This window comes from Salmo salar, chromosome ssa19 (assembly GCF_905237065.1).
Source record: "Salmo salar chromosome ssa19, Ssal_v3.1, whole genome shotgun sequence".
NCBI lineage: Eukaryota > Metazoa > Chordata > Actinopteri > Salmoniformes > Salmonidae > Salmo > Salmo salar.
Window position 1 is genome coordinate 42106903 of NC_059460.1, and position 144179 is coordinate 42251081.

Genomic DNA, 144179 nt, shown 5'->3' on the forward strand with positions numbered 1-144179 from the left:
GTGAACAAATAACACAACAATTACATACTTATTTCATAAACAAAGTTATGCAACACCCAATTCCCCTGTGCGAAAAGTAATTGCCCGCTTTACACTCGATAACTGGTTGTGCCACCTTTAGCTGCAATGACTGCAACCAAACGCCTTCTGTAGTTGTTGATCCGTCTCTCAGCTCGCTGTGGAGGAATTTTGGCCCACTCTTCAATGCAGAACTGCTGTAACTCAGCGACATTTGTGGGTTTTCAAGCATGAACTACTCGTTTCAAGTCCTGCCACAACATCTCAATTGGGATTAGGTCTGGACTTTGACTAGGTCATTCCAAAACTTCAAATGTGTTGCTTTTTAAAAATGTTAATTTAGACTTGATTGTGTGTTTTGGATCATCGTCTTGCTGCATGACCCAGCTGCACTTCAGCTTCAGCTCACAGACAGATGGCCTGACATTCTCCTGTAGAATTATTTGATACAGAGCAGAATTCATGGTTCCTTCTATTAAGGCAAGTTGTCCAGGTCCTGAGGTAGCAAAGCATCTCCAAACCATCACACTGCCACCACCATGATTGACCGTTGTTATGAGGTTCTTACTCTGGAATGCAGTGTTTGGTTTTCACCAGGCATAACGGGACCCATGTCGTCCAAAAAGTTATACTTTTGAATCATCTGTCCATAGAACCTTATTCTAAGAGTCTTGCTCTAGCACTAGATCAATAGGGTCTGTAGAATATTGTTGTTTTTTTTTACATTCATTTTAAGCACCATTTCTCAATGTGCTACACCTTATAATATTATCTATTTTGTATAAAGTAGCAATTTTCTTTAACTTAGATTCTTCCCCTGATGTAGTTATAATTTTGTGACATTATTTTGACATTATGCACTATGCAAAGCTGCAAAAATGATTGATGTCGTCTCATACACATAGCGTTTTACCACAGACTTTAATTTTGAAGGCAAAATCGGAAAGCCGGTATTCTTAATGTTGCTGCCATAACGCTAATATAGTTAACTGCGTGTTCACATTTTCGAACTAATCTAAAATATGTGCCATTTACTACGCATGATTTGAGCCATACCGATAGTTTGCTACACCTTCTCCACAAAACTGCCTTTGATCAATCGTATAGTTACAAGCCATGAGTTCCAACAACGTTTCCCTGTCAAAAGGTAAATATGCCATGCTAACTAGCAAACAAGTTGAAGCTAGCTAGTGCTAGCTAGCTAACGTTACGTGCTTAGCTACGAAAACTGTTGTTATTTAGCAATATTTCTGAAAAATCTGAGCTAGTTTATGACATTGGTTAATGTAATCTGTAAAAGTTTTGACGATGGCATAATAGCTAGCATGCCTGTCATTTCGTAAGACTGCGACCTTGACTTGTTGCCTCCTGTTTTGGCTAGCCAGGCAGTCACTAAAGAGTTCATAACCCTTTCCCCATAAAAACAAATATTAACGCGCTAGACCTGATGCGCGTCAAGAAATAACTGCGACAAAACGCTCTGGAAAACTGTTTACTTTACATCAACTCGCTCGGAAGAGGTGGTTTTAACTAAATTATTATTTTATTTCGACTTTGTTTCTGGAAAACCGTATCAAGCGAGTTAAGGGTTTCTGGTAATTATCGGGCGCTGCGCCATTGGATATTTGAAGTGGAAGTTATGGAACTCCCTCTTGTTATTATGGGGAAAAGTTCACAATGAAACGGCCATTAAATAAGAGCAATGATACATTTGCATCTGGCCGATACATTTGCATCTGGCCATCACATTAATTTCGATGCCATTCTAGGCTATAATAGCCTGCATTTGATACAATAAATATTTTGGAATGGAATTTTGGAATCACCAGTCAGTCATTCATTGCAAATAAATTTTTGGCTCAATACAAGCACTTCTTACCTCAAAATCGCCTCGCTATTCAGGTTGAATAAATGAGTGTGTCAATTTGATATATTGTTCAGTTTAGTAAACATCTTGCCTATACTATTGTAGGCTATCTCAGGGTTTCCCAAAATCTGACCTGAGATTTTGAGATCCTCTGTCCTGAGACACTCAAACTCATCCTGTCGGATGTATTTATAGTTATGCGCAAAAAGGGGTTACAATTAAATCAACATCCATTGATGGAAAATGATGTGGCGAATTATCTTTTCTCCTGCAACATTTAGAATTTTATGTTGCTACAGGTTAAGTCGACATTCCTTCTTAATTTCGCTCGATAACGTTATAGAAAAGGGTTCATATGAGGCCAAGAAAAGTATTTCTCTGTAAGGCAGGGTTTCCCAAACTAGGGGTCGTGACTTGATTTGAAATGGGGTCGCGAGAGAAAATGTGTGCACAGTTCATAGAACCGGGCTTATGCCGGTATCCTGTAGCTTCTATGTGAGGTTGTAATAAACAGAGCGGTTTCTGTTTTCTTCCAACAAATGTGTCTTTTGAATGGTTTATGCTACAAAATATTATGACCCCACATCTGAAATGTAAGACTCTCAGGAACACATACGCGCTCTACTATGCCCACAACCCATTAGAACTGAGTGGACAAGACCAGGTAATAAATCAGACTGGGGGGAAAATAACTTCTACACAGAAGATCTTACCACATCATCTTCTGAACTTCCCAATACGTTTCAGATGCATTTCAGTCACTTCAAACCATACCTCCTTCAGAATGAAATATTACTGTCAATAGTACCAGGAGCCTGCCTCCCGAGTGGCGCAGCGGTCTAAGACACTGCATCGCAGTGCTTGAGGCGTCACTACCTACAGACCCGGGTTTGATCCCAGCCTGTGTCGCAGCTGGCCGTGACCAGGAGAACCATGAGGCGGTGCACAATTGGCCCAGCGTCGTCCGAGTTAGGGGAGGGTTTGACCGGCCGGGATGTCCTTGTCCCATTGAGCTCTAGCACCTGGCTTCCGAGTTAAGCGAGCAGTGTGTCAAGAAGCAGTGCGGCTAGGCAGGGTCGTGTTTCGGAGGACGCACGGCTCTCGACATTTGCCTCTCCCGAGTCCGTACGGGAGTTGCAGCAATGGGACAAGACTGTAACTACCAATTGAATGTCACGGAATTGGGGAGAAAAATGGGTAATAAAATAAAAATACCAGTAGCCACAGCAGCCATTATGGAATGGCACATTGCATTGAACAAAGGAGCTGATTGGCTGACCCTGCCATTCTAAAATGGCTGCGGTGGCTACTGGTAACTAGCATGAGGATGAAAAGGGCAGTTTTCCAGGAAAACTAGCAGTATTTCAATCTTCTCGATGCATCAGTGTGGATAAAGATAAAATGTGGAGTACAATGGCATGTCCCATCCCTGCATTGAGGTGTTGTTCGACCCCTATCTCGCACCGGCTCCACGGTGCCCTAATGATTGCGTTCCGACCTCCGTGCATCTCAGTGTAAGCAAGCGTAACGGAAGGGTGGGTATCTTCTGGCAAGCAGCCACCATTCCATCCCATTCCATTAAATGTATCAACGTTAAAGCAAGAAAATGTGACAACTGCAAGGTATGGATTCTTTACAGAATCAATGCAATACATTAGAATTTATTCTTCTTATTAAAGTGTGGTTGGAGCCCTACCTGAACTAGATACTGGATCAGAGTCTTAAGTATTTAAAACATGTTTACATTTATTTAACCAGGCAAGTCAGTTAAGAACAAATTATTATTTACAATGATAGCCAACCAAAAGGCCTCCTGCGGGGGACGGGGGCTGGGATCAAAAATAAAAATGTAGGACAAAAAAACACATCACGACAAGAGAGACACTACAACACTACATAAAGAGAGACACTACAACACTACATAAAGAGAGACACTACAACACTACATAAAGAGAGACACTACAACACTACATAAAGAGAGACACTACAACACTACATAAAGAGAGACACTACAACACTACATAAAGAGAGACACTACAACACTACGTAAAGAGAGACACTACAACACTACGTAAAGAGAGACACTACAACACTACGTAAAGAGAGACACTACAACACTACGTAAAGAGAGACACTACAACACTACGTAAAGAGAGACACCACAACACTACGTAAAGAGAGACACCACAACACTACGTAAAGAGAGACACCACAACACTACGTAAAGAGAGACACCACAACACTACGTAAAGAGAGACTCCACAACACTACGTAAAGAGAGACTCTACAACACTACGTAAAGAGAGACTCTACAACACTACGTAAAGAGAGACACTACAACACTACGTAAAGAGAGACACTACAACACTACGTAAAGAGAGACACTACAACACTACGTAAAGAGAGACACTACAACACTACGTAAAGAGAGACACTACAACACTACGTAAAGAGAGACACTACAACACTACGTAAAGAGAGACACTACAACACTACGTAAAGAGAGACACTACAACACTACGTAAAGAGAGACACTACAACACTACGTAAAGAGAGACACTACAACACTACGTAAAGAGACACTACAACACTACGTAAAGAGACACTACAACACTACGTAAAGAGACACTACAACACTACGTAAAGAGAGACACTACAACACTACGTAAAGAGAGACACTACAACACTACGTAAAGAGAGACACTACAACACTACGTAAAGAGAGACACTACAACACTACGTAAAGAGAGACACTACAACACTACGTAAAGAGAGACACCACAACACTACATAGAGACACCACAACACTACATAGAGACACCACAACACTACATAGAGACACCACAACACTACATAAAGAGACACTACAACACTACATAAAGAGAGACACCACAACACTACATAAAGAGAGACAACACAACACTACATAAAGAGAGACACTACAACACTACACAAAGAGAGACACTACAACACTACATAAAGAGAGACACTACAACACTACATAAAGAGAGACACTACAACACTACATAAAGAGAGACACTACAACACTACATAAAGAGAAACACCACAACACTACATAAAGAGAGACACTACAACACTACATAAAGAGAGACACTACAACACTACATAAAGAGAGACACTACAACACTACGTAAAGAGAGACACTACAACACTACGTAAAGAGAGACACTACAACACTACGTAAAGAGAGACACTACACTACGAAAGAGAGACACTACAACACTACATAAAGAGAGACACTACAACACTACATAAAGAGAGACAACACTACATAAAGAGAGACACTACAACACTACATAAAGAGAGACACTACAACACTACGTAAAGAGAGACACTACAACACTACGTAAAGAGAGACACTACAACACTACGTAAAGAGAGACACTACAACACTACGTAAAGAGAGACACTACAACACTACATAAAGAGAGACACTACAACACTACATAAAGAGAGACAACACTACATAAAGAGAGACACTACAACACTACATAAAGAGAGACACTACAACACTACGTAAAGAGAGACACTACAACACTACATAAAGAGAGACACTACAACACTACATAAAGAGAGACAACACTACATAAAGAGAGACACTACAACACTACACAAAGAGAGACACTACAACACTACATAAAGAGAGACACTACAACACTACATAAAGAGAGACACTACAACACTACATAAAGAGAGACACTACAACACTACATAAAGAGAGACACCACAACACTACATAAAGAGAGACACCACAACACTACATAAAGAGAGACACCACAACACTACATAAAGAGAGACACTACAACACTACATAAAGAGAGACACTACAACACTACATAAAGAGAGACACTACAACACTACATAAAGAGAGACACTACAACACTACATAAAGAGAGACACTACAACACTACATAAAGAGAGACACTACAACACTACATAAAGAGAGACACTACAACACTACATAAAGAGACACCACAACACTACATAAAGAGACACCACAACACTACATAAAGAGAGACACCACAACACTACATAAAGAGAGACACCACAACACTACATAAAGAGAGACAACACAACACTACATAGAGAGACACTACAACACTACATAAAGAGAGACACTACAACACTACATAAAGAGAGACACTACAACACTACATAAAGAGAGACACTACAACACTACATAAAGAGAGACACCACAACACTACATAAAGAGAGACACCACAACACTACATAAAGAGACACCACAACACTACATAAAGAGAGACACCACAACACTACATAAAGAGAGACACTACAACACTACATAAAGAGAGACACTACAACACTACATAAAGAGAGACACTACAACACTACATAAAGAGAGACACCACAACACTACATAAAGAGAGACACCACAACACTACATAAAGAGAGACACCACAACACTACATAAAGAGAGACACTACAACACTACATAAAGAGAGACACTACAACACTACATAAAGAGAGACACTACAACACTACATAAAGAGAGACACTACAACACTACATAAAGAGAGACACTACAACACTACGTAAAGAGAGACACTACAACACTACGTAAAGAGAGACACTACAACACTACGTAAAGAGAGACACTACAACACTACGTAAAGAGAGACACTACAACACTACGTAAAGAGAGACACTACAACACTACGTAAAGAGAGACACTACAACACTACGTAAAGAGAGACACCACAACACTACGTAAAGAGAGACACCACAACACTACGTAAAGAGAGACACCACAACACTACGTAAAGAGAGACTCTACAACACTACGTAAAGAGAGACTCTACAACACTACGTAAAGAGAGACACTACAACACTACGTAAAGAGAGACACTACAACACTACGTAAAGAGAGACACTACAACACTACGTAAAGAGAGACACTACAACACTACGTAAAGAGAGACACTACAACACTACGTAAAGAGAGACACTACAACACTACGTAAAGAGAGACACTACAACACTACGTAAAGAGAGACACTACAACACTACGTAAAGAGAGACACTACAACACTACGTAAAGAGAGACACTACAACACTACGTAAAGAGAGACACTACAACACTACGTAAAGAGACACTACAACACTACGTAAAGAGAGACACTACAACACTACGTAAAGAGAGACACTACAACACTACGTAAAGAGAGACACTACAACACTACGTAAAGAGAGACACTACAACACTACGTAAAGAGAGACACTACAACACTACGTAAAGAGAGACACTACAACACTACGTAAAGAGAGACACTACAACACTACGTAAAGAGAGACACCACAACACTACATAGAGACACCACAACACTACATAGAGACACCACAACACTACATAGAGACACCACAACACTACATAAAGAGACACCACAACACTACATAGAGACACCACAACACTACATAGAGACACCACAACACTACATAAAGAGACACTACAACACTACACAAAGAGAGACACTACAACACTACATAAAGAGAGACACTACAACACTACATAAAGAGAGACACTACAACACTACATAAAGAGAGACACTACAACACTACATAAAGAGAAACACCACAACACTACATAAAGAGAGACACTACAACACTACATAAAGAGAGACACTACAACACTACATAAAGAGAGACACTACAACACTACGTAAAGAGAGACACTACAACACTACATAAAGAGAGACAACACAACACTACATAAAGAGAGACACTACAACACTACATAAAGAGAGACAACACTACATAAAGAGAGACAACACAACACTACATAAAGAGAGACAACACAACACTACATAAAGAGAGACAACACAACACTACATAAAGAGAGACACCACAACACTACATAAAGAGAGACACTACAACACTACATAAAGAGAGACAACACAACACTACATAAAGAGAGACACTACAACACCACATAAAGAGAGACACTACAACACTACATAGAGACAACACTACATAAAGAGAGACACTACAACACTACATAAAGAGAGACACTACAACACTACATAAAGAGAGACACTACAACACTACATAAAGAGAGACAACACAACACTACATAAAGAGAGACACTACAACACTACATAAAGAGAGACACCACAACACTACATAAAGAGAGACACCACAACACTACATAAAGAGAGACACTACAACACTACATAAAGAGAGACACTACAACACTACATAAAGAGAGACACTACAACACTACATAAAGAGAGACACTACAACACTACATAAAGAGAGACACCACAACACTACATAAAGAGAGACACTACAACACTACATAAAGAGAGACAACACAACACTACATAAAGAGAGACACTACAACACTACATAAAGAGAGACACCACAACACTACATAAAGAGAGACCTAAGACAACAACACATGACAACAACACGGTAGTAACACAACATGGTAGCAGCACAAAACATGGTACAAACATTGTTGGTCACAGACAACAGCACAAAGGGCAAGAAGGTAGAGACAACAATACATCACGCAAAGCAGCTTGTCTTAAGTTTCTGTTCTTTTGTTTTACAGCTGAATTGGTGGCAGCCATCGGCGTGACTGCAGGAGCTACAGCTGCGGGCATCCTCCTTTTCCAGTACTTCACCAAGGGGTCAGGGATCAAGCCCAAGGTCAACCTGGACCTGCAGAAAGATGACCCCAAAGTGGTGCATGCTTTTGACATGGAAGATCTCGGGGACAAGGCGGTGTACTGCAGGTGTTGGAGGTCCAAGAAGGTAGGCTCGCTGTCGATCTGATACGCTTTGTTTGATTTCCGTTTGGTGGAAATGAAGCAGAGAGAAGTATTAAGAATTGGTTCCTATACATGAGTCATGTCTTAACCACTAGAAATACACAGACACGGCATGGGAAGATGTGGTTGTGAGGAATCAGCCAACTAAAACAGGCTGTAGGCTAGTAAGGAAATGTTATTACTTGCATTTTTTGAGCAGGAACAAGGCAAATAATTTTAAGATGTATGTAGTGTATTCTAACAACTTTTCTGGCCCTAGTTTCCCTACTGCGATGGCGCTCATGCTAAACATAACGAGGAGACGGGGGATAACGTCGGTCCCCTCATCATGAAGAGAAAGGAGGCCTGAACAATCAATCAATCAATCAATCATCCATCCATTTGATTCCATGACTGCCGCTGCTAACATACGGATGCCAACAAGTGCTCTTCACTACAGGAAGGATGGCAGAGGTTGACTTGACACGTGTACACTTGGTATTTACTCCCAAATTGAATGGTAACAGTCATTACATTACTCTATGTTAATAACCAAATAATCACTTTTTTGGTTGTAATTTATTGATTGATCGAAGCAACAGGACCAAACAGTTATACAATTTTGTTGAAATTACTTGTAATAATGCCTAGAATGATGGTAGATAATTCCAGTGTGATTATCGAGGAAACAGGGCTGTGGAAGTACTGTAAAATAAAGTGCAAGGCTGGTTGTATTTATTTTATTGAGCTTTGGTCTCTGTGCGTTATGTGACTTTCATAATGCAAAGACTTGCTTGTATGTTTGATCAATGTCTGCCTTCCCCTTTTTTTTCTTTTTTTTCTACCATAGAGATGTATAGACATCACAACGTTGTATCCATCCCAGTGAACACAAGGGCAGCGCCATTGAGGCCATCTCCATTTTGAAGTAGTTCATTTTCTTCTTCTACTACTTCTATGAGTTAGTAAACAAACTGAAAAGGTGTATACTCCCATCTGGAGTGTGTTGTTTGAACAGGTATAAAGCCAGGGTTGGTGATATTACTGCCACCAGCAGTGTGTTGTTTGAACAGGTATAAAGCCAGGGTTGGTGATTTTACTGCCACCAGCAGTGTGTTGTTTGAACAGGTATAAAGCCAGGGTTGGTGATTTTACTGCCACCAGCAGTGTGTTGTTTGAACAGGTATAAAGCCAGGGTTGGTGATATTACTGCCACCAGCAGTGTGTTGTTTGAACAGGTATAAAGCCAGGGTTGGTGATTTTACTGCCACCAGCAGTGTGTTGTTTGAACAGGTATAAAGCCAGGGTTGGTGATTTTACTGCCACCAGCAGTGTGTTGTTTGAACAGGTATAAAGCCAGGGTTGGTGATTTTACTGCCACCAGTAGTGTGTTGTTTGAACAAGTATAAAGCCAGGGTTGGTGATATTACTGCCACCAGCAGTGTGTTGTTTGAACAGGTATAAAGCCAGGGTTGGTGATTTTACTGCCACCAGCAGTGTGTTGTTTGAACAGGTATAAAGCCAGGGTTGGTGATTTTACTGCCACCAGCAGTTATGGAATGTTTACTCCCGAGTATAATTCATTGGCTGATCCTTCCTCATGACTTGGATGGAATTATGTGATCCTTCCTTAACCCATAGGAAGTCGACTACTTCAAAATGGTGAAAGTCCTCAATGGCACTGCCCATGCTAAAACAGGCTTTTGGGATAGAAGAGTCCTCTATCATTCTGTATGGTTGATACTCAGGAGTTTTTCCTGACCACAGGACCTGATCAGGGATATCTCTGGACCTTTTATTGGAAGCCATAACTAGGTACTTTACATAGTTGTAGTCCATATAACCATAACTAGGGCCCAGAGGTTTTCCATGGTCAGGTCATGTGGTTAGAAAAAACGTCTGGTCCTACTGAAGCATTGTCAAGGAAACGGTGAGATTTGATTGTTTTGATTCAACTTGTGAAATCAAATTGTGTAAATGGTGTCGATTTTCAATGTATTTGGGAGATAAAGGTTCTGCAGGTTTCTTAGTTGGAGATGAATCATTGGGAAGGATTGCTTTGTTGCCCTAAGTTTGTTAATGCTGATGTAACAAGTCTAAACTTGTTCTATACCACATACCAATTGGATTCCTGGGTTGTGTTCAGTAGGCAAGAAACATTTGTGGAATGTAGTGAAACTAGGAGGTAGCTGACTTGAACATGATAAATACTCAGTTTTGTTTTTAAAAAGGTTTTGCTACGGTTTACCCTACTGATCACAGCCCTGTACTGAACACGTTTAGTAGCTGAATCTGAACTTTTCATGCAGCACTTCTGCCAACCAGCTTATTCATTCACACCCAAGGGGTGCACATTTAGGTTTTTGCCCTAGCATTGCACAGCGGAATCAAATAATGAACTTATCATCAAACTTAGATTATTTGAATAAGCTGTGTAGTGCCAGGGCAAAAACCAAAATGTGCACCGAGGGGGGGGTCCTAAGAATGTGTAGGTAGTGTCTACTGTCTGTGTGACCTCTGATTTTCACAATATGTGATTTCATCCAAATCCATCACTTATTTATCAATAAAAAACTATATCGATGTTCCTCTAGTGCTAGACGGTGTGTTATTTCCAAATGCTGTGAGCCATTTCACACCAAAGTAATGTATTAGACTGAACCTTTCAATTAAAATCAAAGGGATTTAATGGAAGGAATATGAAGTGTGAATATGAAGCCTATTCCTCTCCCCAAGCGGTGTGCTCATTCAGAACTTTGTCTCTGGCTGATGTGTAGGCATTGGTGATGCAGAACTAGATCAAATTCTTTCAAATGTGCTACACCTTATTAGGTACGCCTTGGTAGCCTACAATCATTACAATGGAAATAGATGTGAAAGTGGAGTCTTGCCTTGACGACCAGTTTCAAAACCAAGGACATGTCATGACGTTGGCCTCTTTGAGTACAGGGAGGACAGTTGACCCCCTTGCACCATCCCCCAACCTACCTTCCCCCACCCAGTCCCTGTGGGAAGGAGTGGTAACATTCCAGGAGAATCTCTTGCCACATGGCCCATAGAGAGACACAGGAAATTCTTCCAACTCACAGAATTGGGGAGCCAAGCGACATTTGTGTTCTGGAGAAGGTATGGAAGATTGGTGAAGAATCCAGCTACGAACTGGTCCGCTTGGTACAATTTTGTGATACTCAGAAGAGACAATATAGCCATATTACCATAAAACGGTTTATATAATAGCCTCAGCCTTGAGACTTGCATCCACATGGTTGTATAGAATGTATTAATAAGGATAAAGCTATTTGTAATACATTGAGATGCTATGTACTGATGTTAATGTGATAGAATTGTATTTCTGTACCAAGCTTAACTCAGTCATCGGCACGCCCCCAGGGACACAGACAGGACCAGGCGTCATGTGACATGTTCCCTATAAAACTATACCCTGATCTACTTTCTTGAGACCCGGCCTCCACTCCATTGCGAGTTGGCCAATAGGTTTGACCATCCAAGTACTCTACTGAAAGTGAACTATACCACGTGGTTAACTTTTAGACTATTGATACCGACAGAATAAGAACAAGTCTTTGATATTAATTAATAGTCTGCAGCTAGAAATGATATCATTGAACGCGAAGACCAACGAAACACCCATTCTATGACGACATTAATGAATGTCGCTTTGAAGGATCCATTCTAACCGAGAGAGAGAGAGAACTCTCCAACAGAACGACGCTCCAACAAGGATCCCGACGACACACTGAGCGTAAATATATATTGATTGCAATTATTCTCGAATGAGTGAGCGTTCATGTGCAAAGGATTAGCATATCAATTGTTAATATTAATGAACTCTGTAGGGTCTTCTCAGCTGCCCTTTATGACCCATTGTTCACAAGACACCAGCCATGCCTGTTAGCCACTAGGGCACATTACTCTACCAATTATTTGTGATGATAATTACTGTTTGTATGCTTTCTGTGAATTACTTAGTTTAGTAAATAAATTATTTTAAGACAATTGATGTATGGATGACTCTTAGTAAAGGCTGGGTTCGTGCAGATACAACAATTTATGACGTTTGGAATGAGACTGGACGCGAGGTAAAATACACCATTTAAACCAGAAGATAATCGGCCTATACTATAATAGAATATAATATATAATGTTATAATATAGGAAAGTTATATTAGGAAAATTATAACTTTGTAATCTGAATATTTTCCTTGGTGCCCCGATCTCCTAGTTAATTACAATTAAACGATGAATCAGTTTGATCGCGTGATAATAATTACAGGGAGTTAATTGATAAACATGTCTTCAGTTTAATGGTACCCCAAAGACATGACAGACAGCAACAAGTTCTTTTGACCTATGATTTGAAACTTATTGATTCACTTTTAAATCTCTCTATTTCTGTGTGTGTGTGATTGTGGGCATGGCATGCATGGGTAAATCTGAACACTGTCTTTTTATTACATTTTTTTAGTTTTTTTTACAGTTGGTGCAAGTTGAAATATAATGAATGGTATAAGGGTTAATGATAACTACAGATGGAGTTAATTCAACGGTCTCTATATCCAACCCTTAATGGTGCCCCTCTTAGGTTCAATTAGATAGGATAACCAAATATTTTTTTTTTTATTTAACTATTTATTTTACTAGGCAAGTCAGTTAAGAACACATTCTTATTTACAATGACGGGCCTATCGGGGAACGACAGATTTTTACCTTGTCAGCTCGGGGATTCAATCTAGCAACCTTTCGGTTACTGGCCCAAAGCTCTAACCACTAGGCTACCTAAATCAGATCAATTCATTTTTCTAGTAATTCATCAGTAAATTATCTTTAATATTAATTAGCCAAAAGTCACAACGTCGTTGCGTTGGTTATTGTAGTTCTGGTTGTTATAGTTCTAGTTCTGGTTATTATAGTTCTGGTTATTATAGTTCTAGTTCTGGTTATTATAATTCTAGTTCTGGTTATTATAGTTCTAGTTCTGGTTATTATAGTTCTGGTTATTATAGTTCTAGTTCTGGTTATTATAGTTCTGGTTATTATAGTTCTAGTTCTGGTTATTATAATTCTAGTTCTGGTTATTATAGTTCTGGTTATTATAGTTCTGGTTATTATAGTTCTAGTTCTGGTTATTATAGTTCTAGTTCTGGTTATTATAATTCTAGTTCTGGTTATTATAGTTCTAGTTCTGGTTATTATAGTTCTGGTTATTATAGTTCTAGTTCTGGTTATTATAGTTCTAGTTCTGGTTATTATAGTTCTGGTTATTATAGTTCTAGTTCTGGTTATTATAATTCTAGTTCTGGTTATTATAGTTCTAGTTCTGGTTATTATAGTTCTGGTTATTATAGTTCTAGTTCTGGTTATTATAGTTCTGGTTATTATAGTTCTAGTTCTGGTTATTATAGTTCTGGTTATTATAGTTCTAGTTCTTGTTATTATAGTTCTGGTTATTATAGTTCTAGTTCTGGTTATTATAGTTCTGCTTATTATAATTATAGTTCTGGTTATTATAGTTCTGGTTATTATAGTCCTAGTTCTGGTTATTATAGTTCTAGTTATTATTGTTCTGGTTATTATAATTTTAGTTCTGGTTATTATAGTTCTGGTTATTATAGTTTTAGTTCTGGTTATTATAGTTTTAGTTATTGTAGTTCTGGTTATTATAGTCCTAGTTCTTGTTATTATAGTTCTGGTTATTATAGTTCTAGTTCTGGTTATTATAGTTTTGCTTATTATAATTATAGTTCTGGTTATTATAGTTCTGGTTATTATAGTCCTAGTTCTTGTTATTATAGTTCTGGTTATTATAGTTCTAGTTCTGGTTATTATAGTTTTGCTTATTATAATTTTAGTTCTGGTTATTATAGTTCTGGTTATTCTAATTTTAGTTCTGGTTATTATAGTTCTGGTTATTATAGTTTTAGTTCTGGTTATTATAGTTTTAGTTATTGTAGTTCTGGTTATTATAGTCCTAGTTCTTGTTATTATAGTTCTGGTTATTATAGTTCTAGTTCTGGTTATTATAGTTCTGCTTATTATAATTATAGTTCTGGTTATTATAGTTCTGGTTATTATAGTCCTAGTTCTGGTTATTATAGTTCTGGTTATTATAGTTCTGGTTATTATAATTTTAGTTCTGGTTATTATAGTTCTGGTTATTATAGTTTTAGTTCTGGTTATGATAGTTTTAGTTATTGTAGTTCTGGTTATTATAGTTTTAGTTCTGGTTATTATAGTTCAGGTTATTATAGTTCAAATTCTGGTTATTGTAGTTCTAGTTCTGGTTATTATAGTTTTAGTTATTGTAGTTCTAATTCTGGTTATTGTAGTTCTGGTTCTGGTTGTTATAGTTCTGGTTATTGTTATTATAGTTCTGGTTATTCTGGTTCTGGTTATTATAGTTCTGGTTATTATAGTTCTGGTTCTGGTTAAATATAATGAAATGCTCAAGAGTAATGGACAACTGGAATCTTACGATCAAATTTGATGTCATTGTCAAATGTCATATATTCCAAAGTGCTTTCATTTGACACTGTTGTTGTTCGATGGTCCAGCTCACTCTAACAGCACAAATAAACCACAAATTAGAAGGAAGAATTTGATGGACATATAGTTGGAGGCGGCGTTTCAGGTAAAGCTTGATTATTGGTCCAATATTGAGACAGTTTTGTTGTTAGACAAAATATGTTAACTCGTAAAAAAAATCTACTACAACCAAATATTTTACAGAATTCTATGTTTTTTATTTACCTTTATTTAACTAGGCAGGTCAGTTAAGAACAAATTCTTATTTTCAATGACAGCCTAGGAACAGTGGGTTAACTGCCTTGTTCAGGGGCAGAACGACAGATTTGTACCTTGTCAGCTCGGGGATTCAAACTTGCAACCTTTCAATTACTTGTCCAACGCTCTAACCACTAGGCTACCCTGCCACCCCACATGTTCAACTCAGAACTATATCTGCCACTTGTTCCATTCAAAACATTTTAAAGCTTTTACTATTAATTCATTTTCTCCTATTAATTAGAAACACAATTCCAATAAAATTACTGAATTAAGAGATTCATTATTAAATATATTGTTTTATTTAACTAGGCAAGTCAGTTAAGAACAAATTCTTATTTTACAATGACGGCCTACCCCGGGCCAAGCCCTCCCCTATCCCGGACGACACTGGGCCAATTGTGCGCCACCCTATTGGACTCCCAATTATGGCCGGTTGTGATACAGCCCGTAATCGAACCAGGATCTGTAGTGACACCTCTAGCACTGAGATGCAGTGCCTTAGATCGCTGTGCCACTCGGGAGCCACAAATATGAGGAAATAAAATTACTACTGAATCACACTGAGAATATTACTACTGTTTTGACATTGCTATTGAGAGTACGCAGTATGTTACAGAACATCCTGCCAAAGCAGATAGAATTAGATAGTCACACAACATATGATTTCTCTGAAGATACGAGAAAATATTCCAATCTACCTTAAACATACATATATCAGTTAAACATACATATACTATCAATACATTTTCTTCAATTAAAAACACAATTCCTAGAAAATGACTGATTTAAGAGAAAATGATTATAGAGTAAATGAAATGACTACTTAATCAGAATGAGAGTATAACATTGTTATTTTAATGTTATTATTATATATATGTTTTTCATTTAATAAAACATTTTCAAATCAGTGATGTAATTTTAATTTGTCAGTTCAAGGCATCGAACTGAAACAGTTGACATAAAAAAAGCATACACATGAGACATGCTTACTTCTGCCCTAAGCCTCACACACCAAGTCCCACTTTTACAAACCAAACATTTTCACAAAGGTACGAGATTGTTATGACACTATACACAGCCTGTTATAACACAGTTTGTGTTTTTGACCAACTGAAATGTGTTAATTAGCCAATATCTACAGGCTACACCTCCTAATGTTACATTTAAATATTTGTTAAAACAGACATAAAAATCACTTCAGACTCAAGGTTGTGACACATTTACAAAGTGTACAGAGAACTTTAAGGTTAAGGAATCTGTTCGGTTTTACAACAACTCTGACCTGCAACAACACTTCCCCGCTTTAATAAGCCTCCAGTCATAATCAAACAATCAGTAAAGAAAATGAAATCTAAATGATAATGACACTGCCCATCTTATTTTTAGGCGCAGTCTCCTTAAAGACCCAGTGCAGTAAACATTACGTTTTTCATGTGTTTATATCATATCGTACAACAGCTGATGAAACTACACTGTAAAAGTGTGACAACATTTGATCAGTGTTATTTCCTTATAGTTGCTGATTGAAAATCAAATCTACACAGGAACTTCTAAACAACAGGTTTGGATGGGCGGGAGTTTCGGCTTTCCATGGTGACATCACCAAACATGCTGTAAATTGGTTAATAGACCAATAAGAAAGAGAGTTCTAAACCTCTCTGCCAATAACAGTTGGTTTTCAGTTTTCCCCTCCCCACTCAGACCACTCCCAGACAGTCTTTGCAACATTTTAGCTTGACAAATAGTTTTTTTTGCCCAAAAGTGATTTTTTTTGCACATTTTAATGGAATCTATTACAGTAACCACGTTTCCATCCGCAGTTGTTATGCGAATAAAGTCATACCGTATAAAAGAAATCACAACAGCTGTTTTGGTACAATTTTATAAATGGCGACAGATCATTTTTTTTGTTCGACATGGAGGGATCGTTTTGTATCGGTAAGATTAATTATGCCAGAAATGGTGGTGGAAACGCCTTTCTGTGCAAATATTGATACAATAACCATCATATGAAAGTAAACTTGGAGTCATGCGATGTTATGGTGTTTGGTCCTCTCACTACCATACAGTTTATTAGGCTACAGAGGAAATAAGTTATGACGAACTTCACAAGTTATGATGAACTGCACTGAGATATTGATGCTCCTTTCCAGCAAATATCGAGGGCTTTATTCTGGTGACATAATGATTGATGCTTGACTGCCATTTGACAAATACAAATATTTTCCATAATAATCTCATCATGTAGGTAGCCTACTCACACTGTATCTGCCAGCTGTTGGCTAGAGAGCACGTGCCAAGACCAGAGTGGACACATTGAACTTTAGATTTTTATTTGGGTTTATGAAAACTTATGTGAAAAAGTACATTTTGTGTACACTATGTCAGTGCTTCCCAACCCTTGTCCTCCAGTTCCTCCAACAGTAAACAGGACTGGTCCTCCAGTTCCTCCAACAGTAAACAGGACTGGTCCTCCAGTTCCTCCAACAGTAAACAGGACTGGTCCTCCAGTTCCTCCAACAGTAAACAGGACTGGTCCTCCAGTTCCTCCAACAGTAAACAGGACTGGTCCTCCAGTTCCTCCAACAGTAAACAGGACCAGTCTTCCAGTACCCCCAACAGTAAACAGGACTGGTCCTCCAGTTCCCCCAACAGTAAACAGGACCAGTCTTCCAGTACCCCCAACAGTATACATGTTTATTGTAACCCTGGACCCGCACACCGGTTTCTGCTTGTCAGCTAATCATCAAGCCTTAATGAGTTGAATGAGGTGTGTTTGTCCAGGGCTACAATGAAAATGGGTACTCTGGGGGTACTGAAGGACTGGTCCTGTGTACTGTTGGGGGTACTCTGGGGGTACTGAAGGACCAGGGTTGGGAAACACTGCACTATGTCATCACGCACTGATTTTGTCCGCAACAAGTCATTCTGGTGGAAACACACCACTGGTGGGAAAATGCACATATTTTCTTTATGCTGCAGAATATTCACATGAAAATCTGTCACCAATTGGATGGAAATCGAGCTAGTAAGGTACTTATTTGTTACCCAGAAATGATTTGATATTCATATAAAAACGGTTGCATTCGGTCTCTACTATCTATATAGAGCTGCTTCTCTAGAAATTATCTTCAACCTTCTCAACAGAAACCTCCTCCGTCAAATGACAGTATTCCACCCATCCCTAACTAACCCATTAACCAACCTTAACTGTGTCCCTAACCCATTACCTAACCTGACTCACTAACTTGGCTTTAGCTCGGTCTCCATGGAGAAGACTAGACAACGGTCTGTTTCCAACAGCGACCTGCTATGTGTGTAAACATGACACCTAACTGAGATGCTTCCAGTTGAAGAGATTGAACGGGATCTTAAACACTTACAAATTCGTAACATACCATATGAATTGCAGAAAGAAAATTAAAATTCAAGACGTAACATATCACACGAAATGAGTGACGTTGTACACAATTGTGCACAATTTTCAGGAACCCGTTTTGGCTCGTAAGCACGACTTTCAAAACTACAGTCTGATATGATACAAAGCCTTTATAGCATCTCTTTAACTGTGAATCAGGAAGTATTAAGTAAGTGCCATCAGGCTAACTGAGTCTACAAAGGGCAGTTGACTTGAGCCGAGTCAGTAAGGGAGGCAGTAGAACGTCAGTATAAACAGATCTGGTGTGGGTGTGGCCCAAGCCACCTAGTGAAGGACAAGAAGAACACGCACAGAAGTCTGGTTGCAGAAAGTCAAGTGAAGGAGGGATGAAAGCATGAATGGATGGATGGATTGGATGAAAGCATGGATGGATGATTATGAAAAAGGGACGGGGGGCCCTGGTTCGGTTAGTTGGGATGGTGAGGGTCAGGGTGGATCGGGTAAGAGGTCAGAGGTTAAGGTTAAAGGTCATCAGTGGAAGTCTGGTTTGTGAGGGAAGGTGCATCCTGTTTGTCTGATGGTGACGTTGGCAGCGTAGTGTCCTGCTTTCACACATTGTTCCAATGTCTTATCCTGGACCAACTCTGACAAGAATCCTCCTACAAAGGCATCACCGGCTCCATTTGTGTCCACAATGTCCTTCTGCTCAATCTGCAGAACTTGGAACGTCTCCAACTTGTCACCTCCTTTGGTCATGATGGTTTCGTCCTTCCCCTGAGTAAAGACAACGATTCTCAGTCTCTTCTTGTTGACTTTGGGCAGAGTCTGGGCCTTCCTAGCAATCTCCTTAATGTCCTCTGTCTCAAAGCCTTGCTCTTTTGAAAACGTGGCTGCCTCCGTCTCATTGCCGAACAGCACGTCTACGTAGGGCATGACCTCCATGAGGGCATCTTTGAAGTACTGGCAGATGAAGGGAGCAGAGAGGTTCAGAGTGAACAGCTTGTTGTTCTCAGATGCGTGTTTGGCTACTTTCAGTATGGACTCCAGAGACACCGTCAGGAAGAAGCCAGCGATATAAAAGACTTTGGCTTTCTCCACCAGTTTCCAGTTCTCCTTCAAGTCCAGATGTTTGTCCTTCTTATAATAGTTAGCTGCTGCTAGATTAGCTACCATAGACCTGTTGTCCCCGGTGATGCACACGGCGCAGGTCCCTGTAGGCTCTTCTGTTTGCTCATAGTAGTGGGCGTCCACGTGGACCTCCTCTGCCTTCTGCTTCAGAATCTCCCCAAACTTGTCCTCCCCGATACAGCCGAAGAACGTACACACCTTCTGGGGCTCCTGGATCATCCACTGGGCTACCTTTATAGAGTTCTGAGTAGATCCTCCGGCATGATACTCTACTTTAAACTTGAAAATCTCTTCAAACAATGCTTTGTGCTTGTCCTCCGCCAGAATCTGGTCGTTGGCCTTCAAACCGTACTTCTCCAGGAAGTCCTTGTCCACAACGGCTGAGATGTCTAGAAGGGGGTTCCCCATCCCGAACAGAGAATTAGGGCTGAGTTTGGTCAGGGTTTTCCTCTTAGGAGTTTTCCTCTCTGAAGTTTTCCTCTCTGGAGTTTTCCTCTCTGGAGTTTTCCTCTTAGGAGTTTTCCTCTCTGAAGTTTTCCTCTCTGAAGTTTTCCTCTTAGGAGTTTTCCTCTCTGGAGTTTTCCTCTCTGGAGTTTTCCTCTCTGGAGTTATCCCCTCTGGAGTTTTCCTCTCTGGAGTTTTCCTCTCTGGAGTTTTCCTCTTAGGAGTTTTCCTCTCTGGAGTTTTCCTCTCTGGAGTTTTCCTCTCTGGAGTTTTCCTCTCTGGAGTTATCCCCTCTGGGGTTTTCTTAATTTTCTTGGCTCTTGAAGCCATGGTTCTGAAGGAGCACACTGCAACCTCCTTGAGTAAAGATAGGGATATCAAAAGATTGTAACATTATTATTGAGTATATGTTGTAGAACATTATCTCAGAGCATATAGAAAGTCACACATGATCTGTGAATAGATTCCACATCTCTTGTACTCAAATGCAAAATATTACAGGCATTATTTAACAGCCAAAGTCAGCAAAAAAAGGAATTTCATACTTTTTTCAAAGTGGAAAAGTTCTCAGTCACATTCTCCCATTTTTGTATTCAACCCAATTTGAATGATTCATAATTTTCCAGCAAAATCATTTATCAACCTTTTTTAGTTGTTTTGGAGGGGATCAATCTCTGTAATGACCTTGTGTTGTAAATGATCTTCGACCGGACTGCCTTTTTGTAATCCTGAAAACACTCTACTTTACCGGCGTCATCCAATATGGACCAAACACACACAACACAACCAATATCTACTTGTGTGAGCCCTCTGTTCTTATTCTTTTGATTCCTTTATTTCCATTCTCTCTTGTTTTTCTGTGTATATCTTTCTCTCTCCTGGTAAGAGGATTTCTCTGTTGGCCACCTTTTGAAATGATTCTTGCTTGCTCCTTTATATATTCCAGTGACCGAGTACGAGCCAGAAGCCTTGTTTGGCCTCTGTCCGCTCACCTTCGATGAGCAGATCTATGTACTCTGCATTGGAGAGTGGGTTGGGCTTCGAAGCGATCTCTTTCAGTCTGGCTAAATACTTTGCTGATTCCTCAATAAGAGACAATACTACATCCTACAGATCTTCCTACTCCTTTTCTAGATTTGCAATTAACTGCTTCTACCCCCAAGCCATAAGACTCCTGAACAGCTAATCAAAGGGCTACCCAGATCCCTCTTTTATGCTGCAGCTACTCTCTGTTTATTATCTATGCATAGTCACTTTAACTCTACCTACTTGTACATATTGCTATTGTTATTTTACTGCTGCTGTTTAATTATTTGTTACTTTTATTTTTTGTAATTTTTTTTACTATAAACATTTTTCTTAACTTCTTAAAGTATTGTTGGTTAAGGGCTTGTAAGAAAGCATTTCACTGTAAGCATTTCACCTGTTTCACCAGTTTCACCTGTTGTATTCATGTGACATCTTAGCCTTTGCAGCATTCTGGTACTTTTCTTTCATGTCATCCACTGTCTGCTTTTCTCTAAAAGTTTTATAGTCCCATTTGTACTTCTGAATCCACTCATATTTCCCTGAACGTTGCCCAACAGTCTTTCTTGTCATCATCATTTGGTATGTAACAGGGGTAGTGACAGCAGTCTAAGCAGTTACTGTACAGCATTAATTCCTTTAGAAGTAGACAAGGCTTTAATTATCTATCTATCTATTTATATATATACAGTTGAAGTCGGAAGTTTACATACACTTAGGTTGGAGTCATTAAAACTTGTTTTTCAACCACTCCGCAAATGTCTTGTTAACAAACTATAGTTTTGGCAAGTCGGTTAGGACATCTACTTTGTTCAGGACACAAGTATGTTTTCCAACAATTGTTTACAGACAGATTATTTCACTTATAATTGTCACAGGCGTCAAAAGGATTAGACCAAGGTGCAGCGTGTATAGTGCTCATCTTAGGATTTTAATGAACGCACTCAAACAACAAAATAATAGACGCTCAACAGTTCTGTTAGGTACAATCACTAAATGGAAAATAAACACCCACAAAACCCAAAGAAAAACAGGCTGCCAAAGTATGGCTTCCAATCAGAGACAATGAAAGACACCTGCCTCTGATTGGAAACCATACTCGGCCACACATGGAAAATGAAACATAGAAACAGAAAACTAGAACAAATGCCCCTAGAAACAAACCAACCCCAAAACACACAAAACAATCCCCCTGCCACGCCCTGACCATTCTACCATGGCAAATGACCCTTTTCACTGGTCAGGACGTGACAATAATTCACTGTATCACAATTCCAATGGGTCAGAAGTTTACATACACTAAGTTGACTGTGCCTTTAAAAAGCTTGGAAAATTCCAGAAAATTATGTAATGGATTTAGAAGCTTCTGATTGACGTAATTGACATAATTTGAGTCAATTGGAGGTGTACCTGTGGATGTATTTCAAGGCCTACCTTCAAACTCAGTGTCTCTTTACTTGACATCACGGGAAAATCAAAAGAAATCAGCTAAGACATCAGAAAAACTATTGTAGACCTCCACAAGTCTGGTCCAATGCCTGAAGGTACCATGTTCATCTGTACAAACAATAGTACGCAAGTATAAACACCATGGGACCACGCAGTCGTCATACCGCTCAGGAAGGAGACGTGTTTTGTCTCATAGAGATTAACGTACTTTGGTGCAAAAAGTGCAAATCAATCCCAGAACAACAGCAAAGGACCTTGTGAAGATGCTGGAGAAAACAGGTACAAAAGTATCTACATCCACAGTAAAACGAGTCCTATATCGACATAACCTGAAAGTCCGCTCAGCGAGGAAGAAACCACTGCTCTAAAACCGCCATAAAAAAGCCAGACTACGGTTTGCAACTGCACATGGGGACAAAGATTGTACTTTTTGGAGAAATGTCCTCTGGTCTGATGAAACAAAAATAGAACTGTTTGGCCATAATGACCACCGTTATGTTTGGAGGAAAAATGGGGATGCTTGCAAGCCGAAGAACACCATCCCAACCGTGACGCACGGGGATGGTAGCATCATGTTGTGGGGGTGCATTGCTGCAGGAGGGACTGGTGCACTTCACAAAATAGATGGCATCATGAGGATGGAAAATTATGTGGATATATTGAAGCAACATTTCAAGACATCAGTCAGGAAGATAAAGCTTGTTCGCAAATGGGTCTTCCAAATGGATAATGACCCAAAGCATACTTTCAAAGTTGTGGCAAAATGGCCTAAGGACAGCAAAGTCAAGGTATTGGAGTGGCCATCACAAAGCCCTGACCTCAATCCTATAGAAAATTTGTGGGCAGAATTGAAAAAGCTTGTGCGAGCAAGTAGGCCTACAAACCTGATTCAGTTACACCAGTTCTGTCAGGAGGAATGGGCCAAACTTCACCCAACTTATTGTGGGAAGCTTGTGGAAGGCTACCTGAAACGTTTGACCCTGTCACGTCCTGACCAGTAGAGGGTGTAGTTGGGTCAGGACGTGGCATGTTTGTGTTGGTTAAATGTTGGGTGGATGATTGGGACTTCCAATTGAAGGCAGGTGTGTATAGTTGCCTTTGATTGGAAGTCCTATATAGGTGTGTGTGTTTTTCTTTGGGGTTGTGGGTGGTTGTTTTTGCACTGCGTGTTGTGTGCCTGCAAAACTGTTCCTGTCGTGTATATGGTTTTCCAGTGGATGCGTTACTCCCTTTTTGAATTAAAACATGAGCATCCATATTCCCGCTGCAGTTTGGTCTATTCAACACGGCTCTTTTTGTGACAGAACTACCCACCACCAAAGGACCAAGCAGCGGAGAAGAGGACAGAGGCAAGTGAGGGAGGAATGTTGGAAGCAGCCCCAATAATTTTTTAGGGGGGGGCACAAGGGCTATTTGGCGGGGCGAGATTACAGCCCCAGGCCAGCTCCCCGTACCCTTGTAGGGCAGACTGGACAGGTCCCGTGCTTTGGGGTTGGGGCTGTGGTGAGGCCTGGGATTTTCAGGCCGGTAGGCAAGGTACCAGCGCCCCGCATGTGCCAGGGCGAAGTAGGCATCGAGCCGGAAGGGGTGATGCCAACCCTGCGCTCAAGACCGCCAGTGCGCCCTTTCGGTCCGGTGTTTCCCGCCAGACGCACTAGCATGGAGGTGCGTGTCTCCAGGCTGGCACGTCCTATACCAGCCCCACGCATCAGGAGTCTAGTGTGTCAACCCAGCCTCGCCAGTCAACAGTCACCAGAGCTGCCCGCCAGTCAACAGTCGTCGGAGCTGCCCGCCAGTCAACAGTTGTCGGAGCTGCCCGCCAGTCAACAGTCGTCGGAGCTGCCCGCCAGTCAACAGTCGTCGGAGCTGCCCGCCAGTCAACAGTCGTCGGAGCTGCCCGCCAGTCAACAGTCGTCGGAGCTGCCCGCCAGTCAACAGTCGTCGGAGCTGCCCGCCAGTCAACAGTCGTCGGAGCTGCCCGCCAGTCAACAGTCGTCGGAGCTGCCCGGCCAGTCAACTGATCGCCGGAGTGGCCGGACTGCGCTGAACTGCCGGAGTGGCCGGACTGCGCTGAACTGCCGGAGTGGCCGGACTGCGCTGAACTGCCGGAGTGGCCGGACTGCGCTGAACTGCCGGAGTGGCCGGACTGCGCTGAACTGCCAGAGTGGCCGGACTGCGCTGAACTGCCGGAGTGGCCGGACTGCCCTGAACTGCCGGAGTGGCAGGACTGCCCTGAACTGCCGGAGTGGCAGGACTGCCCTGAACTGCCGGAGTGGCCGGACTGCCCTGAACTGCCGGAGTGGCCGGACTGCCCTGAACTGCCGGAGTGGCCGGACTGCCCTGAACTGCCGGAGTGGCCGGACTGCCCTGAACTGCCGGAGTGGCCGGACTGCCCTGAACTGCCGGAGTGGCCGGACTGCCCTGAACTGCCGGAGTGGCCGGACTGCCCTGAACTGCCGGAGTGGCCGGACTGCCCTGAACTGCCAGAGTGGCCGGACTGCCCTGAACTGCCAGAGTGGCCGGACTGCCCTGAACTGCCAGAGTGGCCGGACTGCCCTGAACTGCCAGAGTGGCCGGACTGCCCTGAACTGCCAGAGTGGCCGGACTGCCCTGAACTGCCAGAGTGGCCGGACTGCCCTGTTCTGCCAGAGGTGCCCGCCTGCCCTGATCTGCCAGGGTGCCCGGCCTGTCAGGATCAGCCCGAGTGGTCCTCCTGCCCTCCGGTCCAGCCCGAGTGGTCCTCCTGCCCTCCGGCCCAGCCCGAGTGGCCCGCATGCCCTCCGGCCCAGCCCGAGTGGCCCGCATGCCTTCCGGCCCAGCCCGAGTGGCCCGCATGCCTTCCGGCCCAGCCCGAGTGGCCCGCATGCCTTCCGGCCCAGCCCGAGTGGTCCGTCTGCCAGGGTCAGCCCGAGTGGCCCGTCTGCCCGGCGCAGCGATCGGCGCCAACAGAGTGGGCGACGCCGAAGGTGGAGCGAGGTCCACGTCCTGCACCTGAGCCACCTCCAGGATAGGTGGGTTGGGGAGGGAGGGTGTAGCACAGTGACGGCAGCCACCCTCCCTTCCCTCCCTTATTGTTTAGGTGTTCCTTTTTGTTGGGGATATTTATTTATTTGTATTTTTTTATTTTTTTGTGTGTTTTCCTTTTTTTAGGTGCATCCCGGGGTCTGCACCTTGAGGGGGGGTACTGTCACGTCCTGACCAGTAGAGGGTGTAGTTGGGTCAGGACGTGGCATGTTTGTGTTGGTTAAATGTTGGGTGGATGATTGGGACTTCCAATTGAAGGCAGGTGTGTATAGTTGCCTTTGATTGGAAGTCCTATATAGGTGTGTGTGTTTTTCTTTGGTGTTGTGGGTGGTTGTTTTTGCACTGCGTGTTGTGTGCCTGCAAAACTGTTCCTGTCGTGTATATGGTTTTCCAGTGGATGCGTTACTCCTTTTTTGAATTAAAACATGAGCATCCATATTCCCGCTGCAGTTTGGTCTATTCAACACGGCTCTTTTTGTGACAGACCCAAGTTAAACAATTTAAAGGCAATGCTATCAAATACTAATTGAATGTATGTAAACTTCTGACCCACTGGGAATGTGATGAAAGAAATAACTGAAATAAATTATTCTCTCTACTATTATTCTGACATTTCACATTCTTAAAATAAATTGGTGATCCTAACTGACCTAAGACAGGGATTTTTTTACTAGGATTAAAAGTCAGGAATTGTGAAAAACTGAGTTTAAATGTATTTGGCTAAGGTGTATGTAAACTTCTGACTTCAACTGTATATATATATTTATATATATATAAATCTTTCCAGCTCTCTCCCTTTCAATAACCACTCAGTGTGAAAGGGAACAACGCCATACTCTTATCCAGTGGAAACGTCATAAAATAGGCCTGTCTGATTACTTCTTATCCCTTGTGCAAATAGCCTACAGCTGTGTCTGTCCAGAGCTCACTGGCTTAGGAAACTCTGAAGGCCCAGAATATTTTACACAATGTTGCAAGGAGCTTCAGGCAGCCCCAAGTTAATAGTTGACACATTCTTTAAAGTTTGTTGCTGATAGGCCATGCGCTACCTATTGTGTAGCTCAGTTGGTAGAGCATGGCACCAGGATCGTGGGTTCAATTCCCAAGGGGGACGAGTATGAAAAAAGTATACAAATGTATGCCCTCACTACTGTAAGTTGCTCTAGGCAATAGTGTCTGGTAAATGTAGCCGATGTATAGATTATTTATTTTTATCAGGATATTTTCTACCTGCAGGCTGCAATGTTTTTATTTGTTGGCTTTATAGGTTATTTTCACATCGTTGGCAATGGCAATAGAAGTTACTTCTTAGGTTTGTATCATATTATTCAATGATTTTGAGATACCTTATTATAAATTAAATTAAACTTTTCCATGAAAATGTGCATATGAAAACCATAACTGGCACGAAGATCGGTAGAAATGGTGAGATAAATTGGCAGGCCGACTCGCCCTTTAACCTATTACCTGCAACTTCAGGAGAGTAATGGCAGAATCTGAGAAAGCCAGTAGAAGAGGGCGGAGATCGCCGAGACAGATTACGTTTTTTCTTCTTCTAGTTAACTAGATCTCTGGCTCCATCTTAACTAATGTGTGTCTTATTTCATCAAACAGTGAGCTTAAAGCATCAGACAAGCTCAATGCATATATAGTTGATTTTCTTAAAACAAAAGTTGTCTCTATATATGGAAAAATACACGTTTCGATTGGTCGAAAGAACAGACTACTTTCGGTCGCCAATCATTTTTTTAGTCTTGGACAGCCCTACTGTTATTTCTGCTATGATTTAATTAACTTGTTTCAGTAATTTGAGTGTTTTTTGTATAGTTGTCTAGTGTTGGTGGGGCATATTATTCAGTTTTAATGTTATTCCTGAATGATAAATATAATAGTGCATTTTTAACAGAGCTGAGATTTACTTTGAAGTGCAAAGTGTAGGAATTAATACAGGTATGATGTAGACTGACATAGTGGCATTGCAGGAGGATTGGAATTCCTTCAACCAAGAGGTTGTTAGTTCAAATCCCAGGTGAGGAGATGAAGTGTGAACAATGCATAAAAAGTTAGCATTTGCAAACAGTGGCAAGGTAAACCAGAACATGGGCTGCTGTCATACCTTGTCCATAGACTACTTACAGGGTAAGGAAATCAATTTGGATGAATTAACACTTTAATCAAACATACGGTATATCTATATCTGTACTTAAGAACAAACACCTTCACAAGGCATAAATAATATTTATATCATGAATAATCTTAAAGTTGATTGGTACTCACCAGCGTTCTGTTCCTGAGCTATAGCGTTAGTAGAATGAATGATGAGTCTACTGAAGGATGAGAATGTGTGCTCTGTCTTTTATACCATCTTTCTGAAACAGGGAGACAACCCTCTTCTACCTATGCAACAGCTCCGTTGACGTTGGCTCACATGCTTCAAAAGCATGGATGATAACCAGGATGATAGTGGCGAGTGATTACTAAGACATGTAGTTTCGTTTTTGCAGGGTCAATACTAGTAAATGGGCCGACTTGCTAGTCGTTATGCTTTTCTTGCTATATAAGCCAGGTTGAAGGTCGCTGAATCATACAAATTACACAAGTTAATTGGGGCCACTTGGCACACGTCTACAGGTAGAGGAAACAAAGGACTGATGAGTGTGGTGGTGAGGGCGGGGGGTCTTATATGGCTTGGTAAATCAGTTTGAAGGCCACATTGTGAGCAGCACAACATAATTAACATAATTTACGAAATGAACATATGAAGATTTGAAGAAGACTATTTATTTTGCATTCCCCAATTTTTCAGCAGCCACCCAGTACCACAGACACCACCCAGGTACCACAGACACCACCCAGTACCACAGACACCACCCAGTACCACAGACACCATCCAGTATCACAGACACCATCCAGTACCACAGACACCACCCAGTACCACAGACACCACCCAGGTACCACATACACCACCCAGTACCACAGACACCATCCAGTACCACAGACACCACCCAGTACCACAGACACCATCCAGTACCACAGACATCACCAAGAACCACAGACACCACCCAGTACCACAGACACCAGCTCTAACACCCTTCACCTGTCTAATCCCGGGGGCTTTTGCCTGATGCAGTGTTCAATGTTCCGTGCCAGCAAATGAACGCTACATTAGCAGGATACAAACCGATCATTAACGTGAAAGATAACCTTAATTAAAGAGAAAATATACTGAGTAACTTGCAAAATAAGAATGGAATATAGAATAAATTATTGTTGACTTGGTTAGAACAAAAATGTGTTTTTTCTGCCTTCGAAAATGTGTCTTCTATGTTGTGAGCAACAGGGTCAGCCGCTGAATGGAGAGCTATTTTTGGGGTTAAGTGCCTTGCTCAAGGGCACAACGGTAGTGGATGGTGGTAATAACCTGACACCAGCAGCCCTCCAGTAGCCAGTTCAGTCAGGGGTTGGGAAATAGGAATACAGTAGTAGGCTACAACAAAATGTAGTTTAAGAGGGAGTATCACTCTCAACCAGCATGACCACCACATGACAATCTAGTTGCTGCAAGCCTTCCCCTCCTTCAAAAACACACCATGAAATTGAAAAAAAACAAGTCTTTCAAGTTGATGACAGTTGGCCTGACAGTTGGTCTGTTGTTCGAAGAAGGTAGGGCAGGACTTTGGCACATGGTGCAATTAAGTTTTGTTTATTGGAGCTCTCTTTTTTTTCCATAAATCAGATGACTATAGCAGGTGGAGACTCCTTTACCCTGATTAGTTTGTGACTGAACAATACAATTCTAATCTGCCAAGGCCACTATTGGCCCAATCCCAGACCTCAGATGTTTTTATCCAAAGCGACTTACAGTAAGCAGTATGTATGCATACATTTTAATATGGGTGGCCCCAGCAAGTAAACCCACAACCCTGGTGTTGCAAGGTGTCATGATCTACCAACAAATTATAATACTACTAAATAGAGGTCAAGATTTCCAGGATGTTGTCTGTCTGCCATCCAGCACACCACTGCACCTTCACTGGCCAGTCATCCCAACCCTAACCTGAGAACACCACTCCCTGCATCCCTGCACCATGAAAGCCAGGGCCTCAGGTGGAGGCAGGAGTACTCTCACATACAGTACACCAGGGGAGCAATATTGAACCCATATATTTTGAACTGCATAAAAAAAGTAGTACCAATGGTGTTTCAATGGGTGAGCATGCCTTTTGGCAACATTTGGGCTGCAATACCACCTTGATACAGTACATTGGGGCTTCTGTTCTTTAGAAATTTCCCCAAACCAGATATACGGAATTGCCAAAATATTTAATTTAAAAAAAAATGTATGTGTGTGTATATATATATATATATATATATATATATATATATATATATATATATATATATATATATATATTTTTGTTTAAATACACAAAAAATATATATAAATTAGAAAAAATACGATAATAAAAAAAATACAATAATTTAAAAAAATACTAGAAAAAATAAAATAATAGTAATCAAAATAACAACCAAAAACTAAATACTAACAAAAAAATATATATATATATATTGGGAATTGCATTCAAAGACACTAGTTGTGAATATGCACTAGATGGCATAATTGGTCCTAAAATAAATCTCCTCTTAAACAATATTCATTCCCAGTGCAATAAGAAAATAACATTGGTATTATGTTTAAGGGTCAAGCCAATATAGTTTCCATGCAGTATTGCTGTCTACTATGACCAGTCTGGCCACACAGAATGGAGAAGCTTTGGTGTATCATGTGTGATGTAGTACACACACGATAGTGTTCATGAACCCAGATCAACTAATCACTTAGTTAAAAGATCTTCTGAAATCCCAGTGCAGAATACTATCATGAGCTACACATGTAACTCAAACTATTATGGAAATTGAGGATTTTCATGTCAATGAAAGATCTTTTGCAGAACTCATTTTAGGATGACAACATCACGGCCCCTTAATCCCAATGGGCCCGTTTTCACAAAGACTCTCAGAGTACTAGGAGTGCTGATCTAGGATCCGTTTTCTCTTCTAATTCATAATGAATTGTGTATTTTTATTTAACTAGGCCAGTCAGTTAAGAACTAATTCTTATTTACAATGACAGCCTACCAAAAGGTCTCCTGCTGGGAAGGGGGCTGGGATTAAAAATAAAAATAATAGAAATATAGGACAAAACACACATCACAACAAGAGAGACAACACAACACTACATAAGGAGAGACCTAAAACAACAGCATAGCATGGCAGTAACACATGACAACACAGCATGGTAACAACACAACATGACAACATGGTAGCAACACAACATGGCAGCAACACAACATGGTAACAACACAACATGGTAACAACACAACATGGTAGCAACACAACATGGCAGCAACACAACATGGTAACAACACAACATGGTAACAACACAACATGGTAGCAACACAACATGGTAACAACACAGCATGGTAACAACACAACATGACAACATGGTAGCAACACAACATGGTAGGAACACAACATGGTAGAAACACAACATGGCAACAACACAACATGACGACATGGTAGCAACACAACATGGCAGGAACACAACATGGTAACAACGCAACATGGTAGTATCACAACATGACAACAACACAACATGGTAACAACACAACATGGCAGCAACACAACATGACAACAACCCAACATGGTAGCAACACAACATGGTAAGAACACAACAAGGTAGAAACACAACATGGCAGCAACACAACATGGCAGCAACACAACATGGTAACAACACAACATGACAACATGGTAGCAACACAACATGGTAACAACACAACATGGTAGAAAAACAACATAACAACGTGGTAGAATCACAACATGGTAGAAACACAACATAACAACATGGTAGCAACACAACATGGTAGAAACACAACATAACAACATAGTAGCAGCACAACATGGTAGCAACACAACAACATGATAGCAGAACAAAACAGGGTACAAACATTGTTGGTCACAGACAACAGCACAAAGGGCAAGAAGGTAGAGACAACAATACATCACGCAGAGCAGCCACAACTGTCAGTAAGAGTGTCCATGATTGAGTCTTTGAATGAAGAGGTTGAGATAAAACTGTTCAGTTTGAGTGTTTGTTGCAGCTCGTACCAGTTGTTAGCTGACGCGAACTGAAAAAAGGAGCGACCCAGGGATGTGTGTGCTTTGGGGTACTTTAACAGAATGTGACTAGCAGAACGGGTGTTGTATGTGGAGGATGAGGGCTGCAGTAGGTATCTCAGATAGGGGGGAGTGAGGCCTAAGAGGTTTTTAGAGATATATGGGTATACAGAGATGATCAGTTTACAGATGAGTATAGAGTGCAGTGATGTGTCGTATAAGAAGCATTGGTGGCAAATCTGATGGCCGAATGGTAAAGAACATCTAGCCGCTCGAGAGCACCCTTACCTGCCAATCTATAAATTACGTCTCCATAATCTAGCATGGGTAGGATGGTCATCTGAATCAGGGTTAGTTTGGCAGCTAGGGTGAAAGAGGAGCGATTACGATAGATGAAACCAAATCTAGATTTAGCATTAGCCTGCAGCTTTGATATGTGCTGAGAGAAGGACAGTGTACCGTCTAGCCATACTCCCAAGTACTTGTATGAGGTGACTACCTCAAGCTCTAAACCCTCAGAGGTAGTAATCACACCGGTGGGGAGAGGGGTATTCTTCTTACCAAACCACATTACCTTTGTTTTGGAGGTGTTCAAGGTTAAGGGCAGAGAAAGCTTGTTGGACACTAAGAGAGCTTTGTTGTAGAGCGTTTTACACAAAATCCGGGGAGAGGCCAGTTGAGTATAAGACTGTATTATCTGCATATAAATGGATGAGAGAGCTTCCTATTGCCTGAGCTATGTTGTTAATGTAAATTGAGAAGAGCATGGGGACTAGGCCTAGGATCGAGCCTTGGGGTACACCTTTGGTGACAGGCAGTGGCTGAGACAGCAGATGTTCTGACTTTATACACTGCACTCTTTCAGGAAGGTAGTTAGCAAACCAGGCCAAAGACCCCTCAGAGACACCAATACTCCTTAGCCGGCCCACAAGAATGCAATGGTTTACTGTATTTGGCCAAGTCATAAAAATAGCAGCACAACATAGAATCAAGGGCAATGGTGACATCATTGAGGACCTTTAAGGTTGCAGTGACACTTTCCAAGCAATGGGAACCTCCCCAGAGAGGAGAGACAGGTTAAAAAGGTCAGAGACAGGCTTGGTGATGATAGGGTCAGCAACGTTAAAGAAAGTATCTAAACCACCTGACCCAAATGGGGTCAAGTTTAAGGAGCTCCTTTAGCACCTCGGACTCAATGACCGCCTGCAGGGAGAAACTTTGTAGCGGGGCAGGGGAAAAAGAGGCTGTTGGACAGGCAAGGAGGCATGGCTGAGTCAAATAGGAATCCTGACTGATTGCTGATTGCCTGCAATGACAACAAGCTCAGTCCGATGATGCTGTGACACACCGCCCCAGACAATGACGGACCCTCCACCTCCAAATCGATCCCGCTCCAGAGTACAGGCCTCGGTGTAACGCTCATTCCTTCGACGATAAACGCAAATCTGACCATCACCCCTGGTGAGACAAAACCGCGACTCGTCAGTGAAGAGCAGTGCTCATGCTTCCTTGCAGCATGCCTAAGGCACGTTCACGCAGATGAGCAGGGACCCTGGGCATCTTTCTTTTGGTGTTTTTCAGAGTTAGTAGAAAGGTCTCTTTAGTGTCCTAAGTTTTTATAACTGTGACCTTAATTGCCTACCGTCTGTAAGCTGTTAGTATCTTAACGACCGTTCCACAGGTGCATGTTCATTGATTGTTTATGGTTCATTGAACAAGCATGGGAAACAGTGTTTAAACCCTTTACAATGAAGATCTGTGAAGTTATTTGGATTTTTACAAATGATCTTTGAAAGACAGGGTCCTGAAAAAGGGACGTTCCTTTTTTTGCTGAGTTTAGGTTGCCTAGCCACCCTGAGTTTTCTAAATAAAGCAAATTTAATCAAATTCACATTTTCCTCTTAACACAAATAAATAAGCCTATTTTAGGCTATAAATACATAGCTTAGGCTATAAATACATGATGTTACTGCTTCGTTTCCCCTGGCTAGAGGGGACCAGAGTGCATAGGCTTCTCTAGGTTCTCTGCAGCTGTGGTTGTATTCATTAGGCTACAGTTGATCAGACTGAAGCACAGATGAATTGTGCACGAGTTGACAAACCATGAAGTGAATAAAAAGTGTTAGGGCAAATGCCAGCTCACCCTGCTGTACAATAGATGGAAATAAATCTCCACATAATGCTACAAATTAAGAAACATATGCTACAAATGATAAACGCAACGTTTGCTAAAAATGAAGAAACGTAAAGCATGCTACAAATGAAGAAACATAATGTATGCTACAAATGAAGAAACGACGTTTGCTACAAATGAAGAAACGTAATGTATGCTACAAATGAAGAAACGTAATGTATGCTACAAATGATAAATGTAATGTATGCTACAAATGATAAACGTAACGTATTCTACAAATGATAAACGTAATGTGTGCTACAAATGAAGAAACATAGCGTATGCTACAAATGATTAATGCAAAGTATTCTACAAAAGATAAACTCAAAGTATGCTACAAATGAAGAAACGTAACGTGTGCTACAAATGAAGAAACGTATGCTACAAATGATAAACGTATGCTACAAATGAAGAAACGTATGCTACAAATGAAGAAACGTATGCTACAAATGATAAACGTATGCTACAAATGAAGAAACGTATTCTACAAATGAAGAAACATATGCTACAAATGATAAACGTATGCTACAAATGAAGAAACGTATGCTACAAATGTAGAAACGTAACGTATGCTACAATTGAATAAATGTATGCTACAAATGTTAAACGTAACGTGTGCTACAAATGAAGAAACGTATGCTACAAATGAAGAAATGTATGCTACAAATGAAGAAACATATGCTACAAATGAAGAAACATATGCTACAAATGATAAACGTATGCTACAAATGAAGAAACGTATGCTACAAATGAAGAAATGTATGCTACAAATGAAGAAACGTATGCTACAAATGAAGAAACATATGCTACAAATGATATACATGTGCTACAAATGATAAACAGATGCTACAAATGAAGAAACGTATGCCACAAATGAAGAAACGTATGCCACAAATGAAGAAACGTATGCTACAAATGAAGAAACATATGCTACAAATGAAGAAATGTATGCTACAAATGAAGAAACGTATGCTACAAATGAAGAAATGTATGCTACAAATGAAGAAATGTATGTATGCTACAAATGAAGAAACTAAATCTATGGCCAAACCCTACTGTACCTCAGAGCATGGAGAAGCAGGGGGGGGGGGCACCTATATGTATAGATAAACTGGCCAAGAAAACTCAGCAGAAAAGAGAATACTGATCTAAATCAGATGTTCCTTGCCTATATAAACTCAAATGTATTTGTATTTGTGTCTAAGAGAGTCCAATGCTGGCTGTGACCAGAAAAGGTCTCGCCTGCGCAGGTCACTATTGATTAAAGCCTGGGTGGATGATTAGCAGTTTTCTCGACTACAAGAGCAGATTTTTCTACAACACTAGTCTTTTCTTTTGTCCACTCTGGTCTCCCAGGGCCTGGCTGTCCTCTAGTCCACTGTCCTCTAGTCCACTCTGGTCTCCCAGGGCCTGGCTGTCCTCTAGTCCACTCTGGATTCCCAGGGCCTGGCTGTCCTCTAGTCCACTCTGGATTCCCAGAGCCTGGCTGTCCTCTAGTCCAATCTGGACTCCCAGGGCCTGGCTGTCCTCTAGTCCAATCTGGACTCCCAGGGCCTGGCTGTCCTCTAGTCCAATCTGGACTCCCTGGGCCTGGCTGTCCTCTAGTCCACTCTGGATTCCCAGGGCCTGGCTGTCCTCTAGTCCAATCTGGACTCCCTGGGCCTGGCTGTCCTCTAGTCCACTCTGGACTCCCTGGGCCTGGCTGTCCTCTAGTCCACTCTGGATTCCCAGGGCCTGGCTGTCTTCTAGTGCACTCTGACAAAATGCAGGTTTATTTTTTCTCTACAAGGCGTTGTTGTTTAGAACGAATCTTCTATCTTTGTCTCATTAGATTGCATGTATAGGAGGATTATGTGTGTGTACATGGGATTACGTGCTAGGGCAGTGAAAATGACTTTAGGCTCTGCCTTCTGCCGTGAGTTTTTACATTGTAAACCCGTGCTTTCACGTCACAACAATATTCTACATCAATCGTTCTGTTGGAATTCAGCGTGCGGCCGCGGTTTCACATCTGCGCTTCTCTATTGTTCACTCAGGTAGGATTGGATTTGAGCACAAACGCATACCTCAACAAGAATGGCTATCTCAGTCGTCAAGATCGGAATTTCATTGAAAATGCTACCAAATAACAGTGCCGTATTCTTCAAATCGGACGGTGGGAGATTTGGCCAAACCAGGACGATTAAATTGCAAACGGGGTCAAAGTACAAGATTGAAGTGGTTGTCAAACCTGGGGCTGCAGAGGCAACGTAAGTGTTATGTAATAGTAACACAATAACATAACAATAACAAGGCGATATACAATCAGTACCGAGTCAATGTGCAGGGGTACGAAGTAATTTAGTTAATTTAAGTAATATGTACATGTATGTAGGGGTGAAAGTGACTAGGCAATCAAGATAGATAACAAACAGATTAGCAGCCGTGTGTGTGTGTGTGTGTGTGTGTGTGTTGTAGTGTCAGTGTAGTATGTGTGAGTGCATGGGTATTGAGCCAGTGCAAGAGAGTCAGTACAACAACACAAAAGTGGGTTATACGCAAATAGTCCAGGTGGCCATTTGATTAACTGTTCAGCAGTCTTATGGCTTGGAGGTAGAAGCTGTTTAGGAGCCTTTTGGTCAAATACATGCCGTGCGGTACCGCTTGCCTTGCGGTAGCAGAGAGAACAGTCTATGACTTGGGTGGCTTGAGTTTGACAATTGTTAGGGCCTTCCTTGCTACCCTCTTTAGCGCCTTACGGTCAGATGCCAAGCAGTTGCCGTACCAAGCGGTGATGCGACCAGTCAAGAGGTTCAGCTGTAGTTTTTGAGGATCTGAGGTCCCATGCCATATCTTTTCAGTCTCTTGAGGGGGAATAGGTGTTCTCCTGCCCTCTACACAACTGTGTTGGTGTGTTTGGAGTGGACCATGATACAGTAGGTCCTTAGTGATGTGGACACCTAGGAACTCTCTCGACCCGCTCCACTACAGCCCCGTCGATGTGAATGGGGGTGTGCTCGGTCATCCGTTTCTGGTAGTCCCCGATCAGCTACTATATCTTGCTGACGTTGAGGAAGAGGTTGTTGTCCTTGCCTCCAGTTTTGTTTATTCCATGTGTAACTCTGTGTTGTTGTATGTGTCGAATTGCTATGCTTTATCTTGGCCAGGTCGCAGTTGCAAATGAGAACTTGTTCTCAACTAGCCTACCTGGTTAAATAAAGGTGAAATTAAATTGAAAAAAAAAATTCTATTAGGCTTCCAGCATGTTTGACAGAGACCAGCATGGTTGAAGGCTACCTAGTTTTTTTTGCGCAGTTTCTACAGTAGTTGGCTAAACATGCACTCAAATGTGTTTCTGTATTTGGTTATTCATTCCTGTCTTTGTAATTTATCATTCCATTTATTATGGTCAGTCATTCGGCAGTATCCTGCACTGTCTGCTACAATGTCAAACAACACCAGTGTCGCCAATCCCCCCCCCCCCCACCAACCCCTGCCCCAGTCAAGCGATCACAAAAGTATTGTCTGTGATGTAACTGTTATGGTCCTGTCCTGTCCTCAGCACTATGAGTGTAGGCGGAGTCATCTTCCCCTTGGAGCAGAAGTCTAGAGACCCCCAGTCTGTAGTCTACACTGGCATCTACAACACAGAGGGCATGACTCACACCAAGAGTGGAGACAGACAAGCTGTACAGATCAGCTTGCAGGTAATAAAGGCAAATTATGACATGACGACAGATATAGTCTTCCTAGGATTACAGACATAAAGTACTTTTACATGTTTTATTTTTATGAACAAGTAGACAAACCAATTGACCCTTCGCTAGGCCCCGCCCGCCTTGGTTACTGTTGCAACCTCAAACAACATTTTCCCTGAAAACCCAATTCCTCATTCAACTACTGGCGAAATCCCCTCACAGAGATCTCAAATTGTGTTTCTAATACACAATGAAATGAAACACAGACTACCTCTTGCTAATAAGGAAACTCTTGGATGTGTTGTGGTGGACTGTCATTACAATTACTTCACGGGAACCTAGTAAAAATATGTTTATAGTGTAGTTAGCCACTGAATGGCTCTCAATTCACCATGTCTGCAGGTAGTCAAAGCTATAACCACTTTGGAGCTAATTAGTGCTCTCAAATCGTATCCTGCTGTCAACAGCAGATGGGAGTTGTATTCATAATATGCAAACTTAGCTAGCTAAAATACATTTTGAGAAAACAAGTTATATTAAGTGGCTAGCTAGCTAGCTAGCGTTAGCAACGTTTGATGGTCAATGAGACTGAGAGCTAACCAGTTTATCTTGCAAACAATGTAAGACAAGTATAATTTGGGATTAGAGAAATACTCTAACAGGCTCAGGAATCACAGTAGCAAGTACTCCTGTTAGCAAGTACAGTAGAAAATAATTGAACAAACTGTTCAATTATTTAGCCATTTAAACATTTACTTTTTGAAGAAAACTCTGTTTTTGCTTTCGCCCTCATTGGCTTTAATGCGATTTAATTGTGAGCTTGTTATCCATTGGAGCACTATGATTGGATGCCCAACATTTTGGGGCGGGGCTTAGCAAAGGGTCAATTAACAAGTAGACAAAACAATTAACAAGTAGACAAGTTAATTCAGAGCAGTTCACCAGTCCCATTACAAATACCTTAAAACTTCAATGACTAGTTTGGGCATTTATTTGCTTAAATCACTGAACACGTTTATTAGAGCTAAGCCAGATTTTGCTCATTTGCATAGTTAATTGTTTAATTTCACCATTCTCTTCTGGCATTTTAAAATACATTTTTTCATTTCCTGCACTAATGTGTTATCATTACCCCACTGTTTCAAATTTTGTTTGTTTTAGTATGCCTCTATACTGGGAGGCTCATGCACATTCCGATACTGTATGTCAATATCTGATCTATGGGTGGGTGTGGGTGTAAGTGTGTCTGTGCATATGAATGGGAGTGTGCGGGAGGGTGAATATGACTATGTGTAGGAGGCCGGGAGAGAATGGATGTGTGGATGCATAGGGTATATGTTGCACTGCATGTGAATGAAGGAGAATGGATGAGTAAGTCGATGTATGAATTGGGTGTAAATGTGTCTGAGAAAAAGGGAGTAGGAGCTTCAAAGCCCTATAAAGGCATAGCGCCTCAAAGTACAAAAAAGTATTTGCTTTATGTTTTTTGTGTGTTCTCTGTTAAATGTTTGCTCAGCCTACATGTTCACATATTTTATATGTGTAATGTATACAATAACTTTGTATTTATACTATGACTCTTCCATATCCATGGGATGTCCACCGCCCTCATAAGACATAAGTCTGCTAAAATGTTTTATCTGGTTCTTCAATGACAGATGGAACAGACAAGGTTAACTTTGATTCTTTACAAATAAAGGCCAACAAAATCCAACTTATTACATGGAATGTGTACGGGCTTCATGATGGCAACAAAAAAAAGCATAAGGCTTTTGAACATTTAATTAGATTGTCAGCAGATGTGGTTTTCCTGCAAGAGCTACACCTCAAAAAAGGAGACATTGAATATTTAAAGAGGAGCTGGGTTGGAGAGGCCTATACTGCCACCTACTGTAGTAACAGCAGAGGTGTAGGCATCTTGATAAATAAGAACAGACCCTTTTCCCTTATATCCCAGCACACGGACCAAGAAGGACATGTTCAAATTTTTGATTGTACCTTAAATGGGGATAAATACACATTGTATATCCCCCGCTGGGGTAAACCTGGTGTTTTATTTTTAGCTAGAATTCAAGCTATATTAGATCAAACCAAGACAATAACCATTTTTTTAGCTGGTGACCTAAATCAAGCATTTAGCAAGTTAAGTCAGACATAGCAATAAAAAAGGGAAATTCAAGGAGCCTCCAAAGAGACAGAAAAATATAATCTCTACAAATATTTTACAGGATACCTGGAGATTATTATTCCCAATGACAAAAGACTACCTCTTTTTTCTCAAATTAAAAAAAGATTTTTGAGAATTGACTACATTTTTATTTCCAAAAATGCACTCAACATTTTACTGGGTTCTTGTTATGTGAATTTCAGAATATGGAGCGCATCTTCAAGACTCAAAATGTATTAAATATGTGAATGAAAAAATAAACACCTTTACCATTACAAATTTAGACAGAGCGAAAAGCCAACCTCCGACATAATTTAGGATGCTTTTAAGGCATACATTAGGGGAATGATAAGCTCATACTTGGAAAAAGTTAAATCTGAGCCAACAACTACAGGTTAAACTCAAATATAGCATACTATTTAATGGCAAAAAATAAATACATGCCAAACCATTTCTAATTTACAAGATAAGGATACAAGTGCTTTAATTAGGAACAACAAATCTATTAATAACAATTTTAAAAGCTTCTATGAAATCTATGAGTCAGAATTAAGTAACAATTGGAATGATCCTGTAGCCTTCCTAGAATCATTAACCCTGTAGCAACTATCAGCTAAGTTCCCGTAAAAAATAATTACAAAAAAATGGAAATCGTCCAAAATGAAATATTAGCAACTGTTAAAACAAAGCACCAAGGATGGACGGCTTTCCCATTGAATTTTATTTGGGACAAAGTAGCGCCCCTATTTAATCAAATGACAACACACGTCAATCAATTCAGTGCTTCCTAGTTCCATGTATCAAACAGTTATTTCAGTTATATTAAAACCAGGAAAATATGCAGAGTTTCTGCAGATTACAGACCCATACGTTTAATAAATTGCGACAATAAAATAATAACAAAACCCATAAGCAACAGAACGGTAAAAGTCTTACCAGTCTTGATACATAATAATCAAACAAGGTTTATTAAAAATAGACACTTACAAACAAATACAAAAACATGTTTCAGTATAATACAATACGCTAAAGTACAAGATGTAGATTTATCAATAATTGCTGCTGATGCTGAAAAGGCTATCGTCCGGCTTGAGTGGCCTTTTTTATTTAACTTTGGAAGCATTTAACTTTCCAGCTGAAATAATACTTTTCATTAAAAAAAATAATATATAAATATCCTAAAGCAAAAATATACACAAACAATACACTATCTGGTGAAATAGCTTTAGAAAAGGGCACGAGACAAGGATGTCCTCTCTCCCCCCTCCTGTTTGCCTTGGCAATTGAACCACTAGCAGAAAGAAATAGACAGGACCCAAACGTAACAGGTATCAGTATTGGTAAACATGAATATAAAATAAACTTATTTGCAGACGATATCCTGATATAATAAACTAATATTTAAAACTCAATGTCCCCCTTATTAAAAATAGTTTCGGAATACTCTAAAATCTCAGGATATAAAATGAACGTGGGAAAAAAACAAAAAAAATGGCAATGGGAAAAAGAATAACTCATGATCCACAGCAATCCTTTAAGTGGACCACAACAAATATTAAATACTTAGGATGCTTAATAAGTGACAACAAACGAATATATAAAGATAACTTTATCCCATTACTCAACAATATGAAAGCAGATCTAATTAAATGGAACAATCTCCCCATAAATCTTACAGGTAGAATAAACCTCTTTAGAATGGCATGGCTCCCATTTATTTTCGCTAATGCCAATTACCTCACCAAAGACATTCTTTAAAAAAGTATATCCGGCCATAACAGACTTCATATGGGCAAATAAAATTAATAGAATAAATTGGAAATATGTCCCTAAATCTGAGTGTGGTTTTAACCTTCCAGATTTGGAATTGTATCAACTCGCCACCCAAGGCTTTTACTTGCAACATGTTGTTAAATGCACTAAAGAGGGACAATGGGTAATTATTGAAGATGCCGCTTGCTCTTCCCCAGAATATTTTCACGTGTCTGTTTTCAAAGGATGGAGCCACGAACTTGAACAACTTCATAGTTAAGAACACTATAAAAATATGGAAGAAAGTAAAACAGATTCTACAAGAACCAGTATCATTCACTAAAAACACATCCCTATGGATTAATCCTTGGATAGCTTTTCAGAATCCACCGATAAATTGGCCCACATGGAAAACTACATGCATAGAAACTGTAATTGACGTGATAATAGAAAATGTAATTATTTCCATGACAAGTTGTCTATTGTTTATGTCTATGCATGGTTTTGTTTATTGTAAAAAAAAACTACCTACATAAAACATTGCAAAAAATTATAAAAAATATGCCTCTGTATCATATATCTGTATCATATAGCCTGGTCCCAGATCGGTTTGATATCTGCATCATCTAGCCTGGTCCCAGATCTGTCTGTGTGGTATAGCCAACACCTATGGTCATGCCATGACCATAGGTGTTGGGGCAAGACAGCACAAACAGATCTGGAAACCAGGCTATGCATGATCTATATGAACACATTCACAACAATCCCTATAGCCCATTACACATGTAGGATATTCATTTTCAGCTGTCAACTGTTCATGATCCAAATCATGAGGAAAGCTCTGAAGCAGTGTGTCTGTTTATTATTATTATCATTATTATTATTATTATTATTTGTCTTTTCTTACTAGACATGACTTTGCTTATAGCTAGCTACTTTATTGAGTAAAAATGTACTAACTGTGACTGTGATAAGTGGTTCTCTCACCTAGTTACCTTAAGATGAATGTATTAAATGACTAACATGTCAATGTAAATTTATTATTTTTAGGTCTGTCACACCTTCTTTAACCTCAATGTCAACTTGTTTTGACATCTCATTTGTTTTTTTAGCTGTATAGATGATGTATTTTAGCTGTATAGATTATGTTTTTTTTGTTGCTGTATAGATGATGTATTTTAGCTGTATAGATGATGTATTTCAGCTGTATAGATTATGTTTTTTTAGCTGTATTGATGATGTATTTTAACTGTATAGATGAGGTATTTTAGCTGTATAGTTGATGTATTTCAGCTGTATAGATTATGTTTTTTTTTTGCTGTATTGATGATGTATTTTAACTGTATAGATGAGGTATTTTAGCTGTATAGATGAGGTATTTTAGCTGTATAGATGAGGTATTTTAGTTGTATAGATTATGTTTCTTTTAGCTGTATAGATTATGTATTTTGGGATGTTTTCAGTGTATTTTGAACTCTTTCAGACAATCGCGAAGAGAAAAATGTGTGCACTAAAATGACAAAATGTTAACTTGAGTTAACTGATTAACTCTGACAGACCTAAATATTTCCTCTCCCAGTTCCCAGAGGTGGGCTCTTTTGAAGTGGTGTGGCAGGTGAAGTACTACAACTACAACAAGAGGGACCACTGCCAGGGGGGCAACATTTTCAACAGCATCGAGTACGAGTGCAAACCCAACGAGACACGCAGCCTGATGTGGGTCAACAAGGAGCTGTTCGTCTGATGGACCAACCAACACAGACAGCATCAGGGTTGTGTTCATTAGGCACCAAAACGGAAGTTAACGTAGTGAAACTGGGCAGTACTACCTAAAATTACAAAAGCTGAAGAACATACGAACTTCCAGGTGTAGGCAAACTCAAGGAAAACAGAAAGGAAAACGCCTCACCTGAAATTAGCCAATAAAAATGGCTGTTTTAGTTTTCCGTTGCAAAATGTTTTGCTACGGTGTGCCCTAATGAACACGACCCTGATGTCACTGAAATGAGAGATGGATGACAATCAGCTGCTGTGTGTTTCAGCTGTAGCCAGCGTACAACCCCTCAAAGTGGATCATTTGCTGACTACTAGTGAAACTGTTAACCCAAACATCTTTTCCTCAGAGTCTGTTGTGGCATAATGTTCACCCTCAGGTGTATTCTGTTCCATGGAGTGCTTGTGTGTGTGTTATCTATTTATATCTATGAAGGCAGTGTGTTAATATGGATGTGTAGATGTTATGTGTGTGTGTGTGTGTGTGTGTGTGTGTGTGTGTGTGTGTGTGTGTGTGTGTGTGTGTGTGTGTGTGTGTGTGTGTGTGTGTGTGTGTGTGTGTGTGTGTGTGTGGATCTATGCATATCCATGAAGGCAGTATGTTAATATGTACACTGTATGTGCAGACGATGCGTGTGTTATAGTACTGTAATGAGCAGTCAGTGGTTTTTAATTTTTTTAAATTGTCTTAGCTTTTTTTGTTCAATTAAAATGTTGTCCCATGTGTCGTTTTCCCATGTGTCGACAGAGTACAAGTAGTATAGGACATCTGTAGAAGTGAGTGTTTACATTTAGAAGATTTTACAAAATATTTGGACAAATCCATGAAATTATCTTATTTTTGAATTGGGCTGATTTTGACTAATCAAAAATCGATCCTCAGAATATCATATTTCTGTAACAAGCTGTTAGCCAGCACTTATCTTATTTCTATCTTTATTTTTGTCAAATTAAAAGTGTTATTATATTAGTTGGGAAAACACTATCAATACTGAACAACAATATAAACGCAACATGTAAAGTGTGAGATCCATAGATTAGGGCCAGATTAGGGCCAGATTAGGGCCAGATTTGGGCCAGATTAGGGCCAGATTTGGGCCAAACTGCAACTCAGTTAAATCTTTGAAATTGTTGCATGTTGAATTTATTTTGTTGTTCAATATATATATTTTTAAACAATATAATTTACTATGAGATATGTAGCAAAAATGCAACAAAATGTTGTTTAGTTATCAGAGCACCGTGCAATGTTACAACATCTTTAATAGATTGTGGATATGTTTTTAATCTAAGTCATTGTAGCTTTAACATTTTGTGGAGGTATTTGAATAGTAAATATATTTGGGAAGACATTTGTGTGCTTTTTTTTGTCATTTGAATGCTAGGAAACAAACAAGTAAGTCTTAGGTTATTACTGTGTAATTACTATTTTCCCATGTCATTTCTTAATACCTGGACATTGCTATACCCTAAAATATAGTAAAGTTAAACCTAGTTAATTGTGGTTTTGGGTCAGTTGCTAATAATTTTTTATTTAAAAACAAAATACTAAAAAAATCTTCTTAGGTTTACAGTCTAAGAAAACATGAAAGGAGCATGCTATGTATCCATCCATAGCTTCTGGTATGAGGTTGGGGACTTGCATGCCTTGGAAATGAAGTATGAAAACATTCTGCTGTGATGAATCTTGCATGAAAATGCACTCATTAAGTAGGTTGCCTAATAATGTTGTGGTCCTCTGTGGCTCAGTTGGTTGAGTACGGTGCTTTCAACACCAGGATTGTGTGTTTGATTGCCGCTGGGACCACCCATAAAAAGAATACATGCGGCAGGCAGGTAGCCTAGTGGTTAGAACGTTGGGCCAGTAACCGAAAGGTTGTTAGATCAAATCCCCGAGCTGACAAGGTAAAACATCTGTTCTGCCCCTGAACAAGGCAGTTAACCCACTGTTCCCCGGTAGGCTGTCATTGTAAATAAGAATTTGTTCTTAACTGACTTGCCTGGTTAAATACATTTAAAAAATGCGTGACTGTATGTTTTTGGGGGTTAAAAGGCTCTGGTAAATGGCTGTTATTATGTATACACAGTGTGTTATATTAGACACTTTACATCAGCTCTACTGTTGGCTATGTGAGATTAGGCAGGATTTGTATTTTTAATATCTATTTAACTAGGCAAGTCAGTTAAGAACAAATTCTTATTTACAATGATAGCCTACCGCAGCCAAACCCGGACGACGCTGGGCCAATTGTGTGGCCGCCCTATGGGACTCCCAATCACGGACGGATGTGATACAGCCTGGATTCAAACCAGGGACTGTAGTGATGCCTCTTGCACGGAGATGCAGTGCTTTAGATCGCTGTGCCACCTGGGAGGATATGTGAGAACTTTAGGGGTCAATGCTGGATGATAAAGCCCATAGGACCCCCTGTCCCTAACGAAAGGGATGGGGGGGACTGGACACGACATCCACAGGCTCCTGTCAAAGAATAGCGGTAGCCCAACAGTAGGTCTGGACAATGGGGATATTCTTGCATGCACTGCACAGTTTCCACCACTGAGTCGTGCACTTGTGCAAACAGACATGGGAGGAGTAAAATAGAGCCGAGTTCCCCGGATGTACTGTAATGCTAGTATTTTACGAGTTTCCCACTTGTTATGAACGTAACATTAATCCACAACATGGCGTTGAGGATGTGCTGAGATCTTCAAAATAAAAGTGATCTGTTTCACATAGCACTGAAAGGAGAGGAGTGTGCATGTGAGCTGTCCTTCCATTGCGCCCTTGAACATTGGCAGAACCCAATCTCTTTTTTTATTTTGGGGTAGGCTACATTGGAAGACTGGCAGTGGCTAGACCCAAAGCATGAATTGCAGTCTTTCCTTGTCCATATACTGCTCTAAAGTAAGGAAACAAATAAGTCCTGTTGAACTTTCCCTTTAAAACATATGGACTTTTATTTCGAAGTGTAGGCTGGTTGCTGGCGGGTCTCATCCCCCTCCACACCTACGGTGTCCCTCCTCCTCGTTACTGACCCGCCCTGCGGGTTTCCCTGTGCCACTGCAGTGAAACCGACGGTAAAAGAGAGAGAGGATCTGGTTAAAAAAGTAAACAACAACCTGAATATCACGAGCGCCGTGTTTTGTAATAGCGAAACCCCCTTTTTATATCGTTTTTTTCCCTTTCCGTTCACATCTCCGGGTCAACCTATTTCGTCATCCAACCGGCAATATGGTAAGCAAACGGCCGCGACTCTTATTGTTACCCACCAAAACGACAGAGAAACGCCACAGTAAATACAGTCAAATGTCTGCAGGTAGAGGGACTATAGCCTACCGTTTTTTGGACCGTTTGTTGTGTTATTACCGTGTTATATGTGTCGCAGAGTGAGAGGAGACCTTACCGCCCTCCCTCGCAAGGGAAGAGGAAACGCTTTCCTTGCCAATTGTGCCTGTGTTTATTGGGCAGTGCTATGGCCGAGATATGCCCTTCCTAGTCGTAACCCTGTCTACGCTGTTTATCCCAAAGTAGATAAGTCAACACTCTCTATCATAACATGTTAAAAAACCCAGATTGTGCGACACTAGGAGATTTACATGTTCTGCTTTCATGTTGTTTCCCCTGACCGTGAGTGAGTGGCTATCTTGACCGATCTGTAGCCTACCCTAATTTGCTGTAATCTGCTTTATAAATAAGACTACATTGCATTTAGCAGGCAGGACTAGACATGAACAAATCAAGGAGAGGGGATGAGAAAAGACCGATGCATGTAGCCTTGGTGTTCAACAACCCCCTTTCATTTCGTCTTGCTACAGTGTGATTTAGTTCTGATCAAGATTACAAGGTAGCTACTGTCGTTCGCTCTAACATCTTTATTTAACCTTTATTTTAACTAGGCCAGTCAGTTAAAAACTAATTCTTATTTACAATGACGGCCTACCAAAAGGCAAAAGGCCTCCTGCGGGGACGGGGGCTGGGATGAAAAAGTAAAAGAAATTCAATAAAAAATATAGGACAAAACACACATCACAACAAGAGAGACAACACAAGACTACATAAGGAGAGACCTAAAACAACAGCATAGCATGGCAGTAACACATGACAACACAGCATGGTAGCAACACAACATGACAACAACATGGCAGCAGCACAACATGGACACCTGCTCGTCCAACATCTCATTCCAAAACCATGGGCATTAATGTGGAGTTGGTCCCCCCCTTTGCTGCTATAACAGCCTCCACTCTTCTGGGAAGGCTTTCCACTAGATGTTGGAACATTGCTGCAGGGACTTGCTTCCATTCAGCCTCAAGCATTAGTGACGTCGGGCACTGATGTTGGGTGATAAGGCCTGGCTCGCAGTTGCTGTTCCAATTCATCCCAAAGGTGTTTTGATGGGGTTGAGGTCAGGGCTCTGTGCAAGCCAGTCAAGTTCTTCCACACAGATCTCGACAAACCATTTCTGTATGGACCTCGCTTTGTGCACAGGGGCATTGTCATGCTGAAACAGGAAAGGGCCTTCCTCAAACTGTTGCCACAGAGTTGGAAGCGCAGAATCATCTAGAATGTCATTGTATACTGTAACATTACGATTTCCCTTCACTGGAACTAAGGGGCCCGAACCATGAAATACAGCCCCAGACCATTATTCCTCCTCCATAAAACCTTACAGTTGGCACTATGCATTGGGGCAGGTTGCGTTCTGGCATCCGTCAAACCCAGATTTGTTTGTCTGACTGCCAGATGGTGAAGTGTGATTCATTACTCCAGAGAACACGTTTCCACTGCTCCAGAGTCCAATGGCGGCGAGCTTTACACCACTCCAGCCAACGCTTGGCATTGCGTATGGTGATCTTAGGCTTGTTTGCAGCTGCTCGGCCATGGAAACCCATTTCATGAGGCTCCCGACGAACAGTTATTGTGTTGACGTTGCATCCAGAGGCATTTTGAAACTCGGTAGTGAGTGTTGCAAATGAGGACAGGTGATTTTTACACACTACACGCTTCAGTACTCAGTGGTCCCATTCTGTGAGCATGTGTGGCTTACCACTTCGCGGCTGAGCCGTTGTTGTTCCTAGATGTTTCCACTTCACAATAACAGCCCTTACAGTTGACCGGGGCAGCTCTACTAGGGCCGCAATTTGATGAACTGACTTGTTGCCACATTGAAAGTCACTGAGCTCTTCAGTAAGGCCATTCTGTGGCCAATGTTTGTCTATGGAGATTGCATGGCGGTGTGCTCGATTTTATACACCTGGCAGCAACGGGCGTGGCTGAAATAGCCAAATCCACTAATTTGAAAGGGTGTCCACATACTTTTGTATATGTAGTGTAGATCATTTTAGGCCAGCCAACAGGCTACCCCATCGATGGTGGCTACACGGCTAGGCTACTCTGGGTTGTGAGTGATTGAGGTGGGGTGCAAGGAGGACGGCGGCACTTGCTTAAGCGTGAATGTCCTGATATAGGGACCGGACCGTATGCTGCCTAGCAATCGAGCACCACCCACATACATACATATCGACTGAGCGCTACCCGGGTAGCACTAAACTAAGAGATAAAAGACGTGGCTAATCACCAGCACAAGTCATGATTCATCCTGCCTGGATGCCTGGAGACGCTCCCTGTGTGGTGCCAGTCAGTGCATGTCTGCCCACTCACACAGGATTTATTAGCATAACTGTTGCATTGCTTCTAGCGCAAGGAGCTAATACAATTGTGAACAGGCCTATATGATCTCATGAGTCCAGGTAAACTAATGAAACATGCACCTCTGGACAAATCTTGGCTATAGTCTGATAACTGTGCATTGAATGGGTTCTAGAACAAGGAGCTAAGGTTGCATTTACACAGGCAGCCTGATTCTGATATTTTGCCACTTAATTGGTCCATCAGATCAGATCTTCAGTCACTTAATTGATATTTTGACCAATCAGATCAGATCTTTAGCCACTAATTGGGCAAAAGATCAGAATTGGGCTTCCGGGTGTAAACGCAGATCTCTTGAGTCCAGGTAGCCCAATGAACGGTGTTTGGAACTCGGTTGGAACCATCCGTTCTTGGAAATGTGATTTTTTTTCAATGAGCTTTGAAGACCTCCTGTCTAAAAGGTATCAAACAGTCCAACTGGCAATCAATTGATCAATCCTGCATCTCAGCATTTTCACAGTCTGGCCAAACATAAGCCAGTATATACCATCCAGAGCTAGCTTTTACAGTCACGGTGCCTCGTGTAGGCCTTATCACCTCTGTGCCTCAGACTTGGACTTTACACTCAGGCAGTTTATTCTTAATACATACCAAATCCCTCTTGACCACCCACCCAAACCCTACCAGTACCGTCCACACCATCCACCAACTCTGACAGAAGCATCAGATGGAAGGATGAGCTGGTTTGCAACCTTTCTTCAGGAGTATAGTTTGACACCCTGCCCTAAACACACACACACACACACACACACACATAAGAGGATTAGCTAGTGAGAGTATTTAGCCTGCTGATATTTAGATTATTTATTTCAGATTAGCACGTAATCCGTCCACACAGTGTTTCTCTAGCTCTCTTCCATTCATGTGGTAGCAGCCAGGAATCATGTTCTGACTGGTGCTGCTACAGACAATTCATTGAGACAAGAGGGCCAAAATAATACCTCAACGATGGCCAATGGTAACTATTCAGTAAAACAAATCAAGCAGGTTAGTTGTAATCAAATGAGTCATTATAGTAAAGTAAGAATGGTGCTATTTAGTAGATGCTTTAACCCAAAGAGTCTCACCGTAATGCTTTGATCCAACGTGACATACAGTAGGTAGTCCATGCATACATTTTAATGTGGCGACCCCGGCGGGAATCGAACCCACTAACCCACGACCAACAGGCAGCCCAACTCTGATCATCTTCAACTAACTGGTCTTTTTACCAATCAGATCAGGGTTTTTTTTGCCAATATTTGGACAAATGATCAGAATTGGGCTGCCTGTGTAAACGCAGACTTAGTTTCAACTTCCAACCCCCAAAGAAGTGCTTGAAAATCAGTCTAATCAATATACATGCTCTCTGCATTAGTTAGTCTAACATATCATCTGTGTAAATACATTTCCCGTGTGTACTTGATGTCAGGCCAGGTGGTGAGTGTTAATGGCGATAATTATATATGGAAGTTGGCCCTGCATCTACTTACAATATTATCTTAGAATTGGCATGTGTAAAATACAATACTATATGAGATACGGTCAAAACGAGAGATTATTTTGGCGTTTGTTTTTGAAGGCCTGATTGTGATTTGGATGACACGACTCCTGCTTGTTTGGACTGGCATAGAAATAACAAGGAGAGTTAGACCAGACACACATCCTCTCCCTAGTGGTTCCCTTTATCCAGATAGTTATCTCTTCTAATTAGCTAGGCTTTGTTTGCTGAACCAGCTGAACCAACAGTGTTGCCAGGTTGTTAATCATGCAATACGTGTGTTTTGTGCTGTGTGCTAATTGATTCTGAATGAAACATACATTATTGATGAGAAAACACAGTCGGTGGCTCTCTCTTTCTCTGTCTCGATCGCTCTCCATCGCTCTCGCTCGCTCTCTCCATCTCTCGCTCTATCAATCCCTCTCTCGCTCTCTCTGTCCCCCTCTCCATTACTCTGCCCTCTGAGAGGCTTCATTTACATTTTAAGCGGCATATTAAGATGTGAGCTTAATTAACACAACTTGTTTATTGACGAGAGGAGAAACAAAACAACCAGCCATGTTATTTCTGACACAACCAGCTGCGTAGCCTAGTGGTTAGAGTGTTGGACTAGTAACCGAAAGGTTGCTAGATTGAATCCCTGAGCTGACAAGGTAAAAATCTGTCATTCTGCCCCTGAACAAGGCAGTTAACCCACTGTTCCTAGGCCATCATTGAAAATAAGAATTTGCTCTTAACTGACTTGCCTAGTTAAATAAAGGTAAACAAAATAAACAATTCTGACACAGAAGATGTTACTTCTGACACAGAAGATGTTACTTCTGACAGAGAAGATGTGTTACTTCTGAAACAACCAAACGCCAGAGAGGCCTAAACTTAGTAACTCTATAATCCTAAACACTCCCAATCTCCTTTCCTGTAGGCCTAAACCCTTACCTCACTCAACCTGTATTTATTTGACCAGTGTGGGCTACATACGCCCAGAGCACTTTTATAAACAGACTTTTATTTAGAAAATAGTTACATCATGCTTTGCCACATGTCTTGGAATGAGACTGACCTTACCTCCTATGGCTAAACTAGCATTCCACATAATTCTATACATCCTAAAAATAGCTGTCTTTTATTAACGGATGTTAACCTTTATTTTGAAAATAGGCCTAGTTGCGTGCGTCGCCACGTCTTTCGAATGGGATTGATGCTGTCCGTATGACAAAGTGTTATGTATGTATGTATGTATGTATGTATGTATGTATGTATGTATGTATGTATGTATGTATGTATGTATGTATGTATGTATGTATGTATGTATGTATGTATGTATGTATGTATGTATGTATGTATGTATGTAACACCATGGAAGTAGCCAAGTTAGCGTTGTGTTGTTCTGAGAAAAGGGAAAGTCAAATTCTAATAGTCTAATCCCTTGTAGCCCCTTGCTCTTCGCTGCTTAAAATACCTTAGCAGGTCTGGACAGGAGGTAACACTGCTTCAGAGGGAACACCGTGTGTGTGTGTGTGTGTGTGTGTGTGTGTGTGTGTGTGTGTGTGTGTGTGTGTGTGTGTGTGTGTGTGTGTGTGTGTTAAGGCAATTTACATACAGTTAAAACATTACACTTCACAACACATTATTACACACTACTACAACACATCTACAATACAAAATTCATAGGTACCTGTGTGTAAAGTGTGTGTGTAAAGTGTGTGTTAGTATGTGTGTGTGTGTCTCTTCACAGTCCACGCTGTTACATAAGGTCTAGTTTTATCTTTTTCTTTAAATCTGATTTTACTGCTTGACTGAGTTACATGATGTGGAATGGAGTTCCATGTTGTCATGGGTCTATGTAGTACTATGTGTCTCCCATAGTCTGTTCTGGCCTTGGGGACTGTGAAGAGACCTCTGGTGGCATGTCTTGTGGGTTATTCATGAGTGTCTGAGCTGTGTGCTAGTAGTTTAAACAGACAGCTTTCAACATGTCAATAGTAGTGATGAAGTCAATCTCTCCTCTACTTTGAGTCAGGACATGCATATTATTAATGTTAGCTCTCCGTGTACATTTAAGGGTAAACTGTGCTGCTCTGTTCTGGGCCAATTGTAATTTGCCTATGTCCCTCTTTGTGGCACTTGACCATATGACTGGACAGTAGTCCAGGTATGACAAACTAGGGCCTGTAGGGCTTGTTTTGTTGATAGTGGTGTCAAGAAAGCAGAGCAGCACTTTATTATGGACATACCTCCCTATCTTAGCTACCGTTGCATCAGTATGTTTTGACCATGACAGTTTACAATCCAGGGTTAGACCAAGCAGTTTAGTCTCCTCAATTTTCTCAATTGCCACATTATTCATTACAATATTTAGTAGAGGTTTAGGGTTTAGTTAATGATTTGTCCCAAATACAATGGTTTTAGTTTTTGAAATATTTAGGACTATCTTATTTCTTGACACCCATTCTGAAACTGACTGCAGCTCTTTGTTAAGGGTGGATTTCAATTGCTGTGGTAGCTGATGTGTATAGTGTTGAGTCATCAGCATACATAGACACACAGGCTTTACTCAGTGCCAGTGGCATGACATTTAGTAAAGATTTTTAAAAAGAAAGGGGCCTAGATAGCTGCCCTGGGGAATGCCTGAGACTACCTGGATTATGTTGGAGAGGCTTCCATTAAAGAACACCCTCTGTGTTCTGTTAGACAGGTAACTCTCGATCCACGAAATAACATGGGATGTAAAGCCATTACACAAACATTTTCCAGCAGCAGATTTTGATCGTTAATGTCAAAAGCTGCACTGAAGTCTAACAAAACAGCTCCCACAATCTTCTCTCAGCCAATCATCAGTAATTTGTGTAAGCGCATTCCTTGTTGAATACCATTCACTATAAGCATGCTGAAAATCTGTTTTTTAATTTACCACCGTGAAAAAGCATTGTATCTGCTGCCAGTGACTGGAACGAATTGAAGAAGTTGCTGAAGCTGGAGACTTACATTTCCCTCACTAACTTTAAACATCAGCTATCTGAGCAGCTAACCGATCGCTGCAGCTGTAAATAGCCCACCCAATCTACCTACCTCATCCCCATATTGTTCTTATTTACTTTGCTGCTCTTTTGCACACCAGTATCACTACTTACACACCATCATCTGATCATCATCATCTGCTCATCTATCACTCCAGTGTTAATCTGCTAAATTGTAATTACTTTGCTACTATGGCCTATTTATTGCCATACCGCCTCATGCCATTTGCACACACTGTATATAGACTTTATTTTTTTTATATTGTGTTATTGACTGTTCGCTTGTTTATTCCATGTAACTCTGTGTTGTTGTTTCTGTCACACTGCTTTGCTTTATCTTGGCCAGGTCGCAGTTGTAAATGAGAACTTGTTCTCAACTAGCTTACCTGGTTAAATAAAGGTGAAATAAAAAAAATTAAATAAAAACACAATTTTGTCCAAAAGTGTTGGTAACTGATTGGTCGGCTGTTTGAGCCAGTAAAGGGGGCTTTGCTGTTCTTAGGTAGTGGAATGACTTTTGCTTCCCTCCAGGCCTGAGGGCACACACTTTCCTGTAGGCTTAGATTGAAGAGATGGCTAATAGGAGTGGTGTCATGCCTACTCCCGCTCCGACGCTTGACGTCGCCGGTCTACTAACCACCAGCCCTGTCAAACGTCATTACGCACACCTGTTCACCATCATTATGCACACCTGGACATCATTATTTCCTTGATTACTCCCCCTTTATTTAGCCCTCAGTAGCCATTAGTCACTAGGTAGTATTGTTTTGATTCACATTCTGTACGCGTCTTATGTTTTGTTTATCTGCATTTATTCATCCTTAAACTCACCTTCTGCACCTGCTTCCTGACTCTCGGCATATACGTAACAAGTGGCAATATCATCCTCAGTAATTTTCCACCGAAGTTGTCAGACCGAGGTGGCTTGTCATTGTTGATAGACAGCAGTAATTTTTTCACCTCGTCCACATTCACTTTACGGAATAGAAATTACAATGCTTGTCTTTTATAATTTGGTCAGTTATGCATGGAGGTGTAGGTTCAGAATTAGTTGTTGGCATGTCATGCTTAAGTTAGCTAATCTTGTCAATGAAAAAATAATTAAAGTAGTTGGCAATATCAGTGGGTTTTGTGATGAGAGGCATCTGATTCAATGAATGATGGAGACAAGTTCACCTTTTTACCCAACATGTTCATTTAACCAATCAGAGTCTAAGCCCTGTCTAAGCCAGGGGAGGGAGGGTTCTACTAAGCTATATGGAATTGTTTTAAGAAGGCACTAAGCTATATGGAATTGTTTTAAGAAGGTCATACCAAGGATCATTTAGCTAATTTTTATATTTTTATTTTAAGTCCCCTGGAAGTAAAAATAAAAATAAAAAAAATAAGCAAAACAATTATTTGATAAAAAAAACATGTATTCCTGCTATTAGCCTATTCAAACGCATGGAACAATAGATAGATAGTACCCCCAAAAATATCAAAAGGAAATTTGTTCAGAAGTGTCTCCCAATATCTGAGAGATATAAGAAAGATCGGGATTTTTTTTTATTTTAATCAATTTTCTCTTCTTTTTTTTTTCCTTTTTTTTTTACATGTATTTAACCCCATATTTTTTACATTAAACTGTCCTCATACAGTGGGGGAAAAAAGTATTTGATCCCCTGCTGATTTTGTACGTTGGCCCACTTACAAAGAAATGATCAGTCTATAATTTTAATAGTAGGTTTATTTGAACAGTGAGAGACAGAATAACAACAAAAAAATCCAGAAAAACGCATGTCAAAAATTTTATAAAATGATTAGCATTTTAATGAGGGAAATAAGTATTTGACCCCTCTGCAAAACATGACTCTTAGTACTTGGTGGCAAAACCCTTGTTGGCAATCACAGAGGTCAGATGTTTCTTGTAGTTGGCCACCAGGTTTGTGCACATCTCAGGAGGGATTTTGTCCACTCCTCTTTGCAGATCTTCTCCAAGTCATTAAGGTTTCGAGGCTGACGTTTGGCAACTCGAACCTTCAGCTCCCTCCACAGATTTTCTATGGGATTAAGGTCTGGAGACTGGCTAAGCCACTCCAGGACCCTAATGTGCTTCTTCTTGAGCCACTCCTTTGTTGCCTTGGCCGTGTGTTTTGGGTCATTGTCATGCTAGAATACCCATCCACGACCCATTTTCAATGCCCTGGTTGAGGGAAGGAGGTTCTCACCCAAGATTTGACGGTACATGGCCCCGTCCATCGTCCCTTTGATGCAGTGAAGTTGTCCTGTCCCCTTAGCAGAAAAACACCCCCAAAGCATAATGTTTCCACCTCCATGTTTGACGGTGGAGATGGTGTTCTTGGGGTCATAGGCAGCATTCCTCCTCCTCCAAACACGGCGAGTTGAGTTGATGTCAAAGAGCTCCATTTTGGTCTCATCAGACCACAACACTTTCACCAGTTGTCCTCTGAGTCATTCAGATGTTCATTGGCAAACTTCAGATGGGCATGTATATGTATTCTTGAGCAGGGGGACCTTGCGGGCGCTGCAGGATTTTAGTCCTTCTCGGCATAGTGTGTTACCAATTGTTTTCTTGGTGACTATGGTCCCAGCTGCCTTGAGATCATTGACAAGATCCTCCCGTGTAGTTCTGGGCTGATTCCTCACCGTTTTCATGATCATTGCAACTCCACGAGGTGAGATCTTGCATGGAGCCCCAGGCCGAGAGATATTGACAGTTCTTTTGTGTTTCTTCCATTTGCGAATAATCGCACCAAATGTTGTCACCTCTCACCAAGCTGCTTGGCGATGGTCTTGTAGCCCATTCCAGCCTTGTGTAGGTCTACAATCTTGTCCCTGACATCCTTGGAGAGCTCTTTGGTCTTGGCCATGGTGGAGAGTTTGGAATCTGATTGATTGATTGCTTCTGTGGACAGGTGTCTTTTTTACAGGTAACAAGCTGCGGTTAGGAGCACTCCCTTTAAGAGTGTGCTCCTAATCTCAGCTCATTACCTGTATAAAAGACACCTGGGAGCCAGAAATCTTTCTGATTGAGAGGGGGTCAAATACTTATTTCCCTCATTAAAATGCAAATCAATTTAACATTTCTGACATGCGTTTTTCTGGATATTTTTTTTGTTATTCTGTCTCTCACTGTTCAAATAAACCTACCATTAAAATTATAGACTGATCCTTTCTTTATCAGTGGACAAGTTTTGTGAGGCCTGTGAGCATCTTAGAGCAAAACACGTACAGTACATGTTCATGAGCGTCTCACCTTTGCACAGAGGGGGTCATATTAGGGGGTCATATTAGAGTCTCGCCCGGACGGTTTGGATGCTACAGACACAGATCGGCTGTACCGAATTCAGATGAGTTTCCTGACACTTGAGGTCATAGAGCAAAACTGAGAACACCATCGTGTTCGTGAGAGTCTCGTCTTTCCATAGGGGGTCATAATAGGTTGTTGGCTAAGTTTGTAGACTGTTCGGACGATACAGACTGATTTTCAGGAAGTCACATGGTCTGACAAACACCTCTAGATTCTCTCCAGATGTAGAAGTGTTACATAGGCTGTGCAGCCAGTCTTATTTGTCATTCCTTTTGCTTGTTCTGCCGTTATTTATAATACAAAGTAGATAGTCTGAATGACTATCTGAGGAATTCTGCCCCACATTGTAACAAACCAGATAAAAGCCTGTTGTGTTTTAAATGGGTGGAATGTACACCAATGAGCAGTTCTGCTGCGTTTATGACAGATTTCACACCAGAGGCTCTGCACACACACACACACACACACACACATCTCTCTCTTTCTGCTCTGGCTCATTTGCACAGTCAGGCTTTGGTCTATGTCGGAAGTCACTGTAACATTAAGGCTTTGGCCTATGTCACTGTCTTGTTTCAAGCAAGCGAATGCAGAAGTGACCAGACCTGGGTTCAAATACTATTTAGGGTGACTTGTATACAGTACCAGACCTGGGTTCAAATACTATTTAGGGTGACTTGTAGACGCAGTACCAGACCTGGGTTCAAATACTATTTAGGGTGACTTGTAGACACAGTACCAGACCTGGGTTCAAATACTATTTAGGGTGACTTGTAGACACAGTACCAGACCTGGGTTCAAATACTATTTAGGGTGACTTGTAGACACAGTACCAGACCTGGGTTCAAATACTATTTAGGGTGACTTGTAGACACAGTACCAGACCTGGGTTCAAATACTATTTAGGTTATTTTAAAGACATTTGGCATGAATTTGAAAACACTCAAAAACACAGTGTATTTTCAAATACCCCAAAATACTTACATGCGTTTTAAAGAGATTCTCCGCTACTTTTGTATACTTTCTAGCCAGTAGTTCTGAAAGTAACGCTCACGACACAAAAGTGGTCCCCGAAAATGGTGTACTACAATCAGTGTAGATGAACGGGAGGATGCAGGTTAGAGAAGGATTTTTAAGCCTTGAAACAGTTGACATGGATTGTGTATGTGTGCCATTCAGAGTGTGAATGGGCAAGACAAAAGATTTAAGTGCCTTTGAATGGGGGTATGGTAATAGGTGCCAGGCGCACCAGTTTGTGTCAAGAAATGCAACGCTGCTTGGTTTTTCACGCTCAACAGTTTCCCGTGTGTATCAAGAATAGTCCACCATCCAAAAGACATCTAGTCAAATTGACAACTCTGGGAAGTATTGGAGTCAACATGGGCCAGCATCCCTGTGGAACGTTTTCGACATCTTGTAGAGTGCATGCCCTGACGTATTGAGGACAAAAGGGGGGGGAGGGGCGCGCAACTCAATATTAGAAATGTGTTCCTAATGTTTGGTATACTCCGTGTATATACAGTACCAGTCAAAAGCTTGGACACACCTACTCATTCCAGGTTTTTTATTTATTTTTACTATTTTCTACATTTTAGAATAATAGTGAAGACATCGAAACTATGAAATAACTCACATGGAATCATGTAGTAACCAAAGAAGTGTTAGAAGAATCTCAAATATATATTTTGATTTATTTAAGTAGCCACCCTTTGCCTTGATGACAGCTTTGCACACTCTTGGCATTCTCTCAACCTGCTTCATGGGCTCCTGTGTGGCGCAACGGTCTAAAGCACTGCATCTCAGTGCTTGAGGCTTCACTACAGACCCTGGTTCAGCAGTCTAAGGCACTGCATCTCTGTGCTTGAGGCGTCACTACAGACCCTGGTTCAGCGGTCTAAGGCACTGCATCTCAGTGCTAGAGGCGTCACTACAGACACCCTGGTTCGAATCCACCCTGGTTCGAGTCCCAATTGGCCCAGCGTCGTCCGGCTTTGGCCGGTGAAGACCGTCATTGTAAACAAGAATTTGTTCTTAACTGACTTGCCTAGTTAAATAAAGGTTAAAATACATAAATAAAATGAGGTAGTCACCTGGAATGCATTTCAATTAACAGTGTATGCATTTGTCTTTTGTCTTGCCCATTCACCCTCTGAATGGGCAAGACAATCCATGTCTCAATTGTCTCAGGTTAAAGAAGCGCTTTCAAGCCTTGTCTCCTCCCCTTCATCTACACTGATTGACATGGATTTAGTGACATCTAGTGACAACAATAAGGGATCACAGCTTTCATCTGGATTCACCTGGTCAGTCTAACATGGAAAGAGCAGGTGTCATTAATGTTTTGTACACTCGGTGTATATATTTTCTGGGACCGAGTAAAACATTTAAAAAAAAAAAAAAAAAATTGTTGGAGGCTTTACAGGTACAATTTCAATTCATTTATTCAGTTTATATAACATGTACCCGTGAGCTGCCACTCAAAATAAATAAAAAGTATGAAGTACATAGAGAGAAATGATCATTCGGATCAAAAAGGAAAAATTGTTATGTAAAGAAAAATAAACAAAAAGAAGCCTATACAGTTGACATGTCAGAGCATAAACTATACCATGAAGTCCAAGGACCTGTCCATACATCTCCGAAGTAGAAGTGTGATGAGGCATATATCTGGGGAAAGGTATAGAACAATTTCTAGAGTGTTGAAAGTTTCCAAGAGCACAGTGGTCTCCATCATTGGGAAATTGAAAACATATGGAAGTACCTAGACTCTGTCTAGAGCTGGCCGTCTTGGCAAACTGGGCAACAGGGCATATGGAAGTACCTAGACTCTGTCTAGAGCTGGCCATCTTGGCAAACTGGGCAACAGGGCATATGGAAGTACCTAGACTCTGTCTAGAGCTGGCCATCTTGGCAAACTGGGCAACAGGGCATATGGAAGTACCTAGACTCTGTCTAGAGCTGGCCGTCTTGGCAAACTGGGCAACAGGGCATATGGAAGTACCTAGACTCTGTCTAGAGCTGGCCATCTTGGCAAACTGGGCAACAGGGCATATGGAAGTACCTAGACTCTGTCTAGAGCTGGCCGTCTTGGCAAACTGAGCAACAGGGCATATGGAAGTACCTAGACTCTGTCTAGAGCTGGCCATCTTGGCAAACTGAGCAACAGGGCATATGGAAGTACCTAGACTCTGTCTAGAGCTGGCCATCTTGGCAAACTGAGCAACAGGGCAAGGAGGACCTTGGTAAGGGAGGTGACCAAGAACCCAATGACCATTCTGACAGAACTACAGAGTTCCTTGGCTGAGATGGGAGAACCTGCCAGAAAGACAAGTCTCTACAAAACTTCACCAATCTGGGCTTTTTGGGAGAGTGGCTAGATGGAAGTCACTCCTGAGAAAAAGTCAGATAACAGCACGCCTGGACTTTGCAAAAGGCACATACATGTAAGACATAAGGCAAAAGTTTCTGTGGCATGATCATTTTCTTAAACTCTTTGGCCAGAATGCAAAGCACAATGTCTGGAGAAAAGCAGGCACAGCCCATCACCCGTCTAACACCATCCCTACTGTGAAGCATGGTGATGGCAGCATCATGCTATGGGGATGCTTTTCAGCGGCAGGGACTGGGAGACTGGTAAGTAATAAATTGGGCCAAATACAGGCAAATCCTTAAAGGGAATCTGCTTCAGAGTGCAAACAACCTTAGACTGTGGCGAAAAATGTACGTTCCAACAGGACAATGACCCCAAGCATACAGCTAAAGCAATGCTGGAATGGCTTCAGAACAAAAATGTAAAAGTCCTTTGGTGGCCCAGCCAAAGCCCAAAATTGTATCCCTTTGAAAATCTGTGGAAAGACTTGAAGATTGCTGTTCACCACTGCTCCCCATCTAACTTAACAGAGCTTGATAAAATCTGCAAGGAAGAATGGGAGAAAATCCCCAAATCCAGATGTGCAAAGCTGATAGACATACCTAAACTGACTCAAAGCTGTAATCTCCCCGCCAAAGGGGCTTCTACGAAGTATTGCTTCAGGGGTGTGAATACTTATGTAAATGAGATATTTCTGTATTTCATTTTCAATCAATTTGCAAACATATATTTAATCCATTTTGAATTCAGGCTGTAACACAACAACATGTGGAATAAGTCAAGGGGTATAAATACTTCCTGAAGTTACTGTACATGTATATTTATATGCTGGATGTTTCTCATTCTGATAAGCCTTAAATTATACATTTTTGGGGGAGGGGGGATTATTGCACTTTTTGCTAGATATTACTGCACTGTTGGAGCTCGAAACATAAGCATTTTGCTGCACCTGCGATAACATCGGCAATACTGTGTACGTGACGAATAAACTTTGATTTGATTTGATGGCTCAGTTTGTAGAGTATGGCGCTTGCAATGCCAGGATTTAGGATCTGATTCCTGGGACCAACCATATGTAAAATGTATGCACAAATGACTGTAAGTCGCTTTGGATAAAAGCGGCTGCTAAATGGCATATCATTTATTACTAGCTAGCTTGCCTGTTGACCTTAGCCTTCTTTTGACCTCCTAACACAACCAGGAGAGATTATCCATCTGCCCGAGTCATCCCCGTATTAACGAGACAGGCCATTGTATGATATGTAAAATGTTGGCCACGTTGGGAGTCATTTGGGTTGTCACTGAGTTGTAGCTGTTGCATATTGATGTGTGTGTCGTGTGTGTGTGTGTGAAGTGAGCTTTGTGGAAATGCTAATATAACGAATGATGATAAATGCTCATTTTTTTTGTTTTTTTTTGTTGTAAAACTTTTTTCTACCGTGTGCCCTTATGAACACGAACACATGTTGTTGCTCTAGTCCCTGGGAGCGTTGACCTGCAATTACAAGGATGTGTATTAACCTCCATTTTGAGATAGTAGCACTGGGAAAAGCTAGCAGTAGATCCTCTGCAGTAGATCCTCTGCAGTACAGTCTGAAAGACCTGAAAAGAATACATCACAATGAATGTATCCCAATGGTTTCCCATGTATGACCAGTATTTCTGTTTTCATAACGCAAACATGTCTCACCTCTGCCTCCTGTACAGTGGGGGGAAAAAGTATTTGATCCCCTGCTGATTTTGTACGTTTGCCCACTTACAAAGAAATGATCAGTCTATAATTTTAATGGTAGGTTTATTTGAACAGTGAGAGACAGAATAACAACAAAAAAATCCAGAAAAACGCATGTCAAAAATGTTATAAAATGATTTGCATTTTAATGAGGGATATAAGTATTTGACCCCTCTGCAAAACATGACTTAGTACTTGGTGGCAAAACCCTTGTTGGCAATCACAGAGGTCAGACGTTTCTTGTAGTTGGCCACCAGGTTTGCACACATCTCAGGAGGGATTTTGTCCCACTCCTCTTTGCAGATCTTCATTAAGGTTGAGGCTGACGTTTGGCAACTCGAACCTTCAGCTCCCTCCACAGATTTTCTATGGGATTAAGGTCTGGAGACTGGCTAGGCCACTCCAGGACCTTAATGTGCTTCTTCTTGAGCCACTCCTTTGTTGCCTTGGCCATGTGTTTTGGGTCATTGTCATGCTGGAATACCCATCCACGACCCATTTTCAATGCCCTGGCTGAGGGAAGGAGCTTCTCACCCAAGATTTGACGGTACATGGCCCCGTCCATCGTCCCTTGGATGCAGTGAAGTTGTCCTGTCCCCTTAGCAGAAAAACACCCCCAAAGCATAATGTTTCCACCTCCATGTTTGACGGTGGAGATGGTGTTTTTGGGGTCATAGGCAGCATTCCTCCTCCTCCAAACACGGCGAGTTGAGTTGATGCCAAAGAGCTCCATTTTGGTCTCATCTGACCACAACACTTTCACCCAGTTGTCCTCTGAATCAATCAGATGTTCATTGGCAAACTTCAGACGGGCATGTATATGTGCTTTCTTGAGCAGGGGGACCTTGCGGGCGCTGCAGGATTTCAGTCCTTCACGGCGTAGTGTGTTACCAATTGTTTTCTTGGTGACTATGGTCCCAGCTGCCTTGAGATCATTGACAAGATCCTCCTGTGTAGTTCTGGGCTGATTCCTCACCGTTCTCATGATCATTGCAACTCCACGAGGTGAGATCTTGCATGGAGCCCCAGGCCGAGGGATATTGACAGTTCTTTTGTGTTTCTTCCATTTGCGAATAATCGCACAAAATGTTGTCACCTTCTCACCAAGCTGCTTGGCGATGGTCTTGTAGTCCATTCCAGCCTTGTGTAGGTCTACAATCTTTTCCCTGACATCCTGGGAGAGCTCTTTGCTCTTGGCCATGGTGGAGAGTTTGGAATCTGATTGATTGATTGCTTCTGTGGACAGGTGTCTTTTATACAGGTAACAAGCTGAGATTAGGAGCACTCCCTTTAAGAGTGTGCTCCTAATCTCAGCTCGTTACCTGTATAAAAGACACCTGGGAGCCAGAAATCTTTCTGATTGAGAGGAGGTCAAATACTTATTTCCCTCATTAAAATGCAAATCATTTTATAACATTTTTGACATGCGTTTTTCTGGATATTTTTGTTGTTATTCTGTCTCTCACTGTTCAAATAAACCTAGTATTAAAATTATAGACTGATCCTTTCTTTTTCAGTTGGCAAACGTACAAAATCAGCAGGAGATCAAATACTTTTCTCCCCCACTGTATTTCTCACCTCTGCCTCCTGTATTTTTCACCTATTGGCTACTGTATTTCTCACCTATTGTCTACTGTATTTTTCACCTATTGTCTACTGTATTTTTCACCTATTGTCTACTGTATTTCTCACCTATTGCATCCTGTTTCTCCTCTTCAGGGAAATGAGGCAAGTTACCCACTGGAAATGTGCTCGCATTGTAAGTATATTTGATTTACTAACTAACTGCCATTCTTTGTCAGGCATCAACACCAGAAAATGGAACTATTCTCACTCACCTCCGCTCTCTGCTTGTCTGAGCTTGCTTGCGGTACCTATTTCCTCAGACTATTCAACATTATAACAGAGCTTCATACGCTCAAATGCAACCCAACAAAAAGACAGCATATATAGATTAAACTAACACCACACAGAGGAGTTCTCCCAGGCTTTCTGCTGGAGCCAGGGACACACTTAGGGGAGACTCAGGGACACACTTAGGGGAGACTCGGGGACACACTTAGGGGAGACTCGGGGACACACTTAGGGGAGACTCGGGGACACACTTAGGGGAGACTCGGGGACACACTTAGGGGAGACTCGGGGACACACTTAGGGGAGACTCGGGGACACACTTAGGGGAGACTCGGGGACACACTTAGGGGAGACTCGGGGACACACTTAGGGGTGACTCGGGGACACACTTAGGGGTGACTCGGGGACACACTTAGGGGTGACTCGGGGGACACACTTAGGGGTGACTCGGGGACACACTTAGGGGTGACTCGGGGACACACTTAGGGGAGACTCGGGGACACACTTAGGGGAGACTCGGGGACACACTTAGGGGTGACTCGGGGACACACTTAGGGGTGACTCGGGGACACACTTAGGGGTGACTCGGGGACACACTTAGGGGTGACTCGGGGACACACTTAGGGGAGACTCGGGGACACACTTAGGGGAGACTCGGGGACACACTTAGGGGAGACTCGGGGACACACTTAGGGGAGACTCGGGGACACACTTAGGGGAGACTCGGGGACACACTTAGGGGAGACTCGGGGACACACTTAGGGGAGACTCAGGGACACACTTAGGGGAGACTCAGGGACCCACACAGGGACAAGCAGGCAGCCCAACAGTAGTTGCTGTGGTAGACCGAGGATAAGCAGGTGTTTGACCCTGACCCGTGGCGAGCCGAGACCGAGGGAGGACTTCACCAGTCCGGGATATTTCCAGCTTTGCAAGGCCAGCCCCCTCCCTCCTCCCCACAGCCCATGCTCCACCCCCAATGAAATGCACACACACACACACACACACACACATAGCACTAGTAACAGTCAGTGACTGTCTGCAGCCTCCCAAAATAACCAATGCCTGCTTGTTGGAGTTCCTTGTTGCTAGGGGTTTCCCAGAGCCATAGAAACGGTTGTCGAGGAGAGGGAGGGGGGGAGAGGGAGAGATTCCATTACAATGGTTTATAAGGAGGCCAGGACACCCACTCCCATAGCTTTTTTGAGGTATGAGCCTAAAGCTATTGTATTAGAACTGTTCTACTGAATGATGTAGCCTGCAGTCCAATGAGTTTGTAGATATTTAATGTAGAGTTTGCTGCACAACAGAATCCCTGTAGGGAGCATTACATGCTGCTGTCCTAGCCATTATCCATCCACTAGCCTTCATTACATGCTGCTGTCCTAGCCATTATCCATCCACTAGCCTTCATTACATGCTGCTGTCCTAGCCATTATCCATCCACTAGCCTTCATTACATGCTGCTGTCCTAGCCATTATCCATCCACTAGCCTTCATTACATGCTGCTGTCCTAGCCATTATCCATCCACTGGCCTTCATCACATGCTGCTGTCCTAGACATTATCCATCCACTAGCCTTCATCACATGCTGCTGTCCTAGACATTATCCATCCACTAGCCTTCATCACATGCTGCTGTCCTAACCATTATCCATCCACTGGCCTTCATTACATGCTGCTGTCCTAGACATTATCCATCCACTAGCCTTCATCACATGCTGCTGTCCTAATCATTATCCATTCACTAGCCTTCATTACATGCTGCTGTCCTAACCATTATCCATCCACTGGCCTTCATTACATGCTGCTGTCCTAGACATTATCCATCCACTAGCCTTCATCACATGCTGCTGTCCTAATCATTATCCATTCACTAGCCTTCATTACATGCTGCTGTCCTAACCATTATCCATCCACTGGCCTTCATTACATGCTGCTGTCCTAGCCATTATCCATCCACTAGCCTTCATTCTGTCAGTTGCACTAGAATCCCTCCCCCTCCACACCACACAGACAACCTCATTGGCTCAATAAAAAGCCATTATGCTAATAGGGTTGGTGTCATGTGTTGGCCTGGCAGCATAAGTACAAGTCTGCTCATTTAAAAGTACACACACACACCCCCACAGACACACGGGTCTAATGGACAAAACGATGATGTAATCTTTCTGTGTGGTGAGATTAATGTACTGCTACAATGCATTGGGCAACAGTTTCTTTCTTCTCTGAAAAATGAAAGCCAGGAGCTGTGTGTGTGGGAGCGACCGTGTGCGGGAGCGACCGTGTGCGCGTGCGACCGTGTGTGCCTGCGTACCATGCATACCAGGGTTTTTTCCAGTAATAGCCAGCTTTTGGCCGATACATTTTATTTATTTATTTTTTTGAAAAGCCAATAAATAAAATTGACTCCCGTCCAATTGTCCGGGAGAAGAAGAATGAAAAAAACCAATGAATTTGGGATCTATCATCCCACAGTTTGTTTTGAAATATTTTTCTTGACAAGCTGATGTTTTAGTCATTTAGCAGACGCTCTTATCCAGAGCAGTTAGGGATAAGTGCCTTGCTCAAGGGCACATCATAGTCGTTTCGGGGATTCAAACCAGTGACCTTTTTAGTTACTGGCCCAACACTCTCAACCACTAGGCTAGCTGCGGCCCCTGACCAATAGAATAGATCAACTTTTTCTTCTATGGGGGACAGTAGATTGACAGGCTAGTGATTTTGATGTTCGTTACTTGTCTTGTTGTCTGAGAAAAAGTTCATGTGGACAGTCATTCAAACATCTTCAAAGTGCTCATCAGAATTAGGTAAGAATTACCGCACATCATTGCATCCTAGATGTGCATGTACTGTTATTATGAATTACCATCATCTAAATGGGATTTCTGTCATTCTGAGCACCGTGGGTGGACGCCCTAATCAGGTTACTGACCCAACGCATATGGGTCCGGTCAAATGTTCAGCTGATATGTCTATTTATGTCTGTGTGTGTCTCTCTGTGTGCTCATGTCTGTGTTTGTTTGTGTGTGGTTTGGGGGAGCTAGCAGCAGGTTCCTGTTGCCTAGTAACACAGTTAAAAGTTAATCCAGTATTGATGAGCAAATGGTCTCTTTCTGCTGTGTGGAGTGTCATCATAATGATCTTAGTCACTAAGGAGGACGTCCCTCCAAGCAGGACATCATTAGCATATCTCGAAGAGACTATTCAAAATGTGGACTGCATTTCAGTAAGGGCTTCTGATTAGCAATCCTATGTCTTGCCTTGTGTATCAGACATCAGTCATCATATAGTATTGGGATCCCGAGTGGCACAGCGGTCTAAGGCACTGCATCTCAGTGCAAGAGGGGTCACTACAGTCCCTGGTTCAAATCCAGGCTGTATCACATCCAGCCCTGATTGGGAGTCCCGTATTCCTAGTACAGACTTTAACTAACAGTCCAGTCTACTACTCCTAGTACAGACTTTAACTAACAGTCCAGTCTATTACTCCTAGTACAGACTTTAACCGACAGTCAATCAATCAAATGTATTTATAAAGCCCTTTTTACATCAGCCAACCTAAAACAGAAATCCAACCTAAAACCCCAAACAGAAAGCAATGCAGATGTAGGCTAGGAAAAACTCCCTAGAAAGGCAGGAACCTAGGAAGAAACCTAGAGAGGAACCAGGCTCTGAGGAGTGGCCAGTCCTCTTCTGGCTGTGCCGGGTGGAGATTATAACAACATGGCCAAGATGTTCAAATGTTCATAGATGACAAGCAGGGTCAGATAATAATAATCACAGTGGTTGTAGAGGGTGCAACCGGTCAGCACCTCAGGAGTAAATGTCAGTTGGCTTTTCATAGCCAATCATTCAGAGGTCGAGACAGCAGGTGCAGTAGAGAGAGTCTAAAACAGCAGGTCCGGGACAAGGTAGCACGTCCAGTGAACAGGTCAGGGTTCCATAGTCGCAGGCAGAACAGTTCAAACTGGAGCAGCAGCATGACCAGGTGGACTGGGGACAGCAAGGAGTCATCAGGCCAGGTAGTCCTGAGGCATGATCCTAGGGCTCAGGTCCGCTGAGAGAAGAGAAAGAGAGAGAGAGAATTAGAGGGAGCATACTTAAATTCACACAGGACACCGGATAAGACAGGAGAAATACTCCAGATATAACAGACTGACCCTAGCCCCCCGACACATAAACTGTTGAGGCATAAATACTGGAGGCTGAGACAGGAGGGGTCGGTAGACACTGTGGCCCTGTCCGACGATACCCCCGGACAGGGCCAAACAGGCAGGATATAACCCCACCCACTTTGCCAAAGCACAGCCCACACACCACTAGAGGGATATCTTCAACCACCAACTTACTACCCTGAGACAAGGCCGAGTATAGCCCACGAAGATTTCCCCCACGGCACGAACGCGAGGGGGCCGCCAACCCGGACAGGAAGATCACGTCAGTGACTCAACCCACTTAAGTGACGCACACCTCCTAGGAACAGCATTGAAGAGCACCAGTAAGCCAGTGACTCAGCCCCCGTAATAGGGTTAGAGGCAGAGAATCCCAGAGGAGAGAGGGGAACCAGCCAGGCAGAGACAGCAAGGGTGGTTCGTCACTCCAGTGCCTTTTCGTTCACCTTCACACCACTGGGCTAAACTACACTCAATCATAGGACCTACTGAAGAGATGAGTCTTCAATAAAGTCTGCATCTCTCACATGGATAGGCAGACCATTCCATAAAAATGGAGCTCTAGGAGAAAGCCCTGCCTCCAGCTGTTTGCTTAGAAATTCTAGGGACAGTAAGGAGGCCTGCGTCTTGTGACCATAGAGTACGTGTAGGTATGTACGGCAGGACCAAGTCGGAAAGATAGGTAGGAACAAGCCCATGTAATGCTTTGTAGGTTAGCAGTAAAACCTTGAAATCAGCCCTAGCCTTAACAGGAAGCCATCCACTTCCTTATGTCTGAAACACAGGCTTCCAGCGAGGGCAATTTTGGGGCTTCACCATGTTTCATCGAAAATGTACAGCTGTGTATCATCCGCATAGCAGTGAAAGTTAACATTATGTTTCTGAATTACATCACCAAGAGGTAAAATATACAGTTGAAGTCGGAAGTTTACATACACTTAGGTTGGGGTCATTAAAACTTGATTTACAACCACTCCACAAATTTATTGTTAACAAACTACAGTTTTGGCAAGTCGGTTAGGACATCTACTTTGTGCATGACACAAGTCATTTTTCCAACAATTGTTTACAGATTATTTCACTTATAATTCACTGTATCACAATTCCAGTGGGTCAGAAGTTTACATACACTAAGTTGACTGTGAAAATGATGTCATGGCTTTAGAAGCTTCTGATAGGCTAATTGACATCAGTTGAGTCAATTGGAGGTGTACCTGTGGATGTATTACAAGGCCTACCTTCAAACTCAGTGCCTCTGCTGCAGGAGGGACTGATGCACTTCACAAAATAGATGGCATGATGAGGGAGGAAAATGATGTGGATATATTGAAGCAACATCTCAAGACATCAGTCAGGAAGTTAAAGCTTGGTCGCAAATGGGTCTTCCAAATCGACAGTGACCCAAAGCATACTCCCAAAGTTGTGGCAAAATGGCTTAAGGACAACAAAGTCAATGTATTGGAGTAGCCATCACAAAGCCCTCACCTCAATCCTATAGAAAATGTGTGGGCAGAACTGAAAAAGCGTGTGCGAGCAAGGAGGCCTATTAACCTGACTCAGTTACACCAGCTCTGTGAGGAGGAATGGGCCAAAATTCACCCAACTTATTGTGGGAAGCTTGTGGAAGGATACCCGAAACGTTTGACCCAAGTTAAACAATTTAAAGGCAATGCTACCAAATACTAATTGAGTGTATGTAAACTTCTGACCCACTGGGAATGTGATGAAAGAAATAAAAGCTGAAATAAATAATTCTCTACTATTATTCTGACATTTCACATTCTTAAAATAAAGTGGTGATCCTAACTGACCTAAGACAGGGAATATTTACTAGGATTAAATGTCAGGAATTGTGAAAAACTGAGTTTAAATGTATTTGGCTAAGGTGTATGTAAACTTCCGACTTCAACTGTATAGTTGAACATATATGTATGTATAGCTGTACAGTCTACAACTCCTAGTACAGACTTTAACCAACAGTCCAGTCTACTACTCCTAGTACAGACTTTAACCAACAGTCCAGTCTACTACTCCTAGCACAGACTTTAACCAACAGTCCAGTCTACTACTCCTAGTACAGACTTTAACCAACAGTCCAGTCTACTACTCCTAGTACAGACTTTAACTAACAGTCCAGTGTACAACCTAATAGTGGTGTCAGCCAGACTCAAACACATGATGTCACCTAATAGTGGTGTCAGCCAGACTAAAATACTCAGTTTACTGTAAGTGTGAAGTAGCAAGGCATAAATTAAAGAAAATTCCACCCAAAAACTATCTTTTGGTATTTGTTTCATTAGTCCATTGTTGACACAGTCCCAAAATGTTTTGCTTTTCAGCAATCAAGTTTTCAAGTTATGTAACTTTTCAAATTTAAGAATCATCCCTGTATGATGTAAAACACAGCATCATGTGATGTAAAACACAGCATCGTGTGATGTAAAACACAGCATCACACGGAGATGATTTCTGTATTTTGAAAGTTACATAACTTTAAAAACCACTTAATTATCAGGTAGAACAGGAATATGTGAATAGCCCTGCATTAGGGGATAATCTCAGTCCCACACAGAAATATCATAACATAATCTACTGTATCTGTGTACTGCAATCTAGTTAACCACTTTCATTAGGCCTAAACAAATGTAAGTTAGTACATCGTCAATATATCCTTCTCTGAGAAAAAGTAGTGAGAGACAGATGGCACAAGGCAGATTTGTTCCCCGGAGATCAGGCTGTGGAGTGCATGCAGCAACTGCTGCCTCTATACTCATATACCACTCACACAGTCATCCCTCTAGCTTCTGTTTAGTCATCAGGCTAATGCATGGTGGCGTCGTCCAACCCAAAATGCACACACACATCTCTCTCTCCCTTTCTCTCACACTCATTCCATTTCTCTCTGGCTTATAGCTTTCTGCAACAGCTAAGTCTCTGTTCTCTCTCCTCTCTCTCTCTCTTTACTACCCTCCCTCTCAGTTTAACTCCCCCCTCCTCTCTCTCCCTCTCGCTCTCTCTCTCTCCATTCTCTGAGGTTTGTCTAAAGATGAATAGCTATATCTGACTATCGGTAGTACAGATTAGAGTAGTATTGTGGGGGGGGGGGGTAGACCGGTTCACGTGATCATGGCGTGTCTGAATAAGCTTATACTGTAGTTAGTATCTATGTTATTACAAGGCTTACCCCATGCTACTGTGAGAGGGGACAACAGAAACTAGGTGGGATCAGTAGTCTCTGTAATGGCAGGAGCTCACAAGGCACAGGGCAACAAGCTCTCCTCGGGGACGGGGACAGCTAGGGCTGTTTGTACTACCCACATCGACATGGCCAACAACAGATGTAAGTTCACTCAACTGGAAGATTTCAGGAAATGTTTGTGTAGTTAACTTGATCTTCTGTTTTTTTCCCAGCCTGTGTTTTAAAGGCACTGTTGCCGTGTCGGGTCTGTTGCCGTGTCGGGTCTGTTGCCGTGTCGGGTCTGTTGCCGTTTCGGGTCTGTTGCCGTGTCGGGTCTGTTGCCGTGTCGGGTCTGTGTAGGAAGAGCGTAGTCCTCGCCTACATACCGTCATTAGAGCACATTATGTGTGTGTGGGTACAGGGTTTGCTGGGTGCCTACCTGCATTTATCTACCCGTGTATGTGTTAATGTGTTGCGTGTCTATATTCCAGGAGATCTAGGTAAGCTGACGGCTACTTTTGATGACGAAGGTTTTTACTTGCAATGACTGTGAAACTGTATGTGGTGGTCTTGCCTACGTTGGTTGAATACACTGACTGGAAGTCGCTCTGAATAAGTGTCTGTTAAATAATTACCAAAATGTAACGTCTCTACTCATGTAATTTTGTTCATGATCCCTCTCTCTTTTCTCCTGTCTCGCTCTCTCTTTTCTCCTGTCTCGCTCTCTTTCTCCTGTCTCGCTCTCTCTTTTCTCCTGTCTCGCTCTCTCTTTTCTCCTGTCTCGCTCTCTCTTTTCTCCTGTCTCGCTCTCTTTTCTCCTGTCTCGCTCTCTCTTTTCTCCTGTCTCGCTCTCTCTTTTCTCCTGTCTCGCTCTCTCTTTTCTCCTGTCTCGCTCTCTTTTCTCCTGCCTGTCTGTCGGTCTCTCTTTTCTCGTCTCTCTCTCTCTGTCCCCTCCAGTCGATGCTGATGAGATTAAGCGGCTGGGAAAGAGGTTTAAGAAACTGGACCTAGATAACTCTGGGTCCCTTAGCGTGGAGGAGTTCATGTCTCTGCCTGAACTCCAGCAGAACCCTCTGGTTCAGAGGGTCATCGACATCTTCGACACCGATGGAAACGGAGAGGTGGACTTCAAGGGTAAGCCAGAGTGCAAGAGTAGGCTGTCCCAGATCTGGTGTTTCCTTCTATAGCCTGGTCCCAGATCTGTTTGTGCTTTTGCCTATACCATTGTGTATGACCATTTTTACTGGTGAATAAATGCTTGGGACCAACAATGTCTTTGAATTTAAGCTCATTTGCTGAAATCAAGGCCAATAATATCAGGGACATCAGTGTTGGTAAACAGGTATATTGTCCTCCTGTCTGAGAATGTCCCAGCACAGTACATGGTGGCCTACACTAGAGGGGTATAATACAAACCAGGATCAATGAGCTGTCCAGAAAATGAATTGTCTGAAATAACTTTTTATTTTTTTAGAAAGAAAAGCTTGATATGGGCATTGTCTCATTGACTCAACAACCAAACACACACATATCTAAGTTTATCTTTCTTAATTAACCAGAAGATCTATATTTATTTCTGTCTGTTCATCAAAGTTAGCTGGCTAACTCATTGATCCTGCTTCCTGATAGTTGTTGGTTGAAAATACAATCTACACAGGACCTTCTAATCAGCAGGTTTCCATATCACCAGGCAGTAAATTAATTAATAGACCAATAAGAAAGAGAGTTCTGAACCTCTCTCCAATAACAACTAGTACTCAGTTTTCCCCTCCCCACTCAGACCACTGCCAGACAGTCCTAGCAAGAATCTTACTTGAGAAATAGCTATTTTTGCACATTTTAATGGAACTCATTAGCGTAAGGTACTTAAATGTTACCCAGAAATGATTTTATATTGATATAAAATGGCTGCATTGGGCCTTTAATCACATTGCATGATTAACAAAAGGATCTTGATGACCAGGGAGAGAGGTTGGGACTTTGGCCTGGACTGGTTTAGACTTCCAGTGTTTCTCTTGGCCTACTCTGCCTAACAGTACCTGCAGAGACAGTAGCGACACTTAACGCAGGACAGTCAGCACTAGATAGCCTAGATTCCATCCGGATACAGCACGATTTACATTTTAAAGATCATTTCCGATTGAGCCGACATATCCATCGTTTACCGTGGATGCGGTCTCAGCGAAAACATTGCCTTTAAAAGTTGCATAGAGGAAAAGGGGCGTTCTGATTTAATATAGCCCTAAGTATGGATTGTAGTAGTTTGCTACTGAGATTTTATTTGAACTTATGAATGCATATGTAGTTTATTTGATCACTCCGATTTATAGAAAATTATTGCGTACAGTATAAGAAGACAAATAATGTCTGACTCTAAACCATCTCTCCCCTCCATCAGAATTCATTGAGGGAGTCTCACAATTCAGTGTCAAGGGGGACAAGGAGTCAAAGCTTCGCTGTAAGTAGACAAATCTACTCCATCTCCACTACATCCATACACCTCTCACCACACAAAGTTAAATGATCTGATCTACAAAGACAAAACCCATTCCCTGTCCCCCACTTGCCAAAGTAGAAACAGAATGCCTGATAGCATCAATGATGAGGCTTTCTCCAAAATACAAAACCAAAAGGTCTGTGTTCAGGATCGCTGACTTACCTACACATCCTTCCACGTTTCTCTCCCCCCTGACCCCCCTTCCCTCTAGTCGCCTTCCGGATCTACGACATGGACAAGGATGGTTACATCTCCAACGGGGAGCTCTTCCAGGTGCTGAAGATGATGGTAGGAAACAACCTGAAGGACACACAGCTGCAGCAGATCGTGGACAAGACCATCATCAACGCAGATAAGGACGGAGACGGCAGGATATCCTTCGAAGAGTTCTGCTTAGTAAGTCTGGGGTCGTGATGGCTGGGGAACTGGGGTCGTGGTGGCTGGGGAACTGGGGTCGTGGTGGCTGGGGAACTGGGGTCGTGGTGGCTGGGGAACTGGGGTCGTGGTGGCTGGGGAACTGGGGTCATGATGGCTGGGGAACTGGGGTCGTGGGTGGCGGGGGGTTAAAAGGATACTGCAAGATGCTACTGTACCTTGAGACTTTAGCCAGTTAGCATTGGCTCGCGAAACTACCTCTAACTTCCTTCATACTGCACGCAGAAGACATTTTCCAGAATTGTGCAACCCTATTGGGGGGTAACTCCAGTTCTGGAGGGCTGTTATGGTTGATGGCTTGTCCTACCCAGCTCTAACACACCAGAGGGCTTATTCAGTGCAGGGTAATGTTATGTATAGAGCATGATTCTAGCCCATTTCACTATGAAAGTTCTGTATTCTGTTTCACTCTTCTGAATAAGCTATATTTGGCACATATTTCTCTAAGGCAGCGGTTCCCAAACTTTTATGTTCCGGGGACCACCAAATCACCGTCAGCTCTCGAGGACCACCACTGGCAGTAAAATGTTGTACATTTTAGCAGTGAATGTAACAAATTACAGGCCTATTATTATTATTATTATTATGAAAAGTAATGTCAAATTGCTTATAATACAATTAATACTCCCAACTGTTATTTTCTTTGTAAGAAAAAAATCTATTTGTATTTAATTACATTTTTTATAAAAAAGAATTGGCTGAGCACAGGTTGGAAACCACTGCTCTAGAGTCCTGAACTGAAACACTGTTTTTGTGGGAGTATTATCTTCAGGACAACTCAGAATGTTGGACCATGGTTATAATTGGTTTGTGCTGGAGCAGCCCAAGGTTGTCGTGAAGGGATTGTGTGACTTCATTTGAAGAGACTCATTCATTAAAAGGACACAGTAGTTATACTAGTGTTAAGGGGTTAAAAGGACACAGTAGTTATTCTAGTGTTAAGGGGTTAAAAGGACACAGTAGTTATTCTAGTGTTAAGGGGTTAAAAGGACACTAGTTATACTAGTGTTAAGGGGTTAAAAGGACACAGTAGTTATTCTAGTGTTAATAAGTTGCCTCTCTTAGTTGGAACCATGTTGCATGATTTTGAATTCTGCTAATTTAGCCAATAGCATTAAGAATCAATCTGTTCCAGCCTGCTTTTACTCTAGAACTGGAATTAGAACTACAATAAGAACTATTTGGTTCTGTTCCTTCTCTCTTCCCCTAGGTGGTGGGTGGCCTTGACATACACAAAAAGATGGTGGTAGATGTGTGAGCCTGTCCCTCCGCTCCTCTCCCCCCCTCGCTTTCTTCTCCATCGGTCTCTGAAGATCTGCTCAAGACGTCTGGCAAACACTTTGTGTATTTCAATGGAAGTATTCTCTCTCCCCGTGAAGCCACTTTTTTTTCTAAACAAACCACAAGCTTCACGAAGCCAATTTAGTTGTGTTATTGAACTCCGATCCTCTCAATAACCTGAAGGACAGCTATCCTCGTTTGTAAGAGCATCCCAGTTTGAGGGAGGGAGGAGAAAGTTTGGCTTGATTATATTTTGTCACATTTTTTTTGTAATGTTATTTTTTTAAATATTTATTTTCGTTCTGGTCTCTTTTTTTATAGACAAGTATATCTATAATGTTTCTTTTGTGGGGAAACGTGTCGTTATCTGAGGTGTTGCGTTAAATAATATACTTGATTTCGGTTACAATTCAAAACGTAGGGTATAAAGTGCCAACCAGGACATATCGTATTGTTAAGTATCCACCATTGCTGTCAGTGATGGACTGGTCTGTGATGAGTCAAACGCTCGCTGCATGATCACTAATGGTTGGATGCTAATTTTATTTTCAAAAATAAACAGCAGTTTCTTTTGCACTATTTGACTCTTGAGCAGGTTGGATTAGATCAATTAAACCATTTGACTCTTGAACAGGTTGGATTAGATCAATTAAACCATTTGACTCTTGAACAGGTTGGATTAGATCAATTAAACCATTTGACTCTTGAACAGGTTGGATTAGATCAATTAAACCATTTGATTCTTGAGCAGGTTGGATTAGATCAATTAAACCAGTTGACTCTTGAGCAGGTTGGATTAGATCAATTAAACCATTTGATTCTTGAGCAGGTTGGATTAGATCAATTAAGCTTCCGATCACATTAAACATAGAATACCTGTTGGAAGCTTTGTGATAGGATGTTTTATTTATGCTGTTGGAGATTATTATTCTAAACGTAGAGATAGATGCCAAGAAAGTGATGTCTTTGTATACTTATGTATTTTACTTTAACGACACGTTTTTACGTTGAACCATATGACAATCCCCCAATGCAAAGTAAATGGGCGGCAGGTAGCCTAGCAGTTAGAGGCGAGCCAGCAACCGGAGGGTTGCCAGTTTGAATCCCGGGTCTGACGGGAAGTGAGCTGGTAACCGGAGGGTTGCTGCTGGTGTCAAATCCTATATGGCATAACCTGCCGTTGTACCCTTGAGCAAGACCCTTAACCCCCCCACAGCAACTGCCCCACGGGCGCCGTAGTATGGCAGAGTCCCCTGCTCTAACCTCTGTGTGTGTCTTGGGATAAAGTCAAATGTTCTGTTGCACCTTGTGTACAATTGGATGAATAAAAGGATCTTGTACAGCTTGATCACTCAAGTCGAAAAAATCTCTTACCATGGACCATCTATGTATTTGTATTTTATTTAGAACTGAGGAATATCCTAAAATATCCAGATGAAAGATGAATGAATGTCTGAGTTATTGAGGGAATATAAAATGTTATGGTATCTTATTGAGACTCAACTGCAGGCAGCATTGTAACTGTATATTAGGTCAATGTCTGCTCATCTTTAGTAGAGAGAGGCTGCAGCAGCCAATGTCAAAACCACCCATGAATAGTACAGGGTTCTTTCTAATGCAACAACGGAGTTACTCAAACTTTTGACATGATCGATGGGAATACTGTACATTAGAAAGTCAAGATTTAAGAACCAATCACGATCACCTCGTCGGTCCTCTCCCTTCATGGTATTCACAGTAGGGAGATTGACACAAGTTTAACCAAACCGTAATTTAAGGTGAAATGGGCATCCCGTGAAAATAATCGTAACAAAATGGCGGCGGGTTGCATTTTAATGATTCGATAGTTGGTTTGGAAACCATTGTTTTTAATGAGATGTCTCAAATGCTCCCTATATAGTGCACTACTTTTTAACCAGGGCCCATAGCTCAGGTCAAAGTGAGTGCATCACATAGGGTGCTTTGCTTGGGCCTCCTATGTTTGCATGATTTTCGTTGTGCATGTAGATGAACTATTTAAATAATCCTTGTTAAACACGTGAATGGTGAGGTCAGTAATTATATTTAATAATCTACTGGGAAACATATTGGATTTTGCCCAACTTTGGTTAATTGTTCACATTATGAGCAGTAATCCAAACAAACTGAACTACATGTTAACTTTGTATTTTCCCCCCGGATCAGCGAGATGATGCTTCTATTCCAGTAAAAATCTGGTCCCAAAGTCAACTGCCACTCACTGTACTCGGCACTGTTTTGTATAGAAGCTTTCCATTCCGTCGTCTATATAGGTCAGACTTTAGTTCTGCAAGTACTACTTTCTATTTTCTTTGAAGGGGACTCGGTGCTTTTTAGTTTGTGTGGAAACAAACGGTTAAGTTTGACTAATAGTTATTTTCCCCTTTCTCTGCATGCTGCATCTGATGCCGTGGGACTGTTGGAAACTTGATATTGTATGAAAATTAAAAAATAAACACTTTGAAACATTTTAAGTACAAGTTGTGTGTGATCACTTTGTTTCCCTGGTGTGTCGTGGGGTTTCTGGGTCAATTTGGCACTTTAGTCTCACAGAAAACTAAACAGTTTCACATTAGGGTTTCTGCATTTTTATTTACATTAACTCAACTTTTCACTTTGATATGGTGTAACAATTAATCGTTGGCCTCAAACAATTTGTTAAGATTTTATTTAAATCAAACAAATCCAAAAGACAATTAGGAAAAAGGGGCAAATCATTTACATGCAAATATCCCCTGTGGGAAGAGACAGGCCAGTCCAGATGTGGAAGGCAGGTAGGCACTCCCCAGATCAATATGTCCAGCTTCAACAACAAAAGTCCTGGAAGCTGGCAGGCAGGCCCACATCCAAAAAGCACCTCAGGAGTGCTGATCTAGGACCAGGTCCACCCATCCATATTACCTTATTCATGTTTTAAAAAGGCAAAACCGGTCCTAGATCAGATCCTACTGAGAATCTTGGTGAATACCGAACTTACATCAGGCGATGAGAATATAAATCCATGTGTGACTTTAGAATCTCTCTGCTGTCCTGCTGGCCACGACCCTGATGTTACCGTACACCTTAGAAGGGGGACTTCCTGTACGGGGAAATAGACATGTATAATATCAATAATACATAGTCAAAAGTTCACAACTACTCATTCAAGGGTTTTATTTTAACCATTTTCTACATTGTAGAATAATAGTGAAGACATCAAGACTGAAATAACACATGGAATCATGTAGTAACCAATAAGTGTTAAATCAATATTTTACATTCTTCAAAGTCGCAACCCTTTGCCTTGACAGCTTTGCACTCTTGGCATTCTCTCAACCAGCTTCATGAGGTAGTCACCTGGAATGCATTTCAATTAACAGGTGTGCCTTGTTAATTAAATAGTGGAATTTCTTTCCTTCTTAATGTTTTTGAGCCAATCAGTTGTGTTGTGAAAAGGTAGGGGTGGTATACAGAAGATAGCCCTATTTGGTAAAAGACCAAGTCCATATTATGGCAAGAATTACTACATGATTCCATATGTGTTACTTCATAGTTTTGATGTCTTCACTATTATTCTAAAATGTAGAAAATAGTAAAAACAAAAAGAAAAACCCTGGAATGAGTAGGTGTCCAAACGAGAGAGATATAGAGATATAGATATATACATACATACACACACACACACACAAACATAAATAATATGCTATTTAGCAGATGCTTTTACTCAAATCAACAGTTATCTTTGCATACACTACTCGTATGGGTGACCCGGGAATCGAACCCACAATCCTGGCGTTACAAGCGCCATGCTCTAAACACTTGTGTGGCATTGCCTAAAACACTTCCCATTTTAATACACGGGACTTGGGCAATGGTGAGACGTGATTATATGCCTAATTCACATGGCCAATAGAGTGGGGGTGTGGAGAAGCTCCACCGATCCTTCGTGTCTGGAAGTTATTTAGTCCTTGGCGCGCTGTAGAGTTGCTGCTTTCTCTTGTCAATTAACTCACGACATTCCTGGATTACTCATTATATTAATAAACGTCTGACTTATTTAACAAATACGAGTCAGTTTAAAAAAGGTTAAGGGTACAAGACTGTACATATCTGGATGTCTTGGCAAAATCACTACATATCCCATCGAGCCAAGCAGGGAGAGGCTGCACGTTGTCAGTTCCAAGACCAGTCAGAAATGTCCAGCTAATCCGACGCCAATGGATCTCAAAACTGAACTTGTATCCGAGGTAAGTAGCAATGAAATCCTTCACCACCGTCGTCTTACGACAGATATTTCAAACCAAACAACAAAACAAATAATTGAAGTTTCTTTCCAGATCATTTCTTAGTTACATAATAGTAAAGGAGTTTTGCAGTTGAGGATGCGGTATTTATGAAGTTTGGCAATGAGGACGAAAACTAGCATAGTTTAGCCATCCAGCTAGGTTAGCCATCCAGCTAGTTTAGCCAGGGAAAACAAACTCGGGCCTAGTTCGCATGTGGGCGCACACGCACACAAACTAATTCAGGAGACAGTTTGTATGCCCTGATATCAGGAGCTGGCGGCGATAAGTTTGATGAAACAATTCAGAGAAACAAATCAGATGACTTATATTTAAGGTAATCGAATCTATATTCAATCCCGAAATCAGCTGTAACTGTCAATATTAAAACAAAGCTTAAGAAGACTGAGTGAAACCTGAAAATGAATGGTGTCGCTTCTGGACACGGTATACTCCCCTTCCTCATCACCACTCTAACTTCCACATCTCTTTCAGTCTTACCTAAGATGAGGTTGCATATCGCTGTCCGTGCCATCTTAATATTCTGGAAAGATCCTAATATGTGTACTTTTCTGTAAAATATTAAGGACACCAACAAAAGAGGCCATGATTAAACCATAAATAGTCTTTGAGTGTAGACCTAGAATTCTAACTTACATCATAACATGGCGCCATAGCACTACTTACGAGTCTGCCAGAACAATCCTGGTCTTGGTCACATTTTCAATGGTGAATTTTGTTTTGCCTCCTTTCCCTGCTATCCTCCCAATAGCTCTGGACAAATGGTCTCCTTTCAGTGGTTTTACTGCCAACGAAACAGAAAAAAGTTAATGCACTTTAAATGCACTTAATATGGGCAGAGACCGTGCATACTTATTTGACAGTGACAATATACATCAATCAAAAGTTCTGGAAATGTGCCATTTTTAGCCAGCTGGCTAGTTTTCATCTGTAGTCCCGGGCCACAAAATATTAAAAAGGTTTTAAAAAAGGTAGACAATAGGACTGGTTTTACTGACAATAAAAACGATTAATTGAAAGAAAGAACCAAGAGCCAGAGAAATGTGCACTTAGTAGTGAAAAGAGCTTACATACTACAAACAGGAATGAAATTAAGATAAGTACTAGCCTTGGGCTAGCGTGTTTTCAGACCGGGCTAGTAGAAAGTGTGCCTAACTAGCCCGATGACTAGTGAAATGTCTTTTCAAATATCGCATGGAACAGAATGTTACCGGGCAAGTACACATCGTGGTTTACAAGCCTGGCTGGCCAGTGCTCATAATCCATTCAATTCCATTCCTGACTACAAATATTGTAGGTTGTAAAGGTAGAGCATAACAGTGCTGCCAAGCAGGCCCTTAGTTACCATCTGTGACATCAAAGGTTTCTAGGAAAAGTTCATCCAATCTGATGAGAGCAAGAGCATCCTGGGGAAACAGACAAGGTGATGTTTAGATTCAACAGAACAGGGGAGTTGTATTGTCAATAGACGTTAGGGTTAATTAATAGCCTATATTTAAATTAAACTTTAGAGGCCTCCCAAGGGAAAGAGAGACAAGGTGTCAGATTCCTTTTATATGATAAACAGTGGGGTTGTATTCTCACTAGACATTAGGCTTTAGGCCTAGTCAGCATGTTTAGAGTAAAGACTACTGCATGCTAGCGGATCTAGTAGACTTCCAGGCATTGCGCTAACGCTAGTTAGCAATGGCTCACGAAACTGCCTTCAAACTCCACGCAGTGACAACTGGTATCCATGAGTTCATCTGACTCTGGGTACATAGAAAAACGTACCCATAATTGCCATAATCTCTCACTATCCCTTTAAACATATTTGACTTGAAAGAAGGGAGATGGCCTGTACTTCTCACTATGTCAATATAGAGCAGAGATAGTAGAGTGCTGCTGGATGAATGGATCCTTCACATTTCATCACCCCAACAAGATAATGCCTTCCTTTCCCAGAAGGTGCTGCTGCTTACCTCAACCTGGAATCCTAGAACGAAGGCTCGGACGAAGTCTGCAGCTCTCGTGAGAGAGCCAATGTCCTGTGTGTCTTTACAAGTCTGAAATGAAAGACACGTTCTTACTAGGGCCTACTTTCTAGACACCAATAAAAATAAAAGTCACTCAGGTAATCTCATTGCACTTACTTTAATTTCCACATTTCTAGTTTTGAGGTTGAATCTGACTTGGAGCTGTAGGTTCTCGACGATGGGTGTGAATATCTTCAGCCAGTTCTCCTTCAGAGGGGTATACCTGTGGGCCGGGACAGCAACCTTACGCATCTCATCAGAACCACCCTGAAACAAGGAGACAAAAAAAAATAGGACAGTGGAAATGTCATCGCAACTTCTCAGTGGTATGTGCAGATTGTGTCCATTGGTAGCTTCAACAGTTTCATGACATTGTTGTGTAGCCTACACTAGAAGAAAACCGCACTGACTGACTAAAATGTAGTCTTGTGAGACAGTGACACTTAATATTAGTGCGGGATGAAGGCTTCCATTTATTTAGGCAGTGTAAGAACAATCATAGCAAAAGCGTGACATTGCGCATGTGCAAGACCCAGACCTTACACGGGACGAGAAAAATGTTCTACCCTAACAGGCAAAGTTCAAGCTAAGTGTAATAATTAAGTAAGAAATATGTACTCATATATAACATGTTGGATTTACTTTACCTTAAGTTTGTCGCCTGAAATAGGTGGAAACTGAGGCCGCTTGCATGCTACGGAGTCCTCAGCCTCCATATCGACTCCATCCATCTCGCGTTTTCGCTTCGATGTCTTCTTTGATTTCACCTTTACGAACGCTTCTGTTGTGTCTTCACTGTCCATAGTAGTAGCAACTACCTCCGTTGTTGGATTATTATCAGTGTCCATAACGAATTCCTTTTTTTAACAGTAAATAAAGCCAAAATGTTAGGAGAGGTACATGAAGTTATACACGAGGTTGTTCCCGTGTTTTGGAAAGGACCCAAAGTCTGTTCAACACGCGCCTGAGTGCAGTGCATAATTCTGTATGGGTAAAAAAAAAAAATGTTTTTATATGGCATTATATATTCATGTCTGCTAGGGAATAGTATGTAATGATTTGGAAAATAAAACGACATTCACAAGTATTCAACAAATATATTGTCTTTGAAATCTTTCATCAGGCTAAAATGTAGGCAGCACTTTATGTGGCCTTCCATGTCGTTCGTTTTGCTACAAAATCGTGTTGACAAGTTGCCGAACCAAAAAATAATCTTGCTATTATATTAATGTCAGAAAATCTATATATCGTTTATTATTAGTGCACGTAACATTTTCATCGTTGTTACTGTCATTCCAGGGAAGACATGTCGACGCCATTTGAGAAGCCACAAATTATAGCTCACGTTCAGAGAAGTTTGAACTACACAGTGTTTGACAGCAAATGGATTCCTTGTAGTGCAAAGTTTGTCTGTCTGGGAAACTATGCAAGGGGCACCGGAGTGATGCAAATATACGAGGTGGAACATGGAGAGGTTAAACTCATAAAAGAGGTAGTTAATTTTGTATTGTTTGTGTTTTGTTTTCGAGCTAGTTCAAGCTTTTAGTTAGCTACGTTAGCGTTCTAGTTTTGTTCTAGAAAAGTCGTTCGTTACCATAGCAACTAGTAACACAGGGACCCCTGTCCATCTGTGATACTGCAGCAGCGATTGTAGCTAGATTGGTTTCTACTGTCACTTGACTGTTGTTAACAGTGCCATGTCAAAAACAAACATACACTAATAGCAACCATGCATGTTCATGTTGTTATCCGTTGCATTCGTTTGGACCCTAGCGAGAACTATTTGGACCCCCTGTTTTCCAAAAACAAGAAGGTAACCTTTGAGGTAATCCATCTAATGAATTTCAGTAATGGACAAGCATAACAATGTCCTGTTATCTTTCACAGATCGAGAAAGCAAAGCCCATCAAGTGTGGGACATTCGGGGCCAGCACTCTACAACAAAGACATATAGCAACTGGGGACTTTGACGGAAATCTCAATATATGGTAGCCTATTTATTTACCAACTATCTGAAAAGACATATCACATGTCTTGTCAAATAGATTTACCCTACCACCAGCATGTGCTGCTATACATAATAAAAGCTATCCCTAATAAGGACATTGGTAACAGCATGTCTAGACGCCTTGTCCCAGGTCTGTTTGTACTAGCCAACTCCTTTGCGACCAATTAGGAGATTAGGAGATGGTGGCTATACAGCATTAACAGATCTGGGATCAGGCTATGTGTCTGTTAAGTCAAATTAAATGCTGTTTGTCACATGCTTTGTAGACAACATGTATAGACTAACAGTGAAATGCTTACTTACGGGTTCTTTCTAACAATGATGAGTTAAAGATGAGAGAAAAAAAAATTGAAATAGTGACAAGGAATAAATACACAGTAAATACTGAATACAAATAATATGGCTGGCTGGATATATATATATATATCTGCAAAAAAAAATAAATGTAACACTTAAACAACACAATGTAACTCCAAGTCAATCACACTTCTGTGAAATCAAACTGTCCACATAGGAAGCAACACTGATTGACAATAGATTTCACATACTGTTGTGTAAATGGAATAGACAACAGGTGGAAATTATAGGCAATTAGCAAGACACCCCCAATAAAGGAGTGATTCTGCAGGTGGTAACCACAGACCACTGCTCAGTTCCTATGCTTCCTGGCTGATGTTTTGGTCACTTTTGAATGCTGGCGGTGCTTTCACTCTAGTGGTAGCATGAGACGGAGTCTACAACCCACACAAGTGGCTCAGGTAGTGCAGCTCATCCAGGATGGCACATCAATGCGAGCTGTGGCAAGAAGGTTTGCTGTGTCTGTCAGTGTAGTGTCCAGAGCATGGAGGCGCTACCAGGAGACAGGCCAGTACATCAGGAGACGTGGAGGAGGCCGTAGGAGGGCAACAACCCAACAGCAGGACCGCTACCTCTGCCTTTGTGCAAGGAGGAGCAGGAGGAGCACTGCCAGAGCCCTGCAAAATGACCTCCAGCAGGCCACAAATGTGCATGTGTCTGCTCAAACGGTCAGAAACAGACTCCATAAGGGTGGTATGAGGGCCCGACGTCCACAGGTGGGGGTTGTACTTACAGCCCAACACCATGCAGGATGTTTGGCATTTGCCAGAGAACACCAAGATTGGCAAATTCGCCACTGGCGCCCTGTGCTCTTCACAGATGAAAGCAGGTTCACACTGAGCACATGTGACAGACGTGACAGTCTGGAGACGCCGTGGAGAACGTTCTGCTGCCTGCAACATCCTCCAGCATGACCGGTTTGGCAGTGGGTCAGTCATGGTGTGGGGTGGCATTTCTTTGGGGGGCCGCACAGCCCTCCATGTGCTCGCCAGAGGTAGCCTGACTGCCATTAGGTACCGAGATGAGATCCTCAGACCCCTTGTGAGACCATATGCTGGTGCGGTTGGCCCTGGGTTCCTCCTAATGCAAGACAATGCTAGACCTCATGTGGCTGGAGTCTGTCAGCAGTTCCTGCAAGAGGAAGGCATTGATGCTATGGACTGGCCCGCCCGTTCCCCAGACCTGAATCCAATTGAGCACATCTGGGACATCATGTCTTGCTCCATCCACCAACGCCACGTTGCACCACAGACTGTCCAGGAGTTGGCGGATGCTTTAGTCCAGGTCTGGGAGGAGATCCCTCAGGAGACCATCCCCCACCTCATCAGGAGCATGCCCAGGCGTTGTAGGGAGGTCATACAGGCACGTGGAGGCCACACACACTACTGAGCCTCATTTTGACTTGTTTTAAGGACATTACATCAAAGTTGGATCAGCCTGTAGTGTGGTTTTCCACTTTAATTTTGAGTGTGACTCCAAATCCAGACCTCCATGGGTTGATAAATTGGATTTCCATTGATTATTTTTGTGTGATTTTGTTGTCAGCACATTCAACTATGTAAAGAAAAAAGTATTTAATACGATTATTTCATTCATTCAGATCTAGGATGTGTTATTTTAGTGTTCCCTTTATTTTTTTGAGCAGTATATATATATATATATATATGAGTACCAGTACTGAGTTGTTGTGCAGGGGTACTGTACATATAGGTAGGGGTAAAGTGACTGGGCAGTATGTGTGTCGGGGTGTGGGTAGAGTCCAGTATGTGTCGGGGTGTGGATAGAGTCCAGTATGTGTCGGGGTGTGGGTAGAGTCCAGTATGTGTCGGGGTGTGGGTAGAGTCCAGTATGTGCCGGGGTGTGGGTAGAGTCCAGGATGTGTCGGGGTGTGGGTAGAGTCCAGGATGTGTCGGGGTGTGGGTAGAGTCCAGGATGTGTCCATAGAGTCAGTACAAGGGAGTTGGTGGAAAAAGGGTCAATGCAGGTAGTCTGGTTAGCCATTTGATTAGCTATTTAGAAGTCTTGTGGCTTGGGGGTAGAAGCAGTTCCTGTTGGTTCCAGACTTGGTGCTGTGGTACCGCTTGCCGTGCAGTAGTCATCTGATCCTGATATCCCCTTGTCTGTCTGTAGGAACCTGGAGGTGCCTGATGTGTCTGTGTACTCTGTGAAGGCCCACAAGGAGATCGTGAACAGCATAGATGGTGTCGGGGGCCTGGGGATCGGTGACGGGGCCCCCGAGATCGTGACTGGGAGCAGAGATGGTAATTATTATATATATATTTTTTAAGATGACTTTAATCCTGAGGGTGTGGCTAGGATTCTTAGGCAAGCACTCGTAGGATGCTGTAGTAGAACATGGAATACAGACAGTCATAAATGCAATAACATCAACTGAGTTTTAGTTTCAAGTACAGGATACACATGGTGTACAGTGTACACCGTCCAACTAAATGCTTTCACGCAGGTCCTTTCTCGACAACCCAATAATAAATAATAAAAGATAAGAATACCAACAAGTAAATGGCTCAGTAGAATAGAATAAACATTTCAGCATAAATATAATACAGGAAGGCACAATTTTATAGTACAATATTTACAGTGCCTTCAGAAAGTATTTACACCCCTTACATTTTTCCAGATTTTGTTGTTACAAAGAGGGATTAAAATTGATTAAATTGACATTTTTGGTTGGTCAACGATCTACACAAAATACTTTAATGTCAAACTGGAAGAAAAATACTAAGATTTGTAAAAAAATAAATAAAAAAAAATAACTCATCTTGAATAGATAAGTATTTAACCCCCAGAGTCAATATGTGTTAGAATCACCTTTGGCAGCAATTACAGCTATGAGTCTTTTTGGATAAGTCTCTAAGAGCTTTGCACACCTGGATTGTACAATATTTGCACATTATTTTTTTTTAAGTCATCAAGCTCTGTCAAGTTGGTTCTTGATCATTGCTAGATAGCCATTTTCTAGTCTTGCCATAGATTTAAGGCGATTTAAGTCAAAACTGTAACTTGGTTACTCAGGAACATTCAATGCCGTCTTGGTAAGCAACTCCAGTGTATATTTGGCCTTGTGTTTTAGGTTATTTTCCTGCTGAAAGGTGAATTTGTCTCCCAGTGTCTGTTGGAAAGCAGACTGAACCATGTTTTCCTCCTAGGATTTTGCCTGTGCTTAGCTCTATTCCGTTTATTTTTATCATAAAAAAACTCCCTAGTCCTTGCCGACGACAAGCATACCTATAACATGATGCAGCCACCACCATGCTGGAAGGTATATGGAGTGGTACTCAGTGATGTGTTTTGATTGGCCCCAAACATAATGCTTTGTATTCAGGACATAAAGTTAATTTCTTTGTCACATTTCTTTGCAGTTTTACTTCAGTGCCTTAATGCAAACAGGATGTATGCTTCCTTTTCACTCTGTCAATTAGGTTAGTATTGTGGAGTAACTACAATGTTGTTGATCCATCCTCAGTTTTCTCCTATCACAGCCATTAAACTCTGTAACTGTTTTAAAGTCACCATTGGTCTCATGGTGAAATCCATGAGCGGTTTCCTTCCTCTCCGGCAACTGAGTTAGGGAGGACGCTTGTATCTTTGTAGTGACTAAGTGTATTGATACATCATCCAAAGTGTAATTAATAACTTCACCATGCTCAAAGGGATATTCAATGTCAGAATTGTTTTTATTTTTTACTCACTGACCAATAGTTGCCCTTTGTGAGGCATTGGAAAACCTCCCAGGTCTTCGTGGTTGAATCTGTGTTAGAAATTCACTGCTCGACAGAGGGGATAATTGTATGTGTGGGGTACAGAGATTAGGTAGTTATTCAAAAATAATTTTGAACACAATTATTGCACACAGTGAGTCCATGCAACTTATGTGACTTGTTAAATAAAGTTTTACTCCTAATCTTATTTAGGCATTCCATAACAAAGCGGTTGAACACTTATTGACTCAAAACATTTCAGCTTTTAATTTGTAATTCATTTGTAAATGTTTTGAAAATGCATAATTCCACTTTGACATTATGGGGTATTGTGTGTAGGCCATTGAAAAGAGACGTGCTCTCTTTAATCTATGTTAAATTAAGCTTGTAACAACAAAATGTGGAAAAAAGTCAAAAGGTGTGAATATTTTCTGAAGGCCCTGCACACGTTTTAGGGGAATGTTTAAATTGCACAGTATTTAAGTTGTGCAGTGTTTAGCAATAATAAATAACAGTCTGGTAGCAGCAGTTGTGATGTGTGTGTGTGTGTGTGTGTGTGTGTGTGTGTGTGTGTGTGTGTGTGTGTGTGTGTGTGTGTGTGTGTGTGTGTGTGTGTGTGGATGAGTGTTTGTCTGTGTGTGTGTGACCATGAGTGAGTGTATGTGCAGGTGGTCAGTCCAGTTCAAGTGCTAAGCAGTTTGATGGCTTGTAGATATAAACTGTCACTGAACCTGTTGGTATCAGACCTCATGCTCCGAAAACGTCTGACACCTACTCAGCGTCTCACAAAGACACGGCGGTTGGAACGAAAAATCTTACATTTGGACTCATCAGACCAAAGGAGAGATTTCCACCGGTCTAATGTCCATTGCTCGTGTTTCTTGGCCCAAGCAAGTCTCCTCTTATTATTGGTGTCCTTTAGTAGTGGTTTCTTTGCAGAAATTTGACCATGAAGGCCTGATTCACGCCGTCTCCTCTGAACAGTTGACGTTGAGATGTCTGTTACACGCCTTCCTTTCCTGTGGCGGTCCTCATGAGCCAGTTTCATCATAGCGCGTGATGGTTTTTGCGACTGTACTTGAAGAAACTTGAAATTTTTCCAGATTGATTTACCTTCATGTCTTAAAGTAATGATGGACTGTCGTTTCTCTTTGCGTATTTGAGCTGTTTTTGACATAATATGGACTTGGGTCTTTTACCAAATAGGGCTATCTTCTGTATACTACACCTACCTTGTCACAACACCACTGATTGGCTCGAACGCATTAAGAAGGAAAGAAATTCCACAAATTAACTTTTAACAATGCACACCTCATAATTGAAATGCATTTTAGGTGACTACCTCATGAAGCTGGTTGAGAGAATGCCAAGAGTGTGCAAAGCTGTCATCAAGGCAAACGGTGGCTACTTCGAAGAATCTCAAATATAAAATATATATTTGGTTACTACATGATTTCATGTGTTATTTCATAGTTTTGATGTCTTCACTATTATTCTACAATGTAGAAAATAGTTAAAGAAAAACCCTGCAATGAGTAGGTGTGTCCAAACTTTTGACTGGTGCTGTACTTGTATCTCGCTTTTACTCAAGTGTTTCCTTTATTTTGTCAGTTGCTTGTGTATTCCTCAATGTTGATGGACGAGTCCTGGATGGATGAATTTAACATGTTCCAGTCTGTATTCTCATAACAGTCCTGCAAAGCCGGTATCTTACGTGAGGCATCATAATGTGTTTAATGTTATCCCTGCTGTCTGTTTTCTGTCTTCCAGGGACAGTGAAGGTGTGGGACCCCAGACAGAAGGACTCACCTGTGGCAAACATGGAGCCAGGGGAGGGGGAGGCCAAGAGAGACTGCTGGACCGTAGCTTTTGGTACATATGAGAGAAATGCTAGCATAATGGTAACCCATGGTTTCCCATGCTGCGTCGCTCCTGTCACTTCACTCACCTGCGCTCATCTCAAATCTGCATTGGGCTGCAGAATTAATAGATCTCATGTTGTCCTTCGCTTACAGAATTTAGCAAAGCATAGGTCCTAAATGTCCAAGTTACTACATTTTAAAATCCCATCAGTGATCAGTTAACCCGTTTGACCATTTCTTTCCCAGGCCATGCCTTCAACGACCAGGACCGCTGTGTGTGTGCTGGATACGACAACGGAGACATCAAGCTCTTTGACCTCAGGAATATGTCTCTCCGGTGGGAAACCAACATTAAAAATGGGGTGAGGCCAACTGAAGATACCAATAGCTGGTTTCTTTAACCCAGATTAAAGGGAAAGTGCAAGATTTTGGCAATAAGGTATTTTTCTATTTACCCAAAGTCTGATTAACTGATGGGTACCAATTTTATGTCTAAGCGTGCAGTGTGCTAGCAGTACCTGTATACCGCCAGTTATTGTGCTAACGCTAGTTAGCAACAGTTCGCAAAACTACCTACAACCTCCTTCATAGTGGATAGAGACACAAAAATGGTATCAATGAGGTAATTTGACACTGGGTAAATAGAAATTGGGGCTGGCTTCCTGGACACAGATAAAGCCTGCTTCTCAACTAAAATCTTGCACTGTCCCTTTAAACCCAGTTCTATTCTGAAATGCACTTTCAATGGGGATTTTAGTTGAGAAGAATGATTAGGTTCTGTTCTATCCACATCCAGGAAGTTCAGCTTTACAGAGTGATTGAAATTTAAAGGCGATGTTCCCACTTTAGCGGAGACTACATTCAGGGTAAACGCTGCATATGTCGGCTCAAATCGGAAATGACCTTTACATCACGGAATCTGTAACGTTTCAGCTTTACAGACTGAATAGAGCCTTTAATCTGTGTCCAGGAAACCAGCCCTATATGTCTGGAGAATGATATGGTAGTGGTGGTTTATACCTGCTTTTCAGTATCGATATTGACACAGTAACATATGGTGACTATGAACAGCCAACCTTTATATACATTAAAGGTCCAGTGCAGTCAAATCAGTTTTTTCTGTGTTTTGTATCATATTGTACAACAGCGGATGAAACTAACACCTGTAAAAGTGTGAAAAATGTTGATAATTCTTATTTCCCGATAGTTGCTGGTTGAAAATACAATCTACACTGGACCTTCTAATCAGCATGCTTGAATGGGTGGGAGTTTTTCATTGTTTAGTAGACCAATGAGTTCCAAACCTCTCTGCCAATAACAGCTAAGTTTTCCCCTCTCTGATTTTGCAAGAAGCTAACCACATAGCTAGATAAACCAAATGCACAACTGTAGTGCATTTAGCACATTTTAGACAGTTAATTTAATAGTTATAAGATATCTAGTTGGCAAACATTTGGTTGTGAATTCCATACAGTAACTAGGTCACCTGGTGCCTGACGCACAACAGTGAGTGACTCACGATGCTCCGGTCTCTCGTCATTGTAAACAAACGTGAGAATGAGAAATTATGTAACAGGTCAAATGAAGGCAATCTCATAACCCAGTGCACAAGCTGACTGCAGGTATTGACTTAAAAAGTCAAAATAACATTAAAATATAATAAACATTAAGATAAATAGAAAATCAAAATACCCCAGTATACCGCCAAAGCCTAATTTCTACCTCTACATTGGACATTTTTAAATGTTTTTCCTGGATAATTGTTGTTGTGTATGTAGTGTTTCATGCTCTTATACATCTCTGTATTCTACAAGGGCCCATTTTTTTCTCCCCCCTTTCAACACTGAGACCCAAGCAAGGAAAAAGTACATTTAATATATTACATGTATACTTAAATACACTACAAATGACCAGAATTTACTTCAGATACGAGATACTAGAAAAGTACATCTGTACGTATGCTTTACACATACTATCGTTTCACTTCAATACACTTATTAAAACTGTACTTTAAATTAAGTCTTTTAGTATACTATATGTTCACTATCATTACCCTGCAATACACTGATGTACACAGTAATGGAGCACAATGACCTTCCATGTTGTTGCTTTTAGGGGGTAGATCAGCTTTAATATTTCAGATAGCTTCTATCAATGTAATTTTCTTCATAATTTCCAATTCCCCATACTGTCCATTCAGAAAGTATTCAGACCCCTTGACCTTTCCCACATTTTGTTACGTTACAGCCTTATTCTAAAATGGATAAGGGGGAAAAAAAACAAATCCTCATCAAATCGACACACAATACCCCATAATGACAAAGCGAAAACAGGTTTAGACATTTTTGCAAATGTATTAAAAATAAATACCTTATTGACATAGGTATTCAGACCTTTTGTGATAAGACTCGAAATTAAGTTCAGGTGCATCCTGTTTCCATTGATCATTCTTGATGTTTCTACACCTTGATTGGAGTCCACCTGTGGTAAATTCAATTGATTGGACATGATTTGGAAAGGCACACATCTGTCTATATAAGGTCCCGCAGTTGACAGTGCATGTCAGAGCAAAAACCAAGCCTAGAGGCCGAAGGAATTGTTCTAGCGCTCCGAGACAGGATTGTGTCGAGGCACCGATCTGGGGAAGGATACCAAAATATTCCTTCAGCATTGAAGGTCCCCAAGAACACAGTGGCCTCCATCATTCTTAAATGGAAGAAATTTGTAACCACCAAGACTCTTCCTAGAGCTGACCAAACTGAGCAATCGGGGGAGAGGTGACCAAGAACCGGATGGTCACTCTGACAGAGCTCCAGAGTTCCTCTGTGGAGATGGGAGAACCTTCCAGAAAGACAACCATCTCTGCAGCACTCCACCAATCAGGTCTTTATGGTAGAGTGGCCAAATGGAAGCCACTCCTCAGTAAAAGGCACATGACAGCCCACTTGGAGTTTGCCAAAAGCCACCTAAAGGACTCTCAGATCATGAGATCCAAGATTCTCTGCTCTGATAAAACCAAGATTGAACTCTTTGGCCTGAATGCCAAGCGTCACATCTGGAGGAAACCTGGCACCATCCCTACAGTGAAGCATGGTGTTGGCAGCATCGTACTGTGGGGATGTTTTTCAGTGGCAGGGACTGGGAGACTAGTCAGGATCAAGGGAAAGATGAACGGAGCAAAGTACAGAGATCCTTGATGAAAACCTGCTCAGGACCTCTGACTAGAGCGACGGTTCACCTTCCACAGGACAACATCCCTAAGACACAGCCAAGACAACACAGGAGTGGCTTCGGGACAAGTCTCAATGTCCTTGATTGGCCCAGCCAGTCCGGACTTGAACCCTATCAAACATCTCTGGACAGACCTGAAAATAGCTGTGCAGCAACGCTCCCCATCTAACCTGAAAGAGCATGAGAGGATCTGCAGAGAAGAATGGGAGAAACTCCCAAATACAGATGTGCCAAGCTTGTAGTGTCAAACCCAAGAACACTCAAGGCTGTAATCACTGCCAAAAGTGCTTCAACAAAGTACTGAGTAAAGGGTCTGAATACTTGTATAAATGTCATATTTCCGTTTTTTTATTACATTTGCAAACAATTCTAAAAACCTGTTTTTGCTTTGTCATTGTGGGGTATTGTGTGTAGATTGATAAAAAAATCCTACCAAGGTCATTCGTCTGCCAGGAGCTGAAGTTGTTTCTGCTGAGGTCATTTCTCTCAGTGCTAGGAGCTGAAGTTAGTTTTACTGAGGTCATGTCTCTTGGATGGCTCGGCTGTCCACTCCAGGGACTCCAGTGCCTGATTTATCTTCTTTTATCACTGTCTGGCAGGTATGCCATGTGGAGTTTGACAGGAAGGATATCAACATGAACAAGCTAGTGGCCACTTCATTGGAGGGGAAATTCCACGTCTTTGACATGAGGACCCAGCACCCCACCAAGGGTTTCGACTCTGTCTCCGAAAAGGTAATTAGCCGAATGGAAGGCAAGAAAAGTGTCAAAGGTTATTTTTCATCCCCTGGTGGTGGTGAGTCAGTTGTGGTTACGGATGGGGGGGAGATAATTATTTTGAATGTTTTCACAACTGGATCTGTGTGGCGGCCATGTTTTTCTTACATGCTCATGTCCATGAAGCTGCATGCCAAAGATCACATAAGGCCGGTGGAGAGAGAGTGTGGCTTTTTCAATCGTTCCTCCATGAAATGAAAACACTCTTGACAAACTTGCGTTAAAGCCCTGGGCCCAGATTCACAAAACCTTGAAGTCTTACTGCTATTTTTTTCCTTAACTTTCTTCACACCTCTATAGTTAAGCAAAGTTGCTATTCCTCAATAAAGTTACTGGAAATATTCTTAAGGTTTGTCCTATGACTGTTCCTAAGAAAAGGTTTAGAAGAAATGGGATTCTTGAAAAATAATGCTTTAGGATTTCTTCTTGGAAATGTACTTAACTTTAGGACTGCTAAACCCTTGTCGTGTGACATCTGGTTACATTTGTAACCATGAACATTTTCTTACGCCACACTGTCAGACACAGTTGGCTACCGGACAGTTAAATACAACAAGAAAACGAATTAAACGCACATTATCTAGTTAGCCATTAACAATATATTACAATATTCTAAAGTGTTAAATAGCTAGCGATAGCTCGTCAACTTCCAACGACGAACTTGGCTAACTTATCTAACGTTAATGTCGTTAGCTATGTTGGCTAATGTCATTACGAGTTAGCTAGTTACTAGTAGCTAACTAACCGGTCGCGCAGTCTCTACCACCATCTCTCTTATCATGGACAACACCTTCTCCTTCAGCTGGTCCACATGAATGGTGGATACCCCCCCCTCCCAGTCTTCTTCAACTCCCTGCTTCTCTCAGCTCCCTTCTTCTTAGCAGCCAACTTGACGTCGGACTACTTTTCTTTTCACGGCGTCGCTGTCCCTTGCCATACCCCAACGGCCGAGACAGACTCGGCCACTCTAGCACCTTCCTTTCTTTTTGGTCTCTGCAGTGACCCCCGCAGTTATCGAGTATCCTCAACAGCAATCTTTTCCTGGCTGATATTTCCTCCACCATCACTTCAAGCTCTTGTTTAAGTTTTTATTGCGCTTTCCTTGGTTATCCATTTTTGGTTTTGATATAGCTATAATGTATGAAAATAACATTTTGTTTTTGTGTATAAAGGGTTCGTTCGCGAGCCAACTAAAAATATATATTCTCGAGACATAAAGCAGATAAATAAATGGAAATATCAACACTTTGTTATAGTGGGCCAAATCCTATCATCCCTGTCACAGGCCTATTTATGGTTTCAATCACATCACTAATGGCAATGCCACATAAGATATTTACAAAGTTCTTAAAAAATATATATATATTTACGAAGTTCCAAAGAAAACTATGAATTCCTAAGGACATTTTGAGGAATTGCACTTACGAACTCTTATGAACTTCTTATTTTTTTTCCATAAAAAACCTAAGTTAATGTTTTGTGAATCCGGCCCCTAGTTGTGTCCCAAATTGCACTCTTTCCACTATATAGTGCACTACTTTTGACCAGAGAGAACCTTTGACCTCTGTGGGTAGCCTTACGGTTTGACCAGAGCTCTATGGGTAGCCTTGTGGTTTGACCAGAGCTCTATGGGTAGCCTTGCGGTTTGACCAGAGCTATATGGGTAGCCTTGCGGTTTGACCAGAGCTATATGGGTAGCCTTGCGGTTTGACCAGAGCTCTATGGGTAGCCTTGCGGTTTGACCAGAGCTCTATGGGTAGCCTTGCGGTTTGACCAGAGCTCTATGGGAAGCCTTGCGGTTCGAGCGTTGGGCCTGTAACCGAAAGGTTGCTAGTTCGAATCCAGGACCCGACAAGGTGAAAAATCTGTGGATATACCTTTGAGCAAGACACTTAACCCCAATTGCTCCAGGGTCAAACCCTGGCCATGACCCCGCTCTCCAAGGGTGTCTGTCACAGAGAGAGTTAGGATGTGCAATTTAATTACAATTTGTTTTATAAATAAAACATTTCCAATTCACACATGCATATTAATGCACACTAGCACATGTATGAAATAGGACAAATATAAAACACCCACCAAAGTATTATTTTAACTGGAGCCCTTTGGGACCTGGTCAAAAGTAGTGCACTTTATATGGATTAGGGTACCATTTGTGATGCGGCCCTGGCTCTGTTCGTCTGGTGTTTTGGGGAGATCAGAGAGGACTTTGCCTCCATATCGCTTTAAAATATTTGTGTAGTTCATTGAGCGATCAACAGTCGGCACATAAATATATTTAATCTCATTTTGGATGGGATTTGAAGGTTGGCAGTGTTTTTCAATCCACTTAGATTGTTGAGTTGTTGTTTCTAGTTTCATGCCCCTTCCCCTAATCAAAGTTGTTGGGTTGTACATCTGCCACTGACATGGGATATTACTAACCTTTGGCTGAATATATGCTACTAGACCTTTTGGTTTGAACTTGCAATCACAGAAATAGAATGACCACCGATTAACTTGAATGCGAATCCCATTCTATGAACTATATTTCTATGCTTGCAATACCCAAATCTAAACATTTTTAAAATGGATATGTCATTTTAGGTGAATTTTATTTCAATTTTAAAGGGGCTAATCCTTAAGAGGATTAGCACATTGTTTTGTATGTAATGGATTCTTTCAATTTCATCCCAGGCCCATAAATCGACGATCTGGCAAGTGAGACATCTGCCCCAGAACAGAGACATCTTTATGACAGCAGGGGGAGCTGGAAACCTTCATCTATGGAAATAGTAAGTAACTTTATTGATTCTTCACTAACTTGGTAAAATGGATTTCAACCCATAACCTCAGAAACATGTCTCTATAATGGTAAACTAACATCAAACATGGTTAGTTAAGACTCAAAATCAATGCTCCTTACTCCTGGTTTTGGAGGGACACTGCTGGTTCAGTGTGTGGTCTGAATCCTAATTTGAGATTAACATGCATAATTGGCATCAGTGCATGATGTACTGTATGTGAAAGTCTGAGTTATGTGCTTTTATCTCAAGTTACATGTAGGATTTATCCCTGAATGAGTCTAGACTAGTGTGTAGATGCATCCTTGATTCCCGCTGCCTTTGACCTGTTAACAGTGAATGCCCTGCTCAGAGGATTTACTCTCTTTGTCCTGTTAACAGTGAATACCCGGCTCAGAGAAGTAAGAAGGACTCAGATGAGGTGGACATGGGCGTGGCCGGCACTGTCAACCTGCTGCAGAACGTCACTCTGTCCACCCAGCCAATCGCCAGCCTGGACTGGAGCCCCGACAAGCAGGGTCTGTGCGTCTGCTCCGCCTTTGACCAGTCCGTCCGTGTCCTCATCGTGACCAAGCTCAACCGTGTGTGAGGTGTACAGAGTACCCCTAGACGCTGATCTTGGGTCAGTTTTGCATTCCCCCCCAGATGGTGAGGGGGGTACATCAGAAGCAGATGTATGATTAGCAAAGTAATGTTGGTGAGGAAGAGGTGAACCCCAGCAGGACTGTGACCCAACTAGCTATCCATCTTCAAGGCCTGCTATTCCAAGTTAAAATGACTAACAGAATACCCAGTTGGCCTCCACGGATGGCAGTGAGAAACACTCCTTGTAATTCAGTAGAAGCGCTCTCTCTCTCACTCTCTCTAGTGTCCCTCTATCTCCAGTGACCCTCCCTCTCTCATCTCATTAAACAGTTTCTATTGAGTCACACAGAGGATTTTGTGGAACTCGATATCCTTTGTTTCTCTCTCTTCCATCCCTCCAGCCATCCTTTCTCCTGTTCAAACTGTGTGTAGCCTATGTTTCTAATGGCAGGTTGATACTCTGAACAAAATGCTTTGCTTACTTGAAGTTAGTATATTTTGCTGCTTGAGAAAAATGGTTGTGGTCTTTGTCTTTTACTAGGCAGGGTGTGTTTGATTGGCGCATGCCTCCAGTTTTGCCTAGAAATGTTCTTACTGTGACTTTGTTATAAAACACCCTACTGGGGATGACTTGTTCCAGATTAAAATGGCCTTTTTGAGAAAACTAGTATTGTCTTATTGCTTTGGAATTTTAATACTCAAGTCTGTGACCTAAATTTACATGTAAAGTGTTGCAAAGGTACCATGTTTCATGAGCTGAAATTAAAGCTTGCAGAAATGTTCCATATGCAAATTTGTTTACATCCCTGTTAGTGATCATTTCTCATCTACCAAGATAATCCATCTACCTGACAGGTGTGGCATGTGAAGAAGCTGATTAAACAGCATGATCATTACACAGGTGCAACTTGTGCTGGGGATAATAAAAGGCCACTAAAATGTGCAGTTTTGTCACACAACACAGTGCTACAGATTAGACTTTTAATGAGTGTGCAATTGGCATGCTGACTGCAGGAATGTCCACCAGAGCTGTTGCCAGAGAATTGAATGTTCATTTCTTGACCATAAACTGCCTCCAAAGTCGTTTAAGAGAATTTGGCAGTACGTCCAACCGGCCTCACAAATGCAGACCATGTGTAACCATGCCAACCCAGGACCTTCACTTCCGGCTTCTTCACCTGCAAGATTGTCTGAGACCAGCCACCCGGACAGCTGATGAAACTGAGGAGTATTTCTTTCTGTGATAAAGCTCTGTTGTGGGGAAAAACGAATTCTGATTGGCTGGACCTAGCTCCCCAGTGGGTGGGCCTATGCCCACCCATGGCCCCGTCCCTGCCCAGTCGTGAAATCCATAGATTAGGGCTGAATGAATGTATTTCAATTGACTGATTTCCTTATATGAACTGTAACTCAGTAAAATCGTTGAAATTGTTCCATGTTGCATTTATATTTTTGTCTAGTACATAGATTTTTTGGTTCTCTGGACCAGCGGTCCGTATTGACCTTGTTCTGTGTCCGGATCCGGACCGCGGCCCGTCTGGTGAGTATGGGTGTACCACAGTGTGCTGACCTGAGTGAGGGCCGCAGGGCCAGCCCAGTCTGGCGGTGCTGAAATACCTCCCTACGACTCTTCTGTCGCAGCAGCAGATGCCCCACATGAAGGTTGTAGTCCCAGAAGTCTTGGCTCAGCGACCAGGTACCTCAGCATGGCCCGTTGAATACAGCTCACCCCCGATGATTCTGTTCCATGTAATGCATGTGAATGGGGTTGTTCCTCAGAGAGCCAGGTCCTGTGATCTCAGTGCCAGTCTAATCTATCTGTCTAGAATGTCAGTCCCACTGACTAGAAATCATCATGCATGTAGTGTCATTACATTAACTTAATATAAACTCAGCAAAAAAAAGAAACGTCCTCACTGTCAACTGTGTTTATTTTCAGCAAACTTAACATGTGTAAATATTTGTATGAACATAAGTTCCAGAGACATGTGACTAACAGAAATGGAATATTGTGTCCCTGAACAAAGGGGGGGGGGTCAAAATCAAAAGCAACAGTCAGTATCTGGTGTGGCCACCAGCTGCATTAAGTACTGCAGTGCATCTCCTCATGGACTGCACCAGATTTGCCATTTCTAGCTGTGAGATGTTACCCCACTCTTCCACCAAGGCACCTGCAAGTTCCCGGACATTTCTGGGGGAATAGCCCTAGCCCGCACCCTCCGATCCAACAGGTCCCAGACTTGCTCAATGGGATTGAGATCTGGGCTCTTCGCTGGCCATGGAAGAACACTGACATTCCTGTCTTGCAGGAAATCACGCACAGACAAGCAGTATGGCTGGTGGCATTGTCATGCTGGAGGGTCATGTCAGGATGAGCCTGCAGGAAGGGTACACATGAGGATGTATTCCCTGCAACGCACAGCGTTGAGATTGCCTGCAATGACAACAAGCTCAGTCCGATGATGCTGTGACACAACGCCCCAGACCATGACGGACCCTCCACCTCCAAATCGATCCCGCTCCAGAGTACAGGCCTCAGTGTAACGCTCATTCCTTCGACGATAAACGCGAATCCAACCATCACCTCCGGTGAGACAAAACCGTGACTCGTCAGTGAAGAACACTTTTTGCCAGTCCTGTCTGGTCCAGCGACGGTAGGTTTGTGCCCATAGGTGACGTTATTGCCGGTGATGTCTGGTGAGGACCTGCCTTACAACAGGCCTACAAGCCCTCAGTCCAGCCTATTGCAGACAGTCTGAGCACTGATGGAGGGACTGTGCGTTCCTGGTGTAACTCGGGCAGTTGTTGTTGCCATCCTGTACCTGTCCCGCAGGTGTGATGTTCGGATATACCGATCCTGTGCAGGTGTTCTTACACGTGGTCTGCCACTGCGAGGATGATCAGCTGTCCGTCCTGTCTCCCTGTAGCGCTGTATTAGGTGTCTCACAGTACGGACATTGTAATTTATTGCCCTGGCCACATCTGCAGTCCTCATGCCTCCTTGCAGCATGCCTAAGGCACGTTCACGCAGATGAGCAGGGACCCTGGGCATTTTTCTTTTGGTGTTTTTCATAGTCAGTAGAAAGGCCTCTTTAGTGTCCTAAGTTTTCATAACTGTGACCTTAATTGCCTACTGTCTGTAAGCTGTTAGTGTCTTAACGACCGTTCCACACGTGCATGTTCATTAATTGTTTATGGTTCATTGAACAAGCATGGGAAACTGTGTTTAAACCCTTTACAATGAAGATCTGTGAAGTTAATTCGTAAAAATCCAGTTATCTTTGAAAGACAGGGTCCTGAAAAAGGGACGTTTCTTTTTTTGCTGAGTTTGTCTTTGTAACTGTATGTATGGTGTCTCTGATCTTGCCTGCATTCTTGGAGAGGAAGATGCAAGGGTCTGGATGAAGTCTGCCTTGCCCAACTGGCCCTGCTCTTTCAGCTAGTGGTACTCTGTGTCCAGGGCGTGTAGCTGGTTCTCTATGGTAGGCGTGCCAGGATGTCTTCCTGACGTGCCGTGGACTTGGCACTGCTCAGGTTCTCACCGTCGCCATCAGACTGGAAGAGGAAGAAGAGCGGCGGGTAGCCTAGCGGTTAAGAGTGTTGGGATAGTAACCGAAATAATTGCCGGTTTGAATCCCCGAACCGACTAGGTGAAAAGTCAGTTGTTATACCCTAATTGCTCTGGATAAGAGTGTCTGCTAAATGACTCAAATGTAAGAAGAAGAAATGCACTGATTCATATACATATTCAAATTTGTTATGTTCTGGAATAAAGGGTGTGTTTTAAAGGGAATCATTCAAAAATGCTTTGGATTGCTTATGTCTACAATGATGTACCTTAGGATGCTAATCTACTGCAGGCCCTGTGGTAGATTAGCATTCTATAGAGGGGGTGTACTTGTACATCAAGCTGCCTCATACTACAGAATCAGGAGGTGGGCTCCTGCTGTCCTAGCTCCTTCATCCATACTTCTCTATTGAATAGTGTTGTTTCTCCAGGGCCATCTCCAGGAGGAAGTGGAGTCCTGGGTCTTTGGGTTTGAGCTTGATGGCTGAGGTATAGTGGATGGCAGCCTTCTCCAGACCGTCCAGAGGAAACTGACCATCTTCACCTGGTAGTGGTTTCTTTGCAGCAATTCGACCATGAAGGCCTGATTCACGCAGTCTCCTTTGAACAGTTGATGTTGAGATGTGTCTGTTACTTGAACTCTGTGTAGAATTTATTTGGCTGCAATCTGAGGTGCAGTTAACACTAATGAACTTGTCCTCTGCAGCAGAGGTAACTCTGAGTCTTCCTTTAAAATCAAACTTTATTTGTCACATGCACCGAATACAACAGGTGTTGTGAAATGCTTACTTACAAGCCCTTAACCAACATTGCAGTTCAAGAAAGAACGTTTTTCAAGTGTTCTACTCCGCTAGCCAGCACCTCGCCTAAATAGGTGTGCGTTTCTTCTGCCTCGAGATTAAGAAAATATTTACCAAATAAACTAAAGTAAAAAGTTACAATAAAATAACAATAACGAAGCTATATACTGGGGGTACCGGTATCGAGTCAATGTGCGGGGGTACAGTTAGTTGAGGTAATTTGTACATATAGGTAGGTGTTGTTCAGGGGTAGAAGCTGTTAAGGAGCCTTTTGGTCCTAGACTTGGGGCTCCGGTACCGCTTGATGTGCACTACCTTCTGTAGAGACATACGGTCAGATGCCCGAGCAGTTGCCATACCGGGGGGTGATGCAACCGGTCAGGATGCTCTCGATGGTGCAGCTGTAGAACTTTTTGAGTATCTGGGGACCCATGCCAAATCTTTTCAGTCTCCTGAGGGGGAAAAGGTGTTGTCGTGACCTCTTCACGACTGTCTTGGTGTGTTTGGACCAAGATAGTCTGTTGGTGATGTGGACACCAAGGAACTTGAAACTCTCGACCCGCCCCACTACAGCCCTGTTGATGATAATTGGGGCCTGTTCAGCCTGCCTTTTCCTGTAGTTCACGATTAGCTCCTTTGTCTTGTTCACATTGAGAGAACAGTTGTTGTCCTGGCACCACACTGCCAGGTATCTTACCTCCTCCCTATAGGCTGTCTCATCGTTGTTGGTAGTCAGGCCTACCACTGTTGTGTCATCAGCAAACTTAATCATGGTGTTGGAGTCGTGTTTGGCCACGCAGTCGTAGGTGAACAGGGAGTACAGGAGGGGACTAAGCACGCACCCCTGAGGGGCCCCAGTGTTGAGAATCAGCGTGGCAGACGTGTTGTCGCTTACCCTTACCTCCTGTGGGCGGCCCGTCAGGAAGTCCAGGATCCAGTTGCAGAGGGAGGTGTTTAGTCCCAGGGTCCTTAGCTTAGTGATGAGTTTTGTGGGACCTATGGTGTTGAACGCTGAGCTGTAGTCAATAGCATTCTCACATAGGTGTTCATTTTGTTCAGGTGGGAAAGGGCAGGGCTGCCCAACCCTCTTCCTGGAGATCTACTGTCCTGTAGGTTTTCAGTCCAACCCTAATTTAGCCTGTCTGATTCAGCTAGTTAAGGTCTTGTTGAGCAGCTAATAAGTAGAATTAGGTGTGTTAAATTAGAGTTGGGCTGAAAAGCCACCAGACGGTAGATCTCCAGGAAGAGGGTTGGGCAGCCCTGGTCTAGGGTATCCGGGATGATGCTGTTGATATGAGCCATGACCAGCCTTTCAAAGCACATCATGGCTACCGACGTGAGTGCTACGGGGCGGTAATCATTTAGGTAGGTTACCTTCGCTTCCTTGGGCACAGGGACTATGGTGGTCTGTTTGAAACATGTAGGTATTACAGACTCAGTCAGGGAGAGGTTGAAAATGTCAGTGAAGACACTTGCCAGTTGGTCCACGCATGCTTTGAGTACACGTCCTGGTAATCCGTCTGGCCCCGCTTTGTGAATGTTGACCTGTTTAAAGGTCTTGCTCACATACTACCCACTACTGCGACCTGTATGCTCTCGTTGGCTGGCCGTCGCTACATATCCGTCTCCAAACCCACTGGCTCCAGGTCATCTATAAGTCTTTGCTAGGTAAAGCCCCGCCTTATCTCAGCTCACTGGTCACCATAGCAACACCCACCCATAGCACGCACTCCAGCAAGTATATTTCTCTGGTCATCCCCAAAGCCAACACCTACTTTGGCTGCCTTTCCTGCTGCCAATGACTGGAACGAATTGCAAAAGTCACTGAAGCTGGAGACTTACATCTCCCTCACTAACTATAAGCATCAGCTGTCAGAGCAGCTTACCGATCACTGCACCTGTACACAGCCCATCTGTAAATAACCCACCCAACTACCTCATCTCCACACTGTTATTTTTTTGCTCTTTTGCACCCCAGTATCTCTACATGCACATCATCATCTGCACATCTATCACTCCAGTGTAAATTGTAATTATTTCGCCACTATGGCCTATTTATTGCGTTTCTACATTTGCACACACTGTATATAGATGTTTCTATTGTGTTATTGACTGTACGCTTGTTTATCCCATGTGTAACTCTGTGTTGTTGTTTTTGTCACACTGCTTTGCTTTATCTTGGCCAGGTCGCAGTTGTAAATGAGAACTTGTTCTTAACTGGCCTACCTGGTTAAATAAAGGTGAAATAATCCTGTATTGACGCTTTGCCTTTTTGATGGTTCGTCTGAGGGCGTACCAGGATTTCTTATAAGTGTCTGGATTAGTGTCCCGCTCCTTGAAACTCTAGCCTTTATCTCGATGCGGATGTTGCCTGTAATCCATGGCTTCTGGTTGGGATATGTACGTACGGTCACTGTGGGGACAACGTCGTTGATGCACTTATTGATGAAACCGATAACTGTGGTGGTATACTCCTCAATGCCATTGGATGAATCCCGGAACATATTCCAGTCTGTGCTAGCAAAACAGTCCTGTAGCGTAGCATTCGCGTCATCTGACCACTTCCGTATTGAGCGGGTCACAGGAACTTCCTGCTTTAGATTTTAATATAGACTTGGTATTTTACCAAATAGGGCTATCTTCTGTATACCAACCCTACCTTGCCACAACACAACTGATTGGCTCAAACGCATTAAGAAGGAAAGAAATTCCACAAATTAACTTTTAACAACCTCACGAATCTGGTTAGGAGAATGCCAAGAGTGTGCAAGACTGTCATCAAGGCAAAGGGTGGCTACTTTGAAGCAACACATTGCTTGGCAAGCAACATTTAACATTAACTAGCTAGCAATTCAATTATATCTAAGCTACATGACATTAACTCAGAGTTTTAATATCTAAAACGATTCTTACTTTGGTCAGTCACACTGCATGTTGTGGTGGCAAGCTAAAGGCTCTGACTAGCTAACTAGCTGTGTTAGCTAGCTCGATGAAAACTCTTGCTTGCAGGCTGTTGAATAAAACATCTTCTTCTTCTGTCATCTGCCAGGTGAAAAACCTATTTCAAATCAATGTATTTATTAAATAATCAAATAAAATGCCATTATCCATTTTTTTTATTTAACCTTTATTTAACTAGGCAAGTCAGTTAAGAACAAATTCTTATTTACGATGACGGCCTACCCCAGCCAAACCCTAACCCGGACGACACTGGGCCAATTATGCACCACCCTATGGGACTCCCAATCACGTCCGGTTGTGATACAGCCTGGAATCGACCCTGGGTCTGTAGCGACACTTCTAGCACTGAGATGCAGTGCCTTAGACCCCTGCGCCAGATTAGTGTCCCGCTCCTTGAAACCGCTCCTGCGCCAGATGGATAATGGATGCCATTATCCATCTGAAGAAAATTCTAAATTGCAATGGGCCTTGGCTGTTCTGTCAGTTGACGGTGGGCTGGGGACAGGGTTGGGGAACCTCCAGGGTAGGATTAGAATACCCCTGTGTTATAGTAACTCTGTAGAGGGCGGTCAGAGTGACAGGACATTCATACTAGACCTGCTCTTTTAGATCCCTAAAGCCACAGCCATGGGATTCTGCTCTTGTGTGACCAGCACATATTACATCTGGAAGAGGTCTGAAAAGAGAAACTTTTTAATCCATTAGGCCTCATTGAATAGTTGATGTATCATTAGCTAAAGTACAAAGATTTACCAAAGGTTTCCATACACATTTTGCCGATACTGTAGCAGTTTATGTGTAATCATCTTACCTGAGAATTGCTGCCATCTGCTGATATGACCTTGATATTGACGACAGTTTCTCCAACATTCAATGGGGAATGATTGGGAATCACTTTCTCCATTCACTGAAACATTCATGTTTTTATCATTAGAATAGCACTTTAATTTCTTAAGGTTATGGCTATCCTCCTCTCATTTGAGTAGGTAATCATAGATGTTTGTAGAAAATGTAGGTTGTAGTTGACCATGCAATATTTCTAGGAGATGTCATAATCGGCTACCACCTCTATCTCAACCCCATTCAAACCATAATTTATTTTGATGGAATTTGAACAATCCCCACACAGCTGAAAAATAAAAATGCATTGATTTGCAAGAGCGTGAAGAACAAATTATGGCTTATGTCCACAGTGTAGAATATTTTACAGCGTTTCCCCGACGCTCACTGTTTATGTTGGAAACCATAATTTATTATGCCATTGCCAACTAAATGAATCACATTCTACTAACTTTAATTTTAAAATAGCCAGGATAGCCACTCATAATATGCACTTGAGCGATTGAACGTACATTTTGTTTTCTGCAATCCATCACAGTAGAGGGCGTTATTGAGCATCGGTGTATTGTCGATAGGCGAAACACAAAACATAGAAGAAGAGAATGTTTCCGCGTATGTATTTCCGGTTGGACTACAACGTGTGGCGAAACAGGTAGCTAGCTTCTCATTATTACAGTAACCAGATAAAATAATAGACATACTATTCAACAATGAGTAGTTAACGGAGTGTTGTGGGGGGCATTGACAGGAATAAAGTGTTTTCGTTGAGCCGTAGCTTGCTTAAATGCTAGCTAGCCAGCAATAAGCTAGCCAGCAATAAGCATGGCTATTTTAGCCACATTATCTATGATATTGTTTCGCCTCTTCCTATTCATCTTGGCTACATCAAAGCAGGTGGTATAGATGGGTTGGTTTAGATTGTTGTTGACGTTTAAAGTATGTTCCGTCTCCAATGTTTATTGAAAACATAAAGTACTATATATTGAGTATTACATGAATCCTATCAATTTGGATGCAATCAAATTATATTTCAACAAAATAATGTTGCAGGAATGCTGATCTTCTGTTTCTAACAACCAAAATGATTTCAGAACATTATGAGATGGTGGGTGTCAAGCCTCTTTTCTTGTTCTTTTTGAGGTGGAACGACTCATGGTATCATTAGTAGCTAGCTAGCGACCTTGTCTAGTGTGTACAGTACACTCACTACTTTAAGTCCCTCTGGATAAGAGCATCTGCTAAGTGAATAAAATGTTCTATGTCTATCTATCTAGCTAATGTTAATTGTCTTTCACAATCTCCCCAGACAACATGGCAGAGGACATCCCTGTGGAAGACTACCCTACTGAGATTGAGGAGCAGCTCACAGGGTTTGAGTCATCAGTCGGTACTGTCAACAACATGGTGCAGACCATCCTATCCATGCCAAGAAATGAGCTGGTGCAAAAAGTATGTTTTCAGACAGACAGGGTAGAAGAAGGACTTGGTATTGAGTTTTCCGAAGTCCTGCAGTGTATTCAGCCGATTACCGCTTAAAGAACCAAACGAAACGAGGAGAGACCTAGCTGAATTTGTCCAATGGAAACTATAGTTCGATGCAAAACTTTCTGTTTTGTAGTAAACGGTTTCTGTCGCAACAAGTTTTGCAACAGTATTGGCGTAATGAATACACCCCTGATTATTGGGAATGTCACTGAGTCGGTCACATATTCAAACGAACAGAACAGCAATATTTAGACCTCTGTTGTTAAACCCTCACCACTTAAGAGGTTTAATTACACTACTGAACTGGGGTGCACATAGCGCCCTGCACAAATCTACAGCTCCGGGTCATATTGTCTACAAGGCAGCATAATGCATGCTTCAGAAACAGGCTACACCAAGTAGCTTCTATAAAATATAGTTGTTTGAATTCTCAAACTATACTGAACAAAAATATCAACGCAACATGTAAAGTGTTGGTCCCATGTTTCATGAGCTGAAATAAAAGATCCCAGAAATGTTTCATAAGCACAAAAAGCTTATTTCTCTCCAATTTTGCACACAAATTTGTTTTGCATCCCTGTTAGTGAGCATTTCTCCTTTGCCAAGATAGTCCATCCACCTGACAGGTGTGGCATATCAAGAAGCTGATTAAATGGCATGATCATTACACAGGTCCACCTTGTGCTGGGAACAATAAAAGGCCACACTAAAATGTGCTGTTTTGTCACACAACACAATGCATGCAATTGGCATGCTGACTGCAGGAATGTCCACCAGAGCTGTTGCCAGAGAATTGAATGTTAATTTCTCTACCATAAGCCGCCTCCAACGTCGTTTTAGAGAATTTGGCTGTATGTTCAACCGGCCTCACAACCGCAGACCACGTGTAACTATGCCAGGCCAGGACCTTCACTTCCGGCTTCTTCACCGGCAAGATTGTCTGAGACCAGCCACCTGGAAATCTGATGAAACTGAGGAGTATTTCTGTCTGTAATTGAAGCCCTTTTGTGTGGAAAAACTCTGATTGGCTGGGCCTGGCTCCCAAGTGGGTGGGCCTATGCTATGGTTCAACCCCTGCCCAGTTATGTGAAATCCATAGATTAGGGCCTAAGGAATTTATTTCGACTGACTGATTTCCTTATGTGAACTGTAACTCAGTAAAATCGTTAATTGTTGCATGTTGTGTTTATTTTTGTTCAGTATAGTTTTCCTTCAGAAGGCAGATAAATCATGTGTGTTTTCTATCAAACACTTATTCATGTGAAAACGGAATACTAACTCATTACTGATTGACAATAGGCTACATCACTTAGTTTTGAGCCAATTTCACTGGTGGCTTGAGCGGAGCTCCCAGCTCATGCCCGGGTTGCAGCCTGGTTACAAAACGAATGCAAATCACTTTTAACTCTGCCTACCTATCGAACTGGGCGAGCTAAAACGAACCCTCTCAATGTGTCTCTTGGTTTCTTAATAGCTGGATCCTCTGGAACAAGCCAAGCTGGACCTAATGTCTGCATATAGCCTCAACTCTCTTTTCTGGAGTAAGTGTGCTTCATTTTCCTGCATGCAAATCCAAGTTAATATTGTAAAATTATATCCAGTCTGCACATTTTTTGGGGGTGTAAAGATGTTGAAATGACTTTCACCATAACACTCCCCATGTTAAATTACAGTGTCATTCTTGTTGTTTACAGTGTACTTGGTCACACAAGGAATAAACCCCAAAGAACATGCAATCAAACAAGAGTTGGTAAGATATTACATTTTTACCCTGAAGAGAATTCCACTCATCCCACCCTATTTTGTTCAGTCAATTGTCAACTTGTATAACCTGCATTCAACACCCCACATACAGTGTACAAAACATTAGGAACACCTGCTCTTTCCACGACAGAGCATGTTTACATGCACACTAATCATTCAATATTCAATTATGGCAGAAGGCCGAGTATGACATAACATTAGCCATGTAAACACCGTACTCTGCTTATCTGTCATGGAAACAGCAGGTGTTCCTAATGTTTTGTACACTGTATGTATGGTTATAATCGAAGTAAGCATACTCCGATTAAAACACATTTTCGGCATTTATCAAAAGTCCCATCAGTAACCTGATTTCAGATGTCCATGTAAACATGATTGTTAAGGAAATAGTTCTTCTTGCATAGCATGTAAACATTTTCAACAAGCTATTATATTAAGCTGACTATCCACAATAATCATATTGTTTGCATGTAACCGTGGTCATAGACTGACCAGGTGAATCCAGGGGAAAGCTATAATCCCTTATTGATGTCACTTGTTAAATCCACTTCAATCAGTGTAGATGAAGGGGAGGAGACAGGTCAAAGAAGGATTTTTAAGCCTTGAGACATGGATTGTGTATGTGTGTCATTCAGAGGGTGAATGGGCAAGACAAAATATTTAAGTGCCTTTGAACGAGGTATGGTAGTAGGTGCCAGACGCACTGGTCTGTGTCAAGAACTGCAACGCTGCTGGTTTTTCACGCTCAACAGTTTCCCGTGTGTATCAAAAATGGTCCACCATCCAAAGGACATCCAGCCAACTTGACATAACAGTGGGAAGCACAGGAGTCAACATGGGTCAGCATCCCTGTGGAACGCTTTCGACACCTTGTAGAGTCCACGCCCCGACAAATTGAGGGCAAAAGGGGTGTAACTCAATAATAGGAAGGTGCTTTTTATTTTGTACACTCAGTGCCTACTGTAGATAGGTGACATAATATTTTTATTTCTAAATCCTTTATTTTCTTGCCACCTGACTAGGAGAGGATCAGGACATATATGAACCGTGTGAAGGAGATCACTGACAGGAGGAAAGCAGCCCGTCTGAACAAAGCAGCTATGTCTCGCTTCCTCAGGAACGCATTGTGGAAACTTGAGGAAGGGAGGTCAAAGGACACGCCGGGTTGTGCCCCCCAGGACACGCCGGGTTGTGCCCCCCAGGACACGCCGGGTCGCACCCCCCAGGACACGCCGGGTCGCGCCCCCCAGCACACGCCGGGTCGCGGCCACCGCACTCCAGGTCGCGGCCACCGCACTCCAGGTCGCGGCCACCGCACTCCAGGTCGCGGCCACCACACGCCAGGTCGCGGCCAGCACAAAAGCGTTGATGGCCATCAGTCAAAAGGACCCAAACTCAGCTGAGAGGAGGTAGTGCAACACCAGGGGCTGTTTCCTTGCTGGCCTCTACCACGTTTCCTTGGCCCCCTTTTCTATGTGCACCTGTCTGAAAGGACCTGATAGGTGCAAGCAGCACCTTATCACTTGTTACCATGGACACGTGACTCATGAGCCACTAGTGTTTTTGTAATGAACACACACATACACATTTTTTTGTGCACAAATAGAAGTTCATCAAATTGTTTTAGTTTATTTTCACTCTTCAAACATTTTAAAGAAGTCATTGTCATAACATCAGATAAAATGTCTGGATGATCTAGATGTTCTACCAGCCCTATTATCTTAGACTAGAACTAGATACTTTTTATATGCATCTGTTTAATTTAGACATCAGAACTTTGTTTTTGTTGCCTACTGTGATTGAAGAATGCCACTCTGGAAAACGTCTCCAGGCGACGCTCGTGATCATGTCAATGTAGATCCGACATGTCGCCCGTGTTTAGAAAGTATTCCGTTTTGGTTGGTAAACACTGTCTTATGTCTGTATTGGATCTATCTTGTTTCTGTCTGTTTCAACTGACAACTATAAAGTCTTTATTGATGCACGGTACTGTTCATTCTGGTAACACCTTACATCCTCCTTCTGTAGGGCCCTCTGGGCCATCTTTATCTGGCGGCGTTCCAAATGGTACCCTTTTCTCTACATAGTGTATAACTTTTTGATCAGAGCCCTATGGGGAAACAGGTTACCATTTAAGACACTACCTCAGTCTTAATTTATTACATTCTGCAACAAATTAGTTTGTCCCTATAATCAAGCTCAGGAAGTAGGGACGGACGTACTGTACACTGGTTCCCCAGGAATGACATCTTTTCCACATCTTTGCTCTTCTCACCGTCTTTGGTCCAGGGACGTTTGTTTAGCAGAGTTCTGCATCTCTTTTCCTTTTCCACTGAAGTGTTGATTCTACGCCGTTCAAAGAAGTATCACAGCGGTCTAAGCAGTGTTAGAGGCGTCACTAAAGAACCTGGCATCCATTATCCATCTGGCGCAGGGGTCTAAGGCACTGCATCTCAGTGCAAGAGGTGTCGCTACAGACTCTGGTTCGATTCCAGGCTGTATCACAACCGGCCGTGATTGGGAGTCCCATAGGGCGGCGCACAATTGGCCCAGCGTCGTCCGGGTTTGGCCATCATTGTAAATAAGAATTTGTTAGTAACTGACTTGCCTGGGTAAATAAAGGTTAACTAAAATAAAGCTTTCAGCCTGCCTCACGAATGGTCCAGGTCACATACAAACCATACCCTATTCCCTATGAAGTGCACTACTTTTGACCAGGCCCCAATAAGGAATAGGGTGACATTTGTGATGTACCATTCTGCCCATAGGGCCTTTAGTACATACCAGCATATTGGAGAAAAATGGATGACATTTTTTCCCCTCAAATCCCACTCCATCCTCCCCAGCCCTCCATGTACTCAGTTTAGAAGCTAATCACATGTACTCAGTTTAGAAGCTAATCAAAAGGGGACAATCACGCTTCCCCAGAAGTTTGGTTGGTGCGTAAAACCTCTACATTTAAATAAGCAAAAAGGTGTGACAGGTCCTCGCTAAAAGATGTGTAAATCTTAATTAAAAAATATATATTTTAAATTGCGTCAGGGATGTGGACTAGCGGTTAACAGTGTTGGACCAGTAACTTAAAAGTTGCTGGTTCGAATCCCAGAGCCGTCTAGAGGAAAAGTCTGTTGTGCACTTGGGCAAATCACTTAACCTTAATTGCTTCTGTTAGTAGCTCTGGATAAGAGTGTCTGCTAAATAACTTAAATGTAATAGCACACAGACATTTTGGCTTTGCATCCGTCTTCAACATCAGGTCACTAACCAGAAAAGAAACGGCATGTCGAACGACATGAGGTCACAAGCTCCATTCTGGTTCTGCTGTGTTTATTTACCCAGTCTGTTTGATCTGAATCAACGCTAAGCTAGCTATACTGTACTGTCAGAGAGGAGGGTTAGGTCAGGGGAGCAGAGAGTGTTTTCACTTGTATGGAGTTTCTGTATTGAAATAATGTATAACTACCTTAGACAAACGTCAACAAACGTGGGAAGCTATTGACCTGGCTGACAAGTAAATCGTTGCATGGGCCAGTGTACTTGAAGGAGCCTGTCCAAATGGCAACCTCTTAGAAAAAAATATTGGAACCAAGACCTAAAAATAACTGATATTGGCTCAAGATGGAAGGAATGTTGAACATAACTAACACAATTACAATGAACGAAAATGTACACTTAATCCAATATAAATTAATTTATAGAATGTATTATTCAAAATCCACTACTTTACAACACAATGGCAGAGTCATGTCTTAAGTAGAAAACTAACAATGACTCCATAATCCATGCTTTCTGCTATAAAGTTAAGTAGTTATGGGCAGAGTTAGAAAGTTGGCTGTCAGAAGTATTACAATGTAAATGTACTTTTAATCCGTCTGTCTGCATATTTCAAGACGTCATATAAGGGTGCAGCGAGATACCCGATGGGTTGGACAATACTCTTGTCAATTGTCTTGAAAAACGTATACTTAACTGGAAATCAACCAATCCTCCACCGTTAAGACAATGGAAAAATCATACGCTTCATTGTCTAAATATTGAAAGGGCGTTGGTGACTGGAACAAAATGGTGCAGTTTGAGGACATGGCAAAGAGTAGTGCAGGCACTGGAGATGGGAGTGAGAACAGGTGGGTCTGGGCAGGAGTGAGAACAGGTGGGTCTGGGCAGGGTGAGAACAGGTGGGTCTGGGCAGGAGTGAGAACAGGTGGGTCTGGGCACGAGTGAGAACAGGTGGGTCTGGCCAGGGTGAGAACAGGTGGGTCTGGCCAGGAGTGAGAACAGGTGGGTCTGGCCAGGAGTGAGAACAGGTGGGTCTGGCCAGGAGTGAGAACAGGTGGGTCTGGCCAGGCGTGAGAACAGGTGGGTCTGGCCAGGCGTGAGAACAGGTGGGTCTGGCCAGGAGTGAGAACAGGTGGGTCTGGCCAGGAGTGAGAACAGGTGGGTCTGGCCAGGAGTGAGAACAGGTGGGTCTGGCCAGGAGTGAGAACAGGTGGGTCTGGCCAGGAGTGAGAACAGGTGGGTCTGGCCAGGAGTGAGAACAGGTGGGTCTGGCCAGGCGTGAGAACAGGTGGGTCTGGCCAGGAGTGAGAACAGGTGGGTCTGGCCAGGAGTGAGAACAGGTGGGTCTGGCCAGGAGTGAGAACAGGTGGGTCTGGCCAGGAGTGAGAACAGGTGGGTCTGGCCAGGAGTGAGAACAGGTGGGTCTGGCCAGGAGTGAGAACAGGTGGGTCTGGCCAGGAGTGAGAACAGGTGGGTCTGGGCAGGAGTGAGAACAGGTGGGTCTGGGCAGGAGTGAGAACAGGTGGGTCTGGGCAGGAGTGAGAACAGGTGGGTCTGGCCAGGGTGAGAACAGGTGGGTCTGGCCAGGGTGAGAACAGGTGGGTCTGGGCAGGGTGAGAACAGGTGGGTCTGGGCAGGGTGAGAACAGGTGGGTCTGGCCAGGGTGAGAACGGGTAGGTCTGGGAAAGGTGAGAACAGGTAGGTCTGGGCAGGGTGATGTCGTTGATATTTGTATGTTGTCTTTTGTATGTGTATTTTTGTAATGTTTTAAAAAAGTAAATGCATAAAATCTGTAAAAATAAATAAATTACCCGGTTGAAAAATAACTATCTGCATGGGAGGGTGTAGGTAAGGGTCGGGGAGGGTATAGGTAAGGGTCGGGGAGGGTGTAGGTAAGGGTCGGGGAGGGTGTAGGTAAGGGTGGGGGGGTGTAGGTAAGGGTGGGGAGGGTGTAGGTAAGGGTGGGGGAGGGTGTAGGTAAGGGTAGAGGAGGGTGTAGGTAAGGGTGGGTGAGGGTGTAGGTAAGGGTCGGGGAGGGTGTGGGTAAGGGTCGGGGAGGGTGTGGGTAAGGGTGTAGGTGAGGGTGTAGGTAAGGGTGGGGGAGGATGTAGGTAAGGGTGGGGAGGGTGTAGGTGAGGGTGTAGGTAAGGGTCGGGGAGGGTGTAGGTAAGGGTCGGGAGGGGTCGGGAGGGTGTGGGTAAGGGTCGGGGAGGGTGTAGGTAAGGGTCGGGGAGGGTGTAGGTAAGGGTCGGGGAGGGTGTGGGTAAGGGTCGGGGAGGGTGTGGGTAAGGGTCGGGGAGGGTGTGGGTAAGGGGAGGGTGTGGGTAAGGGTGGGGAGGGTGTGGGTAAGGGTGGGGGAGGGTGTGGGTAAGGGTGGGGGAGGGTAAGGGTCGGGGAGGGTGTGGGTAAGGGTCGGGGAGGGTGTACATTTACGTCATTTAGCAGACGCTCTTATCCAGAGCGACTTACAAATTTGTGCATTCACCTTATGATATCCAGTGGAACAACCACTTTACAATAGTACATCTATATATTTTTTGGGGTGGGGGGTGCAGGTAAGGGTCGGGAGGGTGTAGGTAAGGGTCGGGGAGGGTGTAGGTAATGGTGGGGAGGGTTTAGGTAAGGGTCGGGGAGGGTGTAGGTAAGGGAGGGGAAGGTGTAGGTAAGGGTAGGTAAGGGTGGGGAGGGTGTAGGTAAGGGTGGGTAGGGTGTAGGTAATGGTGGGGGAAGGTGTAGGTAAGGGTAGGTAAGGGTGGGGAGGGTGTAGGTAAGGGTGGGTAGGGGTGGGGAGGGTGTAGGTAAGGGTGGGTAAGGGTGGGGAGGGTGTAGGTAAGGGTGGGGGAGGGTGTAGGTAAGGGTGGGGAGGGTGTAGGTAAGGGAGGGGGAAGGTGTACGTAAGGGTAGGTAAGGGTGGGGAGGGTGTAGGTAATGGTGGGGGAAGGTGTAGGTAAGGGTGGGGAGGGTGTAGGTAAGGGTGGGTAGGGGTGGGGAGGGTGTAGGTAAGGGTGGGTAGGGGTGGGGAGGGTGTAGGTAAGGGTAGGTAAGGGTGGGGAGGGTGTAGGTAAGGGTGGGGAGGGTGTAGGGTCGGGGAGGGTGTGGGTGAGGGTGGGGAGGGTGTAGGTAAGGGGGGAGGGTGTAGGTAAAGGTGGGGAGGGTGTAGGTAAGGGTGGGGGAGGGTGTAGGTAAGGGGGAGGGTGTGGGTAAGGGTCGGGAGGGTGTGGGTAAGGGTCGGGAGGGTGTGGGTAAGGGTCGGGTAGGGTGTGGGTAAGGGTCGGGGAGGGTGTGGGTAAGGGTGGGGAGGGTGTAGGTAAGGGTGGGGAGGGTGTAGGTAAGGGTCGGGAGGGTGTAGGTAAGGGTCGGGAGGGTGTGGGTAAGGGTGGGGAGGGTGTGGGTAAGGGTGGGGGAGGGTGTGGGTAAGGGTGAGGGAGGGTGTGGGTAAGGGTCGGGGAGGGTGTGGGTAAGGGTGGGGAGGGTGTAGGTAAGGGTCAGGGAGGGTGTAGGTAAAGGGGGGAGGGTGTAGGTAAGGGTGGGGGAGGGTGTAGGTAAGGGGGGGAGGGTGTGGGTAAGGGGGGGAGGGTGTGGGTAAGGGTCGGGGAGGGTGTACATTTACGTCATTTAGCAGATGCTCTTATCCAGAGCGACTTACAAATCGGTGCATTCACCTTATGATATCCAGTGGAACAACCACTTTACAATAGTGCATCTAAATCTTGTAAGGGGGGGGTTAGAAGGATTACTTTATCCTATCCTAGGTATTCCTTATAGAGGTGGGGTTTCAGGTGTCTCCGGAAGGTGGTGATTGACTCCGCTGTCCTGGCGTCGTGAGGGAGCTTGTTCCACCATTGGGGTGCCAGAGCAGCGAACAGTTTTGACTGGGCTGAGCGGGAACTGTGCTTCCGCAGAGGTAGGGTGGCGAGCAGGCCAGAGGTGGATGAACGCCATGCCCTTCTTTGGGTGTAGGGACTGATCAGAGCCTGAAGGTACGGAGGTGCCGTTCCCCTCACAGCTCCGTAGGCAAGCACCATGGTCTTGTAGCAGATGCGAGCTTCAACTGGAAGCCAGTGGAGTGTGCGGAGGAGCGGGGTGACGTGAGAGAACTTGGGAAGGTTGAACACCAGAAGGGCTGCGGCGTTCTGGATGAGTTGTAGGGGTTTAATGGCACAGGCAGGGAGCCCAGCCAGCAGCGAGTTGCAATAATCCAGACGGGAGATGACAAGTGCCTGGATAAGCACCTGCGCTGCTTCCTGTGTAAGGCATGTGAATGTTGTAGAGCATGAACCTACAGGATCGGGTCACCGCCTTGATGTTATCGGACTGGAGAACTAGAGGACTAGAGGAGTAAAGGACTAGAGGAGTAAAGGACTAGAGGAGTAAAGGAGTAAAGGACCAGAGGAGTAAAGGACCAGAGGAGTAAAGGACTAGAGGACTAGAGGAGTAGAGAACTAGAGGAGTAAAGGACTAGAGGAGTAAAGGACTAGAGGAGTAAAGGACTAGAGGACTAGAGGAGTAAAGGACCAGAGGAGTAAAGGACTAGAGGACTAGAGGACCAGAGGACCAGAGGACTAAAGGACTAGAGGAGTAAAGGACTAGAGGAGTAAAGGACTAGAGGAGTAAAGGAGTAAAGGACCAGAGGAGTAAAGGACCAGAGGACTAGAGGACCAGAGGACCAGAGGACTAGAGGACCAGAGGACCAGAGGACCAGAGGACTAGAGGACCAGAGGACTAGAGGACCAGAGGACCAGAGGACCAGAGGAGTAGAGGACTAGAGGAGTAGAGGACTAGAGGAGTAGAGGACTAGAGGAGTAGAGGACTAGAGGAGTAGAGGACTAGAGGAGTAAAGGACTAGAGGAGTAAAGGAGTAGAGGACTAGAGGATAAAGGACTAGAGGAGTAAAGGACTAGAGGAGTAAAGGACTAGAGGAGTAAAGGACTAGAGGATAAAGGACTAGTGGAGTAAAGGACTAGAGGAGTAAAGGACTAGAGGAGTAGAGGAGTAAAGGACCAGAGGACTAGAGGACCAGAGGACCAGAGGACCAGAGGACTAGAGGACCAGAGGACCAGAGGACTAGAGGACCAGAGGACTAGAGGACCAGAGGACTAGAGGACCAGAGGACCAGAGGACTAGAGGAGTAGAGGAGTAGAGGAGTAAAGGACCAGAGGACTAGAGGACCAGAGGACTAGAGGACCAGAGGAGTAGAGGACCAGAGGAGTAGAGGACCAGAGGAGTAGAGGACTAGAGGAGTAGAGGACTAGAGGAGTAGAGGACTAGAGGAGTAGAGGACTAGAGGAGTAAAGGACTAGAGGAGTAAAGAAGTAGAGGACTAGAGGATAAAGGACTAGAGGAGTAAAGGACTAGAGGAGTAGAGGACTAGAGGAGTAAAGGACTAGAGGAGTAGAGGACTAGAGGAGTAAAGGACTAGAGGAGTAAAGGACTAGAGGAGTAAAGGACGAGAGGAGTAAAGGACGAGAGGAGTAAAGGACTAGAGGAGTAGAGGACTAGAGGAGTAGAGGACTGGAGGAGTAGAGGACTGGAGGAGTAAAGGACTAGAGGAGTGGAGGACTAGAGGAGTAGAGGAGTAGAGGAGTAAAGGACCAGAGGACTAGAGGACCAGAGGAGTAGAGGAGTAGAGGAGTAAAGGACCAGAGGACTAGAGGACCAGAGGAGTAGAGGACTAGAGGATAAAGGACTAGAGGAGTAGAGGACTAGAGGACTAGAGGACTAGAGGAGTAGAGGACTAGAGGAGTAGAGGACTAGAGGAGTAAAGGACTAGAGGAGTAAAGGACTAGAGGAGTAGAGGACTAGAGGACCAGAGGACTAGAGGAGTAGAGGACTAGAGGAGTAGAGGACTAGAGGAGTAAAGGACTAGAGGAGTAAAGGACTAGAAGAGTAGAGGACTAGAGGAGTAGAGGACTAGAGGAGTAAAGGACTAGAGGAGTAGAGGACTAGAGGACTAGAGGAGTAGAGGACTAGAGGAGTAGAGGACTAGAGGAGTAGAGGACTAGAGGAGTAGAGGAGTAAAGGACTAGAGGACTTGAGGAGTAAAGGACTTGAGGAGTAAAGGACTAGAGGAGTAGAGGAGTAAAGGACTAGAGGAGTAGAGGACTAGAGGAGTAGAGGAGTAGAGGAGTAAAGGAGTAAAGGACTAGAGGACTTGAGGAGTAAAGGACTTGAGGAGTAAAGGACTAGAGGAGTAGAGGACTAGAGGAGTAAAGGACTAGAGGAGTAGAGGAGTAAAGGACTAGAGGAGTAGAGGACTAGAGGACTAGAGGAGTAGAGGACTAGAGGAGTAAAGGACTAGAGGACTAGAGGAGTAGAGGACTAGAGGAGTAGAGGACTAGAGGAGTAAAGGACCAGAGGAGTAGAGGAGTAAAGGACTAGAGGACTAGAGGAGTGAAGGACTAGAGGAGTGGAGGACTAGAGGAGTAGAGGACTAGAGGAGTAGAGGACTAGAGGAGTAAAGGACCAGAGGAGTAGAGGAGTAATGGACCAGAGGACTAGAGGAGTAGAGGACTAGAGGAGTAAAGGACTAGAGGAGTAAAGGACTAGAGGAGTAGAGGACTAGAGGAGTAGAGGAGTAAAGGACTAGAGGAGTAAAGGACTAGAGGAGTAAAGGACTAGAGGAGTAAAGGACTAGAGGAGTAGAGGACTAGAGGAGTGGAGGACTAGAGGAGTGGAGGACTAGAGGAGTGGAGGACTAGAGGAGTGGAGGACTAGAGGATAAAGGACTAGAGGAGTAAAGGACTAGAGGAGTAAAGGACTAGAGGAGTAGAGGACTAGAGGATAAAGGACTAGAGGAGTAAAGGACTAGAGGAGTAAAGGACTAGAGGAGTAGAGGACTAGAGGAGTAAAGGACGAGAGGAGTAAAGGACGAGAGGAGTAAAGGACTAGAGGAGTAGAGGACTAGAGGAGTAAAGGACTAGAGGAGTAAAGGACTAGAGGAGTAAAGGACGAGAGGAGTAAAGGACGAGAGGAGTAAAGGACTAGAGGAGTGGAGGACTAGAGGAGTAGAGGACTGGAGGAGTAGAGGACTGGAGGAGTAAAGGACTAGAGGAGTGGAGGACTAGAGGAGTAGAGGAGTAAAGGAGTAAAGGACCAGAGGACTAGAGGACCAGAGTAGTAGAGGAGTAGAGGAGTAAAGGACCAGAGGACTAGAGGACCAGAGGAGTAGAGGACTAGAGGATAAAGGACTAGAGGAGTAGAGGACTAGAGGACTAGAGGACTAGAGGAGTAGAGGACTAGAGGAGTAGAGGACTAGAGGAGTAAAGGACTAGAGGAGTAAAGGACTAGAGGAGTAGAGGACTAGAGGAGTAGAGGACTAGAGGAGTAGAGGACTAGAGGAGTAGAGGACTAGAGGAGTAAAGGACTAGAGGAGTAAAGGACTAGAAGAGTAGAGGACTAGAGGAGTAGAGGACTAGAGGAGTAGAGGACTAGAGGAGTAGAGGACTAGAGGAGTAGAGGACTAGAGGAGTAGAGGACTAGAGGAGTAGAGGACTAGAGGACTTGAGGAGTAAAGGACTAGAGGAGTAGAGGAGTAAAGGACTAGAGGAGTAGAGGACTAGAGGAGTAAAGGAGTAAAGGACTAGAGGACTTGAGGAGTAAAGGACTTGAGGAGTAAAGGACTAGAGGAGTAGAGGACTAGAGGAGTAAAGGACTAGAGGAGTAAAGGACTAGAGGAGTAGAGGACTAGAGGAGTAGAGGACTAGAGGAGTAAAGGACTAGAGGACTAGAGGAGTAGAGGACTAGAGGGGTAGAGGACTAGAGGAGTAAAGGACCAGAGGAGTAGAGGAGTAAAGGACTAGAGGACTAGAGGAGTGAAGGACTAGAGGAGTGGAGGACTAGAGGAGTAGAGGACTAGAGGAGTAGAGGACTAGAGGAGTAAAGGACCAGAGGAGTAGAGGAGTAAAGGACCAGAGGACTAGAGGAGTAGAGGACTAGAGGAGTAAAGGACTAGAGGAGTAAAGGACTAGAGGAGTGGAGGACTAGAGGAGTGGAGGACTAGAGGAGTAGAGGAGTAAAGGACTAGAGGAGTAAAGGACTAGAGGAGTAAAGGACTAGAGGAGTAAAGGACTAGAGGAGTGGAGGACTAGAGGAGTGGAGGACTAGAGGAGTGGAGGACTAGAGGAGTGGAGGACTAGAGGAGTGGAGGACTAGAGGACTAGAGGAGTAGAGGACTAGAGGAGTAAAGGACTAGAGGAGTGGAGGACTAGAGGAGTAGAGGAGTAAAGGACTAGAGGACTAGAGGAGTAGAGAACTAGAGGAGTAAAGGACTAGAGGAGTAAAGGACTAGAGGAGTAAAGGACTAGAGGAGTGGAGGACTAGAGGAGTAGAGGAGTAGAGGACTAGAGGAGTAGAGGAGTAAAGGACTAGAGGAGTAGAGGAGTAAAGGACTAGAGGAGTAAAGGACTAGAGGAGTGGAGGACTAGAGGAGTGGAGGACTAGAGGAGTGGAGGACTAGAGGAGTGGAGGACTAGAGGACTAGTGGACTAGAGGAGTGGAGGACTAGAGGAGTGGAGGACTAGAGGAGTAAAGGACTAGAGGACTAGAGGAGTAAAGGACTAGAGGACTAGAGGACTAGAGGAGTAGAGGACTAGAGGAGTAGAGGACTAGAGGAGTGGAGGACTAGAGGACTAGAGGACTAGAGGAGTAGAGGACTAGAGGAGTAGAGGACTAGAGGAGTGGAGGACTAGAGGACTAGAGGACTAGAGGAGTAGAGGAGTAAAGGACTAGAGGAGTAAAGGACTAGAGGAGTGGAGGACTAGAGGAGTGGAGGACTAGAGGAGTGGAGGACTAGAGGAGTGGAGGACTAGAGGACTAGTGGACTAGAGGAGTGGAGGACTAGAGGAGTGGAGGACTAGAGGAGTAAAGGACTAGAGGACTAGAGGAGTAAAGGACTAGAGGACTAGAGGAGTAGAGGACTAGAGGAGTAGAGGACTAGAGGAGTGGAGGACTAGAGGACTAGAGGACTAGAGGAGTAAAGGACTAGAGGAGTGGAGGACTAGAGGAGTGGAGGACTAGAGGAGTGGAGGACTAGAGGAGTGGAGGACTAGAGGAGTGGAGGACTAGAGGACTAGAGGAGTAGAGGACTAGAGGAGTAAAGGACTAGAGGAGTGGAGGACTAGAGGAGTAGAGGAGTAAAGGACTAGAGGACTAGAGGAGTAGAGGACTAGAGGAGTAAAGGACTAGAGGAGTAAAGGACTAGAGGAGTAAAGGACTAGAGGAGTGGAGGACTAGAGGAGTAGAGGACTAGAGGAGTAGAGGAGTAAAGGACTAGAGGAGTAGAGGAGTAAAGGACTAGAGGAGTAAAGGACTAGAGGAGTGGAGGACTAGAGGAGTGGAGGACTAGAGGAGTAGAGGAGTAGAGGACTAGAGGAGTAGAGGAGTAAAGGACTAGAGGAGTAGAGGAGTAAAGGACTAGAGGAGTAAAGGACTAGAGGAGTGGAGGACTAGAGGAGTGGAGGACTAGAGGAGTGGAGGACTAGAGGACTAGTGGACTAGAGGAGTGGAGGACTAGAGGAGTGGAGGACTAGAGGAGTAAAGGACTAGAGGACTAGAGGACTAGAGGAGTAAAGGACTAGAGGACTAGAGGACTAGAGGAGTAGAGGACTAGAGGAGTGGAGGACTAGAGGACTAGAGGACTAGAGGAGTAGAGGACTAGAGGAGTGGAGGACTAGAGGAGTGGAGGACTAGAGGAGTGGAGGACTAGAGGAGTAAAGGACTAGAGCACTAGAGGAGTAGAGGACTAGAGGAGTAGAGGACTAGAGGATAGGCTGCGTCACTGGATTAATAGCGCTCTGAGAAGCTGCTCCACCCCTTCCACTGAGCTGAGATGCCTGACGAGATGCCTGACATACTGCCTATGAGAGCCAAATAGCTTTTTGTAAGTCACTCATTATCCGTCTGTCATAATTATGGTTTGACTGATATGCCCCCCTTTACAGGAGATTGCTATAACAGTAATGGGGTCCAGAGACCTAATGGGAATGGCTGGCTAGAGTCCATACAGTCAGAGGCATGGGAATGGCTGGCTAGAGTCCATACAGTCAGAGACATGGGAATAGCTGGCTAGAGTCCATACAGTCAGAGACATGGGAATAGCTGGCTAGAGTCCATACAGTCAGAGACATGGGAATAGTTGGCTAGAGTCCATACAGTCAGAGACATGGGAATAGCTGGCTAGAGTCCATACAGTCAGAGACATGGGAATAGTTGGCTAGAGTCCATACAGTCAGAGACATGGGAATGGCTGGCTAGAGTCCATACAGTCAGAGACCTAATGGGAATGGCTGGTTAGAGTCCATACAGTCAGAGGGCTATTGAGAATGGCTGGTTAGAGTGCATACAGTCAGACACATGGGAATGGCTGGCTAGAGTCCATACAGTCAGAGACCTAATGGGAATGGCTGGCTAGAGTCCATACAGTCAGAGACCTAATGGGATTGGCTGGCTAGAGTCCATACAGTCAGAGGCCTAATGGGAATGGCTGGCTAGAGTCCATACAGTCAGAGGCCTATCGAGAATGGCTGGCTAGAGCCAAGAAAGGTAAAGACTTCAACAATTCCTTGGCACAGATCTTTCCCACAGAAGAACGGTTACCAAAAGCTCTGGAGTGGAATGGATAAAATATCAAATCAAAGTTTATTTGTCGTGTACACAGATTAGAAGATGATAAAGCAGGTGCAGGGTGGTAGTCTGCTAGTGACAGTCTAAGGTTCAGGGCAGGGTACGGGGTGGTAGCCTGCTAGTGACAGTCTAAGGTTCAGGGCAGGGTACGGGGTGGGACCTTGCTAGTGACAGTCTAAGGTTCAGGGCAGGGTACTGGGTGGGACCCTGCTAGTGACAGTCTAAGGTTCAGGGCAGGGTACTGGGTGGTAGCCTGCTAGTGACAGTCTAAGGTTCAGGGCAGGGTACTGGGTGGGACCCTGCTAGTGACAGTCTAAGGTTCAGGGCAGGGTACTGGGTGGGACCCTGCAAGTGACAGTCTAAGGTTCAGGGCAGGGCAGGTCACCCTGGACAAGCAAAACATTTGCAGCAGCACAGGAAGTCCTAAAGAAAGTCAAGGTGACAACAGGTGATTGGTTTCCTGAAGGTGCCTACGTAGAGTCCATTGGTAAACACGTACTGTCTGCAGGAGAAGCAACACACTGGAAAATAACTGGTTGAATCAATGTTGTTTCCTCGTCATTTCAACCAAATAATTCAATGTGATTATGTTGAATTAACAATTGGGTTTACAAAGAGTCATCAACATAAGGGAATTTAGTCTATTTGTCATCCAAGTGTTAATCTAAATCCAATGACATGAATTATTTTGTTGATTTCACGTAGAATTCATGTTAGTTGACAACTCAACCAAATGTAAATCAAAACTACACGTTGAAGTGATGTCAGTGCCCAGTGGGAAGGGACTGACATGATGGCTGTGAGTATCAACATAGAGACTGATGTACATAGATAGCTGTGAGTATCGACAAAGGGACTGATGTACATAGATAGCTGTGAGTATCGACAAAGAGACTGATGTACATAGATAGCTGTGAGTATCAACAAAGGGACTGATGTACATAGATAGCTGTGAGTATCGACAAAGGGACTGATGTACATAGATAGCTGTGAGTATCGACAAAGGGACTGATGTACATAGATAGCTGTGAGTATCGACAAAGTGACTGATGTACATAGCTGTGAGTATCGACAAAGGGACTGATGTACATAGATAGCTGTGAGTATCAACAAAGAGACTGATGTACATAGATAGCTGTGAGTATCGACAAAGGGACTGATGTACATAGATAGCTGTGAGTATCAACAAAGGGACTGATGTACATAGCTGTGAGTATCGACAAAGGGACTGATGTACATAGATAGCTGTGAGTATCGACAAAGGGACTGATGTACATAGATAGCTGTGAGTATCGACAAAGGGACTGATGTACATCGGCTGTGAGTATCGACAAAGGGACTGATGTACATAGCTGTGGGTATCAACAAAGAGACTGATGTACATAGCTATGAGTATCGACAAAGGGACTGATGTACATAGATAACTGTGAGTATCGACAAAGGGACTGATGTACATAGATAGCTGTGAGTATCGACAAAGGGACTGATGTACATAGATAGCTGTGAGTATCGACAAAGGGACTGATGTACATAGATAGCTGTGAGTATCGACAAAGGGACTGATGTACATAGATAGCTGTGAGTATCGACAAAGTGACTGATGTACATAGCTGTGAGTATCGACAAAGGGACTGATGTACATAGATAGCTGTGAGTATCGACAAAGGGACTGATGTACATAGATAGCTGTGAGTATCGACAAAGGGACTGATGTACATAGATAGCTGTGAGTATCGACAAAGGGACTGATGTACATAGATAGCTGTGAGTATCGACAAAGGGACTGATGTACATAGATAGCTGTGAGTATCGACAAAGGGACTGATGTACATAGATAGCTGTGAGTATCGACAAAGGGACTGATGTACATCGCTGTGAGTATCAACAAAGGGACTGATGTACATAGCTGTGAGTATCAACAAAGAGACTGATGTACATAGCTATGAGTATCGACAAAGGGACTGATGTACATAGATAGCTGTGAGTATCGACAAAGGGACTGATGTACATAGATAGCTGTGAGTATCGATAAAGGGACTGATGTACATAGATAGCTGTGAGTATCGACAAAGGGACTGATGTACATAGACTGTGAGTATCGACAAAGGGACTGATGTACATAGATATCTGTGAGTATCGACAAAGGGACTGATGTACATCGCTGTGAGTATCGACAAAGGGACTGATGTACATAGCTGTGAGTATCAACATAGAGACTGATGTACATAGATAGCTGTGAGTATCGACAAAGGGACTGATGTACATAGATAGCTGTGAGTATCGACAAAGGGACTGATGTACATAGATAGCTGTGAGTATCGACAAAGGGACTGATGTACATAGATAGCTGTGAGTATCGACAAAGGGACTGATGTACATAGATAGCTGTGAGTATCGACAAAGGGACTGATGTACATAGATAGCTGTGAGTATCGACAAAGGGACTGATGTACATAGATAGCTGTGAGTATCGACAAAGGGACTGATGTACATAGCCGTGAGTATCAACAAAGGGACTGATGTACATAGATAGCTGTGAGTATCAACAAAGGGACTGATGTACATAGAGCTTTGAGTATCGACAAAGGGACTGATGTACATAGATAGCTGTGAGTATCGACAAAGGGACTGATGTACATAGATAGCTGTGAGTATCGACAAAGGGACTGATGTACATAGATAGCTGTGAGTATCGACAAAGGGACTGATGTACATAGATAGCTGTGAGTATCGACAAAGGGACTGATGTACATAGATAGCTGTGAGTATCGACAAAGGGACTGATGTACATAGATAGCTGTGAGTATCGACAAAGGGACTGATGTACATAGACTGTGAGTATCGACAAAGGGACTGATGTACATAGATAGCTGTGAGTATCGACAAAGGGACTGATGTACATCGCTGTGAGTATCAACAAAGGGACTGATGTACATAGCTGTGAGTATCAACATAGAGACTGATGTACATAGATAGCTGTGAGTATCGACAAAGTGACTGATGTACATAGATAGCTGTGAGTATCGACAAAGGGACTGATGTACATAGATAGCTGTGAGTATCGACAAAGGGACTGATGTACATAGATAGCTGTGAGTATCGACAAAGGGACTGATGTACATAGATAGCTGTGAGTATCGACAAAGGGACTGATGTACATAGATAGCTGTGAGTATCGACAAAGTGACTGATGTACATAGCTGTGAGTATCGACAAAGGGACTGATGTACATAGATAGCTGTGAGTATCGACAAAGGGACTGATGTACATAGATAGCTGTGAGTATCGACAAAGGGACTGATGTACATAGATAGCTGTGAGTATCGACAAAGGGACTGATGTACATAGATAGCTGTGAGTATCGACAAAGGGACTGATGTACATAGATAGCTGTGAGTATCGACAAAGGGACTGATGTACATAGATAGCTGTGAGTATCGACAAAGGGACTGATGTACATCGCTGTGAGTATCAACAAAGGGACTGATGTACATAGCTGTGAGTATCAACAAAGAGACTGATGTACATAGCTATGAGTATCGACAAAGGGACTGATGTACATAGATAGCTGTGAGTATCGACAAAGGGACTGATGTACATAGATAGCTGTGAGTATCGATAAAGGGACTGATGTACATAGATAGCTGTGAGTATTGACAAAGGGACTGATGTACATAGCTGTGAGTATCGACAAAGGGACTGATGTACATAGATATCTGTGAGTATCGACAAAGGGACTGATGTACATCGCTGTGAGTATCAACAAAGGGACTGATGTACATAGCTGTGAGTATCAACATAGAGACTGATGTACATAGATAGCTGTGAGTATCGACAAAGGGACTGATGTACATAGATAGCTGTGAGTATCGACAAAGGGACTGATGTACATAGATAGCTGTGAGTATCGACAAAGGGACTGATGTACATAGATAGCTGTGAGTATCGACAAAGGGACTGATGTACATAGATAGCTGTGAGTATCGACAAAGGGACTGATGTACATAGATAGCTGTGAGTATCGACAAAGGGACTGATGTACATAGATAGCTGTGAGTATCGACAAAGGGACTGATGTACATAGCCGTGAGTATCAACAAAGGGACTGATGTACATAGATAGCTGTGAGTATCAACAAAGGGACTGATGTACATAGCTTTGAGTATCGACAAAGGGACTGATGTACATAGATAGCTGTGAGTATCGACAAAGGGACTGATGTACATAGATAGCTGTGAGTATCGACAAAGGGACTGATGTACATAGATAGCTGTGAGTATCGACAAAGGGACTGATGTACATAGATAGCTGTGAGTATCGACAAAGGGACTGATTTACATAGATAGCTGTGAGTATCGATAAAGGGACTGATGTACATAGATAGCTGTGAGTATTGACAAAGGGACTGATGTACATAGCTGTGAGTATCGACAAAGGGACTGATGTACATAGATATCTGTGAGTATCGACAAAGGGACTGATGTACATCGCTGTGAGTATCAACAAAGGGACTGATGTACATAGCTGTGAGTATCAACATAGAGACTGATGTACATAGATAGCTGTGAGTATCGACAAAGTGACTGATGTACATAGATAGCTGTGAGTATCGACAAAGGGACTGATGTACATAGATAGCTGTGAGTATCGACAAAGGGACTGATGTACATAGATAGCTGTGAGTATCGACAAAGGGACTGATGTACATAGATAGCTGTGAGTATCGACAAAGGGACTGATGTACATAGATAGCTGTGAGTATCGACAAAGGGACTGATGTACATAGCCGTGAGTATCAACAAAGGGACTGATGTACATAGATAGCTGTGAGTATCAACAAAGGGACTGATGTACATAGCTGTGAGTATCGACAAAGGGACTGATGTACATAGATAGCTGTGAGTATCGACAAAGGGACTGATGTACATAGATAGCTGTGAGTATCGACAAAGGGACTGACGTACATAGATAGCTGTGAGTATCGACAAAGGGACTGATGTACATAGATAGCTGTGAGTATCGACAAAGAGACTGATGTACATAGATAGCTGTGAGTATCGACAAAGTGACTGATGTACATAGCTGTGAGTATCGACAAAGGGACTGATGTACATAGATAGCTGTGAGTATCAACAAAGAGACTGATGTACATAGATAGCTGTGAGTATCGACAAAGGGACTGATGTACATAGATAGCTGTGAGTATCAACAAAGGGACTGATGTACATAGCTGTGAGTATCGACAAAGGGACTGATGTACATAGATAGCTGTGAGTATCGACAAAGGGACTGATGTACATAGATAGCTGTGAGTATCGACAAAGGGACTGATGTATATCGCTGTGAGTATCAACAAAGGGACTGATGTACATAGCTGTGGGTATCAACAAAGAGACTGATGTACATAGCTATGAGTATCGACAAAGGGACTGATGTACATAGATAGCTGTGAGTATCGACAAAGGGACTGATGTACATAGATAGCTGTGAGTATCGACAAAGGGACTGATGTACATAGATAGCTGTGAGTATCGACAAAGGGACTGATGTACATAGATAGCTGTGAGTATCGACAAAGGGACTGATGTACATAGATAGCTGTGAGTATCGACAAAGTGACTGATGTACATAGCTGTGAGTATCGACAAAGGGACTGATGTACATAGATAGCTGTGAGTATCGACAAAGGGACTGATGTACATAGATAGCTGTGAGTATCGACAAAGGGACTGATGTACATAGATAGCTGTGAGTATCGACAAAGGGACTGATGTACATAGATAGCTGTGAGTATCGACAAAGGGACTGATGTACATAGATAGCTGTGAGTATCGACAAAGGGACTGATGTACATAGATAGCTGTGAGTATCGACAAAGGGACTGATGTACATCGCTGTGAGTATCAACAAAGGGACTGATGTACATAGATAGCTGTGAGTATCAACAAAGAGACTGATGTACATAGCTATGAGTATCGACAAAGGGACTGATGTACATAGATAGCTGTGAGTATCGACAAAGGGACTGATGTACATAGATAGCTGTGAGTATCGACAAAGGGACTGATGTACATAGATAGCTGTGAGTATCGACAAAGGGACTGATGTACATAGCTGTGAGTATCGACAAAGGGACTGATGTACATAGATATCTGTGAGTATCGACAAAGGGACTGATGTACATCGCTGTGAGTATCAACAAAGGGACTGATGTACATAGCTGTGAGTATCAACAAAGAGACTGATGTACATAGATAGCTGTGAGTATCGACAAAGGGACTGATGTACATAGATAGCTGTGAGTATCAACAAAGGGACTGATGTACATAGCTGTGAGTATCGACAAAGGGACTGATGTACATAGATAGCTGTGAGTATCGACAAAGGGACTGATGTACATAGATAGCTGTGAGTATCGACAAAGGGACTGATGTATATCGCTGTGAGTATCAACAAAGGGACTGATGTACATAGCTGTGGGTATCAACAAAGAGACTGATGTACATAGCTATGAGTATCGACAAAGGGACTGATGTACATAGATAGCTGTGAGTATCGACAAAGGGACTGATGTACATAGATAGCTGTGAGTATCGACAAAGGGACTGATGTACATAGATAGCTGTGAGTATCGACAAAGGGACTGATGTACATAGATAGCTGTGAGTATCGACAAAGGGACTGATGTACATAGATAGCTGTGAGTATCGACAAAGTGACTGATGTACATAGCTGTGAGTATCGGCAAAGGGACTGATGTACATAGATAGCTGTGAGTATCGACAAAGGGACTGATGTACATAGATAGCTGTGAGTATCGACAAAGGGACTGATGTACATAGATAGCTGTGAGTATCGACAAAGGGACTGATGTACATAGATAGCTGTGAGTATCGACAAAGGGACTGATGTACATAGATAGCTGTGAGTATCGACAAAGGGACTGATGTACATAGATAGCTGTGAGTATCGACAAAGGGACTGATGTACATCGCTGTGAGTATCAACAAAGGGACTGATGTACATAGCTGTGAGTATCAACAAAGAGACTGATGTACATAGCTATGAGTATCGACAAAGGGACTGATGTACATAGATAGCTGTGAGTATCGACAAAGGGACTGATGTACATAGATAGCTGTGAGTATCGATAAAGGGACTGATGTACATAGATAGCTGTGAGTATCGACAAAGGGACTGATGTACATAGCTGTGAGTATCGACAAAGGGACTGATGTACATAGATATCTGTGAGTATCGACAAAGGGACTGATGTACATCGCTGTGAGTATCAACAAAGGGACTGATGTACATAGCTGTGAGTATCAACATAGAGACTGATGTACATAGATAGCTGTGAGTATCGACAAAGGGACTGATGTACATAGATAGCTGTGAGTATCGACAAAGGGACTGATGTACATAGATAGCTGTGAGTATCGACAAAGGGACTGATGTACATAGATAGCTGTGAGTATCGACAAAGGGACTGATGTACATAGATAGCTGTGAGTATCGACAAAGGGACTGATGTACATAGATAGCTGTGAGTATCGACAAAGGGACTGATGTACATAGATAGCTGTGAGTATCGACAAAGGGACTGATGTACATAGCCGTGAGTATCAACAAAGGGACTGATGTACATAGATAGCTGTGAGTATCGACAAAGGGACTGATGTACATAGCTTTGAGTATCGACAAAGGGACTGATGTACATAGATAGCTGTGAGTATCGACAAAGGGACTGATGTACATAGATAGCTGTGAGTATCGACAAAGGGACTGATGTACATAGATAGCTGTGAGTATCGACAAAGGGACTGATGTACATAGATAGCTGTGAGTATCGACAAAGGGACTGATTTACATAGATAGCTGTGAGTATCGACAAAGGGACTGATGTACATAGATAGCTGTGAGTATCGACAAAGGGACTGATGTACATAGCTGTGAGTATCGACAAAGGGACTGATGTACATAGATAGCTGTGAGTATCGACAAAGGGACTGATGTACATCGCTGTGAGTATCAACAAAGGGACTGATGTACATAGCTGTGAGTATCAACATAGAGACTGATGTACATAGATAGCTGTGAGTATCGACAAAGTGACTGATGTACATAGATAGCTGTGAGTATCGACAAAGGGACTGATGTACATAGATAGCTGTGAGTATCGACAAAGGGACTGATGTACATAGATAGCTGTGAGTATCGACAAAGGGACTGATGTACATAGATAGCTGTGAGTATCGACAAAGGGACTGATGTACATAGATAGCTGTGAGTATCGACAAAGGGACTGATGTACATAGCCGTGAGTATCAACAAAGGGACTGATGTACATAGATAGCTGTGAGTATCGACAAAGGGACTGATGTACATAGCTGTGAGTATCGACAAAGGGACTGATGTACATAGATAGCTGTGAGTATCGACAAAGGGACTGATGTACATAGATAGCTGTGAGTATCGACAAAGGGACTGACGTACATAGATAGCTGTGAGTATCGACAAAGGGACTGATGTACATAGATAGCTGTGAGTATCGACAAAGGGACTGATGTACATAGCTGTGAGTATCGACAAAGGGACTGATGTACATAGATAGCTGTGAGTATCAACAAAGGGACTGATGTACATAGCTTTGAGTATCGACAAAGGGACTGATGTACATAGATAGCTGTGAGTATCGACAAAGGGACTGATGTACATAGATAGCTGTGAGTATCGACAAAGGGACTGATGTACATAGATAGCTGTGAGTATCGACAAAGGGACTGATGTACATAGATAGCTGTGAGTATCGACAAAGGGACTGATTTACATAGATAGCTGTGAGTATCGATAAAGGGACTGATGTACATAGATAGCTGTGAGTATCGACAAAGGGACTGATGTACATAGCTGTGAGTATCGACAAAGGGACTGATGTACATAGATATCTGTGAGTATCGACAAAGGGACTGATGTACATCGCTGTGAGTATCAACAAAGGGACTGATGTACATAGCTGTGAGTATCAACATAGAGACTGATGTACATAGATAGCTGTGAGTATCGACAAAGTGACTGATGTACATAGATAGCTGTGAGTATCGACAAAGGGACTGATGTACATAGATAGCTGTGAGTATCGACAAAGGGACTGATGTACATAGATAGCTGTGAGTATCGACAAAGGGACTGATGTACATAGATAGCTGTGAGTATCGACAAAGGGACTGATGTACATAGATAGCTGTGAGTATCGACAAAGGGACTGATGTACATAGCCGTGAGTATCAACAAAGGGACTGATGTACATAGATAGCTGTGAGTATCAACAAAGGGACTGATGTACATAGCTGTGAGTATCGACAAAGGGACTGATGTACATAGATAGCTGTGAGTATCGACAAAGGGACTGATGTACATAGATAGCTGTGAGTATCGACAAAGGGACTGACGTACATAGATAGCTGTGAGTATCGACAAAGGGACTGATGTACATAGATAGCTGTGAGTATCGACAAAGAGACTGATGTACATAGATAGCTGTGAGTATCGACAAAGGGACTGATGTACATAGATAGTCTCTTTGTCGACACTCACAGCTGATGTACATAGATAGCTGTGAGTATCGACAAAGAGACTGATGTACATAGATAGCTGTGAGTATCGACAAAGGGACTGATGTACATAGATATCTGTGAGTATCGACAAAGGGACTGATGTACATAGATAGCTGTGAGTATCGACAAAGGGACTGATGTACATCGCTGTGAGTATCAACAAAGGGACTGATGTACATAGCTGTGAGTATCAACAAAGAGACTGATGTACATAGCTATGAGTATCGACAAAGGGACTGATGTACATAGATAGCTGTGAGTATCGACAAAGGGACTTATGTACATAGATAGCTGTGAGTATCGACAAAGGGACTGATGTACATAGATAGCTGTGAGTATCGACAAAGGGACTGATGTACATAGATAGCTGTGAGTATCGACAAAGGGACTGATGTACATAGATAGCTGTGAGTATCGACAAAGTGACTGATGTACATAGCTGTGAGAATCGACAAAGGGACTGATGTACATAGATAGCTGTGAGTATCAACAAAGAGACTGATGTACATAGATAGCTGTGAGTATCGACAAAGGGACTGATGTACATAGATAGCTGTGAGTATCAAGAAAGGGACTGATGTACATAGCTGTGAGTATCGACAAAGGGACTGATGTACATAGATAGCTGTGAGTATCGACAAAGGTACTGATGTACATAGATAGCTGTGAGTATCGACAAAGGGACTGATGTACATAGATAGCTGTGAGTATCGACAAAGGGACTGATGTACATAGATAGCTGTGAGTATCGACAAAGGGACTGATGTACATAGATAGCTGTGAGTATCGACAAAGGGACTGATGTACATAGATAGCTGTGAGTATCGACAAAGGGACTGATGTACATAGATAGCTGTGAGTATCGACAAAGGGACTGATGTACATAGATAGCTGTGAGTATCGACAAAGGGACTGATGTACATAGATAGCTGTGAGTATCGACAAAGGGACTGATGTACATAGATAGCTGTGAGTATCGACAAAGTGACTGATGTACATAGCTGTGAGTATCGACAAAGGGACTGATGTACATAGATAGCTGTGAGTATCAACAAAGAGACTGATGTACATAGATAGCTGTGAGTATCGACAAAGGGACTGATGTACATAGATAGCTGTGAGTATCAACAAAGGGACTGATGTACATAGCTGTGAGTATCGACAAAGGGACTGATGTACATAGATAGCTGTGAGTATCGACAAAGGGACTGATGTACATAGATAGCTGTGAGTATCGACAAAGGGACTGATGTACATAGATAGCTGTGAGTATCGACAAAGGGACTGATGTACATAGCTGTGGGTATCAACAAAGAGACTGATGTACATAGCTATGAGTATCGACAAAGGGACTGATGTACATAGATAGCTGTGAGTATCGACAAAGGGACTGATGTACATAGATAGCTGTGAGTATCGACAAAGGGACTGATGTACATAGATAGCTGTGAGTATCGACAAAGGGACTGATGTACATAGATAGCTGTGAGTATCGACAAAGGGACTGATGTACATAGATAGCTGTGAGTATCGACAAAGTGACTGATGTACATAGCTGTGAGTATCGACAAAGGGACTGATGTACATAGATAGCTGTGAGTATCAACAAAGAGACTGATGTACATAGATAGCTGTGAGTATCGACAAAGGGACTGATGTACATAGATAGCTGTGAGTATCGACAAAGGGACTGATGTACATAGCTGTGAGTATCGACAAAGGGACTGATGTACATAGATAGCTGTGAGTATCGACAAAGGGACTGATGTACATAGATAGCTGTGAGTATCGACAAAGGGACTGATGTACATAGATAGCTGTGAGTATCGACAAAGGGACTGATGTACATAGATAGCTGTGAGTATCGACAAAGGGACTGATGTACATAGATAGCTGTGAGTATCGACAAAGGGACTGATGTACATAGATAGCTGTGAGTATCGACAAAGGGACTGATGTACATCGCTGTGAGTATCAACAAAGGGACTGATGTACATAGCTGTGAGTATCAACAAAGAGACTGATGTACATAGCTATGAGTATCGACAAAGGGACTGATGTACATAGATAGCTGTGAGTATCGACAAAGGGACTGATGTACATAGATAGCTGTGAGTATCGACAAAGGGACTGATGTACATAGATAGCTGTGAGTATTGACAAAGGGACTGATGTACATAGCTGTGAGTATCGACAAAGGGACTGATGTACATAGATAGCTGTGAGTATCGACAAAGGGACTGATGTACATCGCTGTGAGTATCAACAAAGGGACTGATGTACATAGCTGTGAGTATCAACATAGAGACTGATGTACATAGATAGCTGTGAGTATCGACAAAGGGACTGATGTACATAGATAGCTGTGAGTATCGACAAAGGGACTGATGTACATAGATAGCTGTGAGTATCGACAAAGGGACTGATGTACATAGATAGCTGTGAGTATCGACAAAGGGACTGATGTACATAGATAGCTGTGAGTATCGACAAAGGGACTGATGTACATAGATAGCTGTGAGTATCGACAAAGGGACTGATGTACATAGATAGCTGTGAGTATCGACAAAGGGACTGATGTACATAGCCGTGAGTATCAACAAAGGGACTGATGTACATAGATAGCTGTGAGTATCAACAAAGGGACTGATGTACATAGAGCTGTGAGTATCGACAAAGGGACTGATGTACATAGATAGCTGTGAGTATCGACAAAGGGACTGATGTACATAGATAGCTGTGAGTATCGACAAAGGGACTGATGTACATAGATAGCTGTGAGTATCGACAAAGGGACTGATGTACATAGATAGCTGTGAGTATCGACAAAGGGACTGATGTACATAGATAGCTGTGAGTATCGACAAAGGGACTGATGTACATAGATATCTGTGAGTATCGACAAAGGGACTGATGTACATCGCTGTGAGTATCGACAAAGGGACTGATGTACATAGTGCTGTGAGTATCAACATAGAGACTGATGTACATAGATAGCTGTGAGTATCGACAAAGGGACTGATGTACATAGATAGCTGTGAGTATCGACAAAGGGACTGATGTACATAGGCTGTGAGTATCGACAAAGGGACTGATGTACATAGATAGCTGTGAGTATCAACAAAGGGACTGATGTACATAGATAGCTTTGAGTATCGACAAAGGGACTGATGTACATAGATAGCTGTGAGTATCGACAAAGGGACTGATGTACATAGATAGCTGTGAGTATCGACAAAGGGACTGATGTACATAGATAGCTGTGAGTATCGACAAAGGGACTGATGTACATAGATAGCTGTGAGTATCGACAAAGGGACTGATTTACATAGATAGCTGTGAGTATCGACAAAGGGACTGATGTACATAGATAGCTGTGAGTATTGACAAAGGGACTGATGTACATAGAGCTGTGAGTATCGACAAAGGGACTGATGTACATAGATATCTGTGAGTATCGACAAAGGGACTGATGTACATAGCTGTGAGTATCAACAAAGGGACTGATGTACATAGATGCTGTGAGTATCAACAAAGAGACTGATGTACATAGATAGCTGTGAGTATCGACAAAGGGACTGATGTACATAGATAGCTGTGAGTATCGACAAAGGGACTGATGTACATAGATAGCTGTGAGTATCGACAAAGGGACTGATGTACATAGATAGCTGTGAGTATCGACAAAGGGACTGATGTACATAGATAGCTGTGAGTATCGACAAAGGGACTGATGTACATAGATAGCTGTGAGTATCGACAAAGGGACTGATGTACATAGCTGTGAGTATCGACAAAGGGACTGATGTACATAGATAGCTGTGAGTATCAACAAAGGGACTGATGTACATAGATAGCTGTGAGTATCAACAAAGGGACTGATGTACATAGGCTGTGAGTATCGACAAAGAGACTGATGTACATAGATAGCTGTGAGTATCGACAAAGGGACTGATGTACATAATAGCTGTGAGTATCGACAAAGGGACTGATGTACATAGATAGCTGTGAGTATCGACAAAGGGACTGATGTACATAGATAGCTGTGAGTATCGACAAAGGGACTGATGTACATAGATAGCTGTGAGTATCGACAAAGGGACTGATGTACATAGAAGCTGTGAGTATCGACAAAGGGACTGATGTACATAGATAGCTGTGAGTATCGACAAAGGGACTGATGTACATAGATAGCTGTGAGTATCGACAAAGGGACTGATGTACATAGATAGCTGTGAGTATCGACAAAGGGACTGATGTACATAGATAGCTGTGAGTATCGACAAAGGGACTGATGTACATAGATAGCTGTGAGTATCGACAAAGGGACTGATGTACATAGATAGCTGTGAGTATCGACAAAGGGACTGATGTACATAGATAGCTGTGAGTATCGACAAAGGGACTGATGTACATAGATAGCTGTGAGTATCGACAAAGGGACTGATGTACATAGATAGCTGTGAGTATCGACAAAGGGACTGATGTACATAGATAGCTGTGAGTATCGACAAAGGGACTGATGTACATAGATAGCTGTGAGTATCGACAAAGGGACTGATGTACATAGATAGCTGTGAGTATCGACAAAGGGACTGATGTACATAGATAGCTGTGAGTATCGACAAAGGGACTGATGTACATAGATAGCTGTGAGTATCAACAAAGGGACTGATGTACATAGATAGCTGTGAGTATCAACATAGAGACTGATGTACATAGATAGCTGTGAGTATCGACAAAGGGACTGATGTACATAGATAGCTGTGAGTATCGACAAAGGGACTGATGTACATAGATAGCTGTGAGTATCGACAAAGGGACTGATGTACATAGATAGCTGTGAGTATTGACAAAGGGACTGATGTACATAGAGCTGTGAGTATCGACAAAGGGACTGATGTACATAGATAGCTGTGAGTATCGACAAAGGGACTGATGTACATCGCTGTGAGTATCGACAAAGGGACTGATGTACATAGAGCTGTGAGTATCAACATAGAGACTGATGTACATAGATAGCTGTGAGTATCGACAAAGGGACTGATGTACATAGATAGCTGTGAGTATCGACAAAGGGACTGATGTACATAGATAGCTGTGAGTATCGACAAAGGGACTGATGTACATAGATAGCTGTGAGTATCGACAAAGGGACTGATGTACATAGATAGCTGTGAGTATCGACAAAGGGACTGATGTACATAGATAGCTGTGAGTATCGACAAAGGGACTGATGTACATAGATAGCTGTGAGTATCGACAAAGGGACTGATGTACATAGCCGTGAGTATCGACAAAGGGACTGATGTACATAGATAGCTGTGAGTATCAACAAAGGGACTGATGTACATAGCTTTGAGTATCGACAAAGGGACTGATGTACATAGATAGCTGTGAGTATCGACAAAGGGACTGATGTACATAGCTAGCTGTGAGTATCGACAAAGGGACTGATGTACATAGATAGCTGTGAGTATCGACAAAGGGACTGATGTACATAGATAGCTGTGAGTATCGACAAAGGGACTGATTTACATAGATAGCTGTGAGTATCGACAAAGGGACTGATGTACATAGATAGCTGTGAGTATCGACAAAGGGACTGATGTACATAGCTGTGAGTATCGACAAAGGGACTGATGTACATAGATATCTGTGAGTATCGACAAAGGGACTGATGTACATCGCTGTGAGTATCAACAAAGGGACTGATGTACATAGCTGTGAGTATCAACATAGAGACTGATGTACATAGATAGCTGTGAGTATCGACAAAGGGACTGATGTACATAGATAGCTGTGAGTATCGACAAAGGGACTGATGTACATAGATAGCTGTGAGTATCGACAAAGGGACTGATGTACATAGATAGCTGTGAGTATCGACAAAGGGACTGATGTACATAGATAGCTGTGAGTATCGACAAAGGGACTGATGTACATAGATAGCTGTGAGTATCGACAAAGGGACTGATGTACATAGCCGTGAGTATCAACAAAGGGACTGATGTACATAGATAGCTGTGAGTATCAACAAAGGGACTGATGTACATAGCTGTGAGTATCGACAAAGGGACTGATGTACATAGATAGCTGTGAGTATCGACAAAGGGACTGATGTACATAGATAGCTGTGAGTATCGACAAAGGGACTGACGTACATAGATAGCTGTGAGTATCGACAAAGAGACTGATGTACATAGATAGCTGTGAGTATCGACAAAGGGACTGACGTACATAGATAGCTGTGAGTATCGACAAAGGGACTGACGTACATAGATAGCTGTGAGTATCGACAAAGAGACTGATGTACATAGATAGCTGTGAGTATCGACAAAGGGACTGATGTACATAGATAGCTGTGAGTATCGACAAAGAGACTGATGTACATAGATAGCTGTGAGTATCGACAAAGGGACTGATGTACATAGATAGCTGTGAGTATCGACAAAGGGACTGATGTACATAGATAGCTGTGAGTATCGACAAAGGGACTGATGTACATCGCTGTGAGTATCGACAAAGGGACTGATGTACATAGCTGTGAGTATCAACAAAGGGACTGATGTACATAGCTATGAGTATCGACAAAGGGACTGATGTACATAGATAGCTGTGAGTATCGACAAAGGGACTTATGTACATAGATAGCTGTGAGTATCGACAAAGGGACTGATGTACATAGATAGCTGTGAGTATCGACAAAGGGACTGATGTACATAGATAGCTGTGAGTATCGACAAAGGGACTGATGTACATAGATAGCTGTGAGTATCGACAAAGTGACTGATGTACATAGCTGTGAGTATCGACAAAGGGACTGATGTACATAGATAGCTGTGAGTATCGACAAAGGGACTGATGTACATAGATAGCTGTGAGTATCGACAAAGGGACTGATGTACATAGATAGCTGTGAGTATCGACAAAGGGACTGATGTACATAGCTGTGAGTATCGACAAAGGGACTGATGTACATAGATAGCTGTGAGTATCGACAAAGGGACTGATGTACATAGATAGCTGTGAGTATCGACAAAGGGACTGATGTACATAGATAGCTGTGAGTATCGACAAAGGGACTGATGTACATAGATAGCTGTGAGTATCGACAAAGGGACTGATGTACATAGATAGCTGTGAGTATCGACAAAGGGACTGATGTACATAGATAGCTGTGAGTATCGACAAAGGGACTGATGTACATAGATAGCTGTGAGTATCGACAAAGGGACTGATGTACATAGTACTGTGAGTATCGACAAAGGGACTGATGTACATAGATAGCTGTGAGTATCAACAAAGAGACTGATGTACATAGATAGCTGTGAGTATCGACAAAGGGACTGATGTACATAGATAGCTGTGAGTATCAACAAAGGGACTGATGTACATAGCTGTGAGTATCGACAAAGGGACTGATGTACATAGATAGCTGTGAGTATCGACAAAGGGACTGATGTACATAGATAGCTGTGAGTATCGACAAAGGGACTGATGTACATAGAGCTGTGAGTATCAACAAAGGGACTGATGTACATAGACTGTGGGTATCAACAAAGAGACTGATGTACATAGCTATGAGTATCGACAAAGGGACTGATGTACATAGATAGCTGTGAGTATCGACAAAGGGACTGATGTACATAGATAGCTGTGAGTATCGACAAAGGGACTGATGTACATAGATAGCTGTGAGTATCGACAAAGGGACTGATGTACATAGATAGCTGTGAGTATCGACAAAGGGACTGATGTACATAGATAGCTGTGAGTATCGACAAAGTGACTGATGTACATAGCTGTGAGTATCGACAAAGGGACTGATGTACATAGATAGCTGTGAGTATCGACAAAGAGACTGATGTACATAGATAGCTGTGAGTATCGACAAAGGGACTGATGTACATAGATAGCTGTGAGTATCAACAAAGGGACTGATGTACATAGCTGTGAGTATCGACAAAGGGACTGATGTACATAGATAGCTGTGAGTATCGACAAAGGGACTGATGTACATAGATAGCTGTGAGTATCGACAAAGGGACTGATGTACATAGATAGCTGTGAGTATCGACAAAGGGACTGATGTACATAGATAGCTGTGAGTATCGACAAAGGGACTGATGTACATAGATAGCTGTGAGTATCGACAAAGGGACTGATGTACATAGATAGCTGTGAGTATCGACAAAGGGACTGATGTACATCGCTGTGAGTATCAACAAAGGGACTGATGTACATAGCTGTGAGTATCAACAAAGAGACTGATGTACATAGCTATGAGTATCGACAAAGGGACTGATGTACATAGATAGCTGTGAGTATCGACAAAGGGACTTATGTACATAGATAGCTGTGAGTATCGACAAAGGGACTGATGTACATAGATAGCTGTGAGTATCGACAAAGGGACTGATGTACATAGATAGCTGTGAGTATCGATAAAGGGACTGATGTACATAGATAGCTGTGAGTATTGACAAAGGGACTGATGTACATAGCTGTGAGTATCGACAAAGGGACTGATGTACATAGATATCTGTGAGTATCGACAAAGGGACTGATGTACATCGCTGTGAGTATCAACAAAGGGACTGATGTACATAGCTGTGAGTATCAACATAGAGACTGATGTACATAGATAGCTGTGAGTATCGACAAAGGGACTGATGTACATAGATAGCTGTGAGTATCGACAAAGGGACTGATGTACATAGATAGCTGTGAGTATCGACAAAGGGACTGATGTACATAGATAGCTGTGAGTATCGACAAAGGGACTGATGTACATAGATAGCTGTGAGTATCGACAAAGGGACTGATGTACATAGATAGCTGTGAGTATCGACAAAGGGACTGATGTACATAGATAGCTGTGAGTATCGACAAAGGGACTGATGTACATAGCCGTGAGTATCAACAAAGGGACTGATGTACATAGATAGCTGTGAGTATCAACAAAGGGACTGATGTACATAGCTTTGAGTATCGACAAAGGGACTGATGTACATAGATAGCTGTGAGTATCGACAAAGGGACTGATGTACATAGATAGCTGTGAGTATCGACAAAGGGACTGATGTACATAGATAGCTGTGAGTATCGACAAAGGGACTGATGTACATAGATAGCTGTGAGTATCGACAAAGGGACTGATTTACATAGATAGCTGTGAGTATCGATAAAGGGACTGATGTACATAGATAGCTGTGAGTATTGACAAAGGGACTGATGTACATAGCTGTGAGTATCGACAAAGGGACTGATGTACATAGATAGCTGTGAGTATCGACAAAGGGACTGATGTACATCGCTGTGAGTATCAACAAAGGGACTGATGTACATAGCTGTGAGTATCAACATAGAGACTGATGTACATAGATAGCTGTGAGTATCGACAAAGGGACTGATGTACATAGATAGCTGTGAGTATCGACAAAGGGACTGATGTACATAGATAGCTGTGAGTATCGACAAAGGGACTGATGTACATAGATAGCTGTGAGTATCGACAAAGGGACTGATGTACATAGATAGCTGTGAGTATCGACAAAGGGACTGATGTACATAGATAGCTGTGAGTATCGACAAAGGGACTGATGTACATAGATAGCTGTGAGTATCGACAAAGGGACTGATGTACATAGCCGTGAGTATCAACAAAGGGACTGATGTACATAGATAGCTGTGAGTATCAACAAAGGGACTGATGTACATAGCTGTGAGTATCGACAAAGGGACTGATGTACATAGATAGCTGTGAGTATCGACAAAGGGACTGATGTACATAGATAGCTGTGAGTATCGACAAAGGGACTGACGTACATAGATAGCTGTGAGTATCGACAAAGGGACTGATGTACATAGATAGCTGTGAGTATCGACAAAGAGACTGATGTACATAGATAGCTGTGAGTATCGACAAAGGGACTGATGTACATAGATAGCTGTGAGTATCGACAAAGAGACTGATGTACATAGATAGCTGTGAGTATCGACAAAGAGACTGATGTACATAGATAGCTGTGAGTATCGACAAAGGGACTGATGTACATAGATATCTGTGAGTATCGACAAAGGGACTGATGTACATAGATAGCTGTGAGTATCGACAAAGGGACTGATGTACATCGCTGTGAGTATCAACAAAGGGACTGATGTACATAGCTGTGAGTATCAACAAAGAGACTGATGTACATAGCTATGAGTATCGACAAAGGGACTGATGTACATAGCCGTGAGTATCAACAAAGGGACCGATGTACATAGATAGCTGTGAGTATCAACAAAGGGACTGATGTACATAGCTGTGAGTATCGACAAAGGGACTGATGTACATAGATAGCTGTGAGTATCGACAAAGGGACTGATGTACATAGATAGCTGTGAGTATCGACAAAGGGACTGATGTACATAGATAGCTGTGAGTATCGACAAAGGGACTGACGTACATAGATAGCTGTGAGTATCGACAAAGGGACTGATGTACATAGATAGCTGTGAGTATCGACAAAGAGACTGATGTACATAGATAGCTGTGAGTATCGACAAAGGGACTGATGTACATAGATAGCTGTGAGTATCGACAAAGGGACTGATGTACATAGATAGCTGTGAGTATCGACAAAGGGACTGATGTACATAGATAGCTGTGAGTATCGACAAAGGGACTGATGTACATAGATATCTGTGAGTATCGACAAAGGGACTGATGTACATAGATAGCTGTGAGTATCGACAAAGGGACTGATGTACATCGATGCTGTGAGTATCGACAAAGGGACTGATGTACATAGCTGTGAGTATCGACAAAGAGACTGATGTACATAGACTGTGAGTATCGACAAAGGGACTGATGTACATAGATAGCTGTGAGTATCGACAAAGGGACTTATGTACATAGATAGCTGTGAGTATCGACAAAGGGACTGATGTACATAGATAGCTGTGAGTATCGACAAAGGGACTGATGTACATAGATAGCTGTGAGTATCGACAAAGGGACTGATGTACATAGATAGCTGTGAGTATCGACAAAGTGACTGATGTACATAGCTGTGAGTATCGACAAAGGGACTGATGTACATAGATAGCTGTGAGTATCGACAAAGAGACTGATGTACATAGATAGCTGTGAGTATCGACAAAGGGACTGATGTACATAGATAGCTGTGAGTATCAACAAAGGGACTGATGTACATAGTGCTGTGAGTATCGACAAAGGGACTGATGTACATAGATAGCTGTGAGTATCGACAAAGGGACTGATGTACATAGATAGCTGTGAGTATCGACAAAGGGACTGATGTACATAGATAGCTGTGAGTATCGACAAAGGGACTGATGTACATAGATAGCTGTGAGTATCGACAAAGGGACTGATGTACATAGATAGCTGTGAGTATCGACAAAGGGACTGATGTACATAGATAGCTGTGAGTATCGACAAAGGGACTGATGTACATAGATAGCTGTGAGTATCGACAAAGGGACTGATGTACATAGATAGCTGTGAGTATCGACAAAGGGACTGATGTACATAGATAGCTGTGAGTATCGACAAAGGGACTGATGTACATAGATAGCTGTGAGTATCGACAAAGGGACTGATGTACATAGATAGCTGTGAGTATCGACAAAGGGACTGATGTACATCGCTGTGAGTATCAACAAAGGGACTGATGTACATAGCTGTGAGTATCGACAAAGAGACTGATGTACATAGCTGTGAGTATCGACAAAGGGACTGATGTACATAGATAGCTGTGAGTATCGACAAAGGGACTTATGTACATAGATAGCTGTGAGTATCGACAAAGGGACTGATGTACATAGATAGCTGTGAGTATCGACAAAGGGACTGATGTACATAGATAGCTGTGAGTATCGACAAAGGGACTGATGTACATAGATAGCT

General features: G+C 42.6%; 8 protein-coding genes across 13 annotated transcripts; 5 read left to right on the forward strand and 3 right to left on the reverse strand.

Annotated features, from left to right (window-relative positions):
* Positions 1 to 938: 938 nt before the first annotated feature.
* Positions 939 to 11264, forward strand: LOC106578835 (CDGSH iron-sulfur domain-containing protein 1). 2 transcript variants are annotated; one of them, XR_006760712.1, is made up of 4 exons: positions 953 to 1165; positions 8478 to 8680; positions 8957 to 9694; positions 9860 to 11264. XR_006760712.1 is itself a non-coding variant. In XM_014158038.2 (3 exons), exons 1-3 carry the CDS (start codon positions 1135 to 1137, stop codon positions 9044 to 9046), a joined length of 324 nt encoding a protein of 107 aa, XP_014013513.1. In that variant the 5' UTR covers positions 939 to 1134; the 3' UTR covers positions 9047 to 11264. The 2 variants fall into 2 exon arrangements, 1 of the variants encoding a protein (XP_014013513.1); XM_014158038.2 differs by having other exon boundaries at positions 939 to 1165; positions 8957 to 11264.
* Positions 11265 to 16313: 5049 nt separating this feature from the next.
* LOC106578836 (adenosine kinase-like) lies at positions 16314 to 28469 on the reverse strand. Its single transcript, XM_045702346.1, has 2 exons — positions 28208 to 28469; positions 16314 to 20788 (listed from the first exon to the last, which is right to left on the reverse strand). The coding sequence occupies exon 2, from the start codon at positions 20759 to 20761 to the stop codon at positions 19391 to 19393; it is 1371 nt and encodes a 456-aa protein (XP_045558302.1). The 5' UTR covers positions 20762 to 20788; positions 28208 to 28469; the 3' UTR covers positions 16314 to 19390.
* A 7753-nt stretch (positions 28470 to 36222) lies between these two features.
* cnrip1b (cannabinoid receptor interacting protein 1b) lies at positions 36223 to 45001 on the forward strand. Its single transcript, XM_014158039.2, has 3 exons — positions 36223 to 36529; positions 37822 to 37966; positions 43456 to 45001. Exons 1-3 carry the CDS (start codon positions 36357 to 36359, stop codon positions 43618 to 43620), a joined length of 483 nt encoding a protein of 160 aa, XP_014013514.2. The 5' UTR covers positions 36223 to 36356; the 3' UTR covers positions 43621 to 45001.
* Positions 45002 to 46631: 1630 nt separating this feature from the next.
* On the forward strand, positions 46632 to 78180 carry LOC106578839 (calcineurin subunit B type 1). Of its 4 annotated transcripts, none has more exons than XM_014158042.2 (6): positions 46632 to 46884; positions 63988 to 64027; positions 72433 to 72609; positions 73874 to 73933; positions 74184 to 74368; positions 75618 to 78180. In XM_014158042.2, exons 1-6 carry the CDS (start codon positions 46882 to 46884, stop codon positions 75663 to 75665), a joined length of 513 nt encoding a protein of 170 aa, XP_014013517.1. In that variant the 5' UTR covers positions 46632 to 46881; the 3' UTR covers positions 75666 to 78180. The 4 variants fall into 4 exon arrangements, 3 of the variants coding, with proteins under 3 accessions (XP_014013517.1, XP_045558303.1, XP_045558304.1); XR_006760713.1 differs by lacking the exons at positions 46632 to 46884; positions 63988 to 64027 and adding an exon at positions 71417 to 71637 and having other exon boundaries at positions 75618 to 76283; positions 76323 to 78180; XM_045702347.1 differs by lacking the exons at positions 46632 to 46884; positions 63988 to 64027 and adding an exon at positions 71417 to 71637.
* A 100-nt stretch (positions 78181 to 78280) lies between these two features.
* On the reverse strand, positions 78281 to 82944 carry pno1 (partner of NOB1 homolog). The gene is made up of 7 exons (NM_001140842.1): positions 82652 to 82944; positions 82122 to 82271; positions 81951 to 82034; positions 81335 to 81395; positions 80656 to 80773; positions 80470 to 80540; positions 78281 to 78785 (listed from the first exon to the last, which is right to left on the reverse strand). Exons 1-7 carry the CDS (start codon positions 82850 to 82852, stop codon positions 78718 to 78720), a joined length of 753 nt encoding a protein of 250 aa, NP_001134314.1. The 5' UTR covers positions 82853 to 82944; the 3' UTR covers positions 78281 to 78717.
* A 192-nt stretch (positions 82945 to 83136) lies between these two features.
* On the forward strand, positions 83137 to 97992 carry dnaaf10 (dynein axonemal assembly factor 10). Of its 2 annotated transcripts, none has more exons than XM_014158040.2 (8): positions 83137 to 83496; positions 83892 to 83992; positions 86500 to 86630; positions 89859 to 89960; positions 90197 to 90312; positions 93781 to 93915; positions 96634 to 96731; positions 97122 to 97992. In XM_014158040.2, exons 1-8 carry the CDS (start codon positions 83311 to 83313, stop codon positions 97327 to 97329), a joined length of 1077 nt encoding a protein of 358 aa, XP_014013515.1. In that variant the 5' UTR covers positions 83137 to 83310; the 3' UTR covers positions 97330 to 97992. The 2 variants fall into 2 exon arrangements, with proteins under 2 accessions (XP_014013515.1, XP_014013516.1); XM_014158041.2 differs by lacking the exon at positions 83137 to 83496 and adding an exon at positions 83626 to 83817.
* Positions 97993 to 106131: 8139 nt separating this feature from the next.
* c1d (C1D nuclear receptor corepressor) lies at positions 106132 to 110726 on the forward strand. The gene is made up of 5 exons (NM_001141889.1): positions 106132 to 106146; positions 106801 to 106943; positions 108454 to 108520; positions 108674 to 108729; positions 109766 to 110726. The coding sequence occupies exons 2-5, from the start codon at positions 106806 to 106808 to the stop codon at positions 110144 to 110146; spliced, it is 642 nt and encodes a 213-aa protein (NP_001135361.1). The 5' UTR covers positions 106132 to 106146; positions 106801 to 106805; the 3' UTR covers positions 110147 to 110726.
* Positions 110727 to 113845: 3119 nt separating this feature from the next.
* Positions 113846 to 114448, reverse strand: LOC123728966 (extensin-2-like). Its single transcript, XM_045701923.1, has one exon. The coding sequence runs from the start codon at positions 114446 to 114448 to the stop codon at positions 113846 to 113848; it is 603 nt and encodes a 200-aa protein (XP_045557879.1).
* Between the last annotated feature and the right edge of the window lie 29731 nt (positions 114449 to 144179).

Coding starts and splice junctions, on each gene's coding strand:
- LOC106578835 (XM_014158038.2), top strand. CDS start 1,135: ATGAGTTCCAACAACGTTTCCCTGTCAAAAG. Junction 1,166..8,477: donor CAACGTTTCCCTGTCAAAAG/GTAAATATGCCA, acceptor TTTGTTTTACAG/CTGAATTGGTGGCAGCCATC. Junction 8,681..8,956: donor GGTGTTGGAGGTCCAAGAAG/GTAGGCTCGCTG, acceptor TTCTGGCCCTAG/TTTCCCTACTGCGATGGCGC.
- LOC106578836 (XM_045702346.1), bottom strand. CDS start 20,761: ATGGCTTCAAGAGCCAAGAAAATTAAGAAAACCCCAGAGGGGATAACT.
- cnrip1b (XM_014158039.2), top strand. CDS start 36,357: ATGGCTATCTCAGTCGTCAAGATCGGAATTTCATTGAAAATGCTACCA. Junction 36,530..37,821: donor CCTGGGGCTGCAGAGGCAAC/GTAAGTGTTATG, acceptor TCCTGTCCTCAG/CACTATGAGTGTAGGCGGAG. Junction 37,967..43,455: donor CTGTACAGATCAGCTTGCAG/GTAATAAAGGCA, acceptor TTCCTCTCCCAG/TTCCCAGAGGTGGGCTCTTT.
- LOC106578839 (XM_045702347.1), top strand. CDS start 71,538: ATGGCAGGAGCTCACAAGGCACAGGGCAACAAGCTCTCCTCGGGGACG. Junction 72,610..73,873: donor CGGAGAGGTGGACTTCAAGG/GTAAGCCAGAGT, acceptor CCCCTCCATCAG/AATTCATTGAGGGAGTCTCA. Junction 73,934..74,183: donor CAAGGAGTCAAAGCTTCGCT/GTAAGTAGACAA, acceptor CCTTCCCTCTAG/TCGCCTTCCGGATCTACGAC.
- pno1 (NM_001140842.1), bottom strand. CDS start 82,852: ATGGACACTGATAATAATCCAACAACGGAGGTAGTTGCTACTACTATG. Junction 82,272..82,651: donor TTTCAGGCGACAAACTTAAG/GTAAAGTAAATC, acceptor TCCTTGTTTCAG/GGTGGTTCTGATGAGATGCG. Junction 80,774..81,334: donor AACCTTTGATGTCACAGATG/GTAACTAAGGGC, acceptor TTTCGTTGGCAG/TAAAACCACTGAAAGGAGAC.
- dnaaf10 (XM_014158040.2), top strand. CDS start 83,311: ATGTCGACGCCATTTGAGAAGCCACAAATTATAGCTCACGTTCAGAGA. Junction 83,993..86,499: donor GACGGAAATCTCAATATATG/GTAGCCTATTTA, acceptor GTCTGTCTGTAG/GAACCTGGAGGTGCCTGATG. Junction 90,313..93,780: donor AAACCAACATTAAAAATGGG/GTGAGGCCAACT, acceptor ACTGTCTGGCAG/GTATGCCATGTGGAGTTTGA.
- c1d (NM_001141889.1), top strand. CDS start 106,806: ATGGCAGAGGACATCCCTGTGGAAGACTACCCTACTGAGATTGAGGAG. Junction 106,944..108,453: donor GAAATGAGCTGGTGCAAAAA/GTATGTTTTCAG, acceptor GTTTCTTAATAG/CTGGATCCTCTGGAACAAGC. Junction 108,521..108,673: donor CCTCAACTCTCTTTTCTGGA/GTAAGTGTGCTT, acceptor TGTTGTTTACAG/TGTACTTGGTCACACAAGGA.
- LOC123728966 (XM_045701923.1), bottom strand. CDS start 114,448: ATGTACACCCTCCCCGACCCTTACCCACACCCTCCCCGACCCTTACCC.